Source organism: Phaseolus vulgaris, chromosome 5 (genome assembly GCF_051622355.1).
Source record: "Phaseolus vulgaris cultivar YP4 chromosome 5, ASM5162235v1, whole genome shotgun sequence".
Lineage (NCBI taxonomy): Eukaryota > Viridiplantae > Streptophyta > Magnoliopsida > Fabales > Fabaceae > Phaseolus > Phaseolus vulgaris.
In genome coordinates this window covers 38,491,132-38,635,310 of record NC_143502.1, presented here as the reverse complement: position 1 = coordinate 38,635,310, position 144,179 = coordinate 38,491,132, and the positions used below count along the sequence as shown (strand labels likewise).

Below are 144,179 nucleotides of genomic sequence, written 5' to 3'. Positions count from 1 at the left end.
CAATGGATTGGAGTTTCTTAAGTGTCATTTGTTGTTTTATCAAGTGAACAGAAGAAAGTAAAAGGGTTGTAGTTATTGATGATTTTGGAGTGTAGATATTGGATACATGCTAAAATTATTGCAACCATTGAGGGAATATTATAAAGAGTTTTTCGGCCTTATTATGGTTATTAGGTCAGATATTGAGTGATTCACAGATGCAAGAGTTGCTTGTGGGTATGCTATTGCCAATTTCCAATCATCCCAGCAAAAGTGAAAAATGTTGTTTTCCTTAAAAAAAAGACCTCTTAAATAATTGAATTGATAAGACTTACTTAAAAAGATGGTTAATTTAAATAAGTTATTTGGATAAACTAATTATTAATTATTAAGAGTGAACTTTAAATTTAACTCAACTTTAAAATACTGTCTTCTAAGGTGAAATTTCTATTCATTTATATATGTTTTTTCCTAAATCTTGAACACATTCTCCTCACGTTAACACTGTCAACTCGTGTGTGAGATTATATATTTATGGATGGTATCATTGTAACCCGATAACAGGTAATCCTAACAAATTTTTAATGAGATAAGTTCCAAATGACTCTGATACAATTAGGAAGTAAAATTTAAGTTTAATTTCATCTTACAAAACTGACTCCTAATTACTATCACTTATATAATATAAAATGTTCTTATATAATAGTAAATCAATTTCTACTACAACAAAATCATCAAATAGAAACCAATTTTTAGATACCAAAATAATTAGTTGCAATAGTAACTAAATTAGAGACCATTTTAGAAACTAAAAAAAAATTGGTTTCTAAACTAGTTTCTATTATTGTTAAATAGTTTCTAAATTGGTATCTAATTAGCTACCAAGGTTTTAACTACGAATTATTTAGTTTCTAAATTTGATAACAAAAACATTTGTTGCTAACTAGATACCAATTTAAAAACCATCTAACAATAATAGAAACTAATTTAGAAACCAAAAATTTATTTAGTCACTAAAATTGTCTCTAATTTAGTCATTATAGCAACTAATTATTTTTTGTTTCTAAAATTAATTTTTATTTCATGATTTTCTTATAGTGTTCCTTGTCTCGGATTCAATAGTTTGTATGAAATATTGAGTTTTTTTTTTTTTTTTCTTATGTAATAAACTTGCAAGACTCTTTCAGTTCCTAGTCTGACTGAGTCTCATACCTAACATGCTCTCAGCATGATATCTTTGTTATATGTCCAAACCAAATATGTGTGTAATGATGTATGACAAATTGGAAGTTAAAAAATCACCACAAAGTATTTTACTGACAGACAAGTGATAGAGCTTTTGAAGATATGGTGACCTTACCAACTGAACAGAATGAATAGTTTTTAACTCCAGTATCTTTTCAACACTTCAAATCTAAAACCCTCGTTAATTCTGTCAAGAAATTAGTTCAAGATTGTTAATGGAAAAGATAATCAAAATTCTAATAAACCCACTATAATAAAAATTAAATAGTAAGTGATAATTTTTTACTTCAGTGTTATCTAACCATTTGCATCATTACTATTTAGCTTTTAGATTGTATTTGGAGTACTCATTTTAAACTTAAAAATATGTTATTTTGAAACATGTATAGTAGTATACTAATAGATCATTTTATATATCCGACTATACTGGTTTTAGAGTAGTTTAATTTAGAAAAAAAATATTAATTATATAAGCAATTAAGAAAACTGGTATGAATAAAATAAAGTGACAGAAGTTTGTAGAGAATGGAATTTTCGACTAGTTAATAAATTAAGTTTAAAACTAAAATAAGAAATATATTTGAAAGGAATAAACAGGATCATCACTAATTGAATCACAATATAAATTTTTTATTGCACTTTTAAAATTATATTATATATATTTTAAAAGTATTTATTTGTTATAAATATTAATCAGAGTGCAGTGCATTGGTTAATAGAATTATGAGCAATATTGGCCCAAAATGCATAATTTTTCTTGACTGTTTTTTCCTGCACCTCCATACCTTCTTCTCTCACCTCCATATATTTTCAAAATTCTAAAAATGCCCCTCTATAATATTCCGGATTATGTAATCCGGAAGTCATTTTTCAAATTTGTAATTAGCTTCCGGATTACATAATCCGGAAGTTTTTTTTCAAATGCATAATTACTTTTTGGATTACATAATCCGGAAGTCTTTTTTCAAATAAGTTTCCGGATTACATAATCCGGAAACTACTTTATGGGGGTGACACAAGAAGGATAAAAATGTATTTTCATGTTGTGTATGGAGGTGGGAGAAGACGATATGGAGGTACAGGAAGAAACAGCCATTTTTCTTTGGTCATGTACCGTACAGTTTGGAATTTGAGCCCGGAAACAGAAATGGGCTTTTCTTTCCTTGGATCTTGGGATTTCTCGTTCTGAACATTTATCCATTGATTAAAGCTGGGGTTTTCGTTCTTGCACCCAAACAATTAAAATCTGCACCCCCATCATTATTTGAAATCCTAAAATTGCCCTTGAATTTCAAATACAATGATTCCATGGAATCATGTTCTGCGTCGGTGGTTTCTGGAGGTGCTCCAGGGAAGGTTGAGCTCGAAGTGAGGTGTGGTGGTAGTGCTGTCTAGAAGGCTTGGTTAGTGATTTGAGGTCAAAATCTGTTGTTTTCTTTTGATTTTAGGTTAAATGATGGAAGTTGTATTTTGGAAATTTGGAGTCCGAAAAATACTTCTAAATATATAAGTTTTATTATACTAGCTGAAAGTTAGGTGTCCCATACTTATATTAATATTATAAATTTAAAATATATTTTAATAAATTTGAATATATATGTTAATATAGTATTTATATATGATAAATTTATAAATATTGCTAATTTTATAAAAAAAAAATCAGTTTAAAATAAAAAAAGCAGTTTCCAAATAAACGGAACCAAAACTTAAAATCAAATTGTGATTAATTGAAAATTAAAAAAAAAAAATAACAAACATTATGTCATAATTAATCAAATCAAATGAGTCTAAAATCACAGTGTAAAATAAAATTTTAAAACTAAAAAACTGTTTTGTTAATCGTTGAAATTAAAAAATAACAAAATAATCAAAATAAATTAATAAAATAAAATATTAATAAGGATAAAATAGAAAATTCATAACTATATAATAGCAATTGAAAAAAAAAATTGTCAATTTCTCCACTCTTTCCAAATAATATTGTAATCTAATAACCTTTAAGTGTCTATAAATAAAATAAATTTTTAAAACTAAAACATAACAAAATGACAAAATAATCAAAATAAATTAATAAAATAAAATATTTATAAAAATAAAATAAAAATAAATTTATATGCAAACAATTATAATTGGAAATCCTAAATAAATATAAGTATAGAAAAACATTGCAGGATTAGGAATTTTGGAATTATTTTATATGCATTCCCAAAAAAGAGTTTCTAAAATAGGTTAAATAGACTTTCCTAATATGTATTTCATAATATATCACCTTCTAAAATAGATAATTCAAAATAAATATATATATATATATATATATATATATATATATATTCTGAAATATTCTTTTACGAACAACTATTTAATTAAGAAGAATTTTTTATCATTTGAATGATAAGGTGCAACTTCCAATTTGATGGAGTGAAGGAACCAAAAGCCTAGAAGTTCTACAACAAACACAAGGACTAATGGATCCAAATACGCTAAAACAATTTCATAATTTATTTGAGTTTAATTTTGATATTGTTAGTGTAAATATTTTTACAATCCATTAAAAATCAATCTACAAATATGATTTTAAAACAGTTATTAAAAAAATCAATATTTTCAATTATATGTAAACTTAAATTGCAGATAGCTTGAAAAAATTTATATTCACTGTGCATTCTAATTAATTTTTCATTAACTCTATATGCACGTATTTATACAAATATATAAATAGGACAGCAATTTTGATAAATGCTTTTAGTATATATATTTTATTTTAATTATTTTGATTAAAAAAATGTGTTGTCATTATCTTACATGAATATGGTATGTACAGACAAATATTTATATCCACTAGTAATTATAATATTAATAGTCAATATTTTAATCAAAACTTGGTATTATGTTATGTTTAAAGTTACCCATTTTCTTAAGTCACATCCTGGCCTCATATGCATATCATTAAACTATTCCTTATTTATTTCCTTTATATCTCATCATTGAGCCATGATATCCTTTGAAAAATATATTATGTATTTTCAGCCTTTTTTTACATTGCTTTCATTTTATTCAAACAAAATAATAATTTCAAAATATTTTTATAAATTTTAATCTTGTTCCATAAAAAAATGTAAAATTCTACTACTACAAGAAAAAAATATGAAATAGAAATCAATTTTAGAAAAAAAATAATTAGTTGTTATAGCGACTAAATTAAAGACTATTTTAAAAACTGAAAAAACTATTGTTTTTTAAATTAATTTTTATTATTGTTAAATGATTTTTAAATTGATATCTAATTAGTTATCAAGATTTTTGCTACTAAATTTAGAATCTAAATAATTGATTGTTAAAACCTTTGATAGCTAATTAAATATCAATTTATAAATTATTTAATAATAATATAAACTAATTTAGAAATTAAAATTATTTTTAGTCTCTAAAATGGTTTCTAATTTAATCACTATAGTACTAATTATTTTTTTCTCTAAAATTGGTTTTTATTTCATGACTTTCTTGGTAGTGTACTACCTAATTTTCAACACACATGTTTTATATATATATATATATATATATATATATATATATATATATATATATATATATATATATATATATTGTAACATCCTTAATTTTACCCATATATAATGTAATAAAAGTAAAACAAGCAATATCTAATTACAAATAACATATACTACTTTCTCATATGTGTATCTCAAAAGAAATATCCCTCTGGGATTTAATATATATACATCAAAAGTTTTAACAACAAAACAAAACATTCAAATAAAACTATCTCATTCTCCAGCTGTTCACTAAGGAGCTCTATCACCTGAAATCTCATCTGCTCCCATGTAAAACACGATCATCACAGATAAAGAAACAACCACAAACAAATAACAGGGTAAACTATCTATATAAAAAGTTTTGATATAATTTAAATTTCAAATTAATAAGCATAATTGATCAATTCTCATATGATTTCTCAAACCATCAAGTGTCTATTACATTCATAAAATTCATCTTTCATATGTCAGACTTTTACTGACTCACAACACATAGACACTTGACTCTACTTCCGGAAGACTTGTGTATTGAAATTAGCATCCAGAGACCTGCACCTGTCATACTACTGCTGTGAAACCCACACAGCCATGCACATAATTATCTCAATATCTCATCATCTTCGTATGACAGGGTAAATCCATTTGTGCTCTGATCAGTTCTTTCAAACCTCAGAATCAGCCAAATGGACCTCCTTCGACTCTCACCAACTGAATAACTTCATCTATTTGATTCCATTATATCAGTAGAGTCAGGATCGTCTCATTCACAGGACACTCACAAATCAATACACCCTAATAACAATCTCAACATGGTATTTCCTTTCCTGAAAATACTACGTCTTGATCACACTTTAACCTCATTACATACATCATTTAACATATCAATGCACCACTCAATCACTTCATATATATATAAACTTTCTAAACAATCCAAATATATCTCAAACTTTACTTAAAACACATAATTAATTCCAAATATATGCTCTTTAAATCAATCATCATCTGAAATCACACAACACTTTCAATTCTCAATCACAAACAGTTTCAACAAATTATTCCCATAACAGATTCAAAATCAACCATTCCAGTCAATATATTACTTTACTCTTCAAGAGAGACAATCCTGCAAGCAAAAACAATTAGAATTGGTGACCACGTCACCTCCACATCCAGAATCTTCTAACCTAGGGTTTTATTGAAAATAATAAGACTAGCTTCCCTTACCTGAACTTTAGTTGATGCTCACTAAGGCTCCAAACCTACCCAAAAGCTTAAAGATAATTAACCTGCACCACAGAGTCCTAATCAAAATCTAACTATATAACTAGGAGCTTGAGTTAACAGAGATTAACCCTAAAGCTAAAAGAGTCACATGTAAAACTCATGTAGATAAGCTATCAAGTTCAAAATTTGACTCAAAGAAAAGGGCAAAAAATGAACTTACTCTATTTAGGATTTTGATCGGGCAATCTTGTAGAGTTCATTGGCAGGAGTTCAATGGCAGACTCCGATCGTCAAACTGATAACTGAGGATGTCAGAATCATAGAGAGAAGGAGAGGAAAGGAAAATGGTACGAAAATAAACTTACTCAGATTTTGATCGGGCAGTCTTGTAGCAGGAGTCTAATGGCGTACTCTGATCGTCGAACAGATGAACGAGGAGGTCAGAATCTTAGAGAGAAGGGAAATAAATGAAAAGGGAAACTTTTAGAGAGATGGTGGTTATTTTAAAATGAAACCTGAATAACTGAATTTTCTATTTATATGTCATTTTCATTTTAATAATAAAATATTCAGGTATCATTTAAAATATATCACTTCTACTCTAAGGTTATTTTCTAGATCCTTACGTATATATATATATATATATATATATATTTATAAAATAAAGATGCTAATTTAGGTAAGAAGAAAATAAAATATTGTTCATGCAATAATTCATATCTGATCTCCATGGTTTAGAATTTGAAATAGCATATGGGGCCACGAAAACCAAATGGCTCTGCAATTTGTTTAATCAACTTCTGCAATTATTATTATTCCTTTTTTTTATCAGATTATTATTATTATTCCCTCTCATCTTACTCTTTAATTACATAATTAGCAAACCCCTATGTTTCATATTTAATGCTTTCATATTGGTTGAAAATAATATTGATTAAATTAAAACTTAGGTTTGTTATGATAAGCTTCAAATACAGGCAATGCAATCTCCTACACTGCATTTTTAATTGTTTAAGTTCTTAAAGTCTCTAACAAATCTTGCAAAGGTTTTTTTTTAGTGTTAAGAAAAATTATGTAAATTAATTAAATAATATAATTTATTGAAATAGTTTTGGGATTTTTTTATTTAAATATGATTTAATAAAATAAAAAAGTCATCAAAGGTTATATATATTTTTTAAAATTAATAAAATTTTAACCTGATGATTAAAAAAATATATGATTTTTTCCGTAATAAATTTTATTCATGTCGACCATAAAATAAATTAGAAAGAGAAAGATTGAAAAAAAAAGTTAAAAAATATACTTTAAGAATTAAAGTATTTTTAATATAATTATAAACGAATATATAAGATGTGAGAATCATAAATAAATTATAAGATATTTATGATGTATGTATTAGATTTTTACATTAACTAGTTTTCTCACAAATATCAATTTGACAAAACAAATGAATAAAAATAGAGTAAAACAAATGTTTATTTTATACAATTAAAATTATCTATAGTAAATAAATACTTTAAAAATATAAATTATAGTACGATTAAAATTTGTAGTAAATAAAAAATATTTTTGAATATATAAATTATATTCTAGATTCATGAACACACACTGTAATAGTATAATATAAAATATGTAAAATAAGAAAATCATATATATTTGATACAATCCTTAATGCATGAGTGGAAGCCCTAAAAAGTTAAGAAAGTTGAAATGATTTAGAAGCGTAACATTGTTTTCCACTCTTTCTAATCTTTCTAATATGTATAAAGACATAATGCTTATCTTTGTGATAAAGAATATTGTTGATGAATTAAAAGGCTAATATTAGTGCCTAACTCAATTACTATATAATTGCACTAATTCACTTTCAAAAATGTCCAAACTAAAAACCTTTCTTTCAAATCAAATCAAATCAACCTCAATCTTATTCATTCTAAGACATATATTAAAAAGTTATTTAAATTAACTTATAAAACTGAAGTTTATATAAAATGAAGTTTCCATTCACTCTCATTTGATTACCATAAGTGTTTTATTTCTAGTTTGCATGTGACTTTAATAACATATGTATTACCTTTTTATATTTTTATTTTAAAATTTATATTTAGCTTTTTATATTATGTTATATTTGTTAATTCTTTATATTCTAAATGAAATGTTAAATAATTGTTTCAGGTAACACTACAAGAAAATCATGAAATAAAAATTAATTTGTAGAAACCAAAATAATTAGTTGCAATAGTAACTAAATTAGAGACCATTTTAGAAACTAAAAAGAAATTTGATTTCTAAATTAGTTTCTAAATTGGTATTATTACGAAGTGGACTTTAAGCCTAACTCAATCCCATAAAACCGGCTCATAGGGTTGAGGTTTGCACTCACTTATATACTATGAAAGGCTCTCATCTCTAGTCGATGTGGGATCTCCAACCGGTACCTAATTAGCAACCAATATTTTTGCTACCAAATTTAGAAACTAAATAATTGGTAGTTAAAACCTTAGTTGCTAATTAGATACCAATTTAGAAATTATTTAACAATAATAGAAACTAATTTAGAAACCAATTTTTTTTTTAGTTTCTAAAATGGTCTTTATTTTAGTTTCTATTGTAACTAATTATTTTGGTATCTAAAAATTGATTTCTATTTCATGTAGTGTAATAATTTGTATTAATATTTGCGTTATCATCTCCTAATGTTACTTATTTTAATTTTTTAAGAATTTTTCAAATAAATACTATTAATTTATAGTTAGATCATTAAGAATGAAAAATCACGATTTCAAAATTTTAAAAGAACAAAAAATTTTAAAAAATATATATTTTACCTGAAACTATATTTTATTTATTTTATTAATATTAAAAACAATGATTTTAAATTATTGCAACATATAAAATAAAATATTTATATAAAAATTAAAATATGTGTCTAATAATAATTTTTATGTGACAAACTTAAAGTATTTTTTAATCATCTACATGCAAACAAATAATTATTTCTTTTTATCAACAAAGAATAAATAAAATAAATTTGCACAACCCTTTACAAATAATCCCAACACATCACCTAACCAGATGGGAATCCATCAGACATTACAACACATCAGCTACAATAACATACCATATCAAGATACAAGAGCACATCAATATAAAATTACATCAACCATTCAAAGGAACACATTCTCAAGACAAAACACAAAAGTGCACAACTAAACTCAGTCTTTATTAGCAAACAAAACTAAATCAAATACCTAAGCGCCTAACCCATCAAATTGACCCTGCAATGGGGATATAGAAGCCAAAAAGAAACCTGCACAAAACACACCACGTCTTCCAAATCTGGACAAAGTGTTAAACAAGAATCGTCAAACATCAGTCTCTCAAACATCTCACGTAACATAAAGGTTCCAAACACCAATCTAAGTAGGATAAATCAACTAATATTTCCTTTACCATAACCCAATACCAAAATCATCAAACAAACCCTACCAGGAAGAAACAAAAGCCAAGAAAGCCTGCACAAAACACACCACAACTTCCAAACCTGGACAAAATGTTAAACATAAATCACCAAACATCAATCTCTCAAATATTTCATACAACAAAGGGTTCCAAACACCAATCTGAGTAAGAGAAATCAACCAATCTTTCATTTACCGTAATTCAAGACCAAGTATTCCTTTGTACCACAGTAAAACCTCAACTAGATAAATACGTCCATTCTTAAAAATCACCGTATTCCTATGATTGTAAATTTTGCCTATAATACCTACCCAAATCACCCCCAACACCTAGAAATAGCATGTTTCAAACATAGGCTTAAACATCTTAAAGTGCATTTGTGCATCACAATGTAATACCAAATAAATCCCTAACCACTTGAGACACAATTCCCAAATTCTCCAAGAGACCCTACACAAAATAATTATTATTATCATATTCATAATAACAAAAGATATGGATACAAGATTTATAGAAAAAAAATTAATATTAATTTTATCTTTATTAATTTTCGGTTATTTCTCTTTATATATGTCTAGTCTTTATTTTATTTTTAATTTTAATTTTTATTGATTTTTTATTTTACATTATGTATTTTTAACAAGAGTTTTAGAATGAGTGTAGTGTTTCGTACTCTTTGTTTTTATTTGAATAAAAAAAAGAAAATAAAAAAAAATTATCTCAATTCCATTTTTATAATACATAACTATTTATTTGTAGCCACGGGTCTTTGATTGGATTCAAACAACTCCTGGAGTTTTTCATAATAAAATTATATTTATGTTCACTCAATATAAAAATTTAAATCACCTTTTGACTTCAATGAATTTATCTATTTACATTTTGTTATTTATAAAATTTTAATCCAAAACTTGACTCAAAAAGATTTATGCAGTCATGCATTATGAACTACTAAAAAATAGGGTAGTTGACTTCAACAGAAAGAGAGAGTAAAGGTGATGCATACAGATGAATTCACGTTGTTTGCGGGTTGGGAGATTTGAAAAGAACAACACAGTGTCTCTAAATTATTTACACCAAATGCTCCATCACATTATACATTTTTGAAGTTCCATTGTCTTCAATTTTCATACTGCACACTAAAATGTTTACATCAACCATCAACTTTGCTACACTTTCTTGTTTTCTCACCAGATGAAAAAGTGCTGTAGGGCACACTCACCACCAACACCTTTGTTTCTACATCATATTATTCACTCCAATATCTTCTTTTATACATGGTTATTGCCGACTAATTAATATTTTAATAATATAACAATAATGTACCTTTTCTTTTTTGTATAATTGCTTTAATTTTTTTATTTTTAAATGAAAGTTTAAGCAAAAAATTTTAAAAAAACTAAAAAAATGTTAAATGCATCTCCATGAGACAAGAAAAAAATATATTAAAATATGTAATTCAGAGACAAAAAGAGTAATTTTAATTTATAATATACAAGTGTATAGTTTTAAAAAGACAGTCACTACCAAAAATTATTATTAAAAAAAACTAATTTTAAGCACAAAAATTGTTCCTTCTCTCAGGTAAACGTTCAGGCTTGAGTTAAACACTCAGTTCAGGCTTCAATGTTTGAATTAAAATAGGGTTCTTAAAAGGACATGATACATTGAGAGTGTTTAAACACATTCTTAACAAACAAATTAATTAATATTTTAATTATTTTAATTTTAATTTTTGTATTGGCCGGGAGCGGAAAGCAATCAAAAGAGGAAAAAAAATTACATTTACATTCTACTAGAACACACTTAAATCATAACACTGACTTGAACGCCGGAGTGCAATTACAAATACCCCATCAATCGATCGAACACCAGCGTGATAGGAAGGAGACTTAAAGAAATATGAAGAACACCGACACATCAGCAATTATACACCTAGCAACATCTACTACCTGGACCTCTTTCCACATACAAGTTTTAATTTAAAATATATAAATGGTTTAAAATATATAAATGGTTGTGCAATGTTAACAAAAGTTCTTCCTTCTTAAAAACAATGAAGCAGATGAGTGAGGTATGGCTTAGGAAGAAAAGATGTAACGATTTGGAAGAATTGCTCTTAAATTAGAGAGACATATTATGTTATTATCAACAAAAAAAGCATTTACGTGAGTGGAATACCTTTCCTTTCCAAATGAACTGATAATTATCTTGTTTCATAAATCATGGAAGGGAACAGAGCTGCCAAACACAAGGGATATGCACTTCTGTTTCCTTTATAGATCAGAAAGAACGTGGACAACCACTTCCGTAGTTAAATTGTTTTCTCTTTTTCAACTAACTAAATCCATGAATTCCCATGGTTGCTTTCATTACATTAATATGCAACCCAACAAATTTTATCCTACACTCTCTAATCCTCTTCAATTGCATCCTAATCCTATCTATAATCCTTTGTGGATTGCTTTTGTTTCTGCATGAGGTCAAATCTTGTCACCTCACTGCTGTTACACTTCAAAATTTCATTAATCTTTCCAAATTCTATCCTAAACCATATTATTTGTCAAACTAATCCTCACTTTATGGACTAACAACTTTCTGCATTAAATAAATATAAACTACTTGCTTTGGACTTAAAGAATCTGCCAAAATCAGAAACTTCAAATAAAAGTATCAAAAACTTAAACTGAAAGGTAAAAGTGAGTGAAATGGAGGGAGGGTAGTATCAACCATGTTTCTTTTCATGTTCACAAAACTACCACAACTTATAGTATTTAATGATCCGAAGTTGTTGAGATTTGACATTGTTTGTTTTTTTATGATCAGCAGAAGCTCATTAGTAGAAAGCATAGAAAAAACTGCAAGAATAAAAGAAAATTTAAGACTATTCATGTGGTTATTCCAATTATCAAAATAGTCAAAGCATGCTAAATATAATAGGTTGTGGTGGTTATAAGTTCCTCTCTAAGTGTTGACTAGAAACAAGTCCTCCAACTATTAAAACTTTTAGACTCTACTACAAATACGCGTTTCAAGTTCATGAATGTGCTTTTACAGTACAAAATAATAGTTTCTAAATGTACTGGTTCATTGTTTCAGAACTTGGTATTCTGGATGAGAAGCTGTATAACTGTTTTTTTTCAATCAGACTGAATTTCACACCATACAAAAAATTATCAGAACAATTTAGACTAAAACTTTGTGACAAAATGAGTGATGTCAAAAAAAGAGATAGAAGAAATGCATGTGAAAAGTTGTTGCAAAAAGCTAATTGTAAGAATACTGTTACTTACTTTATTATACAGTAGCAAGAAAATATATATTGATGAATAAGTGTGGAGTACCAGTTGATAGCTCTCATTGATGTGTGTCATTATGAGGCCATATATCCTACCCCAATTCCCATCACATCCTCCTAAACATAAGTTCAGGACGTTTTTCTCTTTATCATATGCTTTGTCCAAGTGTTGTATGATAACATGTAAAAGCTTTTGATAAGGTGAACCATTCATGTCGAAACCTATCTATGCCATCTTTGTCACATTTCCAAAGGTCACCAAATAAATGTCACGAAAGTAAGCGTTAATGTGTCTTTCACCCTCCAAGTTTTCTTCTCCTTCCCAATTGACAAAGCATAACAAACATTTATTTACTTCAAAAAAAGGAAGTTCCTTCTCAAGAGGAAATCAAAGTAGAAAAGCACACCATAGATTGATGTATCATCATAAACCAGATAAACTCTAGTCCCTCGTGTACCCAACTCCTTATTAAACCAAGTTATCGCCGTTTTTGGCACTGTGTGGCCTCCAAATCCGTCTATATATTAACAATGTGCTCATACTCTTCATGAACACCACCAACTACCCATTTGATTTTGTGTCCCACCCTTCATCTTAGCAGAGCCACTCTGGTTACCACAATGTCCTTGCTACCTTCCTCTTTCTTCCACCTGGTTTCTCTCTTCTCTTTTCTTTTATTCTCAATTGTGATTCGTTATAGTACTGCTCAGGGTCCACCTCTCCCTGGCTACTACCCTAGTTCCAAAATTAGTCCTGTTACCTTTGGTGAGGGATTTAAAAACCTTTGGGGACCTCAGCATCAGAAACTAGACCAAGAGTCATTAACAATCTGGCTTGACACTTACACAGGTATGTAAAATGTCTCACATAAACCCAACCACATATGCTTATTTATTTTTCTTTATTAAAATTTGAAGTCCCGTTTATTCATTATCACTGGTTAGTTACTACCTCTTCACTGGCACTTTTTTGAAACACAGGGAGTGGATTCAAGTCACTTCACTCATACCGATCTGGATACTTTGGTGCTGCAGTTAAACTTCAACCTGGTTATACAGCAGGGGTCATAACATCTTTATACGTGAGGATTAATCTGTAGCTTGAACTAATGTTGAAAATTGAGTATATATACATTATGCTATGTATAGTTACTCGTCGCTTTTCTTTGTTGTTTCATTTGGGAATTGTAGCTTTCAAACAACCAAGACTACCCGGGAAACCATGATGAAATAGACATTGAATTCCTTGGTACCACCCAAGATAAGCCATATGTCTTGCAGACAAATGTATACATCAGAGGAAGTGGAGATGGGAATATTATAGGGAGAGAGATGAGGTTTCACCTTTGGTTCGACCCAACAGAAGATTTTCACAACTATGCTATTCTATGGGAACCCAGTGAGATCATGTAATATCTTCATGCACTACCATGATACTCATAAATTTTCCTATAAAATCTAACTTAAAGCCCTTGCTGTAATTTTTTAGTGAACATTTTTCTTATATAATAAGAATGAATCATCTAGCTAGCCAATTAGGCAAATAAGGTAGGTTAAAATATTTCACTGAAAAGGCCATTTCTATACAATAATGGAATGTGGTGGTCCCCTTTCAAATATACCAATTAACTTTTTTATCATGTTTCTCAAAGTGAGAAAAACTGTGCATTTTGTCAATCAATCATTCATAGCTTATTATGGGATGACAATGTATTTTTTCACGGGAGTAGGTTGATTATGATAAAATCTAGCAGAATCTGGATTCTGTGTTGCTTGCTAGTTTTAGTAATCTAATCATCTTACACTGGGAATAATATATGCAGATTTTTGGTTGATGATGTCCCAATAAGAAGGTATCCTAGGAAGAGTGATGCCACGTTCCCCACAAGAGAAATGCATGTGTACGGATCAATATGGGATGCATCTTCATGGGCCACAGAGGGTGGAAAATACAAAGCTGATTATAAATACCAACCCTTCATTGGTCAATACCAAAATTTCAAACTTGAAGGTTGCACCACAGAAGCCTCCACTTCATGCCAACCACCATCAGCCTCACCATCAGGCCATGGAAGCCTGAGTCCTCAGCAACTTGCTGCAATGCAATGGGTCCAAAACAACCACTTGGTGTATGACTATTGCCATGATCCTGGGAGAGACCACACCCTTACTCCAGAATGTTAAGGTTTAACATATATATTTGGATTAAAGTTAGGAAAATACTTTCTTAAACTTTAATGCACAACTGCAAAATTTCAATATACACAATGAACAAGGAATATCTTGTTGCTTTGAAAATAAAATTATTTTGAACTCTGCCAGCTTAAATCATGGTTTGGTTGAGGTTGGCATGTTCCAAAGTTACTTTTTTACTTTTCACATCCTACTACCAGAAGAGTTTGTTCATGGGGGTGGATTTTGTGATGGTCCGAATTGCATATGGTAAGTGTAATTGCAACAACACTGAGCATCCAAGCCCCTCCATAAAAGATTGTGATATTTTCGTTGTTTCTGTAATTATGTTATTTGTGCCCCCACAAAAGATTGTGATGTTTTTGTTGTTTCTGTAATGTGATGCACTGTTGTTTAGTCTTTTCCTGTTGAAATAAATCTATTTGGATGTTTTCCTAATTCGTATTTAGTTACCAGAAATGAGATAAAGGACCTTTGTCCCTCTGAAAGTAAACTGTTGAAAGGAAACTTCTTATGGACTTTTGTTGCAGAATCGGACAACCAAAACCATTATTCAATCTGTGACTCCATCAAAATAATAACTAATCTTATATTCTGTTGTGTCAGTAGAATGCCCGTGTCAAGGACTATTGCTTGAACCTGGAAAACATTTAAGAAATCAGAGAAGAGAAAAATAAATATAATTATGAAGAATAAGTTCATGATGATCCTCCCCTCTCAACTGATAAAATTTAATTGTCACGGATTTTTTTGAAAGTATTAAAAAATACTATTTTTACGTAATTATCATGTTACACCTGTAAAAATTTATTTGACAAAGACTTCTATGAAATCATGTGAACTATGTAAATTGCATCTCAGTCTCTTGCTTTGAATTTTCTAAATTTCATCTTGTGAGTGGTCAGAAACATTACTTTATCGTACTATTTCTTGTCCAGTTGTGGCATTGTCAAATGTCACATGAACGAAAATGGATTCAGGATTTCAAAGAGCATCTACGGTGAGAACAATGCAAATCACACTACAATTATTAACACTCATTTTCTATTTATATTCTGATTATTGTTATATAGTTGATTAATGTATGTGTGTGTGTGGAGACTTTAATTTTGATATAATGAGAGTGTAAAAACTACACTACCAAGCAAAAATGTCTATTTATCTAATTGTTTTAAGCGATGTGTAAACCAAATCTAAATAGAAATACTTTTAAACGAATTCTCCAATTATTATTTTTGCCTTAAAATACTATAATTATGTTGGAAAGTAAAAACAACGAAATACAGTTAATAGCAGCACTACGAAGGTTGAAATTAGTTGGGGAAATATAAAAGGTAGAGCAAAAATCTAAATACTAAAGAAAGATAAACAAATTTGTTAGGGCAAAAATTAAAATTTAATAGGGTGACTGAAACTCAGGTTACGAAAGAATAAATTTGAAAATCAAATTGAATTTTAATTTAATTCGAAACTAAAAATAAATGAACTAGCTGATCAATTTAAATTAATTTGTTGAAAATTACTTCGTAGCTTCTTTTTTTTGTCAAACCCAAACAGTAGTGCTTCGATTGGATTTTCCATCGCTCTCTTTCAAGACTATTTCTTTCTGCATCTCCATATCTTCTTCTGTCACTTCCATACACAATATTAAAATACATTTTTATCCTTTTTGTGTCACCTCTATAGAATAGTTTCCGGATAATATAATCCAGAAACTCATTTAAAAAAAGACTTCCGAATTACATAATTTGAAAGAAAAAGGGCTTCCGGATTATGTAATCCATAAGCTAATTACGAATTTGAAAAATGACTTTTGAATTACGTAATTCAGAATATTATAGAGAGACATTTTTGAAAAATCGAAAATTTATGGAAGTGAGATAAGAAGGTATGGAGATGCAGGGAGAAACCGTCCTCTTTCAAAGGATGAACCGGAAAGAGATATGTGGGCCTTGAGGCCCAAAATCCCAGCCTGGCTATGGTACTTGAGACCTAATACAAATGAAATTGGTTTCCAAGGGAGTCAATTGTCATATGCTATTGTCACACGAAAAACCATTTGAAGAATATGAATGTAAAAATAAATTATTCAAGATAAATATATTTCAACTTGATTTGGTTTGGTTTTAATTTTATATCAAATTTGAATCACTACAAAAAGAAAATTATTAGATAGAAATTAATTTTAGAGACCAAAATAATTAGTCATTATATTGACTAAATTATAACCAAAATAAGTAATCATTTTATTGACTAAATTAGAGATCATTTTATAAACTAAAAAATTATTAGTATCTAAAATAATTTTTATTATTGACAAAAAATTATAAAATAGTTTCAAAATTGATACCTGACTATTAGCTATCAAGGTTTTAACTATTAACTACTTATGTTCTAAATTAGTCTCTATTAGTCTTTTAGGGGCTAAATTATAATCTAAAATATTAGTAGCTAATTTAGATACCAATTTAGAAACCATTTTATAAATTTTATTAATAATAGAAACTACTTTAGATATAAAAAAAAAAATCCTCTCTAAATTAGTATCTAATTTAATTAATATAGTGACTAATTATTTGTTGTCTCTAAATTTAGTTATTATTTAATGATTTTCTTGTAATGAATCAAATAAAGTTTAACATTTTTTAAAAAAATTAACAAATATTTTAAAAAAATATCAAATAAAAAACAATCTAATTTTTGTTTTAATTAATATTATATTGTTTTAAATTTATTTATCGTAATCGTATAATTCAAAATTACCATACAAAATTATTAACATATTTTAAAAATTATAAATATGTATAATTATTGTATCATTAATTAGTCTGATCACTTTATAAAAAAAAATGTAACTTATATAAGAATCAGTTATAGGCCTACTAATCATCAATAGAGATATTTAATAAAATTAGTCGAATCTTAAACAAAAATCAAAGACTAATTGTTTTGAAATAATTTGAGGAAAATACAAACTTTGATTGAGTAAAAAGTCAAATTACCCTAAATTCACTATGAGCTATTTCAACTCTAAGACTTAGAAGAATGATATTTTGCAGCCTTACATCAAATAATGCAGGTACTTCATGAATTAAGAAGACAAAATATGGCAAGACAACAACGAGTAGAGTAGAAGAGGCTTATAGGCCTCAATAAGACTTATAAGTCGAGTTTATAAATGAGATGACTTATGAACCCAAATATGACTTATCAATCAAGTTTATGCATGAGGTGCCTTATAAGATTCAATATGGACAATTGGTTGAGTTTACACATGAGATGCCTTATAGGACCCAATATAATTTATCACTGAAGTTTTATACATAAGGTATCTTTATAGACCATAATATTAATATGGTTTATCAACTAAGTTTATGCATGAGGTGACTTATAGATCCTAATATAACTTATAAGTCGAGTTTATGTATAAGGTGGCTTATAGATCTCAATATGACTTATGAGTCGAGTTTATGCACGACAAGATTTATAGATTTCAATATGATTTATCAATATTTTCAATGTGTACGTCATTTAATAATGAATTTTTGTCTCCTATTTCTTGTTTAAAATAATCTAGTAATTTATAATTTGATGTTTACTCGCCCACAATTCAAGTATAATTAAACTATATTCCTTAAAAAAAACTTGAGCCCGAGGGTTATATAGTATTAATTAGTCTAATCTTTTATTAAAAATTATAACTTATCTAACAAATCAATTATAAGTCTACTAATAATTAAGAAGAAATTTAATAAAACTATTCAGAAATTTAGATAAAAAAAAATTAACTGAGTATCATCCTATTATATTTAAAAAAATCAGTTTAAAAAAAATATAAATTTTAGATTTTAAATAATATTAATTAAAATTTAGAGATATAAAAAATAAGTAACCAGGAGTTATAAGATACACATTTTACTATAAAAAAACACAAAAATTTGGATAGTGTCCTAATACAACCACAAATGTACTTTTGATTAGAATAATTACAATAAAATAAAGTGAATTAGTATTTAAAAGTTATATTTATTAGTCTTTGTTAGTTGCTAATGAATTTTAAACATAATATTATATTTAATTATAATAAACCATTTTGTTAGAATTTTTTTAATTCAAATAAAATTGCTGAATTAATAAAAGTAAATACAAAAAATTGATATAAAAATTTAGAATTCATTTTTAATTTTTCGGTTTTCAACCTATACTATCTGTCGCCATCAATAGTGACGTTTACAACCATTTCAATGATCCGTGCAGCTTATGGCAACACAACACAACATTAATGGCTTATCTCATCCAACGCCAATATACATCACTGAGGTGAAAAGGTAGAAACCATAGACGAACGTTATATGCAAAGTTGTAAAATTGAAGTGTCAGAATTTGCTTACAGAGTTTTTTGAAGGGTGTTTTAATGACTTAATTAATGCAATTCATAATTAATATTGGATTCTCTCTCCTTCAGCATTTGATTTTGACAGCCATAGCCATAGAAAGAGCATAGCATCCATATCCGTGACCACTGACACCTTCACAACTTCCCATAATTTTCAATAAAAACACTAAAAAGTTCTGACACACATCTCAACCACTCAACCATGTCGCTCTCCCACTTCCAAAAACTCTTCCTCACTTCGTCATTTCACTTCCATGCCAACTCATATATCAGAAACAGTAAAAAATAATAATAATAATTTTTTTAACCTAACCTACTCCTATAATCTATAATAATCTATATACACAAAATAATTTCACAAAAAAAAATGCCAGCTGTCATGAGCGTGGGAGAAAGACCACCATATCCAATCCAAAATCCACGCCAATACCCAACTATTACGTGTCACTCTCTAATTCGTTATTAACCATAGACCTTCGGTAAGACCTACCAAGCTTCTCACTCAAACTAACCATAACTTGCCACGTGGCATCGCCATGCTCCATCTCCTTGTTGAAAAGCAGGGCTTGCCTTGTCCGCGGGTCCCACAAGTTCCTCTGTATGTCACTCAGGTTCGTTGCCGCCACGCGCTCAAGGATCTTCCCTAACTTCGCCACGTCCCTCTCCGCCACCGTCAGCGATATCTCCGACCAACTTACGGTGGAGGAAAACGGTAATCGAATCCCATCCGCGATGATAACTGGCACACAACCCAACGCAACGGATTCCACTAACCTCGGACTCCACGGAGCCCACCCTAACGGACACAAACAGAACACCGACCGAGCAATTTCCAACTGGTAACCGCTGAACCTGTGCCGTTGCAGGTAAAACCTCCGGTCACCGTTGAACTTCCGCCAAATCTCCGTCCTCACTCGCCTTCACAGAAGAAAAAAAGAGGGAAAAAACGGTCAATTGTTTTCAACCAAAAGGCAACATTAGTTAATGATTTGACTACGTTACATTTAAGTTTAATTAATGCTGAGTGGGGCCACTGGTAATTACTTGCTGTAAAACCGTCCAGTGACATTCTTAGGATGCAGTTCCATTTTCCCACGGAAAAAAGCCCAAATATCTCTGGGTCCGTTAACCGGAAAATTGTCCAGCGTGCTCCGTACGCTTTCCGGCGAAACATACGGCGGTATGACCACATTCTCCACGTCTTGGCACGGATGTCTGTGAACAACGCCGAATGTCTGCAACACAATCGAGTTCTTCAAAATTTGGGGTATTCCATTAGCCATGGCCACATCCTCCTTCAAAGCACAAAAAGTTAATCAGAAAAACGAGAAAGGAGACTAATTTATCAGACATTATATTTAATCGATGTGGGACATTGACTTTTTACCAGGCTGTGGAAACACGCACCGAAGTCGTGGGAAGCGACGAAGACGTGGTCACGTCCGTTGCTGCGGTTCCAGAAAGGGTATTCCGCGGACACGAGATTGACGGCGGAGGAAATAAGAGCGCGCGCGTGCCCAATCGCGGGGAAGCCGTTCACGGCGCTGAAGTTGCAGGAAACGTAAACGGGGACGAAGAAAAAATCAGCTTCGTAAGGGTCAAACGTGCGAACCTCGCTCTTCAACAGTGCCCTGTGGATGGCAACTTCCGCCGCGAATAAATGGTTGCCACACCTCTTGTTCGCGAGCCAATCGGTGTTGTACTTTGGAGGAAGCTCGTACACGAACAACTTCAGATTCTTCAGCACCCCTACAACGAAAGGAGTAGAGAAATAAATTTCAAAAGCAAAGAACTATTGAGCTGAAAATGCTGAACAATGTGTTATGTTACGCTACCTAGAGAGTTGGTTGTGGTGTCGATAAAGGTACGAGGAACAACGTGGGAGGATGTGTCGGGAGAGGTTGGTGCGTTGTTGGGGTTGCTGGTGATGAGATAGGAAGTGAAGAAATAGAGGGAGAGAGAGAGCCAAAGAACCCATTTGTAATATGCATGAAAGAAACTGTTTTTCTCTTGTAGAGGCTTGTTCCCTGGTTTGTGCAGAAGCTTCATCCCAACATAGATAACCCTGCTTTTGGGGGGCTTCTTTTGCTCTGACATTTCTTTTAAAATTAAAACATTTACAGAAAGATAGCAGCAACCTAGCTTTGAAGAAGTGGAACTGAAGAAATGAAGAAAGGTTTTAGCACCAAAATATGAACAAGTGGGGATATATTTATTAATCTTAACGAATCCTTTGAAACTAAAATGGTTGCAGCTTTGGAATTCCGAAATCCAATTCTTCTTCCCTAAAAAGTGAAGGTGAATTTAACTGAGATGGGTTTGATTCAGAGATCACATGGCGATGATGGATGAGCATGTAGCTCGGCGGGGGCATCGGTCACTGTGCTGCTTTTGGTCCTCTCAGTATTTGTCGTCTTAAATGATTGGTCCAATGTGGTTTCGGTTTTTCCTTTGCTGCCATGTTATTACTCATATTTTATTCATCGTATCTTCATTATTATATAACTATAACCTAAGAATTGCATCATGGTTTTAATAAGCCCAACATCATATGAACCTCTCACGAGATGCTACCACAGTAACGTGGCGAAGTGAAATGGTTGGAAACCGTAGAAACTTTATGTCTGTTTAAGAAATTATTGATAAAAATGTTGGAGATTCAGTACACACATTAATAATATATTATTAAAAGAATAGAGCTAATTAAAAAATGACAAGGAGCGTTGAAAGAGGAGTTTGAGCTGGAAAAAGTTGCAGAATTTGTTTATGCATTGAACTTAGAACAGTGGTGTCACCAGATATGGAGGCAAACACAAAGATTGGAAAGAAACATGAATTCATAGGGAGTGCTGCACCTAGCTAACATTTAAAAGAAAAAAACAAAGTATAATGAGTTCAATTATTTTCAAAAATTAATCTCCTAAAACAAATTTATATAATTAGATTCCTAAAAAGTTTAATGATAATATTTCTCTTCTCAATAATTTTATTTTGATCATTCTATTTTTTTAAATATATCTAAATAAAATTGATTAATAATGGTTAGTAGATAATAAGTATCTGTCAGTTGAATATACTTGTTTACCAATAAATAGATAATTAAAAATATATGTATTCATTACACATTAATATTCGCAAAAGATATACATTTAATATCCATTATAAGTTTTATTCACATATATCCGCAAATACAAAACTTTTTACCATGTTTAATAATTATTTTGTACACCCTTTCTAACATTATAATATACATTGGGCTAAAAGAATTAAATAATATCAACAGGTTTCTTTCTTTAAAAAAACTTGCATATCTAGTTTTTAAAATAGTTTCCGCTAAAGCCAGTTTTTTTAATTAGTTTTAATTATAACAAAAAAAAATCATTTTCTTAATATTCATTTTTAAAAAGAGTTCTGACTCAATTTTGAATTATGCGAACAAATTCCAAGTTTAAAAACCGGTTTAGAGATATAATCTGATCTTAAAATCCATTTTGAACTAAATATATTTTGTCCATATAAACCTATTCCAAAATTGATTTAGTTTTATAAGATTTGAACCCACGGAAAGAATTAAAAATAATTTAAATTTGAAATTAAATTCATATATTTGTATTTTACACATAACAAAACTAGACGTACCCCAATGTATAGTTCATGTTGACTGCAATTGCAAACTCCTTAAAATATTAAAAATACTATTTATTCTACTGTTATTTATCATTTTTAAATAGATAATTCGAAAAAATTTAAATTATAAAATTAAAAATATATTGGATTCTGTAATCTAGAACGAGCTTCTTTAAACAAAATACATTTTAAATTATTGATTCTGAAAAGTATTTTGGATAACAAAATCAAAAATGTATTTTTGAATCTGAGAATACCTTTCATATATTTTTTAAATAAAAAAAAAAAATACTCCAGATTCCACAATTTGGTAGGTATAAATAGAAAATATACATTTTTTATTGTAAAATCCAAAATAGATTTTTAAAAAAATAAAATGATCTTTTCACCTCATCTTTAGGGTGTTGGAATAAGCTATGGAGTTGCAGGAAGAAACAGCCCAATATCTCACCTCTTGTGGCCCACATTATAAGAAGTATTGCTCAAAATAGGTATTTTCACAGATGCTGATGTGATGTCCATTTCCATAGTTCACCATCATGACGCAGGTGCAAATAGTAATTTTCCCGTTAAACGTGGGATAATCTTACTAGAAGAATCAATTTTGGCAGATTCTTCCTACACCAGATCATTTTGGACTGTACCAATATATGCAAATAAAAAGACTAAAATATCCTTAATGAAATGAAAATTAGGGTTTAGGTAAAATGTGCACCCAACTCACATCCAACCTACACCTAACCCAGCAGCATTATATCCTTTTTTCTGTGATCATGGTGAGAAAGCAGCGCGCAGAGAAGACTGTGAGGCAGCGCACGGAGAAGGAGACGAAGCCACTAAAGAAGGATTGTTGCCACACAGTGATCACAGAAAAAAAAAAGGGTGCAATGCTGCTGGGTTGGGTGTGGGTTGGATGTGAGTTGGGTGCACATTTTACTAAACCTTAATTTTCATTTCATTAAAGGTATTTTTGTCTTTTTCTTTATGTATATTGGGTGCAGTCCAAAATGATCTGCTCTAGAGAGAATCTGCCATCAATTTTATTACACTGTTTGGGTTTTCAATATTTTTTACGAAAATACTTTTTAAGTAAACTAGTTTCTAGGTTATATTCCGAAAGACATGTTTTGTAATGAAATTGTTTTACAATATAGAAATTAGTTTCTATAAATGTAATACAACATAACTATAATAAAGAAATAAGTTTCTTCAATGTTAAAGTGAGTGGTAAAAGGGGTCTTTTGGGAATGTAAAGAAAAATGAAATATTAGAGGGTGTGAAGAGCCAAAAAAAAAGCTATTATATACTGGGTTGTGATTTAAAAGTCAGCGCAACAGAAGCACTGGACTCTATGGGATTTCTTTTTGTACCACAGTCATTTCTTCCTGCACTTTCATTGGATGTGTGAAAGATTAAAATGTCCTTATTCTTTGTCATCTTCTTTTACATTGTCGTCATTGGTTCTTCCACCACTGTCCTTCCAACTTATTATGATCCCACATTTTTTATCTTTCATGTTTTCTTTACTGAGAAGTGTTCAATATATCACATAATGTAAAAAAATACTTTTAAGTTATGTAAAATAGAAGTTAAAAATACCTTTTGAATTAAATAATTTAGAAAAAAAATTATAAAAAAATACTTACATATTATGTAATTTAAAAGACGATTTTGACTTATAAATTGGACAATGAAAAAGTTTTCAAATGGCAAAATCTAAAACAAAAAACTTTAAAGCAAAAGGGTAAAATAGAGATTTCATTTATGGGGTGTAGAAGGGAAATATGCGTGTAAGAAGAAATTTCCTGGACACCATTATATGAATAAAAAAGAGACCCAAAGATATAAGTTAGTTAAAAAAACAGAAAAAAAATTCGAGTTGAGCTTTTCAATGTTTAAATCTGGAACTCAATTTTATTATTGAACTTGGCTTTTCAAAATGCTTTCGTGATTGATACTTAAAATTTTCAAGTTCTTGATTATACATTATTGAACTCAAATTTGCTTTTGTTGATCAAACTTGCTCACAAAATTACACGATATTTTAAGACAATTCATGAAAAATGGAATGCAACCATTTCAATAGTATTGTTATGGAAACACTCGGCTCACTCGACTCAACCTGGAAACAAGCCAACTCGGCTAGACATCGGCTTGGGCTAACTCAACTTGGGTCCGGACTGACTCGGCTAGACCTAGGTCTAGGTCGACTTGGCTTTACATGGGTTCGATGTCGAATCAACCTTGGTTCAGATCGACTCAACTCAATATGGATATAAACTGACTAGACTTGACATCAACCCGAGCTAACTCATGTTGACATCGGCTCAACCTCAGCACGGGCTGACTTGACTAGACATCGGCTCGGGCCGACTTAGCCTGACATCAGCCCGGGTTGACTCAACTCGACCTCAGTCCGAGTCGCCTAAGCTTAACCTCTGTCTGATCTGCCTATACTTGACATACATCTGGACAACCTCGGCTCGACATTGATCTGGACTGACTTTACTCGACATCGGTCCGGGCCGATTCCACTCAAAATCGACCCAGGTCGCCTCGGCTCGACATCGGTCCGAGCCGACTCCGCTCGACATCGGTCCGAGCCGACTCCGCTCGACATCGGTCCGAGATGACTCTACTAAACATTGATCCGGGTTGACTTTGCTTGACATCGGTCCGGGCCGACTCTGCTAGATATCAGTCCCGGCCGACTCCGCTCGACATCGGTCTGGGCCGTCTATGATCGACATTGGTCATGGTTGACTATGGTCGAAATCGGCTCGTGCCAACACCGCTCGACATCAGCCCAAGTCGACGTTGCTCGACATCAGTCCGGCTCGAGTCTGCTCAACATCGACCTAGGTTGACTCTGCTTGTCATTAGCCCAAGCTGACTCTACTTGACATTGTCCTGGGTCGTCTAGGCTAGACATCAGTCTGCGTCGCCTCGTCTTGCCATCGGTCCGGGCCGACTCCGTTTGACATCAGCCCGGGCCTCCTCGGCTCGACATCGCTTCCAACCAACTTTGCTCGACATTGACCCCGACCAACATTGCTCGACATCGGCCCTGACCAACTACGCTCGACATCGTCTCAGGCCGACTCTGCTCGACACCGGCCCGGGTCGACGCTGCTCACCTTCGACCTTGGTTGGTGTTGCCTGACATTGGTCCAAATTGAGTTCTCTCGATATTGTCCAAAATCGACCTAGGTCGAGTCGGCTTGACATGGGCCTAGTTTGACCCGTGACGACTCGACTCGACATCAGACTAGATCGACGTGGCTCGACATTAACCCGGACTGACGCGGCTTAGCCTCATTTAGGGTCAATTGGGCTCGACATGGACCTGGACCGACTCTGCTCTATATCGGCGCGAGCCGACTCAGATCGACATGGGCCTGGGTCAACCGGGGTCGACTTGGCTTGATACCGGCCTAGTCCGTTTGGGATTGGCATCGTCCTAGGCCAACTCGGCTCGACATCGGCACGGGGTGACACGTCTTGACATCTGGTTAGGCTGATTCAACTTGATATTGGCTCGGGCTGACGCGACTCGACATCATCCCTGGTCAATTCCGCTCGATATGGGCTTGGACTGACTCGGCTCGATAGCAGCCCGTTGCTGATTCGACTCAACATCGGCCCAGGCCGATTTGCCTTGACATGGATCCGATCAACTCGGGTTGACTCAGCTCGATATCGACCCTGGCCAACTAGGCTCGACATTGTTTCGGGCCGATTTGGCTCGAAATCAGTCTGGGTCGACTCAGCTCAACCCGACTTAACATCGGTTTGGGTCGACTCGGCTCGAAATCGACCCGGTCTTATCCTAGGTGGATTCGACTCGACCTGGGCCTGGACCGACTCAGCTGGACATCGGCTCAGGCCGATTCGACTCGACATCTGCTCGAGTCGACATCGACTTAGGCTAACCTTACTCGGCATCATCCTATACCGAGTTGGGCTTGGGACGACTCGATTTGACATGGTTCGAGCCGACTTAACTCAACATGAACCCGGATTGACTTGATTTGACGTGGGATTGGACCTAGACAAAATCCAACCCAAAATTCAATTTGAATCATTCAAAAATATATTCAATTTATATCAAATCCATCCAATTAAATCGCTTAGACTTAAAATTAAAATTATAGATTTGAATTAAGATAAATACTCTTAAATAGATTAAAATAATACGAATTTGAATAATTATCTATTCAATTTTTTAATTTGAATTTGTATATCCTTAATTATTTTCAATCCTTTTTATATTCAACTCAAAAAGATAAAATAATATCTTAAAAAAAGTAGGTCCAAAAATCCCTCAATCTTTAATAACAACTTCCCGCCCCCATATAACGAATCCTTTATCTTTAAAAGTTAATAAATTTGAGTGAACAAACATTAATGATTTTACATTAAATATTTAAGTTGTCTATTCATACAAGTACCATTTACAAACAAAAGTCAACTTTTTGAGGAAAAAAAAACTCAATTAAAACCAAACTCTATCTAAGAAGTTGACATTGCTGGAGATGTAGGAAGAAGCAAGATAAAATGTTGTGTGACCTATGACTATCCACATATAAAATTGAATGAAAATTTTTGATGGATGATTAGATGGAAGAGAATAATGAAAGAAAAAAAAAAAAACTCTCTAGGCTGTTATCTATTTTTTTATTGTCATTAAATATCATATAAAGTAGTATTTATTTTTAGTCTCTAAAACATAATTTGCTCATTTTTTTCATGGCACTTATTATGTTATATGTAATATTGGTAATGATAGAATATGAAATATGAATTGAAGAGAATGCGAAAGTAAAGGGTAGGACCATGGCTCTTGTACGTATTGTAGCTATTTATTCTCTTTTACTGCTTTCACAAACACTGCAAGAAAAGAGAAGGTTGAAGACAAAAGGTTAGTTCTCTCTCCATGTCAAACTCATCAACGTATTCACTTGTTTCATTCAAAATGGGTCACACAAATCCAATCAATTGACTAAAACAAACAATTGCTACCTCTTTTTTTTCAACTCTTCATCCAATTTTTTTAATTTATCATGGTCTAACCCATTTAATTAGCATGACTCATTTTACATTAATTTTGTTAAAATGGAATGGATTTTTTTTTACAATTTTACTACAAAGTGTTTTAAATTTTATTATGTCAAGATTTGATTCAATGAAATATATCTTCAAAGTTTATTAAATCGTGTAGAGGCATTAGACCGTATTAAAAAAAATAGATCATCTAATAGTTTAAATTTGTTTATCTAAATCAAAACTTTTGAGTAAATCGTCTACTACATTTTTCGCTCTTACACTAATCATTTTGTACGTGATTTATCAATTATTTGACACATCTTTTATTAGAAGTTAAACAATTTTATGTGTATAAATATAATTTTATAATGAACAATTATTTATCGTTACTTAAATCAATTGAGTTTCACCTAAATCATATAAATTAAATTGTTCTATGTGATTCTTTGTTTAATCTTCTCTATTTTGTTATTTTCTCTATTATTGCATATTCTCTGTTATCATCTAATATTTTGTAAGTATCTTTACTAAACTATCATATAAGAAAAACATATAAGAAAAACATGAAATAGAAACTAATTTTAGAAACAAAAAATAATTAGTTGTTATAATGACTAAATTAAAGACCATTTTAGAGACTAAATTTTTTTTGGTTTCTAAATTAGTTTATATTATTATTAAATGGTTTCTAAATTGGTATCTAATTAGCTACCAAGGTTTTAACTACCAATTATTTAGTTTCTAAATTTGGTAGCAAAAACCTTGGTTGCTAGTTAGATACCAATTTAGAAACCATTTAACAATAATAAAAACTAATTTATAAACCAAAAAAAATTTAGTCTCTAAAATGGTCTTTAATTTAGTCATTATAGCAACTAATTATTTTTTTTTCTAAAAATTGATTTTTATTTAATGATTTTTTTATAGTGTATTTTATACCATTTATATTGGTTAGCGGAGCTTGATTAGGTTAGTACGAATCAATTGGACCGGTAAAGAATTGATATGTGGGCCTTTCATTTATACATACAAAACTGTTTAATTTTTTTTGCTAAATGAGTATCCCTGGACTTAGAAGACCCAACATATGAACACTCCTCACGAGTTAAGCCCGTCAAATTTTGGTCTTATAACAGAAAATAAAATTAGAGAGCCTTTGAAAAGTTCTTTAATTTTTTTTTTTGAGTTGTTGGAACATTAAATTAAAGAAACAGACAGAAGAATTTTTAATGATGGTCTTAAAGGCATGTGAACTTTATCTTGACAAGTGATTAGTGAGAAAAACAAGTTGTGGAAGCATGTGAAATGGAACTCATAGTCAAGACCATAATTTTTGGTGCAGTGAGTAACATAGCACCATTTATGTTCATTCATGTTCTTAGGATAACTAACATGCCTTGTAGACAAACGTGTGGGACCTAATCTTAGGTACTTTATTCCATTTTGATTCCAAATGACAGTGCCAAAACCTTACCTTTTCGTTTTTGTTTAGACAATGATGTCAATTCTAATTACTCTAATCTTCACACAGATTCTTTTGGTTACCCCTTAACCCATCTGGTTATCATGGAAACTCTGTCCATAATAATCAGATTTTCATGCATCTTTCTTTTTATGTTTTTCAGATTTCTCTCTTTCCTAAAAAAATATTAAGAAGTGAATTCTACTTTATATATTATATTTTTTTTATTTCTAATGGATGTTTGAAATTAAAAAAAAATACTAAAAAAGATATATCGTGCACAAAAAAAACATCCCTTTTGAATTTTAGGACGGTTCTTTGTTCATAGTATAAAAACCATGAGATGGGACACGTGGCAGTTAATTTATATAAAATCTTTATTATAATTATTATTACTTATATTATTTATTATTATTCTAAAACTATATAATAATAAATAGACGGGTTAAAATACTGGTACCAATTCAAATTCCTCACATGCCAGGCCAAGATCCGGTATCAACAATACGACAATTGTGCCGTCGTTTTTCTCTTCAGACACAAAACCGCGTCCACCCACGGATTTTTATTATTATCTGTAACTACACAAATTTTTTTTAATTAAAAGTAATTACATAATCTCTTAGTTCGAAAATAACAATGCAACTCCTTAAGTTATATTTTTAAAATTAGTTATATTTTATTTTTTATATATAAACAGGGAATACACTGTAGTACTTCAACTAGTACTTGTTATAAACTTACAATTATAATGTAAGGTTTGAGGCTATTCAGTTTAATTATCCACTCATATAAGTGTTTGCTTTTAAAAAAATATATAAAAATCATTCCATTTAGCCACATCAAGTTTTTCTTCATACGAAAGATACATTTTCATGTATACATATGATTGAATGAGTTGGTACGATTTATACTTTTTTTGTTAACTAGTTAAAATTAAAAATGAATTGAACAGTAAGTATAGTTAAATGGGGGAGGAACGTGCGTGTTAATTAACCACCGCTTGGGATTCCAAAGATCTATAAAACATGATATGATTGGAGATGGAATTGACGACCCACCTAAAGACTTTAATAAAAAAGGGTTTTGTCTAAGTGACCCATTTTTTCAATTTTATTTTATTTTTTTACTTTTTTTTTTCTGCTTAGAAAAATGATGTTGGTTAATGGAGCCCACACGGTTTAAACAAAGTTGGCATCCATGATTCTCTAGGATTCTTCCCGACATCTGTTACCAGTCAAGACCCCACTCATGCTCCACTTAACAACTTCCCCTTTTACGGTTTCATCTAAACCAATCTTCCCCATTTCATCTACCTTCAACCTCATCCAGTTTTCTTTCTTTCCAATATTATTCTTTATTCTTATGGGGTATAATACAAAATTAATTGGGTTAAGCTGACTAGACACAATATAATATTTAGTGACTGAATTTTGTTTTATAATTTATGTAAAACACAAATAAAAATCTAATAATTGTCGCAGACATGTAGATGGTGGATTAACGATCAAATCATATTAAATTTTATATTGTTTATTTTTTACAATTGATTTGTGATTAGATGTTACTTTCGCATAGATTTTTTATAATTTCTATTTAAAAAATTTATTATATTTGTAATTAGTTTGCAAGAGAACTTAATAATTGTTTATAAATATGTAAATGACAGATTAACGATCGAATCATATTAAATTCTATGTTATTTATTTTTTATAATTGATTCATAATTACGTGTGTTGTTGCTATTTTTTCCATCAATTCTCATTTCAATCTTATTAGAGAATGACCTATGGTTTAGGTGTATGTATGAGAGTTAAAAGTGGAGGAGTCAAAATGTGCAGTATGTGGCTTTATCCAACCAGACTTTTCATACTATAACTGCCCCAAAAGAAATTCGTTAATTCTTTTCTACACTCACTGTTTCCTCTTGTAATTAACTTTTGGGATCGCTTTGATGTGTAGCGCGCCAAATCACTCTTCAACTGCCAAACATTCCTCGTTAAGTATCGTCTTTTTCTTTCTTTTGTTATCAACACAGTTTGTTAAAGCGATTCCATTTGTATCCTTAACCTAAGCATGGATCAAAATCTGTCCTTCATCTCAACACAACAAAACAACACTTTACTGCACCTCTACATACCAAACTTTTTCTGTTCTAAATCAATTATAAATACCTCTTCATATCATCACTCAAGTAATCATTGCCAAATTAATAAATTTATCTCATGTAAAAATTGTAATTATATGTTTTCGTATTATCAATTTTATGTGTTATTTTAGAGAAATGCAGTTTTAAAGTTTGTCATGTACAATTTTTAATTACAAATTAAACAAATCATATTTAAGATGAAAAATATTAAAAAAAAACATTCTTCACACACTCTCGTACTGGTTGAAATTTTGTTGGATAAAAAAACTATTATCAATACACTCTTCAAAACACACTTTATGCTCAATTTAGATTTATTGCAACAAACTACAAATTTTGCATTTCTCATAAGTTTTTTTCTTAGTTTATATTTTTAATGCAAAGTATGGTCATAAAAACCATTTTTATTAAAATTAAACTCACTTTCAATTAGTCAATATTCATTGTTTTATCAGTATTGAATTTAATTGATTTAATTAACAATATTAGATTTTATCGTGTCACTATGCTACTGAGCTGTGTAAAAATATCAATTCATCTGATAAATGTGTATATTATATCCGAGAAATTAATATCAGCACATAACTAATATCAGGACATAACATACATTAGTCTTATAAGTTTAAACTTAATATAAATAATAATTATGTATATATTGTAAGATAAATAATTTTTAGATTAGATTTGTGTTAAAAATGTCACATCGATTAAAAGATAAAAATATTTTATAGTATATAAGTAAGTGCAACGTGAACTTGTTTTATAAGATTGAGTTATACTTAAAGTTTATTTTTTAATATAGTATAATTATTTAAAACTTATACTAGTGAGGATTTGTTAGCTTTATCAAAATTATGAATTTCTATCGGATCACTCATAAATATATAGTGTTACACATGGATTTCGCATCACATCAACTAAAAATACAACCAAATAAGCTTGAAAATCTACTTCTTCTTTTTTAATTTGATTTAGTGATTATATATAATTTAATACTAAACTTTATTGCATTATTAGTTCACTCTAGAGCTATTTTATTTTGTTTTTATCTTATTGTGTTCGTGTTTTGTATATTAATAAAGGCTATTTGATTAAATAATAATGAATTAGATATATTATAAGAGATAATGGAGTTTAATATATATGTTATTGATATTTGTTACAATGTTACCATGTATTGCACAAAAACCTAACTCTCAAAATAAAAGAAAAAGATATATATATATATATATAATTACATTAATTTTATACTAAATATGTTTCTTTTATATTGTATAACTTGTTATAACTTTTTGACATGGTCCACATTAATTAATTTTATATAGGTTATGTTTACTTATTAAAAACAAGTCATGTTGACTTCTTCCTTTTCTGTTTCACACTTCTATTTTATAAATTTTTACTTATACTACATTCATTTTAACAAATTAACCACCACATCCATTTTAAATTTAAAACACAGTTTTCTTGTAATTACCATGATAATTTTATATAAGCAATTGAAAGTTGTATTAGAATTGGTATTAAGAATGTGTATGGTAATAAAAAGGGCCTATAATTGAAATATTTAAAGCTTTTATAATAAACTATTTCCACTTTAAATTCATTAATTAGTTTTTTAGATAGAAAAACATTGATGGTTAATAGTTAATTATATTGTTAGCAAAAGATTTTAACCTGCCATTTATTCCTCTCCACTCTCATTCTTACTAGGAACTTAGCAAGTTGACTTAATTAATTAATTATAATGTTTTAGTAGTTAGTATTATTCACTTAAAGATAGATGTAGTTGAATAATTTAAAGTTCCACCAAACTCTCAATATAAAATAATATACAAGTGACCCTTGGAGTGTGGAAGAATGTGGATGACATGTAATCCAATAATTAATCCACCAAAAAACTATAAAAACTATCTTAAATTCATTTAAGGATATAAAACCAACTACTAAGGTAATATTTGTCCAAAGTCAAAATTTGATGTAGGGATCTAAACCTAACAATCATAATTAAATTTATAATAATGAGATACATTATTTTATTTTATTCCTGTAAATTTTAAAAAATATTTTTTAATACTAAATGAACACTTTTAATATAAAACACCAACTACTATTAATATTTATTAATTTGTATTTTTAATATACTCATACCATTATATTTTATATTTATTGTAGTCAAAATATTAGTATTTAAAAATGTTTGACGTTATCACGTTAGTACTTTAAAGCATAATAATTGTTTAAAAATTTATGAATATAAAAGAATTACCTAATTTTATTATTTTGATAAAAGAGGTTCATTAAAATGTTTATACCTACGTGACACTTCCTCCGTCTACACAATAATTGAATAATTGAAGTTAGTTACATATCTGAGTAATATATGTGACAGTCTAAAGTAAAAAAAAAAAAAAAAACTGCTTTTCTTTTACTTTTTAATATTTTATTTTTAAATTTAATCATTAAGTTTGATTAATTATTACTATTTTGCTTTCTACAAATATTTTCAACTTTCAAATGAGTGCATAAATTAATAGTAAATGTATTATTATCTTCTCCATTTACTCTTTTTCTTATTTTTTTACATTTACATTCTTTTCGCACAATTTCTTTTCGTCTAGTTTATTTTTATATCAAATTTAAAATTTACAGTCTCAAAGTTTAATATTGAGTTTAAATTTAATTTTAAAATTATTATTATTTTGATTTCTGAAATGACTATACTTTGTTTCACTAAAGTTAAAATTAAAAAATATTATAATAAATCCTAAACTTATATCTTGCATAGATAAATAATTTTTTTACATGATATGCATTTAATTATATAAATATAAATATTAATTTATGAATAACTATACATATATAACTAATTATTAATTAAATTCAAGATATCACTACTACAACATTTCAAATGTCTTGTAAACAAGACCTTATATCATACACTACAAGAAAATCATCAAACCAATTTTTAAAGACAAAAACAATTAATTATAATAGTAACTAAATTAGAGACCATTTTAAAAACTAAAAAAAAATTGATTTATAAATTAGTTTTTATTATTGTTAAATAGTTTCTAAATTGATATCTAATTAGCAACCAATGTTTTAACTACCAATTATTTAAATTCTAAATTCAGTAGCAAAAATTTTAGTTGTTAATTAGATACTAATTTAGAAACCATTTAACAATAATAGAAACTAATTTAGAAACAAAAATTAATTTAATTCCTAAAATGGTCTTTAATTTAGTCACCATAACAATTAATTATTTTTTGTGTCTATGATTTTTTTTAGTGATATAAGTATATAACAAATATAAGTATATGCCATGTATATTTCTTAATGAAAGGCAAAACTAAATATAATTTTTTGTTTAGATTCAAAAACTCTGTAATAATGTATACTGTTTTCAAAGACCAGAATAACATCATTATAGATTTTAAGTTGATTTTGGTCATTGTAATGTATATTTTTGTTGTGGTTGTGAAGAGCAAAATAACAAACAGGTGGAGTAAATGTGACTCCTAAGACACTGATGCCTGAACAAATAATGAATCACTTGTGACTCTCACGTGTTTGTGTCTTTGCCCCAATGAATTTCTTATCCATGCTTCGGAAACATGGACGATGCCATATTTGGTGGGTAAAGTAGTATCTCAAATTGCCACCTAAATGGTCTCATTCATATTTTTCTTCTTTCATTTTCCTTATTTCGTAACAGATTAGAATACTTTGTAGGCTTGCAAAGGGTTCAAACTCATTCATTCTCAACCCTCTCTGCACTCCAAATCGCCAACCAGATCATAGCCTTTTGAATATGCTCACTGAAGAGGACACCATAAATTACCGATAATGTGGGTCCCAAATGTTTATGTGGAGCCAATGTTTCTGAAAATATATAATTATATAATTCACATATTAAAATATGCACAAATTAAAGGTTAAACATGATATGATGTATATTTCCAAATTTATTAACTAGACTAGGTCTGAAGATTATATGGATTATGGGTTGGCTTTTGGTTATTTGATTGATTAATAACCATAATTGATAGTATCATGCCTGAATAAGAAATTATGGGTTGATAACATGCCTAAGAAATAGAATAATATATATACACCTTTTAGAGCGACCGGTATGCTAACTATACTAACTAACATTGAATTCTTAAATAGTAATTGAAGGTTATGAAATGAGAAACATTGTGGGCATGAAATTATACTGAATACAAGTAGGAAGATGGCCTCTTTGCACGCTTGGTAATGGTGTATGATAACATATGTCACACCCTAATTCATCAACGCCATGAATTAATTATAGAAGACCAGTAGTGGACAGCACAAAGGCCAAAACATCCTCAAGTTATTTAAATAATCCTTCAAGTGGGCAACATCTCTTTGTACCATATTCAAAAGATTGTGTTCACTAATTCTATTAGGAAAGTATAAGAGGACAAATCACTCTTACTATTCACCTATGGAGCTCAGACACTCCTCTTAAATGACGTGTCGGTGTCCGATACTCGTATGACACCTGTAAGACACGTATTCATGAAGTGTCTAATTCAAAAAGTATTTGTTAGATTTATGACAATTATAGTACGATTCTAACACAGTTTTAAAAAAGAAAAATACATAAATTTTTAAAAAAGTCAAACTTTATTGTATAAATTATTATTATGATTATAAAAATAAAAAATGAATAATTGTGAATCAATAATAAAAAACATATTTCTGTTTAAAAAATAATCTAAAACATACTTGTATTTTTATTATCAAATTATATAATATATAAATTCGTATTCTATAATCTAATTTTAAAGATTTTACGTAGGTATGTTATATTCATCTAATTCAATATCAATTAATGTTTTACATAGCTATTCACTTATGGAAAACCAAGATAGCTATTTACTAATGAAAAACCAAGCAGAAGGTATAAATAAAAACCAAGATGGGACATAAAGATGCGGCGCCCCACTTTGTTCCCTTGGGTTTGGGGCTTTTATCATCAACTGGATTTCCTCTTCTCTTTCTTCCAAGTGAAAAAAAAAACATATAAATATAAACCCATTAACGAATTTTAACTAATTTACCCTCATCTTTTGTTTGACAGCCATCGGTTGTTGTCTTGTAGGTTGAAAACGTACACGTGTCTTGTACTAGAGAGGATTTGTTATACCATAATAAGATGTAGGATATACCCTACGAAGTTGAACAAAGATGTCACTAATTTTCCTACAAATTGCAGGTTTAGGGTCTTGATTAAGTCAAATGGAAGCTCCTTTTGTTTCCTTAGGGTAGGACTTTGTTGTTTGAAAGGGGTCCATCACCTTTCTTTGGACAAATATTGGTGGGAAAGTTTGGTTACCAGCTCCTTTTTCTGACCAATCAAACTAATAATATTCCTTGACCCAGTAATTGATATTAACAAGCCCAAGGAAGCAGACAAAGATAAAAGAGAGTAATATCTCTTAGCCTTCAATTTATCTTACCTTACCTTATTTGGTATTTCTTTCAATAACTGTTTAGAGACGTGGATTGAATATCTCACATTGTTAAAAATAAAGACATTAATAATATATAAATAACCAAATTTCATTTTATAAATTGATTTTATAAGATTAAGTTAGAATTAAATTCTACATTTTAATATTATTATTATTATTAATTTTTAATATATAATGTGAGTATTTGTTTGAGTGGGAGAGAAATAATGAAAAGGTTGTGGAGTAATAGTATGGTAATCACGTGGAGATACTCAAGAAGTCAAAGACGAGTGTGCATTGAGATGTTTCATAAATACATATTTTCTTTCATCTACTTGGTTTGTCAAAAAGGGCATGCTGAAAAATTAAGTTGCTTTCCTTTTTTTTGTAAAGATCGTTTTTGAATAATGGAGTCGCAGCATGATGCATACCAAAATGCAAGTTTAAGAAAAGAGTTATCGATAACAAGCACGCTTAGCGATTTGAATTTATACGCTATTACCATTCAACATTTAATACAAGAGAATCTCAGCCTAATTTATTCTTTGATTTTCCTCTTCTCTCCTTTGTTTTTTTCTATAGCAAAATCCAATGTAAAAAAGTGTAGATGATCAGCAAAAGAAACTTGTTATTTTATGATGAAACCACTCACTTCTTATATATTTGTATATATACACATAAAAAATAAGCAAGCAACAACGAGATTCATTCAATTATTTAGGTGCATTTGAGAAAACGTGTGTAGTCCACACTTTTTTTTTTCAATTCATCTATAGATACTTTGTCGTTTGCAGCTTAAGGATCTCGTGTGTCCTGAAAATTGATCATTTTTAGTTGATTTTTTTTTTAACAAAATGATTATCTCATATTCATAATATAAGTAAGAGGTGTTAAATATATTTAGAAATAGTAAATGGAAGTCGAAATGTCAATAACACTACGACGTGAGTAAAAGAAAATCACAAGTACACAATTGTGATTTTACGTCACATTTATAACAGAGATTGTTGGGAAATCGATGTGAAAAAAACAAGTTTTAATCGTAATCAATATTATATTTATCATACTACATTCATTTCTTATTAAAAAAATACAAATATTAATTTAAAAATAAAAAATAATTAATCATTATAAACTAAAAAAATATTGATATCTAAAGTAGTTTTTATTTTTAATAAAATCTATAAAATAATTTCTAAATTAATATTTAATATTAGCTATCAAGTTTTTAAAATCTATAAAGTGTCTCTAAATCATTTGGTATTGAATGATATTATTGTAGTGCATAGAACCAATGTAGTATGTCAAAACTTTGAATCCTAGCACCTTCTCTTAAACTCTTGTTAACTATTAAACAATTACTCCTTAATCATCTTATAGAAATTTGCAAAGCATTTTTAAGACCCAATCTTCCCCTTTCTACATTTATCTCTGTTTTTCAACACTAGTTATAACTTGATTAATCTTGATACTTGCATAGACTAACTCAATGTTAAGACTCAAAGTCATGACTTGACGCCAAGACTTGAAGGTATGACTCGATGTCTTTATTATTTAGAATAAAGCTTAAAAGTCGAAACATAGAAAAACTTATATACCTTATTATCTCGACAAACATTTTTTAATAACAAAATTATGAGAAAAATATCAAATTTTATAAATAATAATATATACTAAATGCAATGATTAATTTTAATTATATTATTTTAAAATATTGAACATCCAACCATTAACCTAATATATAAACATAAAAATAAGAATTTCACGTCACTTTTATTTATTAGCCTCCATTACATAGGATTGTTACAAACTCCAAAATAATAATATATGAAATACAATAGTCAATCATAATAATATTTATAATAAAAATGTTTATTTTCTAAGCGAAGGACAAAAGTTGTGAACATAAAAGTCATAATATAAAGAGGCTTGAATATTAGAGAGTATCTTATATATTGTCTTAAAATATAACTGATTACATAAATGAATCTACCATTTTATGAATGAAAACTATCAACTATTTAATGGAGATCTCAATATCACACTCATGAATAAGATCTAAAATATGATATTTTCTACTTTATTATGAAAAAAATAATTTATCATTGTATTCTTATATTGATAATTTAGTTTTTCTTTACAATTGGAAAAAGGGAAGAGAAAATCTCTCATTCAAATTTTTTAAGGGTAGGTACCTCGTTAAATAGCAGGTTGAAAATTTAATAGAAGAATCAATCAATTTCCATTCGTTTATTTATATTAAGTGGGGATTATTCTAGTTCAAGACAGAAAACTTTATTGAATAGAAAAATCAACGTAGTGGGTTTTTTCTTTTATCAACGGAGAATTAATTATTTTATTTAAACTAGCAAACAAAAATTCTCTCCAAGTTCCAAGTGTAAGTTAAAAGAAACCTACCTAATTGGAAACTTAAATGGTTGTTTAATGTAATTATACGATTTAACTTTGAAATCATTGATAAACTTAATTTAACTTTAGTGACTAGTCAGTTCAGGCAACTGCTATAATATATATATATATTATGGACATATACAAAAAAAAAATTGTCAATATTTTTGGCAAAAGTATTCCTCACTCAGCTGCTGAAATAGTCAAGCAAGACAAAAATTTACAATTATATATGCAAATTTAGTAACATTGTCCATGGATTTATGTTGTAAAAACTATTGAAATTTTTTAGGAGTTTCATTTTAGTATATCAATGATAGTGCATGAGATTAACTCTTTAAATTGGAAGATATTTTCACATTCACCAATAAAAAAACTCACTTAACAACTATTTTAATAAGAATTAAATATATACTTTTTTTAAAGTGTATTACTAAAAGAAATTGATTTTTTTTTCAAAATCTTAGACCTCTTAAATTTTTGTAATATGGAAAATATTGAATGGATACTTGTGATAAGATGTTAACTTTTTTTTAACGTGAGAAACAAATTTTTAATATGAAATATATTATAATATAAATTTATTAATGATGAGTTATTATACACATCAGTATGAAAATGAAACTTTAGGAACTAAAACTAATTTTAATTTTATTTGTTTTATATCAAATACATTTTTTTATAAAAATTTAAATTTTTAAAAAATAAATTTCTATTTTTTTAACTATTTTAAATCTTTTTTTTATAAACAAATTTATTTTATACAAATTAAATTAAGTTAAAATTGATTTTAGTATCCGAACTCATCACTGACGGGACAATTATGATATTATAAGATAATCCATGTTTAAAATCTATTTTTCACGTTAGACAAAAGTAAATATTGTTTACTGTCAAGGACTCATCTCAATATTTTTTATATTACAAGAATTTAAGAGATTTTAAAATTCGACTAGAAACAAAACTTTTTTTTTTTATAATAGAAGAGCGAAAAATATATTTAACTCTTTTAATAATATATAGTATGTATTAACATTTCAAGTTAAAAATAAAATGAATAATTAAAATATTAATATACTAATTATTTAGTGATTGTTTTTTATTAGTGGTGTTAAAATATCAATTACTACTTAAATATACATATGGACTAAGAGGATACCTTAAAAATATTCAATACTCCGTCGCTGATACAAATACGTAGAACATGCGTGAATCTAAACTCAAACAAATCATCCTATCGCAATACTAATCTAAAACATTTTTAAATTTCTAAATATTAATTATTTTATTTTGATTATTTAGAAATTTTCTTAATAATACTTTTCACTAAAGAGTTGTGTGTAATGTAAATGAATTTAACAGTGTAATGTTAGCGACTATTCTAAAATTGTATGCGACATGATATAATTAGTTAATGTTTTCTTAAAAACAAAAATAGATAATGATATTATTACGTAATTATAGTCTCAGAAATTAAATTTAATTACATAATTTGAAAAATACAACTAAGTATATATATATATATATATGTATATATATATGTATATATATATATATATATATATATATATATATATATATATATATATATATATGGATCAACATTTATAAAATTGATTTTAATAAAATCTATTATTATGAAAATAGTTTTGATCAAAACTAAATTTGAAGTAGAGTAGTTATTTAAATATTTTTATTCTAAAAGAATCTTGATAATAAAATTTAGTATACTTCTTTTTATCTAATTTCAAAACTACATAAATTGTTTTAACTCACATTTTTAATGGAGAACTAATATTTTAACTTGAAACAAAACATAAAATCATGATTTTAAGTGATCCAGTATAAATATAGACAGTTGCTAGCATTGAATAAAACAAAATTTAATATGATAACTTGAAAATACAAAAGCAACTATGGTGATTTTATTATTGTTAGACTAAAAATTATAACTTATATTTAGGATGTAATTTTTTTTACTCAAGAGCAAAATAATTTTTACAAAATTCTGAGTTTATCGATTCTACACATTTGAAGCTTTTTTTACAAGTATTTTAGATAATTGTGATAAACATTGACACAAATAAGAGTTATTGTGGAGGTGCTCATACTTAAAAAAATATTTCTGCTAAAGAAAGATATACCAATATAAAAGTACTCACATTTAGAATTACTTGTGACATACTTATGGATAAAAAATATTTTCTCTTTTGCCAGAGGTATACCAATATAGAACATACTTACACTTGAAAGAAAGATATTAAAAATTCAGTTGAAAGTCTTATGTCAGATATAAACTATATATTAATTTATATTATGAAATTATTTTTAAGTTTTAAACAAATATTAATTTTAATATATTTTTATCATCATGATTTCACAAATTTTAACAATAGATTTAATTTAAATTCATTATTTTGTGGAAAGTAATTTTATAATCAAACCCATCGAAAATGAAGTTTGAAAACTCCACCTAACACAAAGGGTTGAGATGGGTGGAATTAAATAATTACTAAGCTAAATTTTTAGTTACATGGATACACAGTAAGAGGTTTGTAAGTACCTCTAGTCTTGTTGTTTGGGTCTTAATTAGTCCACTCTTCCAAAGGAGTGAGATTCATGCTTCCTTTCTATTGGGAATGGATATTATTTTGTTTGGGTTTTTGCTCCCTTTCTTATTTAGCCGACCTAATGGGAATGAATATTATTTTGTTATGTTAGTTACATGTGTGTAAGTCACCTTTTATGTAAGTGAGGATTAAGTATAAATTAAGTTTTAAAATGTTTTTTCTCAAGAAAGAAGTGCAATTTTTTTTCAAAAACGATTTTGCTTAATTTTTTTAAAAAAATAAAAAAAAATTATATTATATAAACCATTTTAGAGGGAAAATCGTCAGATAATTCAATGTAAAATTATCTTATATATGAGTGATACGACTTCATTTAAATTTATTTTTTCAGATTTAATCAAAGTCTTAAAGATGTCATACTACTTTTTATCAATGAAATTGACAAAGTTGTACTAATGAGATACGACTTTTATATAGAGTCTTTTTCATCCTAAAGTTGTACAACTTATTGTGGTGTATGATTTACATTTTTGTGAACAAGATTATTTTTTACCCAAAATCGTAATTTATGAAAAAAATTAGATTACTTTTCAGTAGAAACCTTTAAAAATGAGTGGTAGATACTTAAAACTGTTGAAAACGATTAAATAGCTTAGTGGAAGATGTGTTTGTATATTTTTGGTTTGATTAGATACGAAGAGCATGAAAAATAAGAGTTTTGGGAAGTGAGGGTTGATTCGAAAGGCGCAATGAGTAATAAATTGGAGATGCGTTATAAATGTTGTTGTCCTCAAGATATGAATATAAGTCTTACCAATAGACTCCGGCTGAATTTATTACAACTCTACGACATTTGGGGAGACTTCTACCCCTTCAGTTTTCTAGTTTTACACAAACAAAAGGAAAAAAAGACATGATTCTAGTATAATTGGTTCTCTTATGTTAAATGTCATCTTCACTCCACCTCTTCATAACTGTTTTCCACGGTCACTACGGTCACTTTCATAAATTTTTATTGCTCAATACTATGCAAATGGCTAGAAAAGCTAAGTAATAGACGTGAAGAGGACGTGTCTCAGATACTGCCTTCTTGCTCCCGCTTTTACTGCTCTTTTTTTTCTCCCCGCCATTCCTACTATCCCTTTCCTTTTCTCCCATAATATATGTTACCAAATTGAAAATCAAAATACCACCACCACCACCACTACTCCTACGATTTTGCCTCTCTTTCCCTTTTGGCTTTTTATGTGCATTTCTTCCCTCAACACCCAACAGTGACATCGACTACTTATAAAACACCTTGTTCCTTCACACACAACACTCCTAACTCTCTCCCCATTTTCTCTTCCCTCCATTTCCCTTTCCTCTTTCAAAACGCACATATTTATATTATTATCTAAATTCTCATCTTGGGAGTTGCAACTTCAGAGCATGGACAACCAGCGTAGCCCTCTCATAAGCTGGGCTTACTACTTCCAGGGAAAGGTAGCTACTTTCTCTTACCCATCAACATTGATCATTTCAAAGTCCTTGGTTGAATCTATTTGTCTTAAAACAACTGTAATGGGGCGATGATTGTTTGAATTTGAGCACTAATTTTTCGCTGTTGTTTGTTTAATTCAATTGGTGCAGTCAATGGAGGAGCTGAGACAGTCTCTCATATGCACAACTGTGGAGCTTGAACAAACAAGGGCTGCAGTCCAAGAAGAGCTCAGAAAGAGGGATGACCAACTACTCAACCTAAAGGAACTCCTCAGCAAAACCATGAGAGAGAGAGATGAAGCGCAAGAGAAATGCCAGAGTCTACTCTTGGAGAAGATAGTTTTCCAACACCAGCAACAAGCAGCTCCTGTGTCTGGAATTTCTAGCATTGAGGATGAGCCAAGAAGAGGAATTGACTCCAACAATGGCCTCTCATCATCAGATTGTGAAGAGAGCATTGTTTCCTCTCCCGTCATTGACCATCTGTCTCAACATCAACCCCAGTTACCACCACAACCACCACAATCCATGATTGAGCTAACACCTGACAAACCATTACCAGAAAAGGGTAAGCTCTTGCAAGCAGTGATGAAAGCTGGTCCTCTCCTTCAGACCCTTCTCCTTGCAGGACCTCTTCCCCAATGGAGACACCCTCCTCCCCCACTTGAGTCCTTTGAGATTCCCCCAGTCACCATACCTTCACCGCCACCACAATCACAATCACAATCAACACCACAAACACAACCACAACTCCTCCACCAAGATTCCTTTTTTAACACTGACGGTAGTAGCACCACAGCCAACTGCGGAAGGGTTAGTCGAAAAAGGATCTTCTGTGATGGCTCTGATTCTCCCACCGAGACCAAGTACCAAAGGCTAGTGCTTCACTGACTTACTTCCCCCAAGTCAGATTCACATATTTAGTTTCTAATTTATATATTTATCCGCAAGCTTTTAGGATTAGAGGGTAAAAGTAACAAGCTGGTACGCGACTGATCTAGCTTCTGTACAGTGGTTGTTCACTTGTTCTAGGACAGAACACAAGTTATCCGGATTTAACTCGTTGAGAGAGAAGACAAGGATGATCAAGAAGAAGAAGTGCTTGGTTTAGGCTTTCTGGCTTTACTTTGGTGAAGATTTGTCCTTGGCATTTTCAACTCTTCACATTCTACTTTTGCTTCTTAGGGACCTTTATTTGATTTCTCTTAAATTATTATTATTATTATTATCATGTAACAAAGATACTGTAGTCCAACAAGCATTTAGTTTGAGTGTGTGTGGGTGTGAAGTGAGATTGATTGATCTCTGAAAGATCACATCAACAACAAAGAGAAATGGTGTGGAGTTGGTGGATCGTGGAGATGAGTGTGTCCAACGACCAAAGGGAAGGTTTTTGAGTTCTGCTTGTCGGGTTGGGTGGACCCAAAATTTAGGAACAGAGGATCTGTTACTGGTGTGGTGTATGATTATGTTAAGCCTTTGTTAGGGTTGTTATCATTATGCAGGTCTAATCTTGTGCTTTTCCAAATATTTTTTCTATTTCTTTTTCATTATATTAATTAAGTCCGTGTTTGGCATCTAAACTTGTTTTCACTTACATGCTTCCATAGTTTTAACGTGAGTTCACAAATATTTCTTCTTAGCAGAAAATGTTGACTACTATCATGCTCAATGAAAGCATGGCAATTGGGGTCGAAAAAAGAGAGATTCTGCAGACAAACGTAACATGCTGCATTATGGTATAAAAAAGGGGGTTGAATTGAATTATATTGGGCGAAAAAGAAAGGGTTAAATTATATACTACTCTCAGAACATTTCTTATTTTGTGTACCAATCCTTGTCCTAATACATCTCTTTTCTAAAAAATAATTACTTATATTTTAATTTTGTTCAACATGTACAGTTTCATGTATAAATGAAAAAAAAGATAGATAATCTCGTAGAAAAATAAAATCACAGAAAATAATATAAAAATACTCTGTATGCTCTTTCTGAAAAACTCATTGTTACTGAGGTGTCTTGGCCACACTGTTGAAAAAATCTTGTGACTGAAGTGTGCTTAGGCCGTTATCATAATCACTGTTACGGTCTATGGAATGGATCCTCACAGCAGCTGTTTGTTTGACAAAAAGAATTAAAATACAAAATGATTTTACCTTTAGCATTCCTTTTAAAAATTGATTATTTTATCATTAATTGTGTGTGTCCAACTTGGCTTGTTTTCATTGTACAATATACCAGAACCTCTAAATGTATCAGTTCACAGAAAAACTCACAGAAAAAATATTTGTACAGAATTTCTGATAAGGAAATAAAGGGTTGTGAATTCTTCCATCTATTTTTCTTTCTTTTGCTTCACCCTTTAATCAACTTCTCATACACGTTTTTCCCTTGCAAGTGTGAAACAATATCTGTGCATCTAACAGCAGCCAGTGGGCACCTCAATTATAGAAATGTAGAATGTGATACTGTGCAGTGGCATGGCATGGAGATATATAGTGAAAAGGGCAAGGAAAGAAAAAGTGAGATGGATGAGATATTTGTTAAGTGTAGTATCATAATGATTGGTAATTGATGAAGAACATAATCAATATACATTGTAGTTGTACTATAGTACCAAAACCCTTGATTTAGCTAACTAAATACTCAAACAAATACATCTCAACACTTAGAATGATATACAGTATCAAACTAATATGAGAATTAATCATAAAAACAGTGAAAACGCGGTAATGCAGATTGTGGACAGTGAAAGAAGCCGCAAATGGCGCCACTCATGCATCACTAAACAACACAAACCATCAAACTTTGGTCAACCAATAGGAAACTAATCTGCCATACAAACACAACTAACTTGGACCTAAGTTTGACATTCAAACAGACTTTTACTTCACAGCTCAAGGTTAACACTTACCAACTTGCATTCATGGAGAAACACAGAGATTATACATGAATAATCAAATCTTAAAAGATGAAAATGATTTTATGTGTGGGACAAAAAAGGAGGAATAGAGATGAGTGAAGTGTAGGTTGGGTTACTACTGTGAGGCTTGAATATTTGGTTGATTCTATAAACCAAATTGTGGAAAACATTAGGCAGAGTTCCACCTTGAGTCAATTTGATTCTCTGGCTTCCAACACACCTTTCATGTCCGTGGAGATTGGTACATCACATTCGCACTTCTTCTACACACATCTGGACTAAGAAAAAACACAGATAGTTTGGTCTTCTATAAATCAGAAATATCAGATATAGATATATTGAAGTGATGATCACGATAGACACTATTGTATTATTTATTTCAATTTTTCAATAATAATAATAATAATAATATAAGCTTACATGATTATGATTTATTATGGTTGTCTTAAAAACCTAAGTCTATTAGACTAAAACATTAACAATTGAACACTGTTATATTAAATAATTATGATTTTAAAAATATTTGATCTAACCTATTTAGTAAATAATTTTTGCATAATCTAAGCTTAATATAAACTAGGCTGTAACTTTCATCTATAACTTTTATTGGAGAGATAATATACGCCTACTTATAACTTGGTACCCTTATTAGTCTATATTTTAAAGATCATCAATCAAATTAACCCACTAAGGCTTATTTAGTAATGGGGTTGTGGATAATATGTATGGAGTTTTAGTTCAATCTCCATGCATTACACGCACAAAAGCTATTCATTTAATTTTTAAAATTTATTATTAAAATTTTGACATACTCTATAAATAAGATTAATTCATAATATATATAAATAAATAAAAGTAAGTGTAATTTTATTTTACAAATTATACGATTAAATCAAATTTAAAATCTATTTCTTAAAATATCAGAGATTTAAAATCTATCCTAATACATAATACAAATTTATTGAATTTATCATTTCATTCCTTATCAGAATATTTATAAAATATGTAGTATGTACAAATAAGAAACACATAAAAATTTATGTAAAGTTGGCTTAAATTTAAATTTCAACTCTTAAGATTAATATATTAATTAATTTATTATCTAACCTCATTAAATAAATTAATTTCAAATCTTGAATTTCGTCACAGTTAATTTAATAGGATCCCTGACATTAACAACTAAACTAATACACACTTAAGTTAAAAGAATAAAATTACTTAATATTTAACCAAGCTGAAAAATAAATTAAAAAATACATTCAAAATAAAGATGATTTTTTTTCTAATATTAAAATTCAAAGTAATAAGTGATATTATGTTAAACATTAAATTAATATTTTATTGGTTGTTACGCTCGCATTTTAAAAAAGCCTGCTAAACAATGGTATATGGGCTGCACCTCCATACCTTCTTGTGCCACCCCCATAAATTTTTCATATTCCAAAAATACCCTTTTTAATATTCCGGATTATATAATCCGGAAGTCTTTTTCTAGATTCAGAATTACCTTCTTGATTATGTAATCCAGAAGTCTTTTGTTATTAGCTTCTGGATTCTTTTCTATACATAAGATTAGCTTCCGGATTATGTAATCCGAAAGCCTTTTTTTCATATGTGTTATTAGCTTCCGGATTACATAATCTGGAAGTCTTTTCTAAATATGAAATTGACTTCCGGATTATGTAATCCAGAATATATCCGGATTACATAATTCATAGGCTTATTATTTCAAATCCAAGGGTAGAAAAAAAAGGATAAAATGGTATTTTCATATTTAGTATGGGTGGCACAAGAAGGTATGGAGGTGTAGGAAGAAAAAGTCTGGTATATGACACAAAAAAACGAGGCAATTGCTTCCTGCACCATATCACTGCATCCAATCACAGGAAAAAAACCGAAAATACCCTTAAAAAAATGGGGTACATATAAAATTACATTCCGTACTTCCTTTTTTGGAACACAATAATCTCTTCTGGATAATTTTTTCTGGAATGTATTATTTTCAGTTCCGAATTTTTTTTATCTGGAATGGGATTTTGATTTTATTTTTCCGAATTTTTATATTTGAAATACAAAAATCTCTTTTGGATTTATTTTTCCGGAATGCATTATTTTCAATTCCAGATTTTTATTTCTGGAATAAAGGGTATTTTCGAAATTTTCAAAATTATGTTGGGTGCAGGTTCAAAAGTGTTGGGTGCAGGGAGCATTTGCCAAAAAACGATAGGTTCACAAGTCTTCAAGGCCCAACCTATATAGTCTATTGCCCAATTTCTTCCTGTCCCATAGTTTCTTCCTCATTCTCCATAATTTCTTAGTGCACCTCTATAATTGTTTTAATTCTAAAAATACTTTTTTAAATTTGTATTTTAAATTTTATAATTCAAAAGTTATTTTCTTAATTTATAAATAACTTTTGAATGGTAGAATATGAAATACAAAATTGACTTTTACAATTTAAAAATCATATTTTGAATTTATAAATAACTTTTGAACTTTAGAAGCCAGAATATAAAATTAGTTTTTAAATTTTATAATTCGAAATTTATTTTTAAATTCAAAAATAAATTTAAAATTCGAAATATTATACTGAAACGAAAGATGATGAAGGATGCAGAAATTTAAATTTTATTAAGAATAAATCTAACTTTTCATAAGTATACGGAGGTACAAGAAGAAAATGTCTGGTCTCTTCCAAACTAAATAGGAAATTTAAGTCTATTAATCTAGTATAATTTATATGATCCATAAGAAAGAAATAGTGGTGTTAGGACAATTTTTTATAATTCTTTGTAAGAGAGAGAAAAAATTAAAATAAGTTTTTTATAAGTTAATTCGTAAGAAGTTTATCATATAATTTTACTTTTTAAATTTAAGTATAAGTTCATTTTAATGTATAATTTTTTTTTCTTTTCTTCCCTCTTATAATAGTGTTTATAAAAAATATTCCAAACCCTTCATTGGTTCCTAATTTCTCAAAAATGATCCTGAGAAAAGTATAAGAGAGACAAGTGGATACAAAACTTGATTTTTGTTGTGTTGGGAAAACAAAAATAATTCGTACCCATTATGTAACCATGCAAGTAATGGATACACTTATTTTACGGTAACGGATATATGCTAATTATTATTAGTAATTTTTTTAAAATATTTTTTTTTTAAAATTAAGTGATCAAAATAAAATTATTAGTGAAAAATTATTAACAATTAAAGAATATTTTAGAATTTGATTTTATATATTTATATTGTTTTAAAAAATATAAAATTGAAGTTATTTTAAAAAAGATTAATTTTGTAAAACTGATGCTTTATAAAGCAACTCATTTAAATTTATCCTTTCAGAGAGAGCAAATTTATTTACATTAATAATTTGATGTGTAATTTTATTTAAATTATACTTTAAAATTAATTTTTATCTGAATTGATATTTTAAAATTTATAAGCATTTTTCACAAATATCCAACAAATAACAAGATAAATTTATTTAGAGAACAATGGTCATTATCTCAAAAAAATAATTAAATAAAAACTAATTTTAGAGATAAAAAATAATTAGTTAGAGACTTATTAATTTTTAAATTAGTTTCTATTTTTGATAAATAATTTTTAAATTATATCTAATTAATTACCAAGATTTTTGCTACCAAATTTAGAATTTAAATAATTGGTAGTTAAAATATTGGTAGTTAATTAGATATCAATTTAAAAATTATTTATTAATAATAAAAATTAATTTAGAAACTAATATTTTTTTAATTTATAAAATAGTCTATAATTTAATTATTATACCAATTAATTATTTTTTATTTTTAAAACTATTTTTTATTTAATTATTTTCTTGCTGTACACAAACACAACCCATACTCTTCCTATCCCTAATCATTAACTAAACTTTATTATTAAAATAGTTTTATACAACTTCTAACAACTGCTAAAGCTAAATATGAATTAAATCTTGAATTCAAATATTCAATCTTGACCTTTCAAAACATAATTTTGAACCTCTTTCAATAGTCTCAATGGTACTTCAACTCTTCCTCAATTGGTCTTGAAAGAATTTAAAAGCCTACATCTTATCAGTTCCTTAAATGTTCTTTCCATTATTAACATTTACCAAAATATTACTTTTATTCGCCAAGTCTCATTAATACTTTTAGGAGCCCTCTCTACATTAACACTTTTAGGAGCCCTATCTACATTAACTTTATTTCTCCAAGACTTTTTTTTTCATTAAATTAGTTAGAAAATTTTTATTTGAACATGTAAGTCAAAATTCATCATTCATAATAATTATGATTTGGTTAACACAATTTCAAAATTACTTCATTCAATTGTCTTTGTTTCTAACATATTAACACTCAATTAATTATTATGAAAAATCCACAAAAAAAGTATGAAATACATTACCTTTAAAAAATTATGAGATCATTTGATCACATGTTCTAGGGTGGTATTAAATTTGGTGCTTGTGGAGAAGGCAACAAGTATTAACTCTGGGGGGACTGAACTAGGGCATTAGTTTGATTCACTATCCTCTGTATATGAACAGTTGTATAAAGATATTGTACTGATGGAATTTTCTTTAATGGCCAAAAAGTTGGTGCTTGGTGAGATGGATGCAGTGAGTGTTGCATTGCAATTAATCAGTTTACCCTTGGAGAAGGGAAGAAGCTTCACCCTTTTGTTGTCATGAGCCATCAGGTTCCTATCTCTGTCTTCCTTGGTAGGTTTAGTTGCCCTGAACGTGGGCAACTAGTGTGATAGTTACAGCACTTTCAAGTTGCAAGTTGGCCCTCAATGCAACAAGATTTAATGTCTCTCACCTAAGCAAAAGTTGGCCCCTCACTGCAACAAGAGATCAATTTTCCAATAAAATACAAATGATGCACTACTGTATTCTATAGCATATCTGAATCATCCCTATAGAACGCTCCTTAAAAGTTGGTGCATTAAACAACTAATTTCTTGTTTGATTTGTAGGCCTCAGTTAAGCAGAACTTCTGCTTTATTCTCTCTTCATTTCTCCACTTTGTGCCTTCATGGTTTGTGGTTTTACATCTCAAAATACATTTAATACCGTAACAGATATCTGATACGAGTTTGTTGAATCAGATCATCTTTTATCTAATCACTCATCATAGTTCGACTTTGTAGAGTGAAATTGAAAAATACCAGTACTTTTAAAGGACCAGCTGTGGTAGAACTAAGAATTAAGAAAAATGTACAACTACTAATCCTGTTTCATAGTGCTACTTTGCTCTTGTTGTGGCATAGAACACAATATTAACATCTTGGTTTCATCCTCACCTCAGAAGAAGAGTTACACTCTATTTGATCACTATCAATGCACAACCTACAAGCATAACCTTGTGAGTAATGTCCATTTGGTGTTATCCATGTGGAGTTACTGTTGCCTATCTGCATAAACCATTTTCCTTGGCAGACATTTTCGTTGTCACAATAAATATTCTGTCTACGATGAGGCATCCTTTGCAGGGACTAGGAAACAATGTATGTATCGGGCTTTTTCATGAGTTTAGCTACTGAAATCTAAAGCCTATCCTTTTACCTGTCTACACTAAAACCAGTTTTCCTTAAAAAGATTTTGTTGGATTAAGATCAACCACAAGAACAGAAATTCACAAGACTCACACACTTTAATAATAATATGCTTCTCTGTTGCTAAAATTCTTGAAGACCCCGAAAGTAATGTATATTATAATTAACTTCAGATCTGCTGCACCTATGTAAATGTCTGATTAGTTAGATGACAAAGCATAAAGAATTTAACTTTTGCACCTTCTTTGTAACGGATGATTACGTTCTTAGGGTGATTTAACAAGTTATTTAATTAAGATTTGAATTTGAGAGCGTTCAGTTTTTGGGCTGCTTCATGTAATGTTCAAACTGAATGAAGTATGATGAAGTGAAAGCATGGAGCTTAATTTGGCGGTGTTTAATGGTAACAGTACTTGGTGCAGCTACAGTGAGGAACAAAGTAGGTGAGGGAAGAGAAACCCATTGCCCCATCAGAAACTAAAGTGAAAGCTTGCTATGCAAAGTAAACAATGGTCCACCGTATTCATGAAAATTCGTTACCAGTGCAACTTTGCATAGATCTTCGTAAACTAAAAGAAAATAAAGCACAGAGAGAAGATGAAACAAAAGTGTTCCAACTATATTCCATAAGTCAAACATGTTTTAAGTTATTGTTGACAAGGGCCATTGGTATGTGACGACAGGTGTTGCTTTTCTTTACTCTTTCTTTTTCTTTTTTTACACACTTTGCCATTTTGCACTTTCTTCTGCAATATTCTCAAATCATTCATGTTTTTGTTACCCTTCACCATCAAAGGTAGCACGAACTTCCACAGTTGCAATTTCATCTTTTTGGCTAACTAAACATTAATACGGGTTGCTTACCCTCAAAGAGAAATGGAAAGAAAGAATTGGTTGATTGAAAAAAAAACACGCGGAAACAAAACATACTCACGAATCAATGCAACATATGATTTAACGTGATTCGATTGCTAACTCTAACCTATATTCATACGGACAATTATTAGGTTTTTATTCTATCCCGTTGCACACCAATTACAAGTACAATAATATCTTTAAATAGAAATTATAAAGAGGACACAATGATTAAGCTCATTCACTAAACATGGTGTTTAGTCAGTACAATCCAATTGATACTCACTTCATATCCAACATTGATTATATTATATCAGATTTCTACCTTGTGTTTTTTTTGTTTTCTTTATTACATGAAAATTTAGGTAAGTTTTATTGAGTTCATCAAAATCAGGACATTCATAAACGATTATAAAGTATTCATAAATATACTCAGAAATTATTCTCTATTAAGATATTCAAATCCACAACAAAAATAGTTGGTCTATGACCTGATAATTGACTCAGCTGGCCTTGCTCACTAGACTACAATTGTATACAATTATAATGTTTTATTTTTACATATACATGCACATGTCCCTTACCCCAAAAGAAATGATGATAAAGCCAAGTTTAGTAACCTCATTGGCATAAATGAATAAGCTAAAAAATAGCCAGTTAAAAAATTTAGGTTAAAGTATTTTATGAATTAATTACAATTTTAGTGAAATTTTAATTGTTAAGTTTTTTATAACTTGTAACAAAATATCCACGTTGAGGTTAATGTAGTTGAACTTTAGGAAAAAAAAGAAGATAATGTTTTACTTAAAAAATTTAAATGACTATTTATTTATCTCTAATAATATTTGGTTTAGTTTTTAGCTCCACGAATAAGAAAGAAATCAAAATGTTTATTTTATGTAAATATAATATTACGTCTCTTTAAGTTAATTAATATTTAACAAACATTTATAAGTATGTCTTTTGAAGGATTGTTTTACCGTTTAATTGCATTATACTTAATATCTGTCTTTATACTTTATATTTATAAAAAACATAATAATAAATTTGCTCAATACATTTAATATTATAAGATTATATATTTTTTTTAAGTATGAGAAAAAATTAAAGTTATAAATATGGCAATAACTATACAAAAGCAGGACGATTTTCTGTTAACAAAATTTCACTTAACAATTTTTGTAAGAAAAATTTAATAACTTCATAGTAATAAAAACTGGAAAAAAGATTTAAAATAAATTTTAAAATAGTGATTTAGTCCTTGCAACAAATTTCCAACGAAACCAAAATAGAGACATTATTTCATACTCTGCAACTGCAGAGCTTCATGAATCATGCTATTTCATTAATTAAGTAATTTTTGTCCCACTTGTTATTTTGATAGATAGTTTGTTATATATATATATATTAAATTATATAAGAAGAGAAACCAAATTATAATTATACAAATTTTATTAAATATTACATTATTTAATATTTTTTATTGAATCATGTTTTAAAAAGTTAATGTTGGATTAAATATTTCTTTAATATAGATTGTATATGCAAAATTTTATATTATTTTAGAATCGCTTAATATCTTTATAAATAAAAACAATGCATGTTTATGAAAATAAAATATAGTAAAATATGAATAACGTGTTCATCTTATTATTTTTAGGCAATTGTGATAAAATTGAGTATAGATAATTATGTAAATACAAGATTGTAATTCAGTTGAATCGACAAATCTTTTATACAAAGTTGTTTATAATGAAATATTTAGTAAAAATTATGTTAGTATAATTTGATTATTTTTTAGTGTAATATTTAATATCGGACACACATATATATATATATATATAATATTATAGATTTTTTTTAATACAAATTATTATATTGGATTATTCATGAATAGTATACGTTGATTAATATTTATTTTTATTTCTCAACTTTTTCATCCAATAACAAATCTCTTCTTTTACAAAACAATACGATGTGATGTGTTTTTCTTTCTCTAAACTTCAGTATTATTATGAATATATAATTTTTTTAGTACAAATTTTAAAATTTTAGATTTAAGTACACTTTTTTTAATAATTATAGTGAATTTTATTTGTGTTTATATAAAAAGGAATTATAAGCTATGTAGCACAGATACGGATACTTACATTGACACAACACAGATACGAACATGAAAATACATATAATCTCTAAAATGTAGGACATGAGGACACAGATCTATACATTATATAATTTTGAATTATATAAATTGAAAATAAATATTTATGTGCAAAAGTATGTTTGAGATTCTTTTGGGAGCATGAAGATATTTTTTATGACAGGTTCAAAAGAATTTGTTCCTTATTTTTATAATCATAACAAAAATTTATACAATAAATTTGAGTTTTTAGAAAATTATTGTATTTATACCTTTTAAAATTGTGTTAGAATCGTGCTAGAATTTTCAAAAATCCAACAAATATTTTTGAATTGAACACTTCACTGATAAGTGTCCTACGAGTGTCGACACCGATACGTGTGTCCGACACAGATACGCCTATTTAAGAGAAGTGTCTTAGCTTCATAGATTATAAGTAATTTTGAAGTGTTTCTATTTATTTTTGGCGTTACTTTTAGTTAAATTTCTTTGTAAGAAAGAATAATTACAAAATAAAAAACAAAACATTTTAAAAATATTAAAAAATTACTTGGACAAAAAAATAAAATAAAATTGGTATAAGATCCAAAACATATTTAAACATTTATTTTAGTTTAGTTTAGTTTTATATGATTGTGAATATCTTGATATACAATTATCATATGATGAGTTGTTTTAAGAAATTTTTTATACAATAAAAGGTATCAATGAAATTAAACATGATCATAAAGTATTGAAAATAACATATGAATAACAAATAATTTTTAAATAATTAATTTATTAAATATAAAAATAATTTTATAATTTTAATTTTTATTAATTAAAAAATTAAAATTTCAATCACACTTATCACATCACTCCCAAACTTATTTTTTATGAAATTTTGTAATATTATGATAATAATAAGAAACTCATTTTTTATGAAAATAATTATTAAAATATACTAAAAATAATTTATAAAATTTTAATTAATTTAAATCTACAAAATAATATTTCATATTTTATTATTCAAATATTTAAAAATATAAATAAATTTATAAACTTATATTTTATACTTCTTAAAAAATTAAAGTTTTTATCATAATTATCATATTAGTCACAAATTTCAATAATATTTTTTTCACATATTCATTTTAACCTATTCAATCTAAACAATATAACTTTCTTCACACTTTTTTTCTCGAATCACTTCAAATTAATTTCCTCAAATCTTTCACATCCCCTCCAAATTCACACCATAAAATACAAAATTTAATATCATAACGATGAGCATTGAATTGTAGCTCAATTTTGTATTAATGCAACCCACAACTCTTTAGAGCGGTTGAACGGAACTACTAAGTAGAGCTGGTAATACAGAATTTGCCATTTAAACCTAACACTAATCAATGATTAGACAAAGTAACTCATATTTTACATGAATCCCTTATCTTAGCAGTGATTTATAAGTATTTTAGTTTGACTTTTACTATCCAATGCCGTTATTAATGTGAGAATTTTATTGGTGAAAAGCGTTTTCATGTGTTTATTTTTTCTAGTCTGAGTACTTGATCAATATGCATATTGATGAATCTCGTCGAATCTTGAAACATACAGTAATTTTGATTAGTTAGCCAGATTCAGTTCATACAAGTTTTTTAAATACAAAATATAATTATAGAAGAGAATGATTAAGAAATTAAAAAAAGGCAAAAGGAAAAGTGAGTGTCTGAGCATAACATAAGAAACATATGTCCATCAAATCACCCAAAAGATTACAGGAAGTAAGGTGCAACTTTCACTTCACTTCCCGTCTTGTCTCTGTTTCAATCTAATAAGAACTTTATCCCTCTCTCTCTCTAAACGCTTTATATTCTTCACTTCACACTCCAGTTCATACATCACAATCTTCTGTCTCTCTCTCTGTCTTCAAGTTTCTTCTAATTCCATTTCATTTGGAATTTTGTATCACTTCACGTTCTTCTAGGCACGACCTTTCTTAATTTGCAACTAAACAAACCAACGTGACCACATAGATTCCTGTACGATCTTTCTTATTGCTTACTTTTTTACACAGGTCTTTCTTTTGATTGTTTAATTATTGGGTTGTTATTGCTGATGGTTTTTCCAGCTTCAATAAGATTTCTGGTGTGCTGTAAGTGATGGTGGAAGAGAATTAATAATTGGACCCAGTAGCAAGTTGCGGAGAAAGTTTGGATTTTTACGAGTTTGTGATTGTGGGAATGGAAGCACGGATGAGAAAGTACCGGCAAGTGAGTCCAGAGAGGGCCAAAGTGTGGACGGAGAAGTCCCCAAAGTACTATCAGAATCGGAAGGTGCCGGTGGTTTACTATCTCTGCAGGAATAGACAGTTAGAACATCCTCATTTCATGGAGGTTCCACTTTCATCCCCTGATGGGTTGGTTTTGAGAGGTAGATTTTTTTTTTTCCATATGAAAAACGGAAAAGCAGAAGCTTTTGTGTTTTTTGTTTTGTTTTTGTTTGTGGGGTGTGGTTTTTTTAGGGGTTCTTTGTGTGCAGATGTGATTGATAGACTAAACGCTTTGAGAGGTAGAGGCATGGCTTCTTTGTATTCGTGGTCTTGTAAGAGGTGAGGAAGTTATTCAATTCCTTAATTAATATTTCTCTTGGTGTTTATTTTGAATGGTGAGAATAAGCGAGCTTGGAAATTGTGAATAAAGGCTGAGAGTTGATTGGTAGGGTCTGTCTTGTTTCTCTTTTGCATTTTGGGAAAGTCAACGCAGGTTGATGTTCATTTCATTTGTTTTCTCAGAAGCATAGTAATGGAAGAAATGGAGAGGATCTTTTCCCAATGTGTATTGTCTTAGTTGGATAAAGCAGTCGAGATTGTTGAGCTTTGTCTTGTTGCTTCACCCCATGATCTAATTGGCTGTGCTTTTTATTCACATTTCATCATGTATGTTTGTTATTATGTTATTCAGAAGCTACAAAAACGGATTTGTGTGGCATGATCTCTGTGAAGACGATCTAATTCTACCTGCTCATGGAAATGAGTATGTCCTCAAAGGTTCTGAGCTATTTTACGAATCGAATTCAGGTCAAGAATGTTATTTTTAATATTTTGTTTGTCTAAATCATGTTGTGTTTTCTTAGGTCCTGTTAGAGATCTTATAATGATTGTGGATTTTGCCTTGCAGAACGTTTTAGCCCTACTAGCAATGTGAAAACTCAGAACCTGAAGCAGTTGCCAGAGCCGGTTTCTTGTAGGAGCCATGATGAGGCCTCCACCTCTTCCAGCCTGAATGAGAAAGATACAAGAAACTCCCAAGAAGATGATGAACTTTCCCCAAGACAACTAACTGGTTCATCTGATGTGTCTCCTCAGTCTAGAGCAGGGACAAGTGATTCTCTTAGTTTACCATTGACAGAATACAAAATCTACAAGACTGATGGATTGGCAGATGCTTCAACTCAGACAGAAGAAAATGTTAGCAAAACCGAAACGCAGAAAACTTGTACCAGGGGTGTATCAACCGAGGATGATGGGTCATTAGAACCAGAGTGCCATGAAATAAGTGATGCTCAAGTGCCACAAGTGAAAGACAATCCTGAAATCGGTATGGATACTATTCCTCCTCCTCCCTCAACTTGTAGTCCATCATCTTCTGGAGGGAAAACTGAGACTTTGGAGTCCCTTATAAGAGCTGATGTGAGTAAAATGAACAGCTTTAGGATCCTTGAAGAGGAGCGTATTCGAATGCAAACCAATGCAAGGCTGAAAGCCTCAAGTCTACTAATGCAACTGATCTCATGCGGGTCTATATCTGTGAAAAATCATAGTGTTGGCCTTATTCCTTCTTACAAGAATAGGCTTTCCAATTCCAAATTCCCCTCCCCATTGTTCTCAACTTCTGTTATGTTTGGGGAATTTGACTGCCTAGCAGAGAAAACGAAGGTGACGGGCCTCAAATTGGAAGACAAAGAATATTATAGTGGGAGCGTAGTGGAGTCTAAAGTACTGAAGGAAGAAGGTGGACATAATGTTCTGAAACGCTCTTCTTCTTTCAATTCTGAGAGGTAGGTTTTGCTTTCAATTCATTTCTTGCAACTAGACAAATTAGCATTAGGTAGAGTTACTGTTTCCATTCCAAAATCATGGTTTATCACATATTGCTGTTTGGTTTGTTGCAAATGGACCATGCCAGTCATAAATTCGGAGAATTCTTTTTCAAAGCTGAGGAAGTGAGTTCTTTAGGACTGACGAGTAGTAAGAATAATTTTTGTTGTGTTATTCTTTCAAAAGTGAACAATGCTGCATTAGGGCACAATTACCGTGTAGATTGTGCCATAGTACAAAAATAGAAAATACCTGAATCCGGTGTTAAAATGCTTATGTTACTTGGAGTTTTTACCAGACCTGAGGTTTGTCTGGATTGAGCCAAACTAAATGAGATGCTAGTTAATCATTATTACCAAGACAACTTCACACATTTTTTAGATAAAAAACAGTTGAGCATCTAACAAGTCTAGTCACTTTGTTAGTTCAGAACTTGTTCAAGGTGAAAGATTATAACACTTTTCTCAAATTATTTATGTTTGAAACTTGTTTTCGAAATACATAATATTTAATGAAATGTAATGCTTTCACATGCTTACTTAGGTCTATACTTATGATAGATAGTACAGCAAGATGATTAAGGAAATGGAGGCTTCAAAGGCACAAAAGAAGGGGCTTCATTGCTTTTTAATGAAGTTATTGTTGAAATAAAATAGATATCATTAGAACTTCCAAATCCAATAGCTAGCATCCTCCCACAGGAGGGAAGGAGAAAAGAAAAGTAAAAAGGCAAAAAAGAATGGACAAACGGAGGATTTGATTCTCTTGAGTTTTCAATTTTTTATTTCTGTCTCTTATCATGTGAAACACTTAACTCTGAGAAAAAAAAGGACCCGAGGAGAGGAATCATAAAGTAGAATAAGGATTTTATGTTTTGTATGCCAGAACAAATGTTGGGAATAGCATCCTAATTTGATAATATATTTTGCAGTTTACAAAATTCTTTCTAAGCTTTAATTTTAACGTACGTGTTCTTCCTTTCTTACAAAAGGAGGTCCTTGTTTGGAGATTATCTTGTATGACATGCTGCAAAAAGTAACTGGTGATAAAAAAATATTATGACCATCTTTGTGGGTTCATGTCTGAGAGTGGTGTGATTGATTTTGATAGGCGTATGATAGGAACACAGTAGTCGTCACATCCTGGCCAATATCTCATCTGTAACAAATATGCAGGACATCTACAGAGTTGAAATCACAAGACATGGAGGAATCATCATCCCCAGGAAATTCAAAATGTGTTCCACAGTCAGTAAAGGCTTCATTGACCAATCAATCACTAGGTGAACGCATGATATCTCCTGTTTCTGATGGATCAAGAAATTCCATGGATAGAACCAATGGTTCAGGCTTATCTTCAGCACCATCTAACGGCAGCAGCAAAAGGATCACTGAAACTTCATCAGGGTCAGGGAGAAAGCAATCTAAGAGGATAGACTCATTTAGAGAAGAAGAGAGAGTGATCAAAATTGAAGAAAGTTAAGTGTTGTCTTTATTTTGTTTCTACTCATGTCCTTAATTTTTTTTTGTTAGGTTGTTCTTATAGTTTTGAGTCATTGATTAATGAGTTTGGTTTAACTCAACAGGCTTGCTTCAGGAGCTCGGGTTATAATCCAGTCTAAACCATTTTGAGAGACAGCAAGAAACAGCTCATAAATATTTTTGTTACAGATGTTAGGCAGCTAGCAAAAACTGGTAGTTTTCAGCTTCTGTTTGAATGCAACATGATGGTTATGTAGGTCCATGTGATATATCCCTAAATCTACAAAGTGAAAAATGTTGTGACAGATTATTGACTGCATGGGGACTGGGGGGGCTAACACTGAAGATGTGGTCCCAATGGTCTCCTATTGCATCTTATAAGGGCAACCACCTGAAATGAAGAGACTGCACATTTTTTTGTAACTACACATACTATATATATGATATTAATTTGCCCCGCAGCTTTTGTTTGCTTAAAGTTAGTGCCTGGTACTTTGCTTGCATTTCCATCTTCCAAGGCTAAAATTTGCCACACAAAGCATGGTTGTTTTCAAAGGCGTTGTCAATTTTGTTAATGTTAGATGTGAGATTGAACTTGACATAAACACTTGTATTAAACATCAAATTAGCACCATTTCAGTAGGAAATTCTTGTTTTGTGTAAAGGTCTGTCAGTAAATTAATAATCACTGTTTTTAATCTTATAAAAAGAAAGTCCTTGAATCCTAAAGAAAGAAACTTCAAGGCTTTAAGCTTGATAAAGTAGGGGTTGATTTTTGGAGCATTGTATGGATTTGTGCTTGGTAACAGTACAATTCAAACATGGAATTTCGATGTAACAATGAAGGCTCACAAAAGGTAATGAGATTCTAAAGGTTACTAGTACAATTTTATTCCAAAATGTACATGTTCGGTATATTAACATTCTTATATATGCTTTCTGTTAACATTCTCTTATATGTTGTTCTTTTTTCCTTCATTATTTATTTTAGTTTACTCCTCTCTCCTTTTACAACTGGAATTCTTAACTGGTGAAATAGCTTCTTCAAAAGCTTCATGCAAATTGGAAAGAAATAAATAGTGGCAGTGATCTGATCTGCAGTTTAGGTAAAATGCTTTTGTCTGGAAAAGGTTTATTGGGACCTTTGTGTGGTGTCACTATCTGGAAAACTTCACAAATAAAGCATAAAGACGTTGATTTTTGTTCTCCAATATCTCAATCTATGAAGACATTAATTTTTGTTCTGCAATCTCTATCTAAAAGTTAATCCAAATAGTAATGTTTATTGTTCATGATCAGAATTTAATGGATTTTTTTTCAAAGTAGCACGGTTCCCAATAAATTTTACAAACTTATTAAATATTGTGACAATTTAAAGAAATTTATTGAATTAATTATGTAACATATCAAATGATATATTAAATTGAGTTGCGATGTGGTTGTTAATAAAACATGTCACAATTATTTTTTATTTTTTAAGTAATACTGTATTTCTTGAAAAATATTGGAATTTTGTGATTTAAAATTAATAAAATTTTAAATTATTTAATAATGATAAAATTATTTGATAATAAAAATTAAAAAATCAAGTCATTATTTAAATTAATTATTCAACTTAATATTGTAAATTTGCATTTATTTAAATGTATTAGAACTTTTCTTTCTAAATTATTTAAATTGAAATTTAAAATGAATATTAAAAATTTAATTCATTACAGTGATAAGAAAATTCATAAATTCAAATTAGAAAAAACAAATAAATAATATATACAAAATAGATAAATAAATTTATAAATTTATTAATGATAATGGACATATTAAATATTTAATAGTTATATAAAATTTATCAAAATAATAATTACAAAAATTAAATTTCCAAATTTTTTTAAAGTACGTCAATATTAACTTATTTCTTTTGTAATAATGTGTCAAAATGAACATCAAATTTCGGTTCCCAACCAATTCTGATCATGAATAGTAAAAAATGTTATTGGTAAATATTGGAAATAATATGTCATGTGAGAAAATTTTATTGGTAACCATGCTACTTCGGAAAATATTTGATCGAATTTTGATCATGAAAAATAAATCTTAAACAGTAAACCGTGTTATTTGAATAAATATTGTGAATAATATGTCACTTAGAATAATTTTATTACTGGAATCGCGTTACATTAGAAAAAAAACTCATTCTCCCTATTGTAGACATGAGAGTTTTGTGATTTTTAAACCGATTGTTTATATAAAATTATCTCGAAGATTTTGTCTTTTAAGGTTGAAAAAGGTGATAAACAAAGTTATACATCTTAGATAATCAAAATGAGGTCTTAGAGGAGATGAAAAGGAAGAAGAAAAGTTATGTTTTTTTTTTTAAAGTTGATTATGAGAAAGCCACTCTGTCCGTTGGGAGTTCATCTTTTACATGCTTGGTAGGTTGGGTTTCCTTGACAAATAAATTAGGTGGATCAAAGCTTGCTTGGAATCTTCTTCCATCCAATAAATGAAAGTCCAACTAAGGAGTTCCATCTACAAAAGGGTCCACACCAAGGTCCTCTTGTATCTTTCTTATTCCTTATTGTAGTTGAAGGTCTGGCAGGGGTGTCAAGGAAAGTAATTGAGTTTTATCTGGTAGATAACTTTGTATAAGATGTCTTCTTTGGTGTTGAAGGAAATTGTGAATTTACAGAGGAATTTTCTCTGTTGTAATTTTTTGTTGGTCATCTATGTAATTTTGTTTTGGTTTGGTTATGTTTAGTTGATTTGTACAAATGGTGTGACGTGATAAGATAAGATTCTTTATTGCTTAAAGTTGGTTCTAGGATGCTATGGTGACGGAAAGTTGATGCAAGAATGCAAGGTTCCAAGAAGAGAAAAGTAACCAGGAATGGTTAGTAAGAAATGAGAACGAACATGACTAGGAATAATGATTCATCTTTGAAAACAATAATGACTCCAAGAAGGGGGCTCAAATTCAAGATCTTTGATTGAGGAAGACACCCCACTTACAAGGAGATTTTTCTAGAATGACTCTAATCAAACTCATTGCAAAAGTGTCTACCACACTAACAACAACTCGATAACAAAGAATCTGTAAATGTAGTCTGTAGAAGATAAATGAAGGAAGAACAAGAATAATTGCACGTAAAAATAATGTGGTTCAATTAAAGTGTTAACAAACTTCAATCTCATCCACAACATAATTGACTATACATAAATATCACAACACAAAGTTTCTCTCTCAGTGGCTCTCGTTCAACTCTCACAATTTTATGTTTTATAGTTGAACTCACAACTAAGTTAATCTCAATTGTTGGGAGAGATTCTTGTTTGTACAATATAACTAACATAACTAACGTGCACTTAAACAAATAGAAAAGACACGTAAATTGTGCATTTCGTTATTGAATTAAATCGTCACTTAGATGGATGCTCCAAACGATACTATATTAGTATAAGCTAAATAACTAGATGTTCTACTAAGATTTTCTACATAGATACTAGAAAGGCACATCTTCCACTAGATTGTCTAGTTAAGTTAGATGGTCTAGACCTTACCAAAATTCATTAAGAAGATAAGAAAAGAATAAATATTCGTCACTTGAGAGTATTCTATTCAAGATAAGAACTCTCTAAAGAAATAAAGATAAGAACTCTCTAAAAAAATAAGAAAAATCACACTCTTCACAAAAACTCTCTAATTCTCATTCCATTGATAAAAAATTCTTATAAAGAAAAACTTACTTCCTTTTAGACTAAGAACCTTAGTTCCCAACCAAACTTAGATGAGAGTCGGCTACTCCTAAACTAGTTAGCTTATTTCAATTTCCAAACAAATTTTTTATAGTGTTTTCTATTATTTATAAAGAATTGAAGATGTTTTTTTTTTTTTATCTTTATCTTCACTTCTAGTTATTTTTCTTCCTTTCTTCGAATAAATGCTCCTCATTCACAATCTATTAGAATTAATATATTTTTTAGTGTTTCATTTTCTTTTCACTTTTATTAAATATAAACCAAACCTTAATTGTTTACTCATCAAAAGTTTAAAAGCATTATCATTAACATTCTGAAACTAAAATATATTTTTCCTTACAAATTATGTTGTTTAAAAAAAATCCATCAATTTACAAAAATATTTAGAACTTAAATTCACTCATAATAACTCAGTCTTAATTCCATCGTACAATGAGAATCCACCACTGAAATAGAAGATGGTACAAAACAAAAGTGGAATGAGGAAAAGTGTTAATGTGACAGATTAATTGTACAATAAAACTATGCATATGATTAATTTGAGGGTTAACAATAGTGTATTAATAACTTAATTCAAAATATTTTCATTCATCCAACATTATTGTCTAAATTACATTACAATAAAATAATTAAATAGTAACTAAATTTAAATATTAAAAATAATTAATTATTATATTAACTAAATTAGATACTAATTTAGAGATATTTATATTTAAATTAATTTCTATTATTAATAAAAAATTATAAAATAATTTATAAATTTGTAACTAAATTGGATACCTAAGATTTAGTGACTAATGTTTTAGATTCTAAATTAGTATCTTAAAAAAATTAATAGAAACTAATTTAGAATATAAAGTTATAAATAGTTAAAATCTTAATAAATATCAATTTAAGAATTATTTTATAAATTTCTATTAATAATAAAAATTACTTTACATATAATTTCTAAAATAATTTTTAATTTGATTAAAATAGTAACTAATATTTTTTAAATTAGTTTTTATTTAATATATTTTTTTAGTGTTAACCCAACTCGAATCAATTTTCTCTATCACTCATTCATATTAGGGACTGAAAAATAATCCAAGGTTTGACTGAGTTTGGCTATGGCAAAGAATAGAATATATGGGTCATGCATCATCCGAGACATGGCATGAAATTAAGAAATTGACCAAGATAAAATAAAATAAGTTAATATGACCTATCCTACAATATTTATTCATTTTCTACGTGTACCATATTCCTGCTGCTTATCGTTTCTAGAACCAAAACCAGAAAAAAAAAAAATCTTATTTTTCTCTGATATAACAGCTATGAAGCTTATGATATAGCTGTGATAGAATGAGATGAATTGAAGTGTTGTGTTGGGTATGATACGTGGAAAATAAAATGTATACAGTGGGCCATGGCACGTGTAAGCGTCACCTCAAACTGTTGTCTCACACACCCCTTTACGTGTCTTCCACAAGTACTGTTCCAAAACAGTGAAGTTCATTAAGAAATTGCACTACACTGCGTGTGCTTCTTCCTTCCCCTTTTTGTGATACTTAGGTAACATAAAATAGAACTCAATAAGGCATCAAAACCGTGGTCACTTATGTCACTTTAGATTCTCCTCCTGAAGAAGAAGACAGGGTCAGAGGATCCATAACTTCAATCATCTGATTAAGGTCAATGAAGGCAACATGTGTCTGCATGGTTCAATTATATATTTACTCTCACTTTTTCACAGTTATATATGCAGTTCATATATGCATGTATTTCTTACGGTAACAGAAAGTCAATAGTTAAAAAAATCAAAGTAATTGATGAATCACCAACTAATTAAGGTAGTATACGCATGACTTGTATATAGACACGTTAACATTAACATTAGTAAACAACAAAACCTATGAGATTCTTACCACCTTGTATGTTAATAACGTCCATTTTTCCACCGAAATGGTCCAATTTCCTCGTGATAATATGATAATTAACATTTTTTTTTTAATTATAAGAATGGGCGGGTAACATAATTTTGTTGTGAAGATTTCAAGATTTGCTGGCAAAATAACAACGGTTCTTTTTCTGGAATAACGAGGAGTTGTGGGAAAAGTAGCAACGATTAAGTGGGAAATCGTCGTTAAAAGAGTGAAAATTAAAGCTCATCTACAAGCTCTCATTCATTTTTGTTTTCATTCGCGTCTTTCTCCCTTTCACTACACTAAACGCAGCTCCCACCTCCGACCTACCCCCTCCGCACCCCAAGCTTTCTTCCGCGCCTCTCTCCTTCTCCACCACAGTCAACACTGTTCCAACCCTCCTTCGCACCTCCAACCCTCCATGCGTCAAACTCCTGTGCGCGTCTCTCCTTTGCGCCGCATCTCTCCTTTGCACCGCATCTCTCCTTCGTGCGCTAACCCTTCACTTCCGCATGCCGACAACACCTTCTGCACGCCGCCAACACCTCCACCACACGCTGTCAGGACTGATGCACAATGTCACCGCGGACTTGGCTGCACCCGCAACTCCACTATAGATGGTTAGTATTTTATATTTTTAAATTAATTTAATAATAAATATTTGCATGTAGGTGTTGATTAGTTATTAGTTTAGGGTTTGTGGAAACTTCATATAGTGGATGTTTGATTAAGGAGTCCTAACATTGAAGAGAAGAGTGATAGATTTGGAGTTGCTAAAAAATAGCATGAATAACATTCAAACGGTCATAACTTTTGATAAAGAAGTCAGATGCAAACGCGTTAAAAATGAAAGTTGTTTGAAACGAGACGACGAAGGGGGTGGACCAAAATTCCAAAAATCCACCATTTACTATTATTTTTTACTTTTAAGTATTATTTAGATATTTTTCAAGTATTTTAAGGTTTTAGTTCTTATACTTTCACTTGTTAGAAAATTTCTGAAATTTTGCATGATGTTTCCTAGTATAAATTAGAGATTTATCAAACCATTATGATTATACTACATTCACAAATTTATTACTCATACATTACTTAATGTTATGTGTTATAACATTAAATTTTATTATTTTAATACTTATTCTGGATATAACATGTTGAGTTGGAGGGGAAGTGAAAATGCAAAAAAACTCACTTAAATGCACCTTAAGGTATTTAAAGTATATTTGTTCACTCACTTTAATGTGTCTCATTCATTCATTTAATAAAATTTATTTTAACTTGCAGTGCAATAAGCAATCTGGAAACTATGAATGCGGGTTACTATATAGTGGATGTCGGCTATTGTGCAAGCTGAAATTGATAGAGGTTGAGACCAGGTAATACCTCCTCAATACAAAAACACTTTAAAATTTGGGGTTTATTGTTCATGCACTAATTCAAAAAAAATTCAAATGTCACAATTTTTCAATGACCCACAACCGCTAGATTCGAAAGCATTGGAGTATGTGAAGATAACATGGTCAAAATATTTTGTAACCATGACTTTAGGATAAATGAATTATTAGAATGACATAGAACTTTTTCATATATTTGTAGAACTTTTTGTAAAATGTTATATGTACTAATTTATTGTATATAAACTTTCATATTTAAATTATGATATTACATGCATTATTGTTCTGTAAATTTGATATTTTATGCAGGATTAGAGTATATATATAATAATAAAACTTTTTTTTAAAAAAAAATACATTTATAACGACGGTTTAAAAATACATTTTTTTTTTCATTGTTTATTTGGCAGAATAACGACAGTTTTCTACACGTGTTATTAATGTGATTTTATAACGACACCCAAAGTAACGACGATCCTCGAACCGTCTTTATATGACTTTTTTAATCGTCGTTAAAATACTATGCTGCAGTATTGTATAAACCATTGACCTTAAACACTAATAATAATCCTTCCACTTTAAACCCTACACTTATACACCTTAAATCATAACCCCTTAATCCTAAACCCTACTCGTTAAAACCTAAGCCCTAAGTTTTTAATCGATTATTATTGTCACCTTTTTCTTTTTGAATTCCAACATCACCAATTTTTTCACAAGTAAAGTAATTAGGATATTGAAGTTATGCTACCTTTGCAGGACTTTAGTGTAAAATAAAACAATTGAAGTTGTTAGAGTCATACACGATATACATTGAAATCGTATCACTCATGCACAATTTCACTTAACCCTAATCTATTAACTAAGTAAAGTCGTGTCAGTCATTTACGATTTTGATGTAAATTACTTTGAACCAAAGTTGTTCAACCATAGCATGACTTTAATGTACTTGTACGTCATGTTGCTCTTTCTCTGAGACAATTTCTTTAGAAGAAACTTGTACCAGTGTAACACGACTTACTCATTTTCGTAATTAAAAAAAACTATTTTGTAACATATTAAACGAAATTGCATATGGTGAAAAACATAAGGAACGTGAGCTATGTCTTTTTTACTCATGCACACATTATAGAAGAAATTGTTGATTTTTTTTTATCAAATATTTTTATGAAATAGGGTGAATTAATGTGGTGCAAAGTTTGACGGCTATTGTGATTGTGAAACCACTAACTTCCATCCCCAGCACCTTCCATTTGCTTTATGAAATTTAAAATATGTGAGGTACGTCATTATGTTCCCACTTGATTCTGTTCACATTATAACAGTAGCGCATCTGCATTTATTTATCCTGAACTCATCATAGAAAGTGACCCTTTTCTGATAATGAGCTTGACAATAATACTGGCTTCAACTTCAATCAATATAATAGTCCAGAAATGCTCATATTCAACCTCTTCTAAAGCAGCATAAAATTAGTTATATGCTAGCCAGCATATGATATGAAAAGGACCAGCGTTTTTTAAAATTGCTTCTGGAAAAAGGTTACTTAACATCGTCTAGAACTTTTACTTCAACATCCACAGTTTTCTTAAAGCTGGTTCTGCATTATTCTTGCTACTGCCAATTGCAATAACTTATATTCATCATGCAACAGTTGAAAACTTGAGATCAGGCTGCAACTAGATTGATTTCGATTTATATATGCTTAACATAAAATAAAAATAGAATTAAAATGGCAATTCATTTGTCTCGGAGTTGAATTTATATTATATATAAACAGCCAAAGAAGCTTCCGGGTTGGATTTGATGAAAAGAGTAGCATTTTACAATGTAAACAACTAGAGTTCATATATTCACTACAAGATATATGTTGTATCAAATGAGTAAAATAGTTTCTGAAAGAAAATACATGCAAGTAACAACAAAAAACTATCTTGTGTACATCTTTTGGTCCTTCCACAGATGCTAACCAAATAAATAACGGCCATGATCAGCCTGTAGTAACCAGAAAAGAAATCAAAGGCATCTCCACTTGAGTTAATTAACAATGGTGCAAATAAAATAATAGACCTTGGTGACATGAAAGGAAACTCTTCTTATTCCATTCACACCAAAACTATATATTAATAATCATGTCAACCTTCTATATATTAGGATCAGACCTCTAGCTACCCCAGTTCTAACTGAACGCTATGGATGCAATTCACCAAGACACACTGGCTTACATCAATGATTTTGAGCTGTACGACTTCGTTGACAATCCAAATTTTGATCAGTTCATTAATTTGATCCGAGGGGAGAATGAAGATGCCAACTGTGACTTCGGTTCTGACCTCATCACTGATAGTTTTGTTAACAATCAGCTCTTACCATGCCCTGCATACCCTTTTGATCAGAACAATAACAATGCTGTGAATGTCTATGATCAAAGCTCCACATTTAGCTCCTTTTCATGCTTTGATGGGAATATGAAGGGAGAAGGAGAAAGAGAAGAAGAAGAAGAACATGATGGAGAGAATTCTTCTGAAACAACCACGACAACAACGACCAAGAATGATGATTGCAAACCCAAACTAAAAAATGATAGGTCCAAGACTCTCATTTCTGAGAGGAGAAGGAGAGGCCGAATGAAGGAGAAGCTTTACGCATTGCGTTCTTTGGTTCCCAACATAACAAAGGTACGTGTCCCCTTTTCGATTAATTAAGCTAGTGAAACTGTTATTATATTAGTGTAATGTAAGAAGGTTGCTTGAAACTAAGAACATATGTTTAATTAAGTTTTGTATAGAAGAATTTCTTTATAAACACATGAAGGTAAAATGAATTAAGTTTCTCACTTAAACTATTGTTTTCCTGTAAGTGTTTACGTTGAAATTTATCCAAAGTGAGCCTAAAACTAACATGTTTTTATATTTGAGAGTGAAATGTAATTGATATAGTTATGTACACAGATGGACAAGGCTTCCATAATTGGAGACGCAGTAGCATACGTGCATGATCTTCAAGCTCAAGCTAGGAAGCTGAAGGCTGAAGTTGCAGGACTTGAAGCATCCTTATTAGTGTCTGAAAACTATCAAGGATCAATTAACAATCCCAAAAATGTGCAAGCGGCCCGTAATACTCACCCAATCTGCAAAAAGATCATGCAGGTTGGTTTGATTAAAGAAATTCCTGATAACTCCAAAACTTTTCAGCTAGTCTTTCTATGTACATTAATTGGTGTAACATTTTTGAATGCTTGTTTGTAGGTGGAGATGTTGCAAGTGGAGGAAAGAGGGTATTATGCAAAAATAGTTTGCAATAAAGGAGAAGGAGTGGCTGCATCGTTATTCAGGGCTCTTGAGTCTCTTGCAGGCTTTAATGTTCAGAATTCAAACTTGGTTACAGTTTGTAACAGTTTTCAACTTACATTTACATTGAATGTGAGCAGTTCTCTCTCTCCTTTCCGATTCAATAATTCTATTTATTTGAAATATTGAGTTATTACTTTTACTCACGGATTAAGTCATTGATGTGATGAAAACAGATAAAAGGATCAGAACCAGAAATTAACCTGCAAAATTTGAAGCTATGGGTGACTGGCGCTCTTCTGAACCAAGGCTTTGAATTCGTGGCATCGTTTTCTGGTTGAATCAATGCACTAAGTATGACGTTTTGCATTTAAGAGATTATGATGAACCATGAAACACAATATGGGCGTCAACATCTGGAGCTAGTATGAGCCTCAAACACCATCAGTATAATAATAGTATGATATCACATTTCGTTATGTGTAATTCTCCAATTTTCAGAACAAATAAAAACACTACAAAGACTAGCATAACAAAAACCCTACAAAGACACGTTCATAATAAGTTACCTCTAAAATTATTTCGTGCTTCTAAAAAAATTCATTCGACAGAGACTGGAGTAACTGTAAACCAGCAAAACTGGGAGAAAAGAATAGTGAATATTCACACATTCGAAAATGTCCACCAGACGTTTAATATAATTAATGACTTCTTAACATCATTAATCATTGGCTATAAGTCAATTATATATCTCAATAATTTAATGATACAATTAATCACTAATTTTATACAATCACGTTTATTTAACTAGTGAAACTAACTCTATTTACATATTATTATCAACTTATAAAACAAAGATAACTACCATAAAATATTTCAATGATCTCGTGACTCTCCTAACAATGTATATTGACTCGTCTAGTAATATATTATTACATTAACTTTAAACATTTTGCTAAATAAAATCAACCATGTCCATGCATATGATTAATCACATTTTCGGATGGGTGAGAGGGTGCACAAAACTTGGATTTACATTGATCTTCATTCCATTTTATAAGGAAAGGAGAAGTAATTTTAAACACCCCGGAGTAATCCGGGTATAAAATTCACCCAAGAAATTATGAATTGTTTTCTAATTCTAATCCCTAGAATTGAACAACGACCACTGATTTTATCTATTCTACAAACTTTTCTTTATCCGATTTTGAAAGTTGGGACTAATTCTCTTTAAACTATTTTAATACAAAAGGAAGAGAAAGAAAATGGAATGGTTCACTTTTACAAAATAAATGACTAAGGAAGAGTTATAAAATCAAGAAATAAAATAAAGCGAGAAATGCATATAACCCTACGGACTAAAATGAAAGTTTACAGTTTGTTTGTTCCCCAGCTGAGGTAATGCGTAAGCCAACAGTTTCAAGAACACTCGATTTTAGCCTTTCTCAGAGGCCCCATCCACAGGCTTCAGTTCAACCATTTTTTACCACTTCATAGTCAGCAAGCTTAGGATATCAAGAAATCAAGATACACCAATGCGCACGGTTCTTCCTTGCTGGCCTAACGCTTGCTCCTTTTATACTTTGGTGCTTTTGGCATAATATTGGAATGCACACGGTCAATATCATTGCTCATATATTGTGCTTCACGTCGAAGAACAAGATCACTACATCAAAGATATCAATCAGTGTCCTCGTTATATGATCTTCTACGTATACGCTTTCCATCCATCCTATCTTTTCTTCAACTACAACTTTGACGGGCATCACCTGCCAAAAGGATAAATCATAAGGATGTCCAAGAATTATGTGAGAGATAATGAGATTCTTTTATAGTGTATTCAATCTAAATTCAAGAGTTGCTTATGCAATTAGCTGTGATACGTGCAAATTTAAGCGATCAACCAACTCTACCCCTACCTTGCATGATCTAACAAACTGCACCTTTTGTTTGCTTATTTATATTATTTTATAGTTCTATATAATAAGCTGCACAATATTGATAGAACGTACGTATCAACTAATCAAATTATCAAGCAGACCCCCACAACAAATTTACTGTCAAGAAGGCTAAAGAGAAAAAAAGTATCATAACAAATGAAGTCTTTCGTAAGAGAGGACAATTGAAAAGATAAATATGAAAAAGTACAGAACTGCGTCCAGAAAACATAGTCACATACCATTACTGGGACCATTATGATTCTCTGGTTATTGATGCACTTATCTCAGACTCCTTCTAATCATGGAATACTTTCATTTGTAAAGGGCGATATCATCCAAATAAATTCAGACAGCAATAATTGAATCATGAATTTGCAGATACCCACATGAGATACAAGAACTTGTGAAGAAGCTAGAAAGCGTACCACAGCTGCAAATAACCAAGAGGCCGACAATTGCACCTAATTAAAAGGGTGGTGATTTTAAGTACAGACAATTTACAAAAGAAAACATCTATGTTACCAGTTCATGCCTGAGTAATGAACTCCATTAGATTCCATTACATATCAGTAATTGAATTGCAGACCATATCCATCATCCACAGAGTTGCTTATCCTGCAGACATCTCCAATCCCAGCAAAGTCACAAACTCAATTATTTTATGCAAGACAATATTGAACTGTGATCAGCATTAATAGCCTAATTTATTGTCCGACACATTTAAGATTAGTTCTAGACCTTCAAAATTCGTACATAATCTTCATAAGCAAAAAAAGTATCCTATAATTTAGCTAACAAGGAGTGTAGAAAACTTTACACATCGGTTTTAAGGGTACTGACTAAAGTTTAATCACAGCTTGCAAATATTCTGTCAAGAACATACGAAGCAAAAAAGGAACATTTTTTTGCAAATATCCTATAATTTAGCTAACAAGGAGTGTAGAAAACTTTACACATCGGTTTTAAGGGTACTGACTAAAGTTTAATCACAGCTTGCAAATATTCTGTCAAGAACATACGAAGCAAAAAAAGGAACATTTTTTAGAAGGTTTCTGCTAGTTCTTCAAGGTAGATAGACATGCGTGTATCACTTCACATCAAGACATTCTAGCACAAGTTTTTAACTGGATGGGACCCTGCCACAGTATACTCTTGTCAATTGTTTCCTATGATCTCATATACAGCTTTTACCTTGAAGCAACATTCTCCATTAGAAGGACCACCAAGGGCATCTTTGAAAGGGCACACAATATAATTTGTTTCCTTTAACATAAAGGATCCAGTTTCTATACTGAATAATTATAGCAAGGTGCATATTTTTGCCCATTAAATTTCCAAAACATGATGTTAGCTAAAAGGAAAAAGCAAGGGGCACAAACTGCACCTGAGTTTTGGAGAAGCTATTGACATTCATTCCTTTTCACTCCAAGAAGGCCACTCAAAATTTTAGAAAGCTTTTACTGGGCTTGATATTCCTCATCATTGTTCCATTTGGACAAGATCTGCAGTACTGTGCCCTTGGCAATCCAGGCAGTCATTTCAGGCTGTTGTTCGAACGGGTTAAGAGGATGTTTGTTTCCATCTTCAAGCTGGACACCATATACAAATGGTAACTTAAGTGTTAGGAAGCTCTCTGGTGGCAAGATCACTTCACATCCAAGGCTAAACTGCAATTTTTGCTCACGATCTGGAACTGAGGGAGGCAAGCATGATGTCTACAAGGTCAAAAAAGCAAGACACAATTGAGCAGATCAGCAGATTTATATAACTTAAAAAGTACAAAAAACAATAAGGATGCAAAATTTGGATTTAGGGTTGGTTTTGTTTTAGATATTGATATATTGATTTTGAAAGATTCAAGATTAAAAATATTACATTAGGGGATGATATATAAAAGTGAGTTTAGAAGAACTACTTTTGTTTAGAAGAAAAACCATTCTCGTTTCTTAAATATGTGTTTTCTGGATCTCATACCTAGAATGAATTCTACTCAAGTTCTCTCAAAATCAATTTTACTCACTGCAAAATTGGTTTTAAAAAAAGCCAAAACTTATACAAAAGGATCTTGAATACTGCACAAAGCAACTACCCCTTCCTGAAAAGTTGATTTTTGTCTTAACCAAACAGCTATTAGTCAAGCATCGGCACATCACAGCCCTAAACTCCAATAGTTAAACCATTTCAGGGATGGCAGCTAAAAAATCACAGGTAACATTAAAGGCTTTCAAGTTCTCTGTTGATTGTAGTTGTACAACATTTTTGTAAAAGTAATACCATCAATTACAAAGATGAAACAAATGGTGATAGACAAAATGCTAAACACATCAACAAGCTTGGCCTATAGTACACAACAGAAGGTTGTTCCCTTGCATCATAAAGCATCCATTTCTTGAGAAGCTTAACTCTATGCATAGAGAGTTAGTTGGCTTTTTAAATATGCAAATTATAGTTAATTTACTTTCAAAAAGTTTCAAGAACTGCACAATGGAAGAATAAAGGCATACCTCAAATTGTACGACAGGGCACGTTGCTAGTATCACTGGAAATGCGGGTGTCACCTAAAGTAATATCTATAGATTAGTTTGCTAATCTGATAATAATTTAAAAATAAAGAATTAAACTCAACAGTCAACATCAATATTAGGTGGCATACAAATATAAACCAGCTAAATTTATATGCATGAGTTGATTACCCAAGAAAATTATATCCAATTTCTAACATAATGCAAATATGTGAAGAGTGAAGTTCATAGACAAAGTGTAGAAGACAAAAAACCAAAAGGAAATTTGTGCAACCCCTGTAGGCTTATAAGAAAAGAAATCAGAAGAATAAAATGACAAACACACTCCAAAATTAGAACATGTTTAAACATAAATATGCATTTTATTATTAACAGAAAAATCAATCATACTAATTGAAACATAAATTAATGCTTATACAAGCAGTAAACTCCTACCAGAAAAATTCTTTTAAGCTGTGAGATCCCACTTGCAAACTTAACCTTTGGTGTATCCTTATTATTCTTTGAAAGCTTGCAGTGTGGACAGATCATGTAGATAGGCAAGTTTTGATTCAACATGGAGAATGCAAGATCATCACCATCCATGCTAATAGCTTGAAGATCTCCTCCAAAATCCTTCATAAGATTCAGGGGTTTTGCGAATGCATTTGTTGAAGTCACATTATATTGCTTTAGCGGAATGTTAGTATGTATTAGCCCATTTGAATTCAAATCACCATTAGAAATCATTTCATTAGATTTGTTCACATCTCTTTCCTTATTTGTGGCTGCAGAAAGAATTTCTTTTGAGCTTCGATGAACTTTGTTCCAGGAAGCATTCTTGCTTACTTTAGTATGACATGCCTGATTTCTGTCAGAAGGCTCCATAGAAGATACATGAGATTCTTCAGATGATGAGTATGAAGATCCAAGTTCGGTAAGATGTTCGGCATTCAACAGAAAACGGTGGCCACGGGGGCATTCATGCTCAAATCCAACATATACTATAACATGCTTCAAAGAATGTGATTTGTTCCTTTCACCATCATTCAAGTATACAGGTACTACATTGCTACCAATTCGCAAAAAGGGATCACCGTCCCTGCAGATATTTTTGCGATTACCATCAAGATTTCCCTGAGTAGATGAAACATTTTGAGATTTTTGAGATAGTTGATGATCAATGGCTGCATTAACCTGTTCAACAGTCCGACTACTAGACCTGCTTTGTTTCATCCCCTTTTCTGAACCTGATGTTGGCAATTTCCTTTGTTGAAGAGGAGGGAATCCTGAATCACTAGACGTTGATCCAGCAACAACCTCAGAAAAAGGTTTTCTCATTTTGAAAATAGGGAAACCTCTACCAAAACTTATCTTTTTATCATCAGCCTTCATGACATCTAAAGATGTTCCTACGTCTTCCACTCCGTTCTGCACATGAGGGTGACCTTGTATAGCCAAAGTTTTCTTTGCATCTGCAATAGATTCAACCTTGGGTGCCCTAATTACAGAACCTTGCATCACTATACTCTCTGTAGAACCATTTGGTATTTTCTTTTTCTCTAGGTATATTGTACATTTCAAAAGAAATTTTTCAGTGGCAGAAAATCCACTTTGAAGTAAGCCTCTAGAAGATTCATAGTACCTAGCACCCCCAATACGAAGCAAACTCCAAGCAGAAGATTTAAAAGGTCCTGCAACTGTTTCTGGTAATTTGACTGCAGGAAGTAGCTTATCACAGTCAGAGAAGCAACTGTCATCAGCTGATTCAAAATCAAAAGGATCAGGACGTAACTGCCGGGAACGCCCACAAGCACAAGCATGAAGGAAAAAGTAGCCACTTGAATGTGGCTTGGGAGAGGCTCCTAAATCTGAATTACTGGTTTCAACATCATATCTTTGGTGCATGCATGGTTTTCCTGTCAAACTAACAGCATCACATAGTTGCCTTCCTGATTTCCACATGGAAGTGCATTCATCTTCCAATTTTTTTGCAAATAGTTCCACTGAAGGTCCTTTCACCATGGAGCGAAATGCATTCAAAGCCTTATCTAAATGGACCACATGCTGTGAAGTAGGATAACAAGCAGGCAAGTCTTTCAAATAAACTTCCTTTGCAGTTGGAATGGCTCTTTGGCACCACACAGTCGAGAATTTAGTGTTCAACCCTCTACCACTTTGTAACCAAGATACTGCAACATCTAAAGGATTTGTACTCTTCAAAGATCCTTCCACTGAGGATGAAACAGCATTCCTAGGATGAGGTTTTCTTTTGATAATATCAAATTCATCCAGGGAACCACCTTTTGCACAGAGAACTCCACTCAAGATATGACGACTAGAAGATAACCAAACTTCAAGATTTGGAAGGTCTGGAGTAGTAAATGTTTTCCCAGATGCAGCTGAGGCAGCGGCTGCAGCTGCTGCAACAGCAACCATGCCAACACCAGCAGCTGAGCCACTGTTGGTATTAATTAGTCCCCCTCTCCCTCTCAAAATATCAGATTGCCTGTAAATGAACTCCTTAACTGATATTAAATCTTCTTTGCTTGCACTTTGACCATGGCTTTCGAGCAGAAGGGAATCTGAAGTTGCTTTCCCATTTAACACATCATCAACAAGGCCACTGGCAAACTCAAGAGACTCGCCTCTTTGATTTGAAAACCGATCTAACAAGACAACTGTCCTAGATGCATCAAGTGAAAACAAAGGTGCAGAAGTTGAAGAACCCCCAGTTCTCACGCCAGGATGAGTTATTTCAGGACCTGATAACGTCCGACATTTCTTAACCAGAAAGCGAATTTGTGCTTCAAGAGATGACTGTAGTTTCTTCCTAAATCCACCTTCAGATCGACTTGCGGGGCGTGCCAGCACAACTACCGAACCAGAACCTTTAGCAGACAAGTTTCCCTTAGCTGTTCCACTCAAACTAGAAGAGTGACTAAGTGAAGTACTATCTGAAGATTCATCCCCATTTGCACTGGAACTAGATAAACTGGAGAAATCATCGATGAATACAAACAGTGTGACAGGTATGCACTGTCCTGGAAACAAAGAAGCATAAGAACCTAAACCTGACATGAGAGATATGGCCGACACATTGCGACTCAAGTTACCACCACCTCTACCTGGAGAAGAATTGTTTGCTGCCGAAGCAGGTCTAGAAGACGATGAAGGATGCAATCTAGCTGGCAATGGCGGCATAGTTTGGGATCTAACAAAGGGAGCCATTGCATGCTTAGCTGATTGCAGCACACGAAAATTCCTTAAAATCCTAGAACCAAAGTGTGACCCCTCCTGAATATATATAATAACATGACAAACCTGCATTTCTATGACGTCAATTACACCATCAACCACGCACAATTTAAAATCAAAATAATACAGACTACGCACTCTGTAATTTCACAAAAGCTAACTAATAAATTCAACTTATTAATTCACTGAACGCTAGTATACTTGTCTCTTTCACAATATAAATCCAACTCTAATCCCACAAACTTTCATTACATGAATACAAAACTTCTCTAACTGTAATTTAGCCTATATGATTAGGTTATGGACATTGTAATAGTATACATAATAATGTAAGGTATTTAGAACAGTGAAGAAAATGACTTACAGAGAACATGAAAAGCATTCCCTGGAGGTCGCCGAACTCGTGCTCCTCCAAGGCGGAATCAAATCCCGGTGGCGCAACGTCCGTAGCCGTGTGAATAGCGGGACAGCGAGTGGAAGAGAACTGAAGGAACAAAATCCCCCTCTCGTGGTCGTGAAAGTAGCTGATTCTCCTCCGCTCGAACCACTCCCTCGCCTCCTCATCCTCGACGAGGAGCGGGGCGTCGAGATTGCCGGAGGCAAAGACGTTGGAGTCGATGACGCGGTCGAGGAGCTGCGCTGAATCGTCATGCCGTCGCGCGATGAAGCCGACAACAACCACGCCATCGGAGGCACGAGGGAGCGGCGGCTGCGCCGGCGCCGGCGATGTATGATCGGAGGAGGACGGCGAGGGAGAAGACGGAGGGCGAATGAGGACTCGAACGGGTGACGGCGACGGAGAAGGGTTTCGTTGCTCCATCTTTGAAATGTCAATGCCTTCCTTTCTTTGCTCTTCAAGATTTCGATTTCCAGCTTCATCCCATTCTTCTTCCCTCTTTTTTTTTCCTTTTTATTTTTTTTGTTTAAATTGTGTTTTGGTTTTTGGGAGTTGTGTTTGGCAGGTTGCACTTGCGTATATATAGATAGAAGATAGATACTTGAAACGTGGACTCTGGAGTTCTGCAGTTGGAGTTTGGTCTAATGGCTTCAACTCAACTCAAAACTCAACAAAGTATTTACATCATATCTCATGCACATCGATCAACAAAGATTTTTTAAACAGTGCCGTTATTATTTTTCTACTTTTTAATCTCTAACAATCTTACTTCAATTGTAGAATTACATCATTTTTCTATAAAATTTCATTTTTATTTATTCATTATTAATCAATACTATTTTATTTTTTGAATTTAACAAATAACAATGCCACAATTTTATATATATATATATATATATATATATATATATATCAGAAATAGGGATAGAGTAGGTCCATAATGGTCTATCCTACGTAAGTATTGTGCATCGATAATATATAGATGATATTAAAATATTTGTCCGTAATTGTCTGTCCTGCGTAAGTATTGTGCATCGATAATGTATAAATGATATTAAAGTATATATGAAATATGGTGTCATTGTGAAAGTGTGAAAAATATTCTATCGATTAGAAAAAGGACTTAACCAACATGTTATTATTATTTGATAAAGAGGTTGTAAGAGGATATGTTTAAACTTGTGTGACAGGATATGTTGTTGAAAAAATAATCAATAATAATACATTATGAAAATGTTTTAGAAAGTAAGAACTTACATCGTCGTCCGTGGAAAAGGAGGTGATACGTAGCGAATAATGTATCGAATTTATCATTGCATGCATATTATAGGAGACATTTTTGTGAAATTCAATTCCTTGATTTAGATAGATAATTTCACATTAATATCTATTTTTCATAATATTGTAGGCAATATTTATCTACTATCTTTCTATCCATTCACGTTATCATAGTTAAGGCTTAAGGCTTAGTTTTTTTTTTTCTTCTTTAGCTAGGGCTTAACACTCTCTGGGTTAGACTTAACTACAATCCATCACATAAAAGTTAACTCATTCGCTTACAATTTAGCTAGGACTTAATCCTCTCTAGGTTAGACTAAGCGAGAACTCAACTCTCTCTAATCTAGAAGGAAACATATCTACTAGTTTCAAACTAGAGAGGGTTAAGCTCACACTAGTAACTACAACCCATCACAAAAAAATTGTTTCCTACTTTTTAGTTTCTATTGTCCAATCCAATTTATGTTTATGCTAAAATATATTTAACGTCCGTATTTTATTATGTGTGTCTATATTTAAGAGAGATTATTGTCACTATAATTCTTATAGTGATAGTTTTATTTGAATTTTATTTAAACACTTTTATGATACTAACTACTCCTAATATTTTTTTGGCACCATATATATATATATATACACACAAATCCAGCATGATAGATTAAATATTTTGTTGGTTCTAAAAACATAATAAATAATTACAAAAATAAAAAAAAATATATAAAAGGTCATACTTATCATAATAATAAAAATCATTAATTTTAAAAACATAATAATTCATTAACAAAAACTAACAAAAATGCATATCATAAATAAAAAACAAATACGACTTCTTTAAATTTATTCATTTTAGTAATTCCAAATTCTCCCACAATAGTAAATTTTTCCTTATGTATACTATTTTCCTCTCGATCCTATGTAAATATTTTTTAGTTATTTTAGTGAGATTTGAAAAAAAATATATAAATGTGAAAAAGTAGTATCACATAAAACTCATTAAATAATAACTAATTTTAGAGATAAAAAATAAATAATTAATATATAATTATGATAAATATTATTTTATAAATTAAAAAATTATTAATTTATAGTAGTTAAAATCTTGATAATTAATGTAAAATATTAATTTAAAATTATTATATAAATTTTTACTAATAATAAAAACTACTTTAAATATCAATATTTTTCTAATTTATAAGATAATATCTAATTTAGTTAATATAATAATTAATTATTTTTTAAAAATTAATTATTATTTAATAATTTTTTATAGAGTAAATTATGTTACACATATATTTTATTATATTATAAAAATATTAAGTATAATTTATTATATTATAAAAAATATAAAGTATAATTTATTATATTATAAAAAATATAAAGTATAATTTATTATATTATCAAAACAATTATTATTTAAATGGGAAAAGATGCTTTAACACCACTTTTCTATTTGACATTCTTTTACCAACCGTAAATAATAATAATAATAATAATAATATACTAAATTAAGTTATTTAAATAAAATATAAATGGTTATTACATATAAAAATAATAAAATGATTTGTAGAATGGGCAGTGAAAATATTTATGAGTGTCAACTTATAGCGTCCTATTTAAATATTATGAGTTACAAAATTGATTATATATTTTTGTTATAATAATAAATAAAATTATTTTACATTTATTTAAATGTATTTTCTTTGATTTAGTGATATTTATCCAAACAAAATGAAAAAGAGGGAGAGCAGATACTTATCTTAATTGTTTAAAATATATTACACTGACAGTCCCAATTACCCAAGAAACACATTACATCTTGTACTCCTACCAGTGTTACTGTAAAGCCAGAAAGACATAGGTGTGTCATGTGAATTTCAAGAAATTACAGGAGGTCAATGTAATTTTTTTTATTGCATTTGAAAGCTGAATAAGGTGTTTATGCCTAAAATGTGCAGATACCTCTATTTGGACCCAGTTCACTAGTTGGAAGACCCTTTCACATCAATGCTTTTGCACTTTCTTGTTTGCAGGTGTGGTTGGTTTGACTCCAGTGTAAACGCAACTAATGTTTTTGCAGCAGCTGTGTTTTATCTGTTGCTTGCTTTAACCATGTAAGTGTTACTAATTGGATTAAGTTGATTAAACACCATGTTTAATGTGTGAGCTTAATTATTGTGTTCTATTTATAATTTCTATTTAAAGAAATCACTGTATTTGTAATTGGTGTGCAACAAAACAAAGTAAAACCTAATAGTTGTCCGTGTGAATGTAGGTTGCAATTGTGACCGAACCACATTAAATCTTGTGTTGTTTATTTTCTGTAGTTTGATTCATGATTATGTGTGTTATTTTTGCATGCGTTTTTTCCATCAGTAAACTCTGAAGCATGACATCCTTCTAAAGATGAATGCAAAATGGAACCATGAAGACATGTGGTACCAGAGATTCGTCTAATAAAATTATACTTCTAATGAATTTCTTGTGAATAAGCCACTGTTGAATGTTTTTACTGCATTCTTCTATGCATATATTGATGTTCATTCAGAATGACTTCATATTGCATTATATAGAAGATAGCTTTTGTATAGTTTGGCCTGTGCAACAGCTTATATGTATAATGGTGTAACCACGAGTTTAAACCATGAGAGGATGTGCATCTAGGGGAGTGTCTCAGACAGATTCATATTTAGAGCATCTCTAGTTAATGTAGTTTATGGATTCTTAAACATAAAAACTAATTCTTATGCAGGTACCTTGTTAGAGTAATTGATGTGATAGTTTTTACATAGGAACAACTGCTTACAGATGCTTCGAATTCTTAAATTCCACAGGACAATATGAGTTTGTTTGAAGAGACAAAAGTTATTTTCTATTAACATCTTCAAAATTTGATTTTTAATGTATACAAATTAATTTTAGTTTATGAAGAAATTCTTTTGTTATATTCTTATTTCTTTTTCAGGAAGTGAATACAGAGACTATTCTTTCAAAATGGTGTAACAAAAATGAGTTAATCAATTTCTCCATGATTGCACCATGAGATGTTCTTATTTGCCTTCCAGGAATTACTTGTGCCTAGTATTCTTTTTTTTTCAGTTTGAAAGACTTTTTGGCTTAAATAGATAGGAGTTTTGGGCTTTGAGTTTGATTCAAGCCTTCAAAAGGGAGGGTAGAATTATGTATAATATAATCATTGATCTAATCTCAGTTTTTGTCATGTGGGTTGGCTTGCAAGGTGCAAACAGGCCTTTGCCAAAAAACATGGAGTTGAGTCCATAGAAAATCAATCTTATGAGCACACTCTGGCTCTAATCCAATATAGATTTGTGTATACTTTTCTGATCATGTTGTTACCATGTCTCCAAGAAAGTGAGGGGTCAAAGAAAAGGAGAAAAAAACTCAAATGTGTACACAAGGCAAGTGGAATGTGTTTTTAGCCCCCACCAACTTTATCTATTCATAATTAAATTTACATGTGAAATGTGTTTTTTCTACATTATAACTATTATACTTCTACTGAAGAACTGTCTATTTCGTGGCTTAAGAATGCTTCTGTTGGCATAATGGCATAATTAATTAATGTGGCTTTGAAAGGGTCAGCCATCTCCTTTCTCCATTATTAATTATGAGTCACCACTTGTGGTTAGCAGTTGGACATGGAACACAACAGAAGCAACCTACAATTAGGTATCTACCAGTGAATACAGCCAGAGGTAACACCAATCTTGCATTCACAAATGTAACTTTTTATAGAGTTTAAAACAACAAATTCAAGTGAAATCAAATCACCTAACCTCAAATGCACCAACCTTGTTGATATTATGATTATGATAGCCAAAGCAAGAAGTTAAGAGTGCTGTAGATCATAAAAATCTCCTTCAAGTATTAAATGCAGTTGCGTGCTCATGATTGAAACTTAAAATCACTAGTGAAACAACTACTCTATCCCAGTTGCACACAAATGATAGTTTTATAACCTTTTATCATTGTTTATTGAAAAGTGTACACATGGCCTTGGAAATTAAGTTGGAGGGCAGTTGGTAAATGGCATGACAGATTCTTTCTTTCTTTATTTGCAAAAATGAAAATGGTTATGTTTGTGATGTTCTGTAATTAAGTATGGTATTGGTGTACACTTGCTGATGCAGTTAGAAGATGTTGTGAAAATTTGATGGAAAAAGCTTGGTCACGAGGCAGGCATGAGAATGAAATTAAAGTATATAGCAGCTAGCTAAGCTAAGGTAAGAGAGTGAAATAGTTGTGTTATCCTGAAGCAATAAACATAACATTTATAAGGCTGAATCAGCAGAGTAGTTTTCCTTCAAGGAAAGGTTCAATTTGCTGACCCGTGACACCCTTGTCTCCACTTTCCAATTGTTTCATTCATTACCCTCATAACTTCCACCATTCAATACTCAATAGTGGATGCATACACAAATTATATATACACTTAAACCTTTTCTTTGGTTTCAGCTTCCACTCATTATTCAGTGCCTAACTGTCTGAAGTGGCAGTGTGAGACAGTCTTTTTTCCTGCTGCCTGTGAACAGACATGAACAAGTATCATCGACACTTTTAGATGGAGAAAGGATAATAATGCTAATCTTAAGAATAGTTTAATTGCAAGAGTGGTTCATAACCCAATGGATAACAGTTTTTTATTTGTCAAATTTTTCATGTGTGTACATTTCTCTCAATTCTGTATAGTCAATAATTAGACCAGAACATTTATTTTCAAAGAAATACCAGGTTCTACCAAGTTACTAACAACTATTTGGTGGTTAGCTAATATATTTTTATAGAGATTTAAGTATTCGTTACAAAAGATAAACTTGTATACTATTTATTTAACTTTCATTTAAATATTAATGTACATTCAAAATTTGAACTTGAAATTATTGATTAAATTAAAAAATTGACACACTTGATGGTGGTGGTTCAGTAACATGAATAGGAAAAGAAGTAGTATTTTTTTATGTGAACCGATCCTAATAATATATTGCTACTCCTTTTAATAATCAAACCCAGAAAGTGATTATGAGTGAGAAAAGAACCCAATAAAAATGCAGTTCTCACTAAAGGAAGAAATGATGGATCAAAGTTGTGTTGCTGATAAGTTCAGTTTTATAAATTAAAAAACAGAAAAAGACAACTCAATAAATAGCAAGTTTTATTTCTCCATGCTTTCATTTTCATAAACCTTTGACTTTTAGTTTTATAGTGATTTAAGAAGGGATATGAAATCTTAGATACCCCTTTCATATTAGTGTAGAGATTATTATTTAACATTTTTTGATCTGTTTTATAATTGTTTTGGGAGATGATTAGAAAATATTTTAGAGATGTGCTTACATAGAATGTATTAAACTATGATGGGATTGTGAGAGTTGGTTGATTCAGTACTATAAACCAAAATATTGAATAAAAGAAAGGGATGATTGGAGAGAGTGTTAGTGTGTTAATTATAAGTATAATGTGATGTAAAGTGATGTGAGTGTTTCATGCTTAGTTGCAACAAACTAGGTTGTCTTTACCATGATGAAGTGGAGTGAGTATTAGGTTTACTGGTTTTGTTTGTGCTGTTTCTCATGCCTTTTCAGACAAGCAATGCCAAACTAATTGCATTTCCACCTCTTCTACCAAGCCTAACAACTCACTATTTTAACCATTCCCTTTATTGCAAGGTAGTTGAATTTTTAATACAGAGTATTAAAATTAAACATAATTATGGAAATTTAATTATTTTCAAATGAAGTTATTCATTTGCTTGTATAAAACGACTGCTAAATAATTCTTAAATGATGAAATCACTTGGAAGTTAGAAAATTTTGAAAAAGAGAAAAGTTAAATGATGTTAACTGCATAATTTTTCATAAATTATAGTCAATAACTATTAAGCTAGTTGGTATCCTAATTTTAACATATATTTTTTTCATTTGTAAATCACATATAAAAGGTAATACTTGATTATTTTTTATTAATCAATATAAAATTATATATAACAATAAAATCATTAAATAAAAACTTATTTTAGAAATAATAAATAATTAATTAATATATTGACTAAGTTAAATATTACTTTATAAAAAAATATTTGTATTCAGAGTAGTTTCTATTATTAATAAAAAATTATGAAGTGGTTTTTAAATTGATATTAAACCTTAGTTATTAAAGATTTTATGTAATGATTACTTTAGATTATAAATTAATCACTAATTTATAATTAAAGACTAATTTAGAATATAAAATAATTAGTAATTAAAACATAAATAATGTTAAATATCAATTTAGATTCTATTTTATAGATTTATAATAACAATAAAATTATTTAAGATATTAATAATTTTTTAATTTATAAAATAGTCTTAATTTAGTTAATATAATGATTAATTATTTTTTGTTTTTAAATTAATTACTATTTAATGAATTTCTATAAGAATGAGATGAGAAGTTTTCTAAAATTGAAAAAAGAGATAGGTGTAGAAGAGTTAAAAAAAATAGATATAAAAAATTAAAAGAAGTTGAATTTTGTGTTTATTTTTTTTTTAAAAAAAATCGCATAGGCTTAAAAAAACTTATATAAGCTTAAAAGGTTTAACTCAAATTATGGAAACTTAAGCACAAAAGATAAAAAGGAGACATATCACACAAAAATATCTATATTTATTCACTTTAAAACTTAAAATTATGTTTCAACCTTTAGTAAAAATATTTTATTGTGATAAACTCTTAAACAACAGTTCATTTTTCAAAGCAAGCTTTTGCAAACTTTATGAATTAATCGTTTATTGAATATATTTATACATAACAAATATATTCTAATATCATTCTGTATCATTTAAATTCTTAAGATTGAATACTTTATACTCTTTCTTTAAAAAAAAAAATAAGAGAGAGAAAAAGAAAAGGAAAAGGAAAAGAAAAAGAAAAAGAAGCGGGAAAACTAGAAAAAAAAAAGATAAAAGAGAGAAGCAGAAAAATATTTGCACCCTGTATAAAATGAATAATAAAAATCTGAGGTGAACGAATTTATAACAGGACTTTAGAAGAACAAAATATTTTAGTCAATACTAAGAAAAATATAAAATAGAAACTAATTTAAAAAATAAATTAGTTGCTAATTAAATTAGAAACTATTTTTAAAAAAAAAATATTTTAAATTAATTTTTATTATTGTTAAATAATTTTTAAATTGATATACAATTAATTATTTTTTATCTCTAAAATTATGTTTTATTTCATAAATATGCAAAACATTAAATAAGAATTTCACTTTAATTGTAGGAGATTATATGAAAATCAGCACCATAGATTTGGCCTAAACACCAATTTGGGTGTGGATGGTTGAATGTGAAATAAATATAGGTGTTTTAGATACAACCAACTTGTTTGGTTCTTATGAGTGGTTCACAACATTTCTCTCAAAGTGACGTCTGAATTGTTAAAGTGGAGTTGGAGTATTAAGTCCACTACTTTCACTCTCCTCTGCTAATTCCTACTCTGCTTTCTCTCTGTAATATATATATATACACACACACCACTTCCACACTTCATCTCAGGAGCGTGTTGACCACTCACCCCAACTATTATTCTGTACTTTATTATTTAGAAATGGGATAATGAAGAGCTGTTCCTTTTGTACTCTCTTTCTCTACTTCTGAAAATGATAACTCACTCTTTCACAATTCAGCACTCCCTTTCAACATTAAGGTAAATTGGAGGAGACCACCAATCATACGTAAGATGGAAACATCATTTTTTTTTCTTAAATCTTGTGCTCTTGGAGGAGAAGAAAAGTAGAGTGTTTGTTCATGAAACTAAAAATAAAAGGATGAAATTGGAAGGAATAATTGAAAGTGTGAATATTGGAGCATGGTGTTTGGAGAAAAAGGCTGCGTGGTCAGAATTGAGATATCAAGTTGAGTAGAAAAGGGATAAGGAAGAATGGTGTACCTTCTTCTATTTGTTTTTTTCTTCTTCCACTAATTAATATTTTTCTTTTTGCCTTTTGAAAAGGAAAATGGTGGAAAATGTCACTACCAGGTTATGTTATGCCAGTATCCATCCAATCCTCACGTTACGTGCCTCACACAAAACAAGTTAAGTTGCCACATTTAATTTGCTACGCTAAGAATCTGCCCTTCTTTATTCACAAAAACTTCACTGTGCATTGAACCTTCTGCTGCTATCGCTGCTGCAAATGCATTCCACTATCACTCTGCAAAGGCTCTCCAACCTTGCTCTTTAATTCTCCTTCCGCGCATGAACTTTACTACATACATTTCCTTCTATAAGTGCATGAATCACAAATAATAATTTCATACTAATTAATGTACAATAGTGTTGTGTATCAAATCATGACCAATTGAATTGGGCTGACTAGACACCATGCTTAGTTAGTGGATTTAATCATGGTGTCCCTTTTATAATTTCTATTTAAAGAGATCATTGTACTTGTAATCGGTGTGCAACATGACAAAAATAAAACCTAATAATTGTCCGTGTGGATGTAGCAGTTGGCGACCGAATCACGTTAAATCATGTGTTATTTATTTTCTACACGATTATGTGTGTTCCCATGCGTTTACCATATGGAAATACTACTTTTATATCTCATTTGAAATTATATATCATTAAGTTAATTCACTTAACCTTGTATGAAAGTTACTATACAGGGTGTTTAAAATGAAGAGTTGACTAGAACATAAAAATCTCATTCCGTGAATTTTATAAATAGAAAACACATCACAAGCTTATTTTATCAAGTCTCTCATCACCTTAATCATATTAATTAGCCAACATCTCTCCAATATATTAGAATTGGTCCAGTAGGAGTTTAAATCATTTATAAGAAGTTATAAAATTTAAATTTTATTGTATATATAAAAAGTCATATCTATCTACATATAGTTGGATCAAGTATTTATAATTAAGTGAAAACTTATAATAGTGATAAATCAACTTTTTCTAGTTAATAAAGTAATCAACACAATTCAATTCTATATTATCGGAGTGAATTAAACTATTGTAAACCATAGCATATTTATAACTTATGCTTCTGGATTCGGTTTTACGGGTGTCAGATTTTTTTACAAATTGGAAAGCTATCTTATTGATCTAGTACTCTTATTTTGTAGGTCTTATTTTGTAGTTCGCTTTTCAAGTTTTAGTTCAAATGGGAATACTTGTAAAAATAAATTCAACTCTTCATCAACCTATTTGTAAATGCGGGTGAGAACATTGTTCTAAATGGATCTAGGTTATCATGGTTTTTAGGTTAATCTTGTTCGGTCTGACACTACAAATTGATTAAAGATTTTAATTGATGTAGCGAGAGATTGGAAAAAATATTTGCAGAAATTTTTACTCTACATTAGTGAGACTCTTATTTGGATGTGATTTGAGCCACTCGATACTGATGAGAGTGAGAAAAACGAGTTTTATTTCTAAGGTCTTGGTCATAGCAGGTATTACATTACTAGAAAAATACCTTGTCCCCTCGTGCATGACATAATCTCCAAGTACTCTTCTAGGAGGTGGTGTTTGTTCTTTTGCAATGTTGCTTCCCTTTTTAAATTTAAAATTAAAAACAATTAAAAGAGACTAAAAATAAAAGAAAAAAAATTCAAGAATCGGAAAATAAATAAAAAAAGACTAGATTTTAAAATAAATATAAACAAATAAAAGCAAATAAATTCAAAATAAGAATTAAAACAACAAAAACAAAATAACCAATCTGAAAAAAAAAACAATAAGAATTCTAAACACAATAATTAAAAATAAAAACAAATAAAAATAATTAAAATATTCACAATATTTAGGAAATTATAGCCTAAGCTAGATTGGCTCGCTTGAGCTAGATTTCATTAAATAAATTTTGGAACAGAGTTAAAACAAAATGAGTGGGAGGACATTATGAAAGTTAGTGAGAGAAAAAGAAAGAAACTTTGTTCTTAGGAGAAGAACCAACTCAGATCAATTCTTCTTATGCAATTCGGATCAAGAATGAAGATTGGAGAAACTGTCATGAGTACACCTATTGACTTCTAACTAAATTTCTCAAAACGTCATAATTCATGTGACAAAACATAACTACAAGTAACCATACAAACATTTCACTTGTCAATAATCATCTTAGGCAAAATATAGGATCTAAAACTCAGTGTGTATGCAAACCCAACAAACCTTAACCATGACCAAGTTATGCGGATATGATTGTCCATCATAATAATAATAATTTAAATTTTTATACAAAATTTTAAATTTAAATTTTATTATCTTTCGGGGAAAACATTTAAGATCAATTTATATGTTACAAATATTTTTGGGTCGAATAGGATTAAGAAGAATATAAATATTTTAAAAATGTTCATATGTTTTAATAAGAAATCTTCTTAATGATCACCTTTCATTTTAGCTTTGTTGTACATTCTCTTAATAAGAAATCTTCTTTTAAGGAAAATCACAAGAGAATTATGAAGTGATAAGATTTTAATATATGGTAACTTAATTGGGATATGGTTTTCTGTATCTATCACACATTTTCAATCATTCTCTTCATAACAAGTATAAATTAATTGATGTTCTAGTTACACAAGTGTATGAACTCAAAATCAAAGGTAAACGCGAATTTTTGGATATTTCTTGTCACAAATATGACCATTTATTTTATTTTTTTGAAACATATAATTGCAAGAAATATACCAGTTGTTTAGCAAGACTAATCTCTTTCAAAAGATTTGAAGACAATGGAAGATTCCTTGTCTTTCTTTAATCAGTTTTTTTTTTCAGATATAAGAGTGGGTTGAAATTCTTAATCATTTTTAAGGAACTCCACCACGTAAATCAACCACTTAATGGCCACAATTTTTTTTTGTCTGTCCAAAGAATGTACCTATTTAAAGACAATTGAATTTATTGCCTAAAGTTTATATATTGATGAACAAATAAAAGTATTAAATATACTGATTCTTTTCATTAGTATATATGCTTTTTTTGTTAATAGAAATTAAAATGTTAGCATAAATATCTATCACTAGTAGTAGAAAGCATCATATTAGCATATTGTATAATGTTTTAATACAATTGAAACTTCATTAATTAATTACTATCAATATAAATAAGTAATATTTATACTAACAATTAACTTTTATTAGACAGAAAATTATACAACATAGAAGTTAATTAATTTAAAATTGTAAACATTAAGCACACATATCAAACTTTATTTTTTGAAATGATGTGGTTTAATCTATAGGAATTCAAAGCTTAATATATATGTATACGAATTAAATTTATTTGATCCAACCAACTTTGCTTGATCTTTGAGCAACTGCAAATTAATTAGTAGATCCATAGCATATAGCATGATCTTAAGATGTGGGTCAACGATACATGAACCAGATAATGAACTACTTTAGTCTATGCCAGCAAACAATTCCTCACACCAAATGGAAGATGGTAACTCTAACAAGCACACAAGTAAAAAATGTTGAGATGATTAAAAAATATTGAGATGAGTATATATTATATACTACTACGATAAAATTATTAAATAGAAATCAATTTTAGATACCAAAATAATTAGTTGTAATAGTAACTAAATTAGAGACCATTTTAGAAATTAAAAAAAAATTGGTTTATAAATTAGTTTTTATTATTGTTAAATAGTTTCTAAATTGGTATCTATGATTGTTAAATAGATTATAAATTTGGTAGAAAAAACTTGGTTGTTAATTAAATACCAATTTATAAATTATTTAATAATAACATATACTAATTTAAAAACCAAAATTTTTAGTCTTTATAAGATGGTCTCTAATTTAGTCACTATAACAACTAATTATTTTTTATTTTTAAAATTAGTTTCTTTTTCATGATTTTCTTGTAGTAGTGATTTTTGAATTGATTTTTGAATTGAAGACTTTATTAGTAGAAGTGAAATTTTTTCCCTTTCATTGTTTATAATATTAGTGGTGTGTGTTAATTTTCTTTGGAATAGAATAAATAAATTACACATTAATGAGTAGTATGTTTCTCACCAACTAGTGGACCAAATGTCTTAGTAAAGACGATTAAATCAATGATTTGAGATCCACTTGATCAGTAACATAACATTTTATTAAACCATTAGTGCTGGACCACTCTTCAAGAATGAAATGCTTCAACCTCTTCCTCTCATGGACTCTCTATAACCTATGTTTTTTTGCCTTTTCCCATCTTTTCATTTTCATATTTATGATCACATTTTCATCTCTTATATATATATATATATATATATATATATATATATATATATTATTTTTGGGTGAATGATACTTTCCTCTAATATTGTGTCCTCTGTTTGCAATGTCTTCTTGAATATCTTGTCAGTGAAGTATCTTTAATGCTATACGTATCCTTGAAAGTCATCTCATTGAGGTATCTTCAATTTCTTTAGGCAGAGAACAAGTGGTTGTAAAATGGAGTGAAAACAAGAATATGAACATGTATATTTGAAACATGAAATCTTTTGTTTGAATTTTTAAATCGTTTGTACAAAAAAATGATTCTTGATATGTATAATTGATAAAATAAACAAAACATGGAAAGAGTTTAGTTGTTAAAATACCAGACTAAAAACTATTTTCTAAACCTGTTCTTAATGCATCTATAAAATATTATGCAACAAATCAATTTCTATAGAAATAGATCTAAAATATCTATTTAAATATTTCAAAAAATATATTATGAATCGGTATAAATTTCTGATATAAAAATAATTTTGTACTAGTTAAAAAATTTCAACCAAAGCTTAAAAGTATCTAAATATGGTTAATAAATTTAATTATAATTGAATGGTATACAAAATTGGCAGTTGGTAAAATATTTTTATTATTATTAACTTGTGTTTTTTTAAGTATTATTTTTTGAAAAATATTTTTGGTTTTATTAACATTTATTTTTTAATAGATAAAGAATATATTTATTGTATGGATATTAAAATTATTTTAGAAGTATCCAATGTGAAAATTATACCACAAACACTATTGGCTGCCATTTCAAATAGTTAATTAATATTTCGTCCTAAATTTAATTTTATAGATAAAGAAAAACAAAAAATAAATTAGTTACTAAAATCAAAATTTTCTCTATAAAGAAATGAAGTCTACATATTATTAATACATACTTTATTTTTTATTGAAAAATATATTTAGAAATAAATTAACATTTTTTTATCATGAAATAAAGTATTCTTTAGAAACAAAATTAAAGCGTGATTTAACCAGCTTTCAAAACTCTCATTGTGCATGAAATGATTAACGTTTGGTTTTGCAGCAAATGATGATTATTATTATGATGACAGATTAACTGCAACATCAACTCCTGGACATACCTTTAAGCAGAAGATTAAGTTTTCTTTCACATAAGCTGAAATATCACGTTGAGAAAGAGAAAAAAGGGTCGAATTGAAGCAGAAGATGAGGCAATTCTAGATGAAAGTACCTTACATAAAATAGACCCTTTATGCAGAAAATAGCAATGACAGTAAAATAATTAGAGAGGTTTAATGAGAAAGATTAAGCCTAAGTAAGGAATTTAATAAAAGTAGGAACCGTCCTACAGTGCTTATGTCATATACTTGTATGCTACATATACCCTCCTTACTCCATGCTTCTTACCCGAATCCTATACTTAATCACATGCTACTCATGTCCTTTTCTTTTCTTGTTGGACTGCTAATATATATATATATGCATAACATCTAAAGCAGTGTTTGCTTGAAAGCCACCGGCATCTCTAATCACTCCATCTATATTACTACTTTTCTTTCAAACTCAACTAAATGACATGACATGCTTTTAACTTCACCTAAATAATCCTTTTACATAAACATATCCAAACACAGCCCTACTTTATAAATCAACTTATCTTATATATGGTTATTATAATTTTGAAAGTAATTGCAGTAACTTTATGAAACAAGCCACACCAGATAAAGTAGTGTAGCTGGTTTGTGTGCAAAATGGTTTATGTAAACCACTTAAAAACCACACCCACAGATAATCAGTGTTAACATTTAACAACACTATCTCTTTCTTCAAACTCTCAATAAAAAGCATTAACAATTACATGGCCACTCGCTAAGGATAAACCACAGACAATAGACGTGCTCGTCTCATTAAATTTGAACATTAATTGCAAAATGCAAAGCATGTTTAATCATTGATGAATCATACGCATGCAGCAACTACTATGTGTGTGTGTGTGTGAAAACAGTGTGCTGTTCTCGAACACAAACTGGCGGAAAATAAAATATTCTTTCGTAAAAAGTACTTCCACCATACATAGAAATATATAAAGAAAAGAAAACATTAATTGCAGCAATGAAACGGAAAGAGAGGCTAAAAAAAGTGTGGTGGTGATTGAAGCGTGGTTGCAGACGCTGTTAGAGACGCGTGACAGAACACAAACTTTTCTTGTTAGCAACACTTCCAAGGTTAGAAAAGCAAGGAAGATTTTGGGTGGCTGACTATTTGGAGTAGCTACTGTAACATATCATAACATAACAAACCCTCTTCTGGCCCATTCACTACCAATATATATAAATATAAATATATACATATATACATCTATATATATATAGCCTGTTCACACACTCCTCCTCCATATAAATTCTACATGTCTCTGTGTCTCTTTCTCTCCACTACTATAGCATCTCTTATTGCAAAGCCAAAACCCTCTGTGGTGTTCCTAGACATCACTGTTTGATTGTCTTTGTTTAGTACCATATAGGATATATAATGTTGTCAGAAATATTGGACATGGAAGGGATGGCCACGGAGGAATTTGTCTCATGCAACAACGATCCAACCAACATAGCCAAAGGCAAGCGCACAAAGCGGCGCTTGAGGCCTTTGTCGCCTTGTGTTGTCACCGCCGTCACTGCCACGGCCGCCGCCGCCGCCATGACATCAAGCTGTTCAAGTGCTTCTGGCGGCGCTGGTGGGTCGTTTTCATCAGTCACCCTGGAGGAGGAAGAGGAAGACATGGCCAATTGTTTGATTCTCCTGGCGCAAGGAAGAGGAGGAAGGGACCCTCTTCATCACAAGGAGCTATGTGATGATGTGAAGACAGAGAAGGGTGGCAACAAAATTGAATTTTATGTTTATGAGTGCAAAACATGCAACAGAACATTCCCTTCTTTTCAAGCACTTGGTGGCCACAGGGCGAGTCACAAGAAGCCCAAGGTTGAGGAAAAGAAATCCCCACCACCGGCGTTGCCGCCACCGCCACCGTCTTCCTCGTCGCAACTATTTAATTTCGAAGAAACAAAACAGAATCACATGAAGATTAGCCCTTCAGTGTCGCTTCAATTAGGGTGTGGAAACAATAGGGGTGGTTTGAATTTCCATGGAAACAAGTCCAAGATTCACGAGTGTTCCATTTGTGGGTCAGAATTCACATCAGGACAAGCATTGGGTGGTCACATGAGGAGGCATAGGTCATCTAACAACAATAATACTAATACTAATACTGTTGTTCAGGCAACAACAACAACAACTTCTGATGGTGCTGTTGAAGTTAAGCCTCGGAATGTTCTAGAATTAGATCTCAACCTGCCGGCGCCGGAGGACGATCTCCGGGACTCGAAGTTTCAGTTTCCGGGGAATCCGAATTCCATGATGCTGTCGGCTGCTCCGGCTTTGGTGGGATGCCATTATTAGAAGCCAGGGTGGGAATTGGAGGGAGAGGGGGAGAAAAGTTATATTATTTGATCAATGATCATTGTGAATTATTAGCTTTATTTTTAATTTACAATTATTCTTAATTATCGATTCTTTGGATTATTTTTTTCCGCTTATTAATAATTTCTCATTTGGATTATCTACTTAGTCTTTGGAATACTTTGAGTAAGTAAGTGGTTAGTGTTCATGGTTGCCTTTCATTCACGAAAAGTGATATTGAGTCATAGAGCATCTTCATTTTCTTTCTCTCTTTATATTAATTTTAATATATTTTGAGTGTGTATCTTATTTTATTTTGGACGTTTTTCTCAAGAGTGAACCATAAGAGAAGGAGATGGATGGAGCAGTGGAGTGGATTGGCATGGCTGGAGTTTGGTTGCACCATCACCACAACCAAAAGTCATGGGATAAGTTTACTTTTTGTTCATATCATTATATTACTTTAATAATACTTAAAGAACTTCTCTTTCAGTCTCTGTTCTTCTCACTTACTCTAGCTACCACCCTCACTCTGTTTCATTTCATTCACTGTCAAAAACAAAGGATTATAAATCAAAATAACAAGTTTAAAAAATGTGACTTTCTAAATGATCACCCCAATTCTAATATACAGTACTTTATTTGATCTTTTAAGTTAAACCATTTGAGTAAGCTGATCCAGCAAGTGTTTAGTAAGTAAATTTGAAATTTTGGTTAGAAAAAAGTAAAATTTGAATACAAGTTGGGTAGGTGGGTTTGTGGTGTGATTATGTGAAGGAAGTTGTGGACCCATAGAAAAGTTGATGCTCCCAAGAAAGATACTGGTGAGTCTGAGACCACAAACGTTCGATTAGGAGGTATAGTGTAGTGTGGTCCACTGTTTGGACCCATCAACCATACTCTCTATCTGTCTTTCTAGTTTCTAGTTACAAACTTGGGGTTTATTATTTATGCAGTTCACAGAATGGAGATGAGAAAGGGACATGAGAAAGAAATGACAACATATTTATTTTTTCTCTTCCATGAAAAATAAGAAAATGAGAACAGCGTTACATAAATGTTATTAATAATGTGTGTTAGCATGAGAGAAGGGCATAAATGTGGACACGTAGCAGAGTGTGAGAGAGAGAGAGAGAGATGGAAGAGTTTTGAAGTGACTTACAGTGGCCACTTATCTAAAGTTAGTTATGTGCACGTTTTGGTGAATGCTGGTAAGGCAAGCATGTGGACACATACGTTGCGTGAGGTGTCTGAATGCATAAGAAATGAGATAAAGAAAAGAGAAGTAAGTGATCACTCATTGACATTAGCACATGTAGGTTGGGAAGTTCCTTCCATCTTCTCTAACCTCCCCTTTCTATCATTTTTAATATAACAATATTCTTATTACACTCAAAAGGAACTTCATTATACGCTTGTACTATAATAATAAATCATTGCTTTCCTTCTTTTCTTAACCCTATCCCAATTTCTCTCATTTCATCTTTTACCCTTCAACTTTTCAATTCAAAACAAGATCAATTCAATTCGCTAAGAACAAAACCGTGAGAAAACTTCAACGTGTCTGATGATTTTAGTCTCACCATACCTCAATTACCAGTCACGGGTAGACAGGCCCTGGTATCATGACATGCCAATGTCCTTATCAGTAAAAAAAAGGAAAAGGACGAACAACGAGTATTCTGAGTTCTATTATTTTAATCACTTTATATATTCCCACGTTATTTGTAATTTTGCATCACATCATTTTCACACAATTCTTCCTTTTGGCCACACCATGTGTACTTACAATACAAACACATTGAAAGTTTTCATGTTCTTGCGTAAAATTAGAGCATTGAGGTTTAACTATGTGAGTTCTACGTTATAGTTAATATAGTAATCCATGTATATCACAATCTGAATTCGACAGAGAGTGAATGAGAATTTTCCTATATGTTAAAGTTGTTTGGCGTGGCTTCTGATCTCAGCATCTGAATGAATAGTTTGGAAGTATGTAAGTTGTGTAGGAAAGTACTCAACCAAACTAAAGAATGGAGTAATTAGAAGTTGTTATGGTGTTTGCTTGTAGGTATGTATATTGCAGTAGAATTGGTTCAGTGTTTTTGGAGATAGAAACAAAAACTTAAAATGCTGAGTTGGTTAACTATGTGGCTCTGTTGTCGCTACTACTAGCCCATCACCAAAAAATTTGGCAGCCTTCACTTCTATTTGTGTTATTGGTGTTAAACAAATTTCCATTTAACAGAACCATTGCTTCTCTTGCTTAATCATGCATTAGTATTCATCCAACATGATTAGGTTCAAATTATCATAACCAAACCATGATCGTGTATAGTTTATTATTACTAATTAGCTAGGTTTGGTATCCAGCCATGGAACAATAAATGTGGATTTTAAGTCTTCCTCTTTTTCATTAATTTAGTGGTAGTTCTTACTTTGGTGCTATATATGTGGCCACCTAAGATCTACCTCCCTGGTTTTCGGTTTAGTTGCCTTAATTTCCAATGGCTACAAATTCTTCACACTTTTTATCAATAATAAATAAATAAAATTAAATATTTGAAGAATAATTCTATCTATATACACAAAAGAGAGATTATACGTCTCTAAGTAAACCCAAAATAAATCAACAACATAACAACACAAAAAATCTATAGATATTTTATGCATTTTATGTGTAAGTTGACTTTTACAATAAAACTTAACTGATTGTTCAATAACACAAAGATACAACACCAGCACCAGTATACCTAACAAAAACTAGGAACCTTAATAAAAACAGAAAAATAATGAATCGTTTCATGATAAAAACAGAAAACCTTTTCATAACCTCAAAATCAAACAACAAAACAACAACAGATAGATTTACCACTTAAGCATGCGTACATCCTAAGATTATAAAATTCAAGACACGTTCATATGTGGTAGTAGAAAAATATTAGAAATATACTTTTTTTATATATGAATTTTAAAATACATTTTTATTTTATTGAAATTTACTAAAATTATAAAATTTTGTGAGTCGTGTCTATAATTTTTAAGAAATGTTAATGTATAAAAAAATTGTTAAGAAAGTGTGTAATGTTATGTCTAATGTTTGAGTTAAACTAGGAACCAGATAACTGAAACCTTTCATATATATGGTTGTGAACCTGTTCTACATTTTTGTTATTTTTTTATTTATTTATATGCCTTCTAAAATTTCTTTTTTTTAATAAAAACTTTCACGGTAAACATCACTATGCACTTGACATCTCAGCTATGTTAATACACCTCAAGTAACAACAATCATTTCTCATCGTATGAAAAATATTATTAAAAAAAAATACAAAAAATATGAAAGAATAGAACAAAAAAACTCATATATTAACAAAAACGATACATTGGTAGACTATACATGTTCATAAAGAATTCTAATAAAAGACTAGATGGTAGTTTATTATACCAATAAAAAAAAATTCTATTAATAAATCCTTTCTTTCTTTTTCTCTTATTGTGATTTACTAAATTAAATTATTAACTTATTCTTTATAATGTCAATATAAAACAAAAATATTTTCTAACAGTCCATTCATTACAATCATTAATTATACGACAATGATGATTAAAAAAACTATTGATTCAAATACTTTTAGTCCTTATCATTTATATTTTTTTAGAGCACAAAATTATTTGACTTATTTTATATTCTTTGAAATATTTTTCCTTTTTTTTTGTGTGTGAAAGAAATTCCATTAGATGATATCTCATAAGAGTGTTATGTCAGCATGTTACTTGTCATTAATGTACACATGTAATGTATTTCAAATATTAAAATGATCAAAATAAAGTATGAGGACTTGAAGAAGAAAGTAGCCAAATCGTAACAGCTAAAAGAACCAAACTAGTTTAATGGGAACTGAAAAAACAAAATACTTAAATTATAAAGATTAAAAAAAAACATTTAACACTTTTTTAATATATATAAATCAAAATTGAAGTCATAAAAAGTAAGAACTAATTTATTATATATTTAGACCTTAATTGCCAAAAATATTTAAAAATTATAGTATCAACGAATCACAAACTATTAAATATACTTCGTTGGTTTTTATATTATCTCAGAAATCATCCAGCGTACATTTTTTTTATTGGTATAGTGAAAATATTTAGATAGTATTTACAATTTTATAGGAGTTCGTTATATATAAATCAAACTTATAAATATATAATTATTTAAATTTAATGAAGTTTGTATAAGCAATTAAAATAATACATACTTATAATTCAATGAATAAAAAGATTCATACTGTATATGAAGACATATAAGATTACATTATTATTGATTACACTAACTATTACACCATTTTCTTTCCAAAACAAACAATTATATTATTTAAAAATTATTGAGCACATTAATTTTTTATAAAAATCTATCATTATACTTATCAGATAAAATATATATAATAATTTGTATATATATATATATATATAAATCATTATCTTAATACAAAATTAATAATTGCTTAAACAAAGCTAAAAAATAAAAATAAAAAAGAAATGTTGCTGCCCAGGATCGAACTGGGGACCTTCAGTGTGTAAGACTGACGTGATAACCACTACACCACAGCAACTTCTCATGTTCCCATGATCATATAGTAAATATTTAACCAATAATTAAATAATTTTAAATAAATTCTTTAATAAAATGAGAATAAAAAAAACATGCGCGTCATTTTATCCAAATATATGTATTTCTTTTTCGGGGAAATATTTTCATTTGATTTAAGTACCTTTCTTGCTAAGTTAAATTTTGTTTTTGAACAAAAACATTGATTTTAGCCTATGGAGAAAAATATTACTTGTTTCCATTTATATAGGAAGTTAAATAAAGTAGCTAATACATTATAATATCTTTTTTCTTTTAAATAAAGTAGCAAACACATTTTTTTCTCCAACCTGAACTATCTTCTACCATTCATACAATATAAAAATATCAAAGTCGTATTAAACACTTTTATATTTTTAAATTACAAAACTAAACAAAAATTGTACATCACACAATTTAAAAGTATATTTTAATTTTTTCAAAATTTATATTATAATTATGGAAAGTACAATCTAAAAATATTTGATGATATAATTCAAAATACAGTTCCAAAATGTTTCATTTCAGATTATTTAATATAAAATATAATTTTAGAAAATTATTTTAAATGATCTTATTTATAAATAACCATTAAAATAATAATTATAAATTTTAAAAATAATAAATATAAAATATATTTTCGAATGAACTATCCAAATACATAAGTTACAAGGTTTGTGATGGATTCTGAGAAATAGTTAAAAGAGAGAAGGGAGGGTGAAGAGAAAAGAAAAAGTAGTTTTAAAGAAAGAAAGAGAGGTGTAAATAACAAAGCCCATTACTAAGATGAGTAGAAGTGGATCTGTGGTTATTTAAAAAATACTATTTGCTTCATTTTTAATTTAAATTATTTTCAATATATATATACACTACAAGAAAATCATGAAATAAAAACCAATTTGTAGAAACCAAAATAATTAGTTGCAATAGTAACTAAATTAGAAACCATTTTAAAAACTAAAAAGAAATTTGGTTTCTAAATTAGTTTTTACTATTTTATATTATTGTTAAATTGTTTCTAAATTGGTATCTAAATTGGTATAGTCTACTTTACCATTTTTGAAAATGACATAGTTCCTTTATTTCCAAATTTCTCTTAAAATGGCGATTCATTCAGAGACTTTCCCTTAATCTACTATTGGATTCAAATACACTAAAAGACCTGAAAAATGAAGGAAATGGGATTTGGATTCATAATGCGAAACAATGATCATACCTAGCCATGAGAAACATAAACACCACACTAGACAAGCAATCTTAAAACTAAAAAATAGGTGAGTGTTGTCTCATTAACCTTCCCACCCATAACACATTTATCTAAAGAAATACCTCTTCTCTTAAGATTTTTCTTTTGTAGCTAACTTATTTTGTAACACCCCCAGATCTCCACATGTAGTGAGGGGAAAGCCTTAACATTCAAAAAGCATTCAAACATATTTTTGTGCTCATCAACTAACTCTTTTCTTAGTATCTCATATGCTAACTTAACCGTATAAATCCTAGGATCACTTTCCCCCAAATCCACATATCCTCAACATCTCTAACAACAAATTTATTAGGCATAATAGATGGGCTAAACAATTATCTTCCCGCACAAATAAGTTCTTTCTCCAACCCATTTTCCAAGTCCACCTATTGTTGATTCACCCACCTTACTAATTCACCGTTTTAGACAAAGATAAAGAAAATAATCTTGGAAATCTAACTTTAAGTTCCACCATTTCCAACCACTTATCCTTCCAGAACAAAGTACCCTTTCCATCACCTATATCCCTTCTTATATTGTCTTGAAAGGTATTGTCCCACTCTTGTAGGCACCAAATTCTTTTCAAATCCCTCCACCAGAGCGAGTCCAAATTATTCTTCTCTTAATCTTTTAAACCCCTCCAACTCCCATATTTATACTCTAAAACTTCTCTCCATAATCCACTCCTTTATGTTTTTAATCTCCATATGGATATGGTGAATCAAAAACATCAGCTCAACCTGTAAATTAATGACATTTTGTTACCCTACCCTAAATGTCTTGATTAAAATTGAGTTGATAAAGTATTACAAAATAGAATAGAAATGAACAAAAGAGAACAGAGATGAACAAAAGAGTAAACTGAAGACAAAGGATATTTGAATGAATATCTCTTCTTTCTTGGTATTCAAATCAAAACAAATGGTCTGAATATATACAAGTAGTACACTCATTCTAGGGTTTAACTAAAGAAGGAAATAATCAATATTAAATATTAGAATCATAACACAAAAATAAAATAAAGGTTATTCCCTTCTATAAAGAGAAATAACTGATAATTAGAAAAGACACCAAATTAAGCAACTGATAATTAGAAAAGACTCCCAATTAATATTAGGATCCTTCTGTAACTCGGTTATCCGTATCCTTTAATATAAAGTCTTCAACGAAGGTCTAATCAATAATGTTTTCTATCAAATTCATTTGACAATATATTTGGTCAAATTTGAGTGAATGAGGTTCTCGAACAAAATTAAGTAGACCATGTTGAATTTTTTTAAAACATTAGATTTAGGAAAAATTAATTGCATTCGTAAAAGTAAAGAATGGATTTGATCCTATTCAATTTTGTTTAGTGGGTGATGATTGTTGTTAATAGATGAATAATAATGAAGGTGAGGATAAATGAATTTTTGTCACCTTTACTTATAATTCATTAAAATTTATAGGATTATTTACCAAGTCTTAAAAGTGATAAGTTTAAAATCACCAAAAAAAATTTAAGAACTTTTTCATCATTTAAAAATTACTTTTAAAAAGCTTATATATATACATGCATACAGAAATGTTAAAAATATTTTTAGCTTGAAAATATTTTTATAATAGAAGTAAAAGATGGCATGGAGAGTGATATGGATAATTAGCAGGGCTGGATGGCAAGGTTGCATGAGTTTTGACTGTTTGGCAATGGATAATTAGGTCATCTTATGAAGCTTGCTTCTTGCATTTTCCAAGCATGCATGACGCTATTTTTCATGTCTTAATTTTCAACAAGATTCTTCCATATGAATATTTCAAACTTTGGAATAGGTTGACTAGATAAACCTAAACCAATCAAACAAACGTGTACAAGATTAAATATATTTTCAATCCACCTAACATGTTTGTTTCTATTTTTCTGAACACAGATTTGAGAAGCAACTTCATCCAAAAAAAAATCATATTTTTTATTAATATAATTATAATTTGTGAGCATTTGGTATTTGCAAAAAAAATACTATATTGAGAATGTTCAAAACTATTAAAGTTCATAAGAAAATAAAAAGAAAAAGGAAAGTTATGAAACATAAAATTGATTTGAGCATATGAGTATTATATATTAACTTCTGCTTATTTTATCTGTCTAATTTGATTCTTAGTTTTGGATTGATCCAGATATGGCTTGCATAGTTTCAAACTACAGTAGACCATTCATCTCCTTCGCCTGTGTCACTTCATCAGTTTTGTTTCAAGTCTGCCTCAGATGCCTCTGGTTTTTTAATCTTTCACACCTTTTTTTGGAATCAATACAAATTATTATGTCATTTATGTTCTTGGTATCAAATTACCTTTTTTAGGATGGTCAAGTGAATTCATGTGTAAGGAAGGGTCTTTCTATATCAATCAATATTAGAAAGACAATAAAAACACACATAGTACTATTATAATGACAAAAATTGTTCCAAAAAGTTTTACAAAAACAAAACCAAGTCAGTTATGTTCACATAAAATATTTAAATAGAGAAGAGAATAATGTTTCTTTGTTGAGAAAGGAGAGTGAGGACAGAGAGAAGCATGGTAGGGTTTATAGATCTAAGCAACCTAGAAAGCTTTAATAATATTATAAAAACTCATCAACATGTAAAAAACGTATTGCCGGGAAGTCCAATAAAGTTGTACCCCATTGGTCTGTGTCTGTCACTTGCAATTTCTTTACAATTTCGAATGAAGAATGGTCCCACCCTGATATAGGGTACATGCAAGGGAGGTCGTAAGTGGGGAAGAACTTCAAGTTTCATCTCTCAGTTGACTTCTCTCTCTCTTATTACCATCATATATGTTATGTTAAGTGTGCTTAATTTGCTTGTGAGACTTCAATTGTAATATGCTTTCAATATTTATATCAAGAAACTCAGAACCAATCTTTGGAGTTAATATCTTGGTAGCAGCTAGATAGCAGTGTTTGAAGAAGGTAATCTTGCAATGATTTCAAGGGCGACATCTAGCTTCCAAAATCATCAAGGGCTTCGGATGTTCTCTGACCCAGAAGATTTGGTGTCACCCTCTGTGGAGTCTGGCTCAGCTTCACACTCCAGTACCCTCCTCTTCAATCTCTCTATTCTGAAGGACAAGGTTGGTGAGGTGCAGACCCTAGTAGGTGTTATTCTCTCCCCAAATGAAAGCCTACCCGAGTCAACTTCCATGGCCATATCCAGCATGAACTCCACAATCCAAGAAATCATAGTCACTGCCACATCAATGATGCTCACCTGCCAACAGATGGCTCTCACCACTACCCCTTCAGGTACTAATGATACTACAACATGCACCAACAAATTGCACCAGCTGAACAAGTTATTGCCTCACTCAAATTTTGGCACAAATAGAAGTGTGCTTGGTAACATAGGCATAGATATCAGTGACCATCATCAGGGTTTATTTTCTAGCACTGAGTCAGAGGCACTGGACTGGTTTAGTGAAAGCTATAACAATAACGAGGATAATAGCAATATTATTAGTAAGACTAAGGAAGATGATCCAAGCGTTGTAGTTAGTGAAAACAATATGATTATTAGTAGAGGTGGAGAAGAACATGAACCTAACGAAGAGTGGTATAATCATAGAGGGCTTTCACCAAAGAATAGTGATATAATTGAATTGGATGCTGCGGATTTGTTGGCTAAGTACACGCACTATTGCCAAGTTTGTGGCAAAGGGTTCAAGCGTGATGCGAATTTGAGGATGCACATGAGGGCTCATGGGGATGAGTACAAGACCAATGCTGCATTGAGCAACCCAATTAAGAATATGGGGAAGTTAGAAGGGGAAAGCGAGATTTTGATGAGCCTGAAGCCAAAGAGATATTCGTGTCCTCAAGAAGGGTGTAGGTGGAACCGAAAGCATGCCAAGTTCCAGCCATTGAAGTCTATGATTTGTGCTAAGAATCATTACAAGAGAAGCCATTGCCCCAAAATGTATGTGTGCAAGAGATGCAACCAGAAGCAGTTCTCTGTGCTCTCTGATCTGAGGACACATGAGAAGCACTGTGGGGATCTCAAGTGGCAGTGCTCGTGTGGCACTTCGTTTTCTAGGAAAGACAAACTCATGGGCCATGTTGCTTTGTTCGTGGGGCACCAACCAGCTATCACCAATATTGCTCTCTCATCATACTCAGCAAAATTGGAGCAGCACACATTGCAATTGCAGATTGATGGTAGCTCAAGATGATGTTTATGTCTCTATCATCATCATTCATCAAGAACTCTTCTCCCTGCTTCACACCAATCATACTGTAACATCTTTAACTAAACTTCTCTAAGAAAAATATGGTTTCTTTGTAAGCTATAATCAGCTTATGCTTTTTAATTTTTATAAAAGTTGTTTAGTTTTTCAAAAAATAAGTTGCATAACTTACAAAGCTTTATTCTTTTTATAAATTTTACAGAGTTTTGTCTTGCATTTCTTTGTCACCTTTTCGTCTGTGGTAATGAATTAAAATCACATGCTATCAGTGTATAGAAACTTTCATGCATAGATTATTTTGTATCGCTTGGATTCTGTGCCTTGGTGAGTACCCTGTCTTTGTGAACACACCATATATTAACAACTATTTGTCTTAAGAATTGATATAAATTTTACTTTTGAAATCAAATCCAATTACAAAGTAAGCAAAAATACGTGTGTTAATTAATGATCCATATAGTTTAGAACTCTATACAAAAGAAAGTGCAAAATTACAAAAAAAGGAGTGTCATATTATTAATTGTTACGATAAAATAATAATAATACTTGTAGGAATTTAATAATTCAACATTTGAAAAGAATATATATTTTACCGTGGGAGATAATATATAAAAGACTAAGTTTTTTTATATATAGAATTGGTTTGTTTAAAGGTGAAAGCAGACTTAAAAGACAAAATGAGTGTAGACAAATTTTTGTGGGAATTGGTTGGTGTTCTCTAACATTGTATGGTGAATTATAACTGTGGCCATTATCCATGCCACTAATTAATAATAAGTTGAAAACGAAGTTTGTACATCAACTGTATAACATATGACATTTAAAGTAAAGTCACTCGAGGAGCTTTCTCAAGTTTTTCTCTACAAGCAAAGTTAAGAAAATCAATAGTAGTTGATAATTAAAGTTACATATGTCTTTCGTGATCTACTTTAAACTCTAAACTCTATTGTAACATTTATGTGAGTCTATGAAATATTTTAACATTGAAAATTAATTTATTAAGTAAAAAAAACATTGATAAGAATTTTATTTAAATAATTTTCTCATTATAAGTATACCTAAGATTTAAAATAGACAAAAAAATATATATATTTAACTCATATAAAAATACACAATTATATAATTTTTTGGATAAGTAAATATATACGGTATCTACAATATTAGGTAAGACACTACAAGAAAATCATGAAATAAAAATCAATTTTTAGAAACAAAAAATATATAGTTGCTATGGTGACTAAATTAAAGATCATTTTAGAAATTAAAATAATTTTGGTTTCTAAATTAATTTTTATTATTGTTAAATTGTTTCTAAATTGGTGTTTAATTAGCAAACAAAGTTTTTGCTACCAATTATTTATATTCTAAATTTGTTTGCTAATCAGAAACTAATTTAGAAATCATTTAACAATCATAAAAATTAATTTAGAAACCAAAATTTATTTAGTTTTTTCTAATTTAGTCACTATAACAACTAATTATTTTTTATCTCTAAAAATTGATTTTTATTTTATAATTTTTTTTAGTTAAAGAAGCTCGACACACTATATTGCATTCAATAAATAATAAATTCTAATATTTTTTTATGGATATTATAGAAATTAAAATTATATTTTATTTGAGTATATCATTTTAAGACAAAATTATTGATAAAAACAATAATTCATGAGATGTCACTGTTATCGGTCTAGTGTTTGATTGTGAGAGTCATGTATTAAATAAGTGAAAGACACGAGATAAGATAAGAAATAAGATAGAGGCATTATATTTTTTTAATGTGTTTGTAAGAGAAAAATAAATATAAAAGAAAGAAATCATTTTTGTAAATTAGAAAATCTATAAACAAATATTATTTTCTCAAAGTGAGATGAAACGAGAAATAAGTGTTTTAATTTTTCTTAGAGAATATATAATATTTATATATTTCTTTCTACTCGCTTTTTTTATTTATTCAAAACAATGAAATTTCTCTAATTTCCTCCTTTCCTATTTTTATCCATCTAATTTCTATTTTTTATTATTTTATTATTTTTTATTTCTTTCCACTAATAAGAAGATCATTAATTAGAAACTAATTTTAGAGATCAAAATAATTAATTAGTATTTGATTAATTAGATACTATTTTATAAACTAAAAAACAATTTGTGTCTAAAGTAGTTTATATTATTAATAAAATAATTTTTAAATTGGTATCTAACTATTAGTTATCAATGTTTTAGCTACTTACTACTTTATATTTTAAATTAGTTTTTATTAGTTTTTTAGAAATTACTTTAGAATTTAAAATATTAGGACTAAGTACAAATTTAGAAATCATTTTATAAATTTTTATTAATAATAAAAAATACTTTAAATATAAATAATTTTTTAGTCTCTAAATTAGTATCTAATTTAGTTAATATAATAACTAATTATTTTTAATCTCTAAATTTAATTACTATTTACTACTTAATTATTTATTTTCTTGTAGAGTTCTATTAATTCCCTTTCAAAAGAATATTATTGCAACAGCTGAAATTTGGGTTCTCTTTGTAAAAATAATTTATGTCTAGACCCTTTAAATTAGTCTATATGTTTCTTCAGTTTTATACAATATTTCGCATATGATAAAATTCAAATAAAAACATTTGATACAAATTAATCAATTATCCGTCTTTATAGTGCAGTGCTAATCTTGCTAATTGAAGCAAAGAGATATTTATAATTGAAATGATATGTTTATTATTATAAGTGTAATTAAGTCCTAAATTGAAGATTAGTTTTGAAAATCTAAAGTTGCGACATTTTTTATCTTTGCACTATGGGATAATTTATTAGAGTTTTTTCTATGTTTTTTGAAATGATAAAAAATGAACTTAACATCTTTTATTTGTTCATTCCACAATATCATAGATTGTTTGGTTACTCAATTCATACTCACATTATTGTAAAGAAGAGAGACAAAAAGAAAATATACTAAGTGACAATGCCATTCTCTTTATTAGGGTTGTAACAATTTATTTATTCCATTGGGTACATAATAATACATTACTGTATATTCAAAATAGCTGGTGACTGTGTAATTGCACCAACCATGTCTAGTGCTACACAGGGTTCATCAGTAGGTACCTGTAACAGTGACCAAACAAATAAATTACTGAAACAAACAAAGAAGAAAATCAAAGACACTCCTAATTTAACAAATTAATCTCTTTTAGATTGATTCCTAAAACATGATCAATCTGATGCCACAATTAACAAGGATTCATATTTTGTTAGTCTTATTATAATTCCTTTTTTTTAACTCTTCATGATGTTAACTTAACATTTCTCTCACTCATCTTTCTATCTATTCCTTTACTAAGAAATATATTATAAACCGTTGAGTAGAAGTATAACTTCAGTTATAAATGCTTCACTTTCAATCATCTCACTTACCACTAATAATTATAATTTTATACTATTTTATTTTTTTACTTATTTCCTCAACCAGTTTCTAATTTTTATATTATTATATGTTTGTGTGTTACTAAGCAGGTAATGTGTTTTCAGGTTTGAAGAAAGCAGTTTCATTCTTGAATAGATTTGTGTGGTACTTGTTTTTCAATCAGGAATTTGTCTGGTAACTGTTTTGTGAGTACTTCTAATTGTATTAGGAGATGTTTTGTTTGTATTGTATTTTGTCATCTTTCAACTAAAGATTGGTTATAAGGATCTTGAGAGGATAGTTGCTCAATTCTTTTAATGTGACCCACCACTCTTTTTCTTGCTTAAGAATTGGTTTGGTGGTTTGTAGAGTCTAATGGATGTTTGTAGGTAAGGTGTTGAACATATTAGTCTTGATCATTTTCTGTATAAATGTTAGAACATTTTAAAGTGTCTAGATAAGAATTGGAACACTCCTCAAGTGTCTTATTTTATTTTATTTTTTTTATTGATAAAACAAATGTGCGTAAAAAACGCAATTTAAAAACATTTATATATAACATATATAAAATAAAAAAATCATTCATATCATACTTGTAGTTAAAGTCTTTAAAAAGAAAATGTAGAAATTATTAACCAATACGTAGATGCTTACTTAATTTTGCTGATGCACCATAAAAAATATATTTTTCCTCAAATCAGGCACCACTTTTCTTTATTCTCTCTCACTCACATAAGCAACTATTTTAATTTTTCAAATACAAATACAATATAAATAAATTATTCGAGAAAACTATTCTTACAGCTAAGATGAGTACTCATAATCATAGATTAACAAAATTAACAGTTATTAATATTATATATACATAAATAATAAGTAATTTCTTAAAATATCAATTGTTATTATTTTATTAACTATTAATGTTATTTACTTTGTTTTTATTAATTCTATAGTAAGTAAAGCTTATAACTTGGAGGTTCACTCCACATAAAAAAGTTAAGCAGTGGTTATGAATTATTTCCACTTACAAAATGACCAGCTCCAAGGATCCAATAAAAATGTAGGTTTTTGTGTGACTTGAAAAACCCTTTGGTGGTTTTGTCACTTCCACAATAGATGGGGGTTCTGTCTTTTTCCAAGAAACTTTCAAGTCCTTCCCACCTACACAATGGACCCCAAAAAAGAAAAAACACCATTACTCTCATAAATCTATGCTTTCACCAAAGATCCAAAGTTATGATGCATAGTTGCTTACTTCAGTTTCTTAAGCCAAGCTTCTGTTCCCTTGGTTGCACAAATGAGATCAACCTATAATAACCACAAATTACAATGATCCATTGAGATTACATGCATGTTTTTCTATGTTAGTACTTCTACTATTATGACATAAGAATAGGATAGGTAGATCATTAAATTGCACATGACTTTCTAAATAGTTATGTACATGTTTATTATCTTTTTAATTTTGATTATATATAGTAGCATGATCCAAATTTAATGTTATCATTTCTCACACCACAGACAAATTTGGGATGAACAATGTTGTATGCACATTGTAATATTTCAAATAATTGAGATGCGAAAATCACATAAAAAATCATTACGAAATGCATTTTAAGCATAACTCAATCTTATAATACCAACTTGTGAAGTGAGAGGTTTGCATCCACTTATATACAATAAATTGTTTTCATCTCTAATCGAAGGATCTCTAAAAAAAACAAGTAAAAGATGGTCAAATCAGGTTTTCCAGCAATTTGCTCTGTCAATTTCCTTAAATATACAGATACCATGCTTTAAACCCAGATTACATATATCAAACAATTGGGATGAACAATGTTTATATTGTGCTGCCATCAACTTTTGATATAAACTGTTTGTAAAAATGTTGGGGAAGGACACTTACTTGACCATTGTACACAGTCACGTTGACCCCAAGTGCCAGCAGCTCATCAACCTAAGGGAATTAAACTAGAGACATCAAATATTAAAACTAAAAAAAAATACCCATTTTAATTAATTTAATTTTATAAATATCAAAGGATATAGATACAAGGTTACTAGAAGGAAGCTAATATCAATTTTGTTTTTTTCTAATTCTTAGTTGTTTGTGTTTATACAAGTATCTAGTCTTTATTTTGTCTTTTCTGATTTAGTCTTTATTGCCTTTTTACATTCTCTTTTTAGTTAGACCTATAAAAAGTGTATTATTTCTATATATTCAGACACCCTGCTTTGATTTGAATAAAAAAACAGAATAAATATTTTTTCTCATATTCTTTACCTTCTTTATTCTGTTTTTTACCTGTCTGTACTTCTTTTAAAATAAATATCATCATCAAAAATTCTTTGAGCACAAAATACATAATCAAATTGGTTTAAGCATGTTATTATCTTCTTACCTCACTGATTCTTGGCTTCATAAAATCAGTTACAAGACTTTCGAAAACCTCCCAGGACTGCACTTCGTATCTGTCATCATCACAAAAGTTGTGAGATCACGAATTTGAATTGGAATTTGAGATGATTTTTTTAATTCAAAGAATTAAGAACTCACGTTACATTCTCAGGAATGATCTTTAACTTCTTCCTTATGACACCATTTAGTAATTTTTCAAGATCATCCTCCTCACTACCAAGAGTTGAAATCTTTGACATTAGATACTTGGAGTATCGCATAATTGCCACTTCTTTCGATAATCCCAGCTCCATTTCGTTTAAGCCGTTTGAACCAATGTCTGAATCTTGTAGAAAATTATAGAAATCCTGAAGTATTACAAATTTAGAATTTCAGGAGCTGTGATACAAAACACTTTTACAACTAGTTTCAAATCTACCACAACTCCAAAAGTTAGCTAATGACATGAAATGTTACTTTCACTTGTATACACTATTTTAATAATCATATCAGTTTTTCAAAGCATTCAAGTGATTAAATAAATACACCAATGTGATTAATGGAAATTATAGTACCACAGAATTGCTGCTAGTGCTAATCTCATCCTCAAGATCGCCCCATGAATTAGTTGCATCAGCAAATTGACCTGCCTCAAGTTGCTGCTTGATCCTCTCAGCTATACTGTTTGTAAAATCATATTTATCTATCAGATAATATAGAAAATGAAATCAAACTCCTACATTTCACCAATTTGTCTATTTGAGATTGTGGAAAAAAGGTGCACCTGTTTGCTTTTTGCAGTCCATTGTCATCAAGTCTTGATAGATCTTTCAGCAAAGGACCCCATGAGAACTGCAAGGTTGAAAATATTAAAATTGTGAAAGTTGTAAGTTAAGTTTTAACCTTTGACTACAATAATACAGATAAATACCACAAAATCTTCTGGGGAGATCCAGGAGTCTCCTAATGCCACACCTAAATAAGAAAAAGAAAGTTACTATACATATAATATTTCATATATGCAATTAATGGATCTGTGTAAGGAACACAAAACAAAATTCTCCATATTGATGGACAAGAATTGTTATTTGTCTTGGATGATGTTAATGTGGAAGGAACATATACCTCCAAGGATAACCTTTAATGTTCCTTGTTGAATAGCTTTGAGAGCTGATAATGCAAGAGCTACAGCAAATTTGCCACCATAAGACTCTGCAACAATGAACAGAGGACTCTTTTGGAGGTTGACATCATTGTTGAATAATTCAGCTAACAAGGTTGTCAAATCTGTGGCTGCCTCTTCATCTGTTTTGACATAGAGATCCGAATCTTCGACATAACTGTACCCGGTTCCAACAGGGTTGTCCTGTATAGTATATGGCATGACACATTGATTTAATGTCATTGAAAGATGTAAGAAGCACAGTGAAAAGCTCATTACAATGCAAAATTACTTAGAAACTGTAACCAATTGCTTCAATCAAAAAAATAAGAGTTAATGAGCTACCACAAACAAGAGATCTGCTTTCCTCAACCATGTGAAATCCCGGGGCTTCAAATTGCCATCCAAAGGACCAATCTCTCCAAAATTTCCAAACCCAACTCCTGAACCACCCTGTTCAATATTTTGAAAAAATCAATGTCATTAGAACAAAATGTGGCTATTCTTAATTCATATAATAACCCAACTTTAAGAATGAATATTGGGAAATCTGTCATAATTTCCATAAACCAATTTAGTCAACTACAATGAGAAAAAAATTTCTAATCTCAGGATAATTGATTTTTACTCTAAAAAAACACATACTGGTCCTCCCTGCAACCAGAGAATGATTGGCCAGGGCTTTGAGGGATTATCCACTCTGTATGGACTTCTGTAAAGCCACCAGAACAAATGAGCTTCTGTGATAGCAAAATGCAAAGCATAAAGATAAGTAACTACTGTCCAATAATTTTCAAAGGCACAGAATCATGCTAGTTTTTCATTATGTACCATGAGAAAGTAAAGAAAGAAGAGATTACTAGATCTAATTTGCACATATCCCCATTCCTCTGATCCATCTTCATTCCTGGAGCTTCTACTGCTACATGTTACTGATCCTTCCTGAAATAGTATAACAAAGAATACAAGAGTGATCCCAAAAGCTTGGAACTTTTCCATCCTAGGGAAGGAGATGAAGTGATAAGTAACAAGGAGAGTGAGTGAGTAAAGGACAAAAAAAGAGGGTGTGGCAATTATGCAGGAACAGGATTGAAGATGGATACAAATTTTATTATTATTAAATTTAGAGTATTAAAATATATTAACTTCCATACCCTTACTACTTAAACTGATAAAAATTATTTATTTGTTATTGATTTGATCATTAGCATAGAAATAAATTGCCTAAAAATAATTTTTTTAGTTTAGTTTCTCAAAGCCAATCATATTCAGAGATTAATAAACATAAAGTAAAATGATTAAAATGCACTCATGGTAATATATAAGAACAAAAAAAAGGATAAAACTATTATATATATATAAATTGTAATTAAAGTTAATTAGATACCAATTTATAAATCATTTAACAATAATAGAAAATTTAGAAATCAATTTCTTTTAATTTTTAAAATAATCTCTACTTTAGTCACGGTAACAACTAATTATTTTTCATCTTTAAAATTAATTTGTATTTCATGATTTTATTTTCTTGTAGTGGTTATTGTTAAACATTTTATAAAGATTATAAAATATTTCTAAAAAGTGTTAAACATTTTATAATGAAAAACTATTAAATAGAAAAATATGTTTTGAATTATTTTGTATAATTTCTATTCATAAATTTTATTTTTTAAAAAATTACATAATTTTATACATAAAAATTGCAATATAAATTTGTTATAGTATTTTAATAAATATAAATATATCATAAATAAAATACAGTAAATATTATATTTAAATATAATAAATAGTTTAGTTCAATTTTATTCAAAAAAAAATTAATTTTATCTTTAATACAAATCAAATCACTTAATTATATACATAATTAGATTAATTTTTTGAATTTTTTGTTACTCATCTATATCTACATATTTATATCTATATATAAAAATGAATTTTTTAAATAATCCTTCTTTTGTGTGCACAAATTTTTCTGATTCTATCTTTGTTTAATATATATAATTTTATTACTACGATGAAGTATTTTATCATTTCATATGAATTATTTAAAAAAATATTTTTTAAATTAATATTAATAGACAGTTTTTATATACAAACTAACTTTCTCAGTTTTCTCTTAATTTCTTATTTTAAGGCAACAACACCTTTATTAGGTTTCTTCTCCAAAACTCACACATCAAATAAAATAACATTTATTTCCAATTATTATCTCCACTTGCACAACCCTATTCTTTGATAAAGTCATTTACTATCAAGTGAATCTTAATCTTAACTTGAACATCATCACATCTTTCCATCTCAAAACTACTAATGGAAAAAGAGAAAAAACTTTAAAAAAAAACTCAGAGAAAAATAAAAAAAATAGATTGATTAATTAATTTATATTTTTCTTTTACATATTACTTTTTTTTATTTCTATATATATTAAATTTTTACAATAATAAAAATTTAGTAGAAAAAAAAATTGCAGATACGAAAGTTGAACAATGCGATGCGAGTGTTTCCATAGTGTAAATAAATAATATGGATGAGGTTTTATTCCATCTTATAGCTATAAGTTATTTGTTCTATTTTTCCCTAATTTATTTCCTTTTGTTCAAACATAATAAATCTAAATTAACCTTGTGTTTTAGTTCACTAATTTTTTAACTTTTAAATTTTTTTCATGCTACCCTGGCAAAACTCAATCCAAAACAAATCTATCCCGTGAAAACACTAAAAAAAGAAGCAAAGATCCAACGGTTAACATCATCAATCTAATCTGTACCCTACCCATATCTATCAATCAATCAAATAGCAGCTACTGAACCTCTGTATATACAACACAGTTTCAAAATCTAAGAGCATTCTTTCATCCATCATCTTCTGCATTCTCTCCTTTCTGATAGTGGCAAAGCCATGGGACGAAGGCTGTTACCAAGTTCACTAGCTCTTATTAGGGTTTTAAGCTTTCTGTATTTCGTAAAGAACTTGTATAAAAATTCTACATGCTAATGAAATGGTGATTTGATTTCAGAATACTTGTTTATTCAATGATCAGATGTTTATTTCATGAGATTGAAGTTTTGTTACACATGTTCAGGTGCAATTACATATTCTGCAAAACTAAGAACATTGCTAGACTAGAACATGCCCTTCCATTACTGTAACAGCTTTTCCACGCAAAAACACTCTCTGTGTGGGTTCATCAAAGTGGACATTGAGAACTCCTCCTCTGGGTGATGCCTGCATGAATATGATACATTTATGTAAGTATGTACTGTAATGCTTTATCCCAATGAAGGGGATGAGAGTTCCCACCTGATAAGCCTTGAAGTTGCACTTTCCCAGCTTCTTGCTCCAGTAGGGTGTCAGTGAACAATGTGCACTCCCACAAACAGGATCCTGAAAGGAAACATGAAGTGAAATGAAGGATTGGACGACTTTTGCTATCAGTTTTTGCATTGTTCTAAAGCTTTCTTCTTCAATTTAATTTAAAACGGTGAAGTGATTGTTGAAAGAAGATAATAATAGCATCTTTTTTGAGGGATTATACAGTTCCAGAAATGTATCAAGTTCAAAATCAAAACATGAATCTTTCTATAAATAAGATTCTTAGCCACTTACCTCCTTGATTCCAAGTTTTGGGCAGAAGAATCTACTAAAGAAGTCAAATTCTGAATCTGAAGGAGCCACCGCAGAAACAACTACCCCTCTTGCAGGGCATTTAACTAGTGCATCAAATTTTGGTTGTAGTTCTAAGACAGCTTTCCCAGATGAGATTATAACCTAGAACAAAATTGTAAGTTTCAAAATGTTCAATGTGAACAATTGCTCAAAACACACACTTGCGTAGATACATACATATAGTTTAATTCTAATAATCAAACAGATTAACAGATGTTCAACACTATACAGCAGTATCTCTATGTTAACATCTAAGCTGAACTGATTTGAATCAGACAATAATAACGAAATGGAAGAGAACAGGAATAGCAATTACGAGCAAGTCATCTCCAATTTTTGTCCTCTTCACATCAACTATGGAAGCACCGTCCAATGCCTCCGAAATTAGTGAAGCACTCTCATCATCAAGGCTGAAGTCTGTAAAAGAATCAACAGGAAAATCCAATTCAATATGAAAACCTGTGGGGGTTTTTTCCAAGTTTGAGGCACTGGTGGTATCAATCGTTGGGATCTTTTTAGCAATTAATACTCCAGATAGCGTCTCAAATGCAATAATATCACCATCCACCAAACCAGATGAAAATAGTGTGTGTGCAGTGGCTAATGTAGCATGACCACAAAGTTTAACCTGCACAAAATGCCAGTGTTTTAACAACTAATGAAGCTCAGAAATCCAAAATCATATAATTAGCCCTTACTAATAATGTTCGGGTTTAACTTAATCTCAAAGTCAGCTCAAAGTAAAATTTGCAAAACTGAACATAGGCTAATTGTTTGATAACAGGTAGTCCAAAAGGTCCAAAAATAATTAAAATTTGAATTAGAACTAACACAACTTCAAAAAAAACTCATAAAATGAAGTTTTTACCATTGAACATATAATAAAACAGTAACAGTTGATCTTATAAATCTAACAACAACGCCAAGAACAGATTAGATATCATGACCTGGACTTTGGACTAATTCAACTCCAAAGCTACTCTACTTCTATGCAGTTCTTGAGAGTGTTAACTATAAACTCTCAAACAAATTCTTCCCAACACTGCTAACTAAAATTTATCATAAACTACACAATTCAAAGACTCATTCAAATTGTGTAAGATATAGTTAGATCTATGATTTTCAACAAAGTATAACTAATGTCAGATATTGGGCTAATGTGTTGTAAACTATCTTATTAACCTTTCTGATTATATTTTTACCTCAGCAACAGGAGTAAACCATCGGAGGCGAAAACGGGAGATAGAGGATTCAGATATTGGAGAAATGGGAGTTATGAAACAGGTCTCGGAGATATTGAATTCAGCTGCTACTGCTTGCAGCCACTCCTCCTTCCTCTCCTCCTCCAACAAACAAACAGTTGCAGGGTTCCCCTTGAATGCTGCCTCAGCAAATGCATCTACCTGATTATCAAACTCAGATTCACCACACAAAACATCCTAAGTGAAAACAATGAACAACTCAATAAACTCACAACAAACATACCACAAAGTATTTCACAGGTTTCTTTGCATTTGCCGATGGAACAGATGCCATGTCTCCAGTGAGTGCTAAAACTGGTCAAACCTCCAAAGCGTCCCCAATAGCCGCCACCAAAGTGTTTCCTTCCAATTTTTCACTTCTTTAAGAATGTTTTGTTTAAAATTATATTTTATCAGATCTCTTGTAAATGATTTATTCAAATTGTCAATGGAATAAAACTGTTTTAAATGGCAAAACTTTCTAACACAATTTAAACTCAAAACATGAGTGCAGTTATTGTTTTTTTCGAGTTAAAATTATAATTGTCACTTCTTTTTAAATGAAAAACACACAAAGTTTATTGTAGAATTATGTTAAGTATAATATCAGTTTTTTTTACTAAGAACATGGGAAGATGAGAAAAAAAAATAGAACTCAACATTCATATACAAACTTTTCATGGGTGATAAAAAGGAAAACTCTTCATAAGCTCAATAAACAATAATAATTAAAGAAAAGATCAAATATACGCTTCCTTTATAAGTGTGTATTAACAAATTATTTAAGTATGATACTTTTAACATTTTATCCATATTTTATAAAATATTAAATAAAATGTATCATATCCATTATTTTGAGTATAAACGTAGTGTGTGATAGCATGTCATTTTCTGATTGGTTTAACAAAAAAGTGAAAGAAAGAGAAGATAAAAGTAAAAAATGAGATAATTTTAAATTATTTGGAAAAGGAGAAAAAAAATGCAATAACATAAATGCTCCTATTGGAAAAAATGTTTTTCAACCTTTCCATTGCATAATTTCAAAATTCAATTCCATAATTCCATAAGCCAGTTTTTCAACCTTTCCATTGCAGATTTTCTTTCAGATAAAAATATGAGATATAAATAAATTTTATTCAAATCTAGTTTATATTTTTTAAATATAATATTAAACCAGTGATATTATTATTTTGATCTTCGACAAAATAGTATAAATTTATTTTAAAGATTTGTACACCATCACCGTTTTATCTTTAAAATATGTTGTGAATTGAAATATTTGGTCTCAACTCTTAAATAATGTAATAATTACATTAACAGTACAATAATACTTTATATTATGTTTTCAAAATATAATATTTTACTATATTAAAAAATTAATATATTTTAAAATATTAAATTAATGTATTAAACATAGTACATATACATTATCAAAAATTTAGCATAATCCAAATTCAAAAATAATTATTTAAATGAATAAATCATTGGCTTTCCGTTTCAGCACGTGTAACAAACTATCATTATCAATTGATAGTGAGGAGAAAAATAGGTTTAATGAAAATAAATTGATAAAACGGAAATAGACAAAAAAAATAAAAAATAAATTGATAAAATAGAAATACACAAAAAAAATAATAATAATAATTGATTTTTTTTAGTTAATAATAATTAGTAAAAAGTAATATAATAAAATATCACGACCTCTCAAAATAATTTCACTTCTTCTTCCTCTCGTCAAACACCTTATATTATCTTAATCTTCAGTCACTATCTCTCCTTTCAATCAAACCGACGTTTAAAATAAAATAACAGAATAATTTAATTTTAAGATAATTATCTTTATTTCATTCTTTAGTGTAAGAATAATAACATAAAAATATTTATTTCATATTTTAAAACTAATTTAGTTTTGTTTAATAGTTTTGAGAGAAAATATTAACATTATTTTTCAAACTGTTTTTCTTTTTTTTTTGTGAATATAATTTTGTTCTTTCGTTTTATAGATAAAATATTTGAGATTATTTACTTTCATTTTATAATTAGTTAATATTAAATAGATTTTAATAAGCTATTTTAAATGTTTTAAATAATTGTATTTGAATTTAAATACTTTATTAGCATACTCTTTATTTTATTTTGATTATGATATAAAATAATGTATTATTTATTAACTCTTAACATATTTAGGAAAGTTATTGGAGAGATTAAGAAATTAAATTATAATAAGCACTAATAAATATATGCTTCTTCTTATTAACACTGTTTTCTGTACATTCTTAAGTTTTCATTCGTTCAAGTATGTTTCGTGTAAAATTTGAGGAAAACCTGTTATCGAGATGTACAAAATGTTTGAGAAAATTTACTTTCAAGTCAGTAACATTCTTTTTTCTTTTCAACTATTTAAAGTAATTATTGGTTATCATTGTAAGAGTTAAGGTTAATACTGTGTTTCAGAATGATATTATTTTCAAGTATCAATTAAAATTCACATTTTAGTGCATTAACCAAAGTAACACTATAAATCTCACTTGCCAAGTCATAAAGCAACCAGGGTTATCAATGATACTGGAAAATACATCTGTGATTAAAAGAAAAATGTGAGAAAGCAAAAACACTACATTAATAAAAATAAAAAAAAGGAGGTTAAAAGAAGTATGGCCAATAATAAATGAATTTTATAACATAAACCAAAATTTTGGCTAGTTTCACAAACTCCCTTGACCTAGCTTTCCTCTATTTTCAACTCTAACCTCCCTTTCATTCCTTTGCTACCAAAACAAATTATAACAGCTAGAGGTGGTTGTCAGTATTTCTGTACACCAAAAAAGGCAGATCCCTGTACATACTAAACGTTCGATCTGCACCCAGCAGAGCAACCAAGAAAAAAGTCTACTGCATATTGTTCCACCAAAAACTTTACACAAACTTCATAGTGCAGGAACAGGCTTATGTAACACCGAGGTCCCTTGAAATATCATCATCCGATAAAATTTCTTATACTTGTTTATCTGTAGCCACAGCAGAAGTTAGTCTAATATAACGAGTGGAAACCATTGAGAATGTAAACTAAACATAAGATGAAGTTTATACATACCTCATCTAGAGCTAGCTTAGTAAACCCAAATTTACCGGTCCATATCGATTCAGCTTCATCAGCAGCTGGTAGGACAAGGTTTTTCACATTCAAAGATCCAAGTAATGTCTCAATACAAGAAAATAGACACTGAAAATAACCCTGAAAAAGAAATATCGTTGTCAGTTAGAATATTTCCTGCCATTCACAAAATCTTACACTTGGAGTACACTGTATCCTTGTCACTACAGTAAAAAAAAATTAAATAACCTGTCCTTGTTGATCAGAAGTTGTTGCCACCAATGGAAGCTCTGCAATTTCTGACCCAAACACACGAAATACTCCGGCGCACACAATATCTCCACTGCAAAACAATAAAAATATACTCAGTAGGTAACAATTACATCCAGATTTGCAACCTCTACATAAAACATGTCATCGTGATACTTACTTGACAGTAAGCACTGCACAGTACATTCCACTAAAATCTTGACCCCGAATGTTCCTTCTGAGGAAATGAAACCAACAAGAAAATTCATTCACATCCCACGTATACATAACATAAATATATATATATATATATATATATAGAATGTACCAAAAAAAATGCAAGACATACCCAAACAACATTGTCGGAATGAAATCTCGGCCAGATGTTGAATCGACTATAGGATCAAACCTTTCCTGTAAAAAACAGGATTCTAACACTAACTAAAATTGCCCATCCATCAAACTTAACATAAAATAAATGTCGTGTCTTCAAAATACAAATGACAAATTTACCACAATATATATACTAAAGACAAAGTAACTGATAAAAATTTCTCCTTCTATACCTATTTACAAGACCCTTTCAAGAAAATTTGTTGTACCATTTTAAAAGACCCCTTGATGTTGAATCATGCATTAATTTTATTTCCTAAAATAGCCTTCATTTATTGAGATGTTTTTACCCAAAAAAAAAAACATTTGAAATTAATGACAAAGTCTCTATCTATAGCAAGGTTGTCAAACTCAAGTGTTTAAGTAAACACGTATAAACTCGGATTATAAACTCCAATCGTAACCTTGCAAGAATTAACTTCGGATAAAAAAATATAATATTTATAAATAACATAATAGTTCAATATTATATAATGTTATAAATAACTTTTTATATCTTACAGTGATATTATTTATTATTAGTTTATCATAACATATATAGTTTTATATAGTTTTTTCTATTTTTCTAATAGTATTATCCCTTTATCATTACTCTAGTTAATATGATATATTATGCTTTACATAAATTGTTGGACTTAAAAAGAGGCCCAACAATCCAAAATAGCAAGAGGAGTAAAAAAGCTAAAACCCTAAAATGACCCAAGCCTCTACTTTGTAGCTTGTGCCAGCCCTATATCCGAAACTGGCCAAGAGAAAAGAAATGGTAGTGAGATGGGAAATTGTCAAGGAGAATTACAAACACAAAACGGAGTAGAGCGGAGCTGAGAAAGACACCAAGAGAGATCAGTTGGTACAATAGGAGAACACAGCATCAACACCCAAAACAGACAAACTTTAAGAGAGAACCAGTGAACCATGAAATTGCTCCGTAGGTTTGTTTTTATAAATTGTGACCCAGAAACAAACAAATCCAGTGTCGGTTTTGACTTATTTCTAATGTCCAACTGAGCTCGTTGAAAGACCTCTAAACTTACGATTTAACACAAGTTTAAACCGAGTTTACATGAGCCTACTAAAAAGCGATCCTGCATGAGAATTAATGAGGTTTGAGGGTGTGCGAATTTTACAAGTTGACTCGCAATTTTGATAGTCATGCTCTCTAGTAATCTGATTTAAGAATACAAGTAATTTTTTATGATATGAAAGTCTCACTAGAGAATACTTTAGATTTAATTTGGGACAACAATACTAATAATTGACCAATTTATTCTTTTTAACTAATTTAACCCATTTTCTTAAAGAGTATGAATCAGTCTAGAGGCACTTATAAATAGGAACGGAAGGAGTAGGAAACTAAATAAATCATAATCTTATATACTCACATGGAAGATAGCAACAGCCTTTGAAAGCCTTTTCCTATTTTCAACAGAATCATCTAGTTTCCAATTTATAACCCTCCATTTAACATCAAGGCCACCTCCACCAATGTCTACACTTTTCTCTTCATGTTTCTTTTTTATCAAACTTAGAAGGGAATCTGGGATACTCTTTTCGCCACATGCCGCCAAATCCACCAGAGCAGAATGAATTTGATTGCAAGCTGTGCTACAAAACCAATTCCCCTCAGGCAATTCCTGCAGATTAATATCCGTTAAAAATGTATGTTTACAAGACATAAAAAATTTCAGTAAGGAGAAAATCAATAAAGAAAATCAAAAGCACCTCAAGGTTCTGCATGTTATGATCCTTCAAACATCCAACATGATATTCTTTCTCACACTGCAAGAACGTACCCAATCAGAATTTTAAAATATGTCATGATATCAAAAAAAGAAACAGTTTATTAAAACCTGGCTATCTAAAAGTCAGAAAAGGCAAATACCTGATCACAAATAATTACTGTCCGAGGACCAAAGCTTTTACTGAAATTGTGACGACTGTACATTACATCAAAAGCATCACGAAGGTAAAAGAATGTCAATGCTGGCGTATTAAATGACATGTATATAAACTAGCCAATGTTAAAAAAACTCAACGAAGTATTCAATTGAAAAGAATAATTTCAAATGGCCTGGCAAAAAAATTCCCAACATGCATCCACCGCACCAACCCATAAATGAGACTAGTGTTATATTGGCAAGCTTTCAGTTGGCTTGTGAAGGCATAACACGACCCCAAAGAGAAGTCATGGCAATAATAATTTAATCATAATATAACTTGAGTCACTAAAGAGCCTACCAATAAATATATATATATATAGCAGTGTTACCTGCACAAGGCACATCCACCATGGTCAACTTCTACAGTTTTGACAACACGAATACATCTGGGGTTCATCTGTTCCAAAATATCAGTGCCTTCAATCCTTCCAGCTGCCAGAGCATTCACATTATGTTGCCCCTGCCTATCTTTTTGGAAAATATTCTGGCAATACTTACAATACCAAGTACCAGTAGGAATGCATGGTAAAGGGACACAGTCTGAAATTGTAAAATTTTACACAGCCCATCAGAACAATGGCTATAAAAACTAACATCAAGAACGAATTGCAGAACGAAAAGAATTACTTTCATATAATAAACAAAAGAATACCACGAATTAAATTCCACCATCACTGCCAACAAATTTCATGAAAGGAAAAAAAAAAACACAATCATCATAATTCCCAAAGGTGCAAGAATATCAATAAAAGAAAATCTTACATAAAATTTTATTTTGAAAATGACTTTCTCATATTTTGATAAAATAAAATTGGAATGTTTTAGGAGAGAGGTAAGATTGTCCAATTCCTCGGCCAGGAAATGACCTGCTAAAAGCACTAGCAAGTGCTTAAAGAGGGTCTTACAGATGACATATAATGAAGGATCACCGTAAAAAAAACTAACCAGAAAGAGGATCTATATAACTTACATGTTAGAATTTTTAAATTACGTTGACAAAAAAAATTTAATAATAAATAACAAATATTCCTATTATTTTGATTATAAAATAAATTTCTATTGAAGAATTTATTTAAAAGCTTACAATCACTTTAAAAGTGTTATTACAGAAATTTAAGATTATTGGGAGCAACAACATCCTAAACACAATTAATAATGGTATGATCTCTAACCATTATGGCCTTTCGAGCCTCATATGCATACAACCACAAGAAATTCTATACAGGTGTACATTCTTTGAAGGCTTTCCGGTGGTTCATTTAATAGTTTTGGCTGACAAGATATCATTACTGACTTTGTTTCAATTCCATATATCAGCTAGTTCTGGTTTAGTATTTAGTTGCTTGTTCAGTTTAGAATGTAACTCTTGGAAGCTATAAACCACTATTCGAAGAGAGGGAAAAGTAACAAATGTCAATACAGAATAGATTAACAAAATGAAAGGAAAATAATGTTTCACCTATGTGAAAAGCTCTAGGGCATCCATCACAACACAAAAGATCCCCTCCATCTTCACATATGATGCAGAGATCATCATTATCATTGTTGGAAAACCTCCGATCTTTAGATAAAGAGATGGACAACTCATGGAGTGAGATTCCATTAGATGTGTAGATGTGCAGGTAACTGCAACACAATAACACAATTTTAAACAAGGAAATGACGATAGTCAATTGTACAAATCACTCACATCAATTCATGATGGCAAACTCATGCAGCCCTAAGAAATTGGAAAATAAGGGAAAGTGATTAAGTTTCTTTCTACTTTTCCTTAACAAAGATGGCATGGTAACAAATATTTTTCCTCCCAAATACTTAGTTTCTTAATTTAATCATATATTTTTTTCACTTTGTAATAGACCTAGAATATATTATAGGACCCAAAAGGAAAACATTGAACTTGTTATAAGCAATTTAATGCAAAGCTAGATAGAAAGAGCAGGCACACCCTATAATTGCATCCAATAACAAGTTAAACTCATTTAATGAGCAAGAAAACAACTAAAACTATGATGAGCGTATTAATGCAAATCTAGATAAACAATACATTTGCACCCTGCATCCAATAATAAAATTTAAACAAGAACTCACGGCTTTCTTCGTGATGCCCAACCAGCATGAGCTTCAAACTGAGAAGCACTGACCTGCCCAATCAATTTTTTTACAAAAAAGTACAGTTGTTAAACATCTGTCATAGCTAAATATGTGGCCCAATATAACACGTAACAAGGAAAAGCACCTCAGAGTTGCAGCAGGTACAAAAAATTGCATATCCTTTTTTGTAACCAACCAACAGTTTCTGACCACAAAACAAAAGTACAATAAGGAAAGATAAAAACCAAAAATAATAGGAAAAAAAATAACAGAATCAATATCGATCAAAGCAACCTGTCCATGAGCATAGTAGGCTACTTCAGTTCCATCTGGCAAAACATCTCCTTCAAATACCAATTTATGCAAGCGTAGATCCCTTTCAAAAATTACAAAAGAAAAAAGACATTAATTAAATCCCCAATATTTTAAAGTGTGTAAATATAAGCATTTCTAAGTGAAGCAAATGTTTAGATAAGTGATTACAAATACACTTACTTCCTAGTTAGTCTTCCCTGACTCTTACCACGAGATGCACTGTGCTTCATCCCATTCTTTAACGAATTTGGCTTCATCGCACTGTTTGATGAATTAGGCTTCACCACACTATTTAACGAATTTGGCATCATCTCATTGTTTAATGAGCTTGGCGGCACACCATTATTTAGTAAGTTTGGCTGCACCGTATTTTCTAATGAATTTGGATGCATCTCGTAGTCTAATGATTTTTTAACCGTTACTGGCTCTGGTGATCTGAGATAGATGGAATGTGCATGTAATAAATAATAATATGCAATACATCTAGTGAAATTTGATAATATCACAATCACAACACACATTACATAGACATATAGAAACATACATGTGAAAGTGTCAATAAACAAAATAACTAGTCATCCTATACTATAATAGCCTGTCCATTCATCAATAAGGAATAAGACGGAAGATAAAACAGTTGATAAGATTTACAATTTAGAAATTATTCATCAATTTAAAGGAAGGAAAATGTACCATATTTATCCCAATTTCTTATTTCTCATCTTAAAACCAAGTAGTCCTTATGTTTATAAAACAAAAAATTAAGTGATACCTTGGTTCAACTAGTGATGAAATCTTTTTGCTACTAACTGTGGCTGTTTGAGGGGGGCTTGATATGCAAGAATCACATACTAGCTTTGACACACCCTTGCATGCTCCTAAAATAGACACCGAAAGACATCAATATCAACTGTTACATGGCCTGGAAATAAGTATGCAAAGATGCAAACACATTGGGATAATCAATGGGGAGATATCAAGCATGTGCATTTCAAACCTCGGCAGTTCAAACAGATGGAAGATTTGTTCATAGTGAAGCCAGCAAGAAGTTTTTGGACGGCTTCCTCCATTGACTCCAATGGCAAATCGCAGCAGGCATTTATGACATCACGGAGGTTACATCCACTAATCCCATTATCCATGTAAATGTACTCTGGGGGACGTTTATTTGCACTGCCAGCATGCAGCTCAAACACAGAGGGTGAGACAACCTATTTCCACCAAAAACCAAATAAAAAACACAATTTACAACAATAATCTGTCAGATACTAAAAATAGGCATTTTCATAAAACTCACCTCAACCCCCTTGCAACTATCACAAAAGCACAGAACCCCAGAGTTTTGAATCACTCCTTGAAGCCCTGTTTCTCCATTTTTTCGTGCCTAAAAAATAGTCAAACAAACTAAAACATTAAGCACAAATTCTTAAATACTAACACTCATAAGCCACTATTAAAAGAAGCAAAGATAGATATACCTTTGATCCCTTCATGTACCTCACTGTCAATCCGTCAAGAATCCCCGTAGCCAGAAGATCCTTCAACTTGGTAGGAAACTTCCTCAACCTAGAATTCGAAAATCTTCCCGAACTAGGAGTGGTCATTAACACCGAAGCCTCAGTTTCTGATTCCCTCTTAATAGCATCATCAAGTCCAACCGCACCAACATGTTTCTCATCATTTGTTTCCTCGGGTTTTTCCTTCAATAACGACCGCGTAAACCTTCTCACAGTCTGAGGCCTCTCCAACCGCTTTTTCATTCTCTTCCTCTTCTTCCCCTTGTCGTCATTATCCTCCAAAACAAGGGTTTCCCCACTAGGTACCTTACCTCCCAAAACACCCTTCTCCGATTCCTCGTTAATTTCGCCAAGAGGTTGTGCCATCTCATCCACAACCTCTTCCTTCAACGTCTCAGCCACAACAGGCTCCTTTTCGCTGATTATAGTTTCCAACACCTTCGGCTCCTCTTCGCTGATTATAGTTTCCAACGCCTTCGGCTCCTCTTCGCTGATTATAGTTTCCAACGCCTTCGGCTCCTCTTCGCTGATTATAGTTTCCAACGCCTTCGGCTCCTCTTCGCTGATTATAGTTTCCAACACCTTCGGCTCCTCTTCGCTGATAACAGTTTCCAACACCTTCGGCTCCTCTTCGCTGATAATATTTTCCACTGCCACATCACTCTTTGTTTCCTCTTCACAAACCAACATTGCCGCAGACTCTGATTCTCCCGCGTGATTATTCTTCGGTTCATCGTCGCTCTGAAGATCCACAACGTCGCTCTTAGCCTCTTCCTCGCTCAAGACGTCCTCCGACGCTTTCTGCTCCACGGTCTTCCTTGGCCGTTTCCGGGAAGATGTGGACTGAACAGGAGGGTGGGGCCGGTTCTTGCTGGCCCGCGTTCGGCCCAGAGAAGCGCCGCAGATCTCAGATTGGGCCTTCATTGCGAACGCGAACTCCCTCTTCAGACCAGTCCGAACCGTAGAAAGCAAGACGAACTCGTCGGAATCGGTGCCCTTGGCCATTGATTGAACCTAATAGCAGGAAAAAAGGCACAATAATACCCGAAAATTAAGGAAGATCCGAGAAAGTATGCGGATTGCACATGCGAATGGGGATTTTGAATGAGAGGATTGGGTTGGAAAGGGAAAGCTAGGGTTTGGAGAAAAAAAGGGTAAGAGTGAGTAAATTGGGATTTGAGGGTCAAGAGAAAGGCAAAGAAGAGATCCTAATGTTTTCTCCAATGCCAAAACTAACCCTGCGATGATGAAGATACCATTTCTCCAGATTTTGATTTTCCATTTGGCCTTGTGTTTTGTGATATTCCAGTTTCTGCTATCTCATTTATACGTTCCATAAATTTAAATACATTTTCTTGACCAATTTTGAAAACTTTTGCTGCACCTATCCTTCACAGTTACCAATCATGAGGTGTCTGTTAACCATTTGCCGTTATTTGCGATTTTTTATGCTACATATTATTATAATAATAAAAACACATGCATTCTCTATATTTACATAAATCTAACTTAAATAATTGATTTTTATATTTGATTTCAATTATTTTTTCAAATCAAACTGATTTATTAATAATTTTAAATTTTCAATATAATTTTTAAAATAACTATTATAAAATTAATGAAAACACAAGTGACAACATCTATGTATTCATATTTAGAAAAAATCATAAATTTATATGTATCTACGACAATATATTTTTATTTTATAGTATTTGAGAATATTTTTGTATCTACATTATTTGATAATACTCTGTATCATATTTAAATCTTTGTTTATTTTGAGATGATGAACAATAAAAAATTGTTTCATTTATTTTTAGTATGTATATGAATATTTTATATATATAATTAACAATAAGAGTATTCTCATTTGCTAATCTTAAAAAATAAATACGCAGATGATGTCAAATATTTAACCATATAGATCCACAAATTTAGTGTTGTCAAATATTTAAATATTTGATATTCATCGTTGTCAAATAATAAGTACAGTATTGTCAAATATTTAAATATTTGATACTCATCATTGTCAAATAATACAGATACACACAAATACTATAAAATACAAATACATTACGAAATATTATAAAATACAAATACACATAAATTTATGAAAAAAATTAAAAAATATGAATACACATAAATCTATATTTTATTTAAATAAATATATATATATAATAAAAATAAAAAATACAGATATACAGATCATCCATGTTCCGTAGCTATAATAATAAAAATGTATTTACATTTTTATTTCATTAAAATATATCTAAATTTTATAATATTTTATTTTAATTTTTTAATTAACTAATACAAGGATTATGTATATATCTAACTGTTATACATAAATATATAAATTATTTTTATTTATTAAATAATAAATTTAATATATTAAAATATAAATTGTTAAATTTTGAAAAGAAAAATTATAGAATTATTGAAATGAAAATATATTCTTAAATTATAAAATGATTTTTCCTAAAATTAATTATAAAATAATATTTTTTGAGTTTTATTGTAAGTAATTCTTTTCTTGTGCAGATGATTTTTTTTATTCTTATAATTATTTAAATTTAATAAAAATAATTATTTAAAAGATAAAATTGTAAGAAATTGTGTACAAAAAATTATCTTTTTATTATATTATTATAAACACTATGCAATAATATAATTTCAAATTTAAATCTTGTAGATAAATAAAATGTAATTGGGAAAAAAATCTCACATGAAGATTATTAGTCACTTGTATCCATCAAAACTAATTATCAACAAAAGAGGGTAATTTTGTTCTATCAATATGGTAAAAAAGTGTATATCAATTGATGATGATAAATTGCGATATTATTAAACAAGTTACCATGTTTTGTGGTTATGTTTAAATTAAAGGTAACTGGGATAATAAAAGATGTATGACAAATTACTATTTTAGTTTCTAAGTTGCATATATCATATATTTATTTGATATAATCAAAAATTATAACAAATAAATCCTTTAGAAATATGAATTAGGTATTGTATTATAATAAAATGATGATGTTAAAATATTTTATTATATTAATAATTTTTATTATTATGTATTATTTTAAATTATTAATTTATATTTTAGAAAATGTTAAAAACTAATAAGGACTAAATATTATGAATATATTTGTGATTTTGTAATATTTTCAAAGTTTTTAGTTTGTTAATCGATATCTTTCCCATAAAGTTACTATTTTTATATATGTTAATCCATTATTACAAAATAATTAAATTTATGACTTGATTAAATTTAAGTTTCTTAAAAAATAATTTATGATATTTCAATTGTTTTTTATTGTATATATATATATATATATATATTTTTTTTTTTACAATATTCATCTTCATTTTCTTTTTCTGGTTTTGTTCCAACTTCTTTATATGTATTACGTTTTTGTATATATGATTTTGTATATAGTTTTTGTATTGATTTACCGTTGTCGTCTTCAAGCGCATGAAATTTGGTTCCTTGGTTGAATTAAAACTGTTTCCTCCACTTTCAAACGAGTAAGTTTCTCAAATTTTGTTCAGAAAACACTATAAAACTATCAAAGTTTTGTTTTCTGTCTTTCAAATATTCACGCGTCATTGTTTATTTCTTCACTATTTTCTCCTAAATTCTTTTTCTTTTTTTCTTTTTATTAAAGACTCAAATGTTTTTTTTTTCTTATTAAAATCACTAAAATGATTGTTTTATAAACACTAACCATTAACCACTTCTTTTCTATTTACAAAGATAATTTTTTTAAGCCTTTCAAACTAAAAAAAGATAAATGTTTTATTAAGCTTATTGACATGTTTCATTAATCCAAAGGGATAAAAAAAACCCATAGAAGAAAGCACAAAGAGGAAGATGGAAACAAAAGTGTTTATTTATTTATTCCTACTGACTATTTTATATAAAAGAAAAATATGTTTATTGAAAGATTGCAATCATATATTTTTATTTGTTTGGATGTAATAACGGTGATACTAAAATTATTAAAATATTTTTTTCTCAATTGTATATTTAATTGGTGGATTTAGTTTTAATAAATCTTATTTAATATATAATATTTTAATATTAAACATAATTATATATAAATAATTAAATAGAAAATGCAAATACACAAACACTATTACACCTGTATTTTTGCTAGTTTTCTTAAAGAAAATATTGAGAGATTGTCGTAAAAGGATATTGAGAGATATCAAGATATCGAAAGATACACTGTATATTTATATTATTTAAGTAATATAATATAAAAAATATTTAAATTAATATATTTTAATTAAACAATATTCATGAAGCCAATATTTCATTTTATTATTATTATTTAATAAAAGATGGTATCATAATCATCATCTTTCTACTAAATATTTTTGGTATTAGGTTATATAGTTTGTTAAAAGAAAATACATCATCGTGTGTATAATAATTTATTATTTGATTTTTTAACAATAATAAAAAAGAGAAGGCAGAGGCATAAAAAATATGTTTACTTCCAAATCTATACATATACATGTGGAAGGATTTGGTTAAAAATCTGTTTATCTTCATTTCTTTTATCTGCAAATTAAATGTTCAAAAATAAAATTTCATTTAATATTTCTCGTTTTCTTCCATTTTTTTAATTAAAATTATTAATATCCTTCTATTTTATTCATCTGGATGAAAAATAATTTTAATGCGTACAAAATAATTTGTAGTTTCATAGTCACTTTTATTTATTAGATGTAAGATTTTATTCTTTTAATGTGTTTAAATTATTTTTTTTTTAAATTAAAATTATCTTGCCTTTTTCACTCATGATTTTTTATGGATAACTTTTCTCAAATTTCTTGGAGTTATGATAAAGTTATATTTTCAACTTGAATCAACGTGAAGGAGATTTATACGATATTTCACAACCTCGTGTAATACATTGCATTTTTTTTATATATTTTTTTTTTCTCTTTCGAACTTCATTTTTCTTATAAGTTGTCTTATAAATTTACGTTAATTTTCAATCGATTGAATCATATAAATCATACACTAACATAGCATATAAATCATAAACTAACATAGGATTTATGGTTTAAGATTAATTTAGGATTTATGGTGTAATAATTAGGATTTAGACTATAATTACAAACTCATATTATTTATAAAATTCATTTTTAATATTATCTTTTGTACCTGAGTGGAGAGATGGGGCCCAGGCACTGTCGGGTAAGTATGAGATTCTAAGTGAGGTTTAGTAAGTGAATCAAAACGTACCTTTCTCTGGCTTGAGCACAGTATTTATAGGATTGCCTAATGGGCTTTCTATCCCTTGGGCTCAGGATGGTTATGGATATGTCTTGCCAGTCGTGCTCCGGAATACCCGAGAAACATATCTTCTTTAAACGCATATTCCTTATTCTTCGAAGGTGTATCTTAACCACCTTAGCTTGTCACATAAATACCCTTACATTTATTGCGCATACGGTCGGTCGATCATGTGCGTTCGTCTTAAAGATCTTACATCAATTATGATATGTTGAATTAGATTTAAAGTTAATTTATTAAAATAATATCATAGTAATTAAAACTTATCTAGATTGAGTTAAATTTTCTAATAACATTGACACTCATAACTAATAAAAAAAAAAAGAGTAAATCATTTAAATTATAAAACATATAACATCAAGAATTCAAATTTGTTTATTTGTTGGTTGTTTAGTTAGTGTGACAACAGCTTTTAACATTTTCTTCAAATTTATACGACAATTTTTTTAGTAATTCTTTCTGTTAAGTTTTATCTTCTTTTATTATTGTTTTTCTAATTTGTCTTTTTATCTTTCAACTCTAAAATGACTCTCTTGTTCAAACTCTTATGTCTGATAGTGTTTTTCTTTCATTGCTGCAATTTTATGATATTACTATTTTCACAAAAAAAAAATGTATTTTCTATTGGAATAATACAAAATGTATCCCTTTGTTATCTAATTATACACATAATTCCAACACTAACACAATATACAAAGAAAATATGTTGATGCAATGCTTCATTGATTTTACTTAATACATGTAATTCTTCAGTCTATAATATACATTTGTATATTATTGTTTGAAATTAATATAAAAATCTAAAAATATATAAATTAATATAAACACCATTGGGAGGATGGTCTCGACTATGACAGAACCCATTGATAAAATAAAAATCCCATTGCCCATTAATTAAAAAAAAAACCATGTTGCAAGTAATTCCACCATAATATCACCCCACACATGAGATACTTACTTAAGGCAATAAACTTCCATCCACATTTAATTTAACAAAAGATTTCAAAGGTAGATTTAGAAAGTGGTAAGATAATCTCTTGTAGAAACCAATTTTGTTGATATAGTGGTTAAAAATTTTAAGTGTAATTATAAGATATAGTTTTAGATTCTTAAAGCAAAATGTTAATAATAAGAGAATTAATTACTGGATTCTAAAGCTTGAAGTTTATTAAAAAATAATGCACATATTTGTATATATTCACATATATATCGATTGTTATTTTAATTTTTGTAAGACTCTATAAAAAGGAATATATTTTTATTGTAAATGTGATATGTAATAACAGAAATAAAAATAGAGTTTTTTTATTTTATTATTATTATTATTAATATTTTTTATTAAGAAATTATATTTTTATTTATGTTATTCTATATCACACTTATAATAAAGAGATGTTCCTCTTTTTATAGGATTTTACAAAAAATAAAATAACAAATTGTATATGTGTGAATATATGCATTACTTTCTCAATATCCTATAGAAAAAGATAGAAAAAAGTAAAGTAGTAAAGTGATAGAGTGGCAAAAGGGTAAAAACATATGTGCATAAGAAAACACTTAAACAAAGATTTGAGCCTTTTGTGTGTTTCAAAAAGAAGAAGAAGAAGGGAGGAAACCTGATGGCTTCCTGGAATGTAAGTAGCAACGATTGGAGAAGAAGAAGAAGGAATAGCAAGCAACAAGGTAAAAAGAAACTCTGTTTTTATTTTTGTTATTGTATATCACACTTACAATAAAGAGACGTTCCCCTTTTTTTAGGGTTTTACAAAAACTAAAATAACAAATTGTATATGCGTGAATATGTACGAATATGTGCATTACTTTCTCAATATCCTCCCCTCAAGCTGGATGATGTATATTCATCGTACCAAGCTTCTCACAAAATTGTGGAAGGGAACCCGTTGTAGGGTTTTCGTAAACATGTTCGCTAGTTGATAAGAAGATTGAATAGGTAGGAGATGTAGGAGTTTGTCCTATATTTTCTCATGAATCACATTGTAGTCACAATGTCAACGTGTTTTGTTCTTTCATGAAAGCTAGGAATATGAGCTATGTGGCGAGCTGATTGATTATCACAATAAAGAGTAGCAGGATCAGGTGTTTGTATAGGAAGGTCACAAAGTATTTAGCTGATCCATTGTAGTTCACAAGCAGTAGCCGCAAGTGCTCTGTGTACCGACCAGTCCTCGGACATCGTTGACTGCTAGTAATGGTGGGCCATGTAAGCTGGGCCCCACAAGCGGCATGGGCCAGTGTCCCACAAGCGACACGAGTCAGGGTGTCGAAGAGTGGTTAGACGTCGATCACCAGAATGTGCTGATGTGTCCTCAACAATAGAGTAAGGGCGATGTGACATCAGACATCGGTGACTCAAATAGTAGAGCTGGGCCACGAGAGGTGGGTCACAGACAACACACCAATTATCAGTAGGGAGAAGCCTAGATCACAAGGGGTCCATGCGTGTGGTGTGAATGACGCGTTCAGGCATAGCACAAGTAAAAAGCCACTGGAAGAGCTAAGGCCCGTGAGGGTTACGTTCCAGGGATAAGCTGCATGCATGGCACGTGAACAACTAGGGCACTCCCAGGACGGATGGCCCCAGAGATTAGGTGCACAAGTTGGTACCCAGGCGTTCATCCCGTCAGAGGTTGCACTCTAGTAAGGGAGCCTTACGTGTTAGATTGCCCTAAGAGTGGGTGATAGTGGCGCTAAGGCATGCCCTCAAAAACCCTAAATGCGGGTAGCGAAAATAGCGAAAACCCTAGAGTATATAAAGGGTAGTATCAAACCTAATAAGGTACAAAATATTTACGCAAATACACACACATATTTCATAGAGATTTACGGCTAAGTGTTTTGGTGCTTCCTAGCCCCAGTACTGACTTGAGCGTCGGAGTGCAAACGGCCTCTAGGGCGCCTCTTTGTCTTTGCAATTTCAGGTGTTTGATCGCAGGAAAGCACGAACGAAGGCAAAGAGATTAAGGCGAGTGATCGTCGTAGACATACGAAGGTAATCGAGTCAACCAACAGGAACACTTTGTATTCTGCTTCAGAAGAAGATCGAGAAACAGTGTGTTGTTTCTTTGTTTTCCAGAAAAATAAAAGAGTAGCCTAAGAAAATGCAATAGTCGGTGGTACCCAATTTGAGTCACTGAAGGCCTTAATGTGAACTTCAGATTCATTGTTAAAAAATAACCCATGCGCAAGATTAGCTTTGATGTAGTATAGAATATGTTACACAACTTGTTGATGATGAACGGTAGGTTCTTGAACAAATTGGCTAAGGAGTTGGACAACAAAAGTTATATCAGGTCCAGTGTTGGTGAGATATAGGATTTTGTCAATTATTCTTCTATATGATTTTACAAAAACTAAAATAACAAACTGTATATGTGTGTAGATATGTGCATTACTTTCTCAATAAAGTTCTACATTGGTTAGCCACATAGGCTTGTAGACATAATAAGCTCCACTTATTATCTTCAAAAAGAATATTCATTTCCAAGCACTCCACAATATAATTGCTACTAGTTTCAATTTTGCACTATGAATAACATGGTGAAACCAAGACAAAAAATATTAGATAATATAAGATTCCTAGAACTTTTGAATAACATCTCTTTAAAGTGAGGGTATGAAGTGGATCATGGCTTTTCCAGTACTCAAAAACATGACTAAGAATCAAAGTATATAATTTTTCTAAAATTGGATTACCTTTTATTTTCATAAATCAACTATTGTCAATGCTAATATCCAGCCAAGCCACTCATCAAAGAAAAGAGAAAATTGGAATTTCTCAGGTGGGGAATAAACTGATCTTTGATAATTGGAATTGTGTTAAGAATATATAGCATACCACATCGAAAAGTTGTGGAACTTAGTTTGGATAAATTCTCTAGCCTTCTTCATTACTTGTATGACACAATACATTTAAAAAGTTAAATATTAAATAAACATAATGAGTAACACATGTGATTTTACTAGTAAAGTATTATTATTTATTTTTTTAGATTGGGTAAGTTTGTTTACACTTTTTTGAAATAAGTGTTTTTTTTAATAAAATAAACAATTTTTTTTTTATTGTACTTGTATAGGCTAGGGCCCCAGATAGTACCTGTAACTGGATGTAGGATTGCTGACATGTTAGTGATCTTCCTGCTTCTTTAAGACTCCTTCCTCCAATACTGATGCTCGACCGGTCGTAGGTACCTGCGATTGCACTCTGACTCTCAAGTCAGTGCTCTGATTTAGGTGTATTTTAGTGGAATATCAAAAACGTACCTTACTTCTTCTCAAAAGGCTCTATTTATAGTACTTGTTTGATGGGCCTTGACCCTTATGGGCCAAATATCAGTTGCTTAACTGATATGCATAGCAATTCCTTAATATATGGGGTGTATCTTTTAGTTTAGTCAGTTTTATCTGTTACGTTAAAGATATTTTCCATATATTTTAGAGTGTGGGTTAACTCATTCAACGCCATCATAATTGTTGTTACTTATCACGTTTATGTCCTTTAACTTAGGCGGTCGGTCATAGGGACCGAGTCTGGTCCGTTTGGTACCGACCGATACACTTGTCCCCTAGGCTCGAGGAAATTAATTTCTGAAGAGTCGAATACAACCATTACAGTTCTTGAGGTGAGATGCGTTGACGAGGTGCATTAAATGTTTGGAAGGGATGTGACGTTTGCTTTTTAAGAAAAAAATCGTCGCTTGAATGGGCACTGTTTGATCAAATATTCTGAACTGATGAGATGTGGTGTCATTTCATATTCTGAGTAATGTTAACCATTGGATGAGGGTAGATCTAATGGCTCCGAACGAAGACACAATAATCTCTCTCATGTTTAGTTTTCTATAAATAGGGTGACATTTGAAGGAAGTAGAGTTTACGCTTTCCCTAATTTGAAAAAGTATACTGAGAGTTTCGAGTGTCGAGTCTTCCCATTTTCTTTCGTTCTTCTTATGCTATTCAGGTTAATGATGTCTTCTTCCTCTTTCGATAACTCTAATAATGTTATAATGTCGAGTCTTCTGAGGTCACTCGCACTGCATCTGATAGTGGGGGGAAGTGAGTGGTTCAGACCATTAAGTCGATCGGACGTCTGAAGGTCCGAGATATGAGTGGGTTGACTCCCGTGTTTTAAATATCCCTACTAGTTTTAGGGATTCCAATGGTTTAGATAAAGTTTTATCTAAGATTGCTTTTATAAAACGCGACTGTCCTTCGGATGCGGTGATGGCTGATATTTGTGGTCACACCGATCAATTTTGTCATGGTCCGGAAAATGCACCCCAATATTTCTTTTTGTTTATAATACCTTTTTTTCATACCTGCATATTATCCTACCTTTCGATGATTTTACTATAGGGGTCCTTCGGATCCTCAATGTCGCTCTGACCCAACTGCACCCTAACTCGTGGGCGGCCCTTCAGGTGTTCTGAGTTCTTTTAGGCTTATTCCCACATTGCAGTCATTTTTGTTTTATTATAGTACTCGTCTGAGCACTCATGTGAGTTGATTATCCTTAACAAGCCGATCGGGGAATGTTCGTTTTGGTAGCTTTCACAACCTCATACAAAAACTTCAAAGAAAAATACTTCAAAATATTCGTAAATCCAGACGACTGAGATTACTTTTATGATACAGAAGAGCGAACAAAATTTTCTTTTCATTGGACCCAAAATCCGACCCAGCTTGGTACCTGATCGAGGTCATCTATGTCACCGCTAGACTAGTCGATTCTGGTTGTTTTTTATCAACTTCCATTTAAGTTACCTACCCGGGTGTTGATAGCATTATACAGGTCGTCCAAGAAGTGGACGAATTTTAATAGTATGTAGATTTCTTATACTTAAAGTTACATTCGTTATGTTGATGTCGTTTAATTTCGTTTGTGTCTTGCAGCTATCATTAATTGGATGGATCATCTTCGAAAAGTTTTATGACCAACATGAGACGTCAGACATCTAAGTGATTCTTTTATTATAAGTAGTTAATTGAGTTTATAAAACAATTATAAAACCTAAAAAAAATAAAATTATATTATATTATATTAATAAAAATAAATTTGATAATAATTATGTACATTAAAAATAATTATAATATAGAATCTAATAGTTATAATAGATAAATATCCTATATAGAGTATGGAGAGGATATGATGAGTAAGAAGATGGATAGGTTTTTTAGGATAAAGGATATAACGTTGATTTTGGATCCAAACAAAAAAAACAAAGCAATATAAAGTGGACAATCTCATAACTAATGTTCAATACTTTGAATGTATTTTGTCTAAAAAGTTGTTTAAAGTTTCATATAATGTATCACAAATTTAAATATTTTGGTGAGATTAAAGAATTAAACATCTCAAATTCACTTCATAGGCTAATTTATAATATATAATGAAAATAAATTTAATTTTATAAGTTAGTTGGGAATATGAGTTATATTTAAATTAACTTTTTAATATTTCAATAAAGTTTGTTAAATTTATTGTGTCACCTATCGACTTTTCACAAATATTTAGTTCCTTCCGTGTTCGATGTGTGCATGCCTCATGTGAGATATATGTGTTGGATATCTCACATAGGCTAGAAAAAAAATCAATTTAAAGTAGATAAGTTGAGACAATTATCATCTTATAACTAGATTTTGTGAGTTTGAGTTACGATTAAACTTACTACCTTTTTTTAAAACTTACTTCCTAATATGATAGCGTAAAAGAGTTTATTGAAGATCTCAATCAATTAAAAATAAAATAAATTTAGAATATATATTTGCTCACTTTTTATAAACTTTTATCTATCTTATTATGTACAGAGATCACTTAAAAATTTCTATCTAGCTTACTATGTATAGAGATTACCTAAATACTTCATTTATAATTTTGTATAAATATATCTGCTGATAAAAAATATAAATAGATATCCTTTTATTATTAAGACTTTTATTTTTTTTTTGGAAGCTTTAATGTTCTATACTATAATACACATAGTTAGTAATATTGAAACTATAAGATGATATTTAACCTTTATGTATACTTGTACTTTTTTTTCATTCTTTTATGCTATAATGAGTTATTTAAAAAATTTCAAATTAAATTCTTTAAAAAAAAAGAATTTCGATTAAAAAAAAACTATAACAAATCCAACGATGTTTTATTTATTTGTTCACATTGACAATTATATGTTATATTTTACTAGTTAATTCACGTGTTATTTTTAGGATACTGTTAATAGATAAGAAATGACAAATGTCTCATGTGACTTAAAATGTTATTTACGAAGATTTTTTTTAAAAATTAATTAAGGCATACTTAATTTATTATATATTTAAATAGATATTATTTTATATTATCATTAAAAATGATTTCACATTGTCATGAATATTTGTTTCAAGATTCCAGTATCTATTGTAAAATAAAACATTCCTATATTGTTTTTCAACTTTTTTTTAGTTGAGAAATTATTTATCAAAATTTCCACTAAAGTAGTTTTAAAATTACACTTAATAGTTATGATTAGGCCATTCAATTCATTTGCAATATCATTGAATCTATATAAGATTGGAGTGTTGTTCTACTTGAAATTTTCTTTTCTTTAGTAAATATTATAAGCACCATCAACAAAATCAATAATATATTACAAATAATGCAATTTGTTTTCAAATAAAAATAATATTTTTATACAGTCTAGAGCTTCTATTAAACTTTTTTTGAAAAAAAATGTTTATGATTCAATGATTTGGGACTTTTTAGATTTTATGATGATGTGAAATGGAGTTCCTGATGATTGACAAAACTAGGTTGGAATTGAATGTTTAAATTACATCACTTAAGCGTTTGTTTTGTGTCAAAGGTGAATTTTCAGAAATAAAGTATATTGGTGGGCATTGGAGGTTTAAGAATGGTGTGGCAAAAAAAAAAATGAGGAGTTCAATTTATAAGCATAGAAAAGGGACACCCATGATGGACCTAATTTGTAACGAGCCTATTTACTTTGGAAATTTCTTCCTCCACTTCTTCTTCCCACACCTCCATAAATCTTTTAATTCCAAAATTACCTTTCGACAAAAGGTATAAAGTTTTTTTTTTCATTTACGAGTGGTATAATTCGTATACCTTTCAAACTCTTTGAATTCCAAAAACTTTTGTATAATTTTGTATAATTCATAATACAAAATTGTATTCCAAATTCTAGAGTTGGAAAGATACTTTTGAACCCAAAAATACATTTTAAATTCTAAGATTGGAAAATAATTTTCTATTCTAAATTATAGAGTTTGAAATGTATTTTCGAACACAAGAAATAAATTTCGACCTCTAAATTTAGAAAACAAAATTGTATTGTAAATTTTAGAGTTTGAAATGTATTTTCTAATTCTAGAGTTCAATATGTATTTTCAAACCTATTAAATACCTTTCGAATTCTATAATTTGAAAAACAAAACTATATTCCGAATTATAGAATTTGAAATGTATTTTTGAATTATAGAGTTCAAAATGTATTTTTGAACCTAAAAAGTACATTTTGAACTCTAGAATTTGCAAAACAAAATTGTATTATGAATTTTGTTTTCCAAATTATAGATTTTGAAATTTTAGAGAAAAGAAAAAAATTTCATTATTTCACATCTTCTATAAAATACAAGAAGAAAGGATGGAGGTGCAACAAGAAATTGCCCTTTACATTTTGGACACCAAGAAGAAGTACACCAACATGAAGTGATTCCATTTGGGCAATTTCTCCCTGCACCATATCAATTCCAACATGCACCCAATCTACCATTGAAAATGATAAAAATGTCCTTCCTAAATGACGAAAATAACCATACACAAAAGGAGGGTGTAAATAAAAATTACTTCAAGAACCTTTTATTTAGAAATATTTCAGATTTCGATTTCTGGAACACAATTTTGAATTCCAGAAATTTTTATCCAAAATGCATTTTTAATTTGTGTTCCAATTTTTTTTGTCCGGAATATATTTTTTTTATTTTTGAATTTTATTTACTATTCTGGATTTTCAAATCCAAAATAAGAGTAATTTTGGAATTTTGAAAAAATATAGGATGTAGGTCAAAATTGATATGTTGCAAGAAGAAATTGCCTAAATCCAAGATGTGTGTGTTTGAGAAATAGTGATCCAATCCAAGATGTGTGTACATTCCATTAACCAAAAGAAAGTGAATAATCCAAATATAGTTATAGGTTGTGATATGTCTTAGAAAGTAGGAGCATTAAAAACCCTAGTACAAGGGTGACTTGTGTAGGTTGCTGGTAAAGAGTAGTTGGTGGTGGGGGTTCACCAGTGACAACCAATCCTTTGAATTGAATAAGCTTTGGAGTAATGATGAGAGGCCCCCATCAAGAATGAAAAATGCAATGATGAGAGGAAATAGGCATCACAAGCAAACCAATACTAATTACCCAAAGGAAAATGACACTTGGAGTAGGACATCTCCTAACACCACGCTTTATCTTCTAAACCCTTTTCTCAATCCCAATCACAAATCACACATTTTGTTTCTCATCACAACTATTGATTGATTAATTCTAGTGCAATCTGAAAAAGTGTAAAAAAGAGAGAGTTGTTTTCGGCTATGTTGGTTCAATTGGACGCATTAGAGCCAAAACTAAGTACATGGGGTTTCAACTTAATTGGGTTTCTACCAGCATGTTATTTGAGTAAATATACTTTTTGTTTTTTTAGGTCAAATTCCAATGTCCAAGGAGTGCAACCCCATTCTATAAATTATTGTTTCATATTTAAATTGTTTTTAAATATGTTATAAGGACTTTTATGCAAATCAAATCTATCAATTTTTAGTTTTTAATATAAGAAGTGGATTTTAAATTTAATTTAAATTTTAGATTCATTTATATATTATGAAATGTTTTTATCTATAGTTGATATGAGATTTTTAACACACACTCCTTACGTCGATACGGTTAATTTATGTGTGAAACTATATATTTATGGTGATCCGATAGTGGATGATCTAATAAGTCCAACAAATTATTGTTGAAATAAACTCAAATTAACTTTAATATCATATTAAAAAGTGAATTTCAGTGTAATCTAATCTTATAAAATCGACTGAGATTTGCTTATGTATTATGAAATATCATTTTTTTTTATTGAACTTGAAATTTTCAACATTTTTCATAAATATCCAAATATTTTTTAGATTAATTTTGCAAAAAATTTACCCCAAAAAAACTAGTGATACATGATGTATACATACCCTTCACGATCAAGCTGCAAAGTGTTTCGTGGGGCTTACTATATGCAGATGTGTAACGGACCAAATCCATGTGCCCATGCTTTGAAATGAACGGAATTTAGTGTATATTGAAAAGAAAGGTACAATTATATATATATATATATATATATATATATATATATATATATACACTTTATTTAGTCTATATTTAACTTTTGAAGGCAACTTTATTTAATTATTTCATTATCTTTCAGATATTCAGGCTTTGGTAAGAGAAAATAGATCAGATAAAAATGACTTGAATAAAGTGTGGGAAATACATTAAACAGGTAGCAGAAATGGATATAGGAGATGGCGCACATTCGAATAAAATATGACACTATGGTTTTTTTACCATTTAATTATTACTAAATTTGAATAGTAACTATTGAAATAAATGACCTTTTTAAGTGTGAGTTTGGATTGGGGGAGTGAATGTGTGAAGATTTGAGGGAGTGGATGTGTGAGGATGTGTGAAGAAAGTGCGAAGAAAGTGAGGTTGTTTGGATTGAAGTATGTTAGAGTGAATGTGTGAGGAAAGTTTATGGGAGTTTGTGAGTGATGTAATTGTTGTGAGGTTTTTTTATTTTTTTTAAAAGTGTAAAATATAAGTTTACAAATTTACCCTTGTATTTATAAATTATTTTTTGTACAATTGAATAATTTATTTCGATACTATTAAATAATTATTTTTTAAAAAATACGAGTTATTTAATATTATCAAAACATGAAAAAATCATAAAAATAATATTATCTAAGCATATACAAATTTATTGTTATATTTATTTATACATTTTGAAAGTTTTTTTATATTCATTGATTTTGATTTAGATTGTATGTAGATACATAACCATGTAGATATTTTAGAGGACATTATATAATAATAAAATATTATATATAGAGTGAATTGTACAACAAATTTATTTATAAAGAAGAAAAAAAAATATATAATATAAGTATGAAATATCATAATATGATAATTA

At 30.0% G+C, this 144,179-nt stretch overlaps 11 protein-coding genes and 1 non-coding gene across 19 annotated transcripts; 6 read left to right on the top strand and 6 right to left on the bottom strand.

Moving 5' to 3' along the window:
• The first annotated feature begins 12,813 nt into the window (after positions 1 to 12,813).
• Positions 12,814 to 15,393, top strand: LOC137835694 (xyloglucan endotransglucosylase/hydrolase protein 31). Its single transcript, XM_068644309.2, has 4 exons — positions 12,814 to 13,612; positions 13,744 to 13,844; positions 13,954 to 14,171; positions 14,586 to 15,393. Exons 1-4 carry the CDS (start codon positions 13,384 to 13,386, stop codon positions 14,944 to 14,946), a joined length of 909 nt encoding a protein of 302 aa, XP_068500410.2. The 5' UTR covers positions 12,814 to 13,383; the 3' UTR covers positions 14,947 to 15,393.
• Positions 15,394 to 19,220: 3,827 nt separating this feature from the next.
• Positions 19,221 to 22,012, bottom strand: LOC137835693 (putative glucuronoxylan glucuronosyltransferase IRX7). Of its 2 annotated transcripts, XM_068644308.2 has the most exons (4): positions 21,187 to 22,012; positions 20,739 to 21,100; positions 20,396 to 20,646; positions 19,221 to 20,269 (listed from the first exon to the last, which is right to left on the bottom strand). In XM_068644308.2, the coding sequence occupies exons 1-4, from the start codon at positions 21,446 to 21,448 to the stop codon at positions 19,789 to 19,791; spliced, it is 1,356 nt and encodes a 451-aa protein (XP_068500409.2). In that variant the 5' UTR covers positions 21,449 to 22,012; the 3' UTR covers positions 19,221 to 19,788. The 2 variants fall into 2 exon arrangements, with proteins under 2 accessions (XP_068500409.2, XP_090158965.1); XM_090302839.1 differs by lacking the exon at positions 21,187 to 22,012 and having other exon boundaries at positions 20,759 to 20,886.
• A 21,126-nt stretch (positions 22,013 to 43,138) lies between these two features.
• LOC137835692 (uncharacterized) lies at positions 43,139 to 45,168 on the top strand. The gene is made up of 2 exons (XM_068644307.2): positions 43,139 to 43,588; positions 43,736 to 45,168. The coding sequence occupies exons 1-2, from the start codon at positions 43,535 to 43,537 to the stop codon at positions 44,474 to 44,476; spliced, it is 795 nt and encodes a 264-aa protein (XP_068500408.2). The 5' UTR covers positions 43,139 to 43,534; the 3' UTR covers positions 44,477 to 45,168.
• Positions 45,169 to 56,759: 11,591 nt separating this feature from the next.
• LOC137835691 (UPSTREAM OF FLC protein (DUF966)) lies at positions 56,760 to 61,082 on the top strand. 2 transcript variants are annotated; one of them, XM_090302600.1, is made up of 7 exons: positions 56,760 to 57,083; positions 57,173 to 57,474; positions 57,583 to 57,652; positions 58,005 to 58,120; positions 58,221 to 59,100; positions 60,316 to 60,617; positions 60,726 to 61,082. In XM_090302600.1, exons 2-7 carry the CDS (start codon positions 57,285 to 57,287, stop codon positions 60,749 to 60,751), a joined length of 1,584 nt encoding a protein of 527 aa, XP_090158726.1. In that variant the 5' UTR covers positions 56,760 to 57,083; positions 57,173 to 57,284; the 3' UTR covers positions 60,752 to 61,082. The 2 variants fall into 2 exon arrangements, with proteins under 2 accessions (XP_090158726.1, XP_090158727.1); XM_090302601.1 differs by lacking the exon at positions 60,726 to 61,082 and having other exon boundaries at positions 56,773 to 57,083; positions 60,251 to 60,608.
• Positions 61,083 to 69,780: 8,698 nt separating this feature from the next.
• FRU (FER-like regulator of iron uptake) lies at positions 69,781 to 71,501 on the top strand. Its single transcript, XM_068644305.2, has 4 exons — positions 69,781 to 70,350; positions 70,624 to 70,821; positions 70,921 to 71,094; positions 71,199 to 71,501. Exons 1-4 carry the CDS (start codon positions 69,865 to 69,867, stop codon positions 71,301 to 71,303), a joined length of 963 nt encoding a protein of 320 aa, XP_068500406.2. The 5' UTR covers positions 69,781 to 69,864; the 3' UTR covers positions 71,304 to 71,501.
• Positions 71,502 to 72,153: 652 nt separating this feature from the next.
• On the bottom strand, positions 72,154 to 79,715 carry LOC137835689 (uncharacterized). 6 transcript variants are annotated; one of them, XM_068644302.2, is made up of 8 exons: positions 79,026 to 79,710; positions 78,532 to 78,727; positions 75,860 to 78,447; positions 75,407 to 75,460; positions 74,287 to 74,617; positions 73,425 to 73,517; positions 73,142 to 73,332; positions 72,154 to 72,731 (listed from the first exon to the last, which is right to left on the bottom strand). In XM_068644302.2, the coding sequence occupies exons 1-5, from the start codon at positions 79,479 to 79,481 to the stop codon at positions 74,360 to 74,362; spliced, it is 3,552 nt and encodes a 1,183-aa protein (XP_068500403.2). In that variant the 5' UTR covers positions 79,482 to 79,710; the 3' UTR covers positions 72,154 to 72,731; positions 73,142 to 73,332; positions 73,425 to 73,517; positions 74,287 to 74,359. The 6 variants fall into 6 exon arrangements, with proteins under 6 accessions (XP_068500403.2, XP_068500404.2, XP_090158531.1 ...); XM_068644303.2 differs by having other exon boundaries at positions 73,435 to 73,517; XM_090302405.1 differs by having other exon boundaries at positions 73,425 to 73,527; positions 75,860 to 78,727; positions 79,026 to 79,715.
• A 14,915-nt stretch (positions 79,716 to 94,630) lies between these two features.
• On the top strand, positions 94,631 to 96,203 carry LOC137835688 (zinc finger protein ZAT5). The gene has a single exon (XM_068644298.2). It carries the CDS (start codon positions 95,120 to 95,122, stop codon positions 96,041 to 96,043), a length of 924 nt encoding a protein of 307 aa, XP_068500399.2. The 5' UTR covers positions 94,631 to 95,119; the 3' UTR covers positions 96,044 to 96,203.
• Positions 96,204 to 100,586: 4,383 nt separating this feature from the next.
• On the bottom strand, positions 100,587 to 100,659 carry TRNAV-UAC (transfer RNA valine (anticodon UAC)). The gene has a single exon. It is a non-coding gene; the product is annotated as a tRNA-Val (tRNA).
• A 4,020-nt stretch (positions 100,660 to 104,679) lies between these two features.
• On the top strand, positions 104,680 to 106,356 carry LOC137835686 (protein SENSITIVE TO PROTON RHIZOTOXICITY 2). The gene has a single exon (XM_068644297.2). The coding sequence runs from the start codon at positions 104,881 to 104,883 to the stop codon at positions 106,123 to 106,125; it is 1,245 nt and encodes a 414-aa protein (XP_068500398.2). The 5' UTR covers positions 104,680 to 104,880; the 3' UTR covers positions 106,126 to 106,356.
• A 2,736-nt stretch (positions 106,357 to 109,092) lies between these two features.
• LOC137835685 (serine carboxypeptidase-like 51) lies at positions 109,093 to 114,211 on the bottom strand. Its single transcript, XM_068644296.2, has 13 exons — positions 113,968 to 114,211; positions 113,753 to 113,847; positions 113,453 to 113,560; positions 113,071 to 113,311; positions 112,877 to 112,920; positions 112,730 to 112,797; positions 112,521 to 112,626; positions 112,105 to 112,313; positions 111,950 to 112,019; positions 111,454 to 111,504; positions 110,803 to 110,855; positions 110,576 to 110,708; positions 109,093 to 109,249 (listed from the first exon to the last, which is right to left on the bottom strand). Exons 1-13 carry the CDS (start codon positions 114,104 to 114,106, stop codon positions 109,169 to 109,171), a joined length of 1,398 nt encoding a protein of 465 aa, XP_068500397.1. The 5' UTR covers positions 114,107 to 114,211; the 3' UTR covers positions 109,093 to 109,168.
• Positions 114,212 to 116,112: 1,901 nt separating this feature from the next.
• On the bottom strand, positions 116,113 to 118,547 carry LOC137835684 (uncharacterized). Its single transcript, XM_068644295.2, has 6 exons — positions 118,259 to 118,547; positions 117,976 to 118,176; positions 117,090 to 117,401; positions 116,714 to 116,875; positions 116,408 to 116,491; positions 116,113 to 116,332 (listed from the first exon to the last, which is right to left on the bottom strand). Exons 1-6 carry the CDS (start codon positions 118,307 to 118,309, stop codon positions 116,225 to 116,227), a joined length of 918 nt encoding a protein of 305 aa, XP_068500396.2. The 5' UTR covers positions 118,310 to 118,547; the 3' UTR covers positions 116,113 to 116,224.
• A 2,122-nt stretch (positions 118,548 to 120,669) lies between these two features.
• On the bottom strand, positions 120,670 to 129,033 carry LOC137835683 (uncharacterized). The gene is made up of 18 exons (XM_068644293.2): positions 127,578 to 129,033; positions 127,397 to 127,483; positions 127,097 to 127,310; positions 126,872 to 126,977; positions 126,280 to 126,534; positions 126,079 to 126,160; positions 125,930 to 125,989; positions 125,782 to 125,834; positions 125,150 to 125,316; positions 124,020 to 124,230; positions 123,633 to 123,687; positions 123,473 to 123,529; positions 123,133 to 123,384; positions 121,707 to 121,771; positions 121,539 to 121,595; positions 121,358 to 121,451; positions 121,109 to 121,249; positions 120,670 to 121,022 (listed from the first exon to the last, which is right to left on the bottom strand). The coding sequence occupies exons 1-18, from the start codon at positions 128,619 to 128,621 to the stop codon at positions 120,942 to 120,944; spliced, it is 3,081 nt and encodes a 1,026-aa protein (XP_068500394.2). The 5' UTR covers positions 128,622 to 129,033; the 3' UTR covers positions 120,670 to 120,941.
• Positions 129,034 to 144,179: the final 15,146 nt, after the last annotated feature.

Excerpts from the sequence above, each read along its gene's own strand:
- LOC137835692 (XM_068644307.2), top strand. The coding sequence starts at position 43,535 with ATGGACAACCAGCGTAGCCCTCTCATAAGCTGGGCTTACTACTTCCAG. Across the intron at positions 43,589-43,735 it reads CTTACTACTTCCAGGGAAAG|TCAATGGAGGAGCTGAGACA; the intron begins GTAGCTACTTTC and ends CAATTGGTGCAG.
- LOC137835691 (XM_090302600.1), top strand. The coding sequence starts at position 57,285 with ATGGAAGCACGGATGAGAAAGTACCGGCAAGTGAGTCCAGAGAGGGCC. Across the intron at positions 57,653-58,004 it reads TATTCGTGGTCTTGTAAGAG|AAGCTACAAAAACGGATTTG; the intron begins GTGAGGAAGTTA and ends TATGTTATTCAG. Across the intron at positions 59,101-60,315 it reads TCTTCTTTCAATTCTGAGAG|GACATCTACAGAGTTGAAAT; the intron begins GTAGGTTTTGCT and ends ACAAATATGCAG.
- LOC137835686 (XM_068644297.2), top strand. The coding sequence starts at position 104,881 with ATGATTTCAAGGGCGACATCTAGCTTCCAAAATCATCAAGGGCTTCGG.
- FRU (XM_068644305.2), top strand. The coding sequence starts at position 69,865 with ATGGATGCAATTCACCAAGACACACTGGCTTACATCAATGATTTTGAG. Across the intron at positions 70,351-70,623 it reads TGGTTCCCAACATAACAAAG|ATGGACAAGGCTTCCATAAT; the intron begins GTACGTGTCCCC and ends TTATGTACACAG. Across the intron at positions 70,822-70,920 it reads TCTGCAAAAAGATCATGCAG|GTGGAGATGTTGCAAGTGGA; the intron begins GTTGGTTTGATT and ends GCTTGTTTGTAG.
- LOC137835689 (XM_090302405.1), bottom strand. The coding sequence starts at position 79,481 with ATGGAGCAACGAAACCCTTCTCCGTCGCCGTCACCCGTTCGAGTCCTC. Across the intron at positions 78,728-79,025 it reads GAATGCTTTTCATGTTCTCT|GTTTGTCATGTTATTATATA; the intron begins GTAAGTCATTTT and ends ATAGAAATGCAG. Across the intron at positions 74,618-75,406 it reads GCCCTGTCGTACAATTTGAG|ACATCATGCTTGCCTCCCTC; the intron begins GTATGCCTTTAT and ends TTGACCTTGTAG.
- LOC137835684 (XM_068644295.2), bottom strand. The coding sequence starts at position 118,309 with ATGGCATCTGTTCCATCGGCAAATGCAAAGAAACCTGTGAAATACTTT. Across the intron at positions 117,402-117,975 it reads GGTTTACTCCTGTTGCTGAG|GTTAAACTTTGTGGTCATGC; the intron begins GTAAAAATATAA and ends CATTTTGTGCAG. Across the intron at positions 116,876-117,089 it reads AAATTGGAGATGACTTGCTC|GTTATAATCTCATCTGGGAA; the intron begins GTAATTGCTATT and ends ATTTTGTTCTAG.
- LOC137835683 (XM_068644293.2), bottom strand. The coding sequence starts at position 128,621 with ATGGCCAAGGGCACCGATTCCGACGAGTTCGTCTTGCTTTCTACGGTT. Across the intron at positions 126,161-126,279 it reads CAGGGAAGACTAACTAGGAA|GGATCTACGCTTGCATAAAT; the intron begins GTAAGTGTATTT and ends AATTTTTGAAAG. Across the intron at positions 125,835-125,929 it reads GTACCTGCTGCAACTCTGAG|GTCAGTGCTTCTCAGTTTGA; the intron begins GTGCTTTTCCTT and ends TTGATTGGGCAG.
- LOC137835688 (XM_068644298.2), top strand. The coding sequence starts at position 95,120 with ATGTTGTCAGAAATATTGGACATGGAAGGGATGGCCACGGAGGAATTT.
- LOC137835685 (XM_068644296.2), bottom strand. The coding sequence starts at position 114,106 with ATGGAAAAGTTCCAAGCTTTTGGGATCACTCTTGTATTCTTTGTTATA. Across the intron at positions 113,561-113,752 it reads TCTGGTTGCAGGGAGGACCA|GGTGGTTCAGGAGTTGGGTT; the intron begins GTATGTGTTTTT and ends AATATTGAACAG. Across the intron at positions 112,627-112,729 it reads GGACTGCAAAAAGCAAACAG|TATAGCTGAGAGGATCAAGC; the intron begins GTGCACCTTTTT and ends TTTTACAAACAG.
- LOC137835693 (XM_068644308.2), bottom strand. The coding sequence starts at position 21,448 with ATGTCAGAGCAAAAGAAGCCCCCCAAAAGCAGGGTTATCTATGTTGGG. Across the intron at positions 20,647-20,738 it reads GTGCGTGTTTCCACAGCCTG|GAGGATGTGGCCATGGCTAA; the intron begins GTAAAAAGTCAA and ends TGTGCTTTGAAG. Across the intron at positions 20,270-20,395 it reads ACTGGACGGTTTTACAGCAA|GCGAGTGAGGACGGAGATTT; the intron begins GTAATTACCAGT and ends TCTTCTGTGAAG.
- LOC137835694 (XM_068644309.2), top strand. The coding sequence starts at position 13,384 with ATGTCCTTGCTACCTTCCTCTTTCTTCCACCTGGTTTCTCTCTTCTCT. Across the intron at positions 13,845-13,953 it reads GGGTCATAACATCTTTATAC|CTTTCAAACAACCAAGACTA; the intron begins GTGAGGATTAAT and ends TGGGAATTGTAG. Across the intron at positions 14,172-14,585 it reads TGGGAACCCAGTGAGATCAT|ATTTTTGGTTGATGATGTCC; the intron begins GTAATATCTTCA and ends TAATATATGCAG.